The 114791-nt window shown below is 42.9% G+C and overlaps 6 protein-coding genes across 8 annotated transcripts; 3 read left to right on the plus strand and 3 right to left on the minus strand.

Moving 5' to 3' along the window:
* Positions 1-39112: 39112 nt before the first annotated feature.
* On the plus strand, positions 39113-42384 carry LOC108235189 (amphoterin-induced protein 3). The gene is made up of 2 exons (XM_017415017.2): positions 39113-39765; positions 40261-42384. The coding sequence occupies exon 2, from the start codon at positions 40282-40284 to the stop codon at positions 41596-41598; it is 1317 nt and encodes a 438-aa protein (XP_017270506.1). The 5' UTR covers positions 39113-39765; positions 40261-40281; the 3' UTR covers positions 41599-42384.
* Positions 42385-49773: 7389 nt separating this feature from the next.
* Positions 49774-62718, minus strand: tasorb (transcription activation suppressor b). Of its 2 annotated transcripts, none has more exons than XM_017415153.3 (23): positions 62424-62718; positions 60781-60926; positions 60490-60582; positions 60303-60375; positions 59991-60082; positions 59768-59902; positions 59575-59699; positions 59435-59466; positions 59054-59159; positions 58765-58868; positions 58531-58640; positions 57406-57478; positions 57215-57289; positions 56127-56972; positions 55579-55880; positions 55398-55500; positions 54452-55293; positions 54198-54320; positions 53500-53659; positions 52155-52263; positions 51898-52076; positions 51598-51732; positions 49774-51493 (listed from the first exon to the last, which is right to left on the minus strand). In XM_017415153.3, the coding sequence occupies exons 1-23, from the start codon at positions 62716-62718 to the stop codon at positions 50247-50249; spliced, it is 5505 nt and encodes a 1834-aa protein (XP_017270642.1). In that variant the 3' UTR covers positions 49774-50246. The 2 variants fall into 2 exon arrangements, with proteins under 2 accessions (XP_017270642.1, XP_017270641.1); XM_017415152.3 differs by having other exon boundaries at positions 49775-51496.
* A 678-nt stretch (positions 62719-63396) lies between these two features.
* asb14b (ankyrin repeat and SOCS box containing 14b) lies at positions 63397-67004 on the minus strand. 2 transcript variants are annotated; one of them, XM_017415180.3, is made up of 10 exons: positions 66850-67004; positions 66328-66468; positions 66181-66233; positions 65976-66107; positions 65617-65775; positions 65264-65509; positions 64993-65161; positions 64382-64916; positions 64138-64291; positions 63397-64003 (listed from the first exon to the last, which is right to left on the minus strand). In XM_017415180.3, exons 2-10 carry the CDS (start codon positions 66447-66449, stop codon positions 63828-63830), a joined length of 1746 nt encoding a protein of 581 aa, XP_017270669.1. In that variant the 5' UTR covers positions 66450-66468; positions 66850-67004; the 3' UTR covers positions 63397-63827. The 2 variants fall into 2 exon arrangements, with proteins under 2 accessions (XP_017270669.1, XP_037833048.1); XM_037977120.1 differs by lacking the exon at positions 66850-67004 and adding an exon at positions 66744-66836.
* Positions 67005-67843: 839 nt separating this feature from the next.
* dnah12 (dynein, axonemal, heavy chain 12) lies at positions 67844-91527 on the minus strand. Its single transcript, XM_017415183.3, has 74 exons — positions 91405-91527; positions 90962-91186; positions 90779-90866; positions 90048-90074; positions 89763-89952; positions 89311-89380; positions 89063-89221; positions 88772-88967; positions 88449-88637; positions 88195-88348; positions 88010-88101; positions 87732-87910; positions 87502-87637; positions 87284-87409; positions 87057-87191; positions 86568-86761; positions 86125-86488; positions 85818-86003; positions 85532-85732; positions 85223-85417; positions 85011-85132; positions 84774-84909; positions 84537-84683; positions 84305-84424; positions 83841-83997; positions 83574-83746; positions 83298-83450; positions 82922-83161; positions 82493-82738; positions 82253-82372; positions 82048-82157; positions 81750-81933; positions 81472-81612; positions 81292-81375; positions 80931-81119; positions 80690-80809; positions 80339-80527; positions 80111-80262; positions 79803-79941; positions 79493-79659; positions 79136-79391; positions 78743-79039; positions 78390-78568; positions 78015-78207; positions 77576-77737; positions 77260-77454; positions 76904-77037; positions 76657-76819; positions 76464-76544; positions 76175-76351; positions 75945-76076; positions 75700-75789; positions 75466-75606; positions 75106-75347; positions 74869-75016; positions 74620-74765; positions 74292-74506; positions 74025-74217; positions 73748-73940; positions 73480-73652; positions 72862-73002; positions 72591-72749; positions 72170-72465; positions 71831-72084; positions 71545-71685; positions 71333-71470; positions 71022-71255; positions 70743-70931; positions 69608-69711; positions 69311-69515; positions 69062-69199; positions 68881-68972; positions 68315-68382; positions 67844-68153 (listed from the first exon to the last, which is right to left on the minus strand). Exons 2-74 carry the CDS (start codon positions 91165-91167, stop codon positions 67960-67962), a joined length of 12039 nt encoding a protein of 4012 aa, XP_017270672.1. The 5' UTR covers positions 91168-91186; positions 91405-91527; the 3' UTR covers positions 67844-67959.
* Positions 91528-91936: 409 nt separating this feature from the next.
* LOC108235174 (glucose-induced degradation protein 8-B homolog) lies at positions 91937-94999 on the plus strand. The gene is made up of 5 exons (XM_017415000.2): positions 91937-92037; positions 92409-92540; positions 92672-92868; positions 93000-93197; positions 93976-94999. Exons 2-5 carry the CDS (start codon positions 92423-92425, stop codon positions 94147-94149), a joined length of 687 nt encoding a protein of 228 aa, XP_017270489.1. The 5' UTR covers positions 91937-92037; positions 92409-92422; the 3' UTR covers positions 94150-94999.
* Positions 95000-98323: 3324 nt separating this feature from the next.
* On the plus strand, positions 98324-110872 carry slc17a9b (solute carrier family 17 member 9b). The gene is made up of 13 exons (XM_017415235.3): positions 98324-98710; positions 100356-100553; positions 101167-101306; positions 102233-102332; positions 102510-102640; positions 102733-102829; positions 104226-104322; positions 104647-104734; positions 104825-104859; positions 104996-105111; positions 106568-106623; positions 106734-106763; positions 107112-110872. The coding sequence occupies exons 1-13, from the start codon at positions 98577-98579 to the stop codon at positions 107285-107287; spliced, it is 1398 nt and encodes a 465-aa protein (XP_017270724.1). The 5' UTR covers positions 98324-98576; the 3' UTR covers positions 107288-110872.
* Positions 110873-114791: the final 3919 nt, after the last annotated feature.

A 114791-nucleotide genomic window follows, 5' to 3' on the forward strand; every position in this document is an offset into this window, starting at 1 on the left:
GGGAGGGGGAGGTAATACCAGCGCAGATTACCGATCACCGAGCAGAAGACTAAGAGGAGGGGGGAATCCAGCTCATTTAATCTTCCTGCTCCTTCTCTCTGCGCCTCAGCCACCGGTCGCGTTTTTTTTGTGTTTTTTTTAACGCCAAATTCTCTGAGCGCACCCCGAGTTTTCAGACACTCTCTCTCTCCCCTGTCTCTCCTCCTCCTCCTCCTCCTTCTCCTCCTCCCCCACGCGAGACGTCACTCAGCTGGCAGGAAAAGAAGAGACTGGCATCACTCCGCGCGCGGCGAGGTTTCCAGGAAGTTCGAGCTCGGCGTCTCCAGACTCGGGGAGGAGAAGGTAAACACAGGAGCGGCGAGGAGGGACTGCGCGCGCGCTCGCGCGCACACACACGCGCCTCTTTTCATTAGGCTCTCCCCACACACACACAAAAAAAACACACACACTCTTTTGATGCAGGTGTATGAACATGGAGCTCGGTGACTTTTATGAAAACACAATACAGGCCCTTTCCTGAAATAGTTCTGGAGTCATGACTGATGCACCTTTAAAGAAGCAGGGGGGAGGAGGGGGAGGCAGAGACGTTTGGAGGGGTCCAGGCTAGTCTCCCAGGCAACCCTCCTGATCCCCATCATGCTGACACACACACACACACACACACACATGATGATGATGGTAAACCCACAGCTCCAGGAGCAAGGAGAGCCTCATCTCACCAAGAAAACATCAACAAACTACTTCATCCATCGCACAGATGGTTTGTTTTTAACCAAAAGCAGAATCTGATTATTCGCATCAGCCAGGGACTCACTTGGCAATTGGAAGCAATAATTTAAGAGAAAAAAAAAGGAGTAGGTACTTTCTGCTTGCTATTCAAAGTAAACCCCACATTCAGAATGACAATAATAATCAGCGTTAGACTCTGCTAATGAGAAGCAGCTCAGTGGGTTGTGTGAGAAGGTGCTAATTAAGCACTTGGTGAGTCCATAATTCATGTGTGGGCTGGCTCTCATTTTCAAGTAGCCTCTGTCACTGACCACTTTCCAACCAGCTACTGGGCGTCCGCTATTAGGATGCACGAGGCCGATGGTGTCAGAGCACGACGGCGGCGAGCTGGCCAAAAGGCCAACAGGAAGTGTGTCACACCGTTTCCTCGCATCTGATATACGCCATCCTTTTCAATTGTTTTCTAATCCGGAACACAGACAAATTAAAGGGCTGCCAGTTTGTGCCAGAGTTTTTTCACAAACTATTTTTTTTTTTTTTAACTGATCAAGTTTTGCCTCTTTTTGGTCAAATCTTGAAGTCAACATTATTGCATGCAACGTCACGAGACCTTAAGATCTTGCACAGTCTTCCGGTGCCTGTTGGGAATGACTCTCAGCTACTACCGCACCAAATTTTAGCTCGATATCTGGACGAGAAACGGAAATATAGCCACTTCTGTGTTTGCTAAAGTTAGTTTGCTGTGGTGGCCATCTTGAATCATGTTGACCCTAGAATTAATCAGTTTTAGATGAACATCCAGTGATTATTTTCTGAGAGAGTCATTTTAATGTCTTCTAGTTTGTGAGATATTTTGCTAACAGACAAACAGGGTTAACTCCAACAGTTAAAGCCAAGTTTTAAACAAAGATTTTGTGTAATCTATTAGAGTTCAAGGTATATATTGTGGATGACTCTCAGCTACTACCACATCAAGGTTTAGCTCAGTATCTATAAAATTGACTGAGTTACAGCCATACTTTTCTTTTCTAAGTTTGATTTATTGTGACGGCCATCTTTAATTGTGTTCAAAACAGAACTTGTGTTTAAAACTTAAACAGCTGTAGATGGATACCCAGATATTACCTTCTGAAAGTTTGAATAAATTCTGTCCAAGGGTTCATGAGGTATTTCGCTAACAGTTATTAGCAACGTTTTGAGGAAAGATCTTGCCCTGTTAATGCTCGGGATATGTGTTTTGGATTACTCTCAGCCACTACCACACCAAATTGTAGCTCAATACCTATACAACTGACTGAGTTGTAGCCATCTTTGCTAAATTTGATCAGCTGTGGCAGCCATCTTGCATTGAGTTGACACCAGATTGTATTACGGAGGTCCATCGAGTGATGACTTTCTGGAACCTTCCCTAAAACTGGTTCACTGGCTCATGCCGGGGCACGAGTGTGCGCCTCGCTCCCTTGCAGCGCCTCCTTTAACGGCAACAAAATCTGCAGGTCTGCGTTGCTCAGTATCAAAGGCGCGGCGGCAAACGCGCCGCTTACCCATAAAACCCCCGTGCGGGGACGCTCTCAGACCCACAGTCCGCCTTAAATGAGCCGAACGGAGGCAGCTGTATTTATAGATCATGCTGCCACGGTGCAGAAGTTTCAAACCACCTCTCACTGCTGTGTATTTTTGTCTCCAAGTAACTAGACTTTATACCTTTTTATTTCTTTTAACTGGTCTTGATTATTAATTTTCTAGGTTTTGTGCACTTCGGCTGTTGTTAGTTTTGTTTTTTGATTTTTTTCACGCATTTTCTGTCCAGCTTTTGACCATGACAGCACATTTAGCAGCGTGTCCAAAAAGGAAATGAGACAAATGGACATACAGTCCTGCTTTAGAGACAGAAAGACTCGACGCAGGACCTGAAAGGTACATCTGTAAGCCCGGTTTTCAGCTAATAGCTCTCCTCGTTCTCAAAGTGTTCCTTCATGTCTGTCAAACTGTGCTTTCTTTAGCGCTTTTCCACAAACCCAGCTAAAGAAATGGCAGCAAATTGTGCCTCAGTGACAGACAAAGTGCCTATAGATCCAATTTAAAATCGATTCGTTGCCCAATTTATCACCTATTATGTGTCGACACAACGCAACTGGTTCATCCCTTGAGTTTAGGAGCGTTTTACGCCTGAAGGATTCATAGGTCAGAGTTAAGTGGCTTAACAAACAGAGGGGAAATATCCTCTGAAAACAGATAAGAAAGGGTAGGAATGAGTGATTTGTTGGAGAGGTTTTTCTTTTTCATTTCGTTGTACAGTGACAGTAAAGACCTCTGTCTATCTATCGTAGCAATCTTTTCTCTGCATCATTCTGTGTTTTAGATGATAAAACAGTAAGTTTGCTCGTCTCTACAAGTCGTTTCACGGTGACGTTTTTATAATAAGGCGTAGAATCCTGTTGTACCAACACGTTCACTTCATTAGCCTCTGTTCAATTAAAAGATTAGAAAGAGCGATGTGGCTGTAATTGAAACTTGTCCCGTTGACACGACCAAGCTCGAATGGACAAATTTCCCATTAATTAAATTAAACAGAAACTAATTTAAGACTAATCCGGCCATGTAGTGCATTTGTCTCCATTAGCCACGCTGACTACGTGGCTATCTTTAAACGGGCGAAAAAACGCGAACCCACGTCTGGACGCGGAGTCGTGAGCAGGGCTTAAAAATAAAACGCGTTAAAGGTGTGCTGGGAAGAGACTGCTGAGAGGAGGAATCGGGGATGTGAGGGAAGGAAGGGAGGCAGATGGCCGCCTCCACACTGTGAGCCCACTGATAGAGACAGGCAGGCCAAGGGGAAAAAAAAAAAAAATGCAGCAACAGCTTCCACAAAATGACACCCGGAGAGGATGGCGGCGCACTAATTCCACCGCTCGGACTGTGAGAGCCTGACTCCCACTTACTCTGTCAACGGAAAGGTTACTTTTGAAAAATGGGGCCCCTCACCATGATTTAATTCACTGACTAACCCCAGGAAGAGGGGGCCTTTCCCCCTGGGAGGCGGTGCGATTTAGACTGAGATTGCACTTCGCTTTGGATCTCCTCACTCTTTTTTTTTCCTGTCCGCGCGCGCCGACTTACAGATAAAATCCGTTCCGATTTCATCGCCGGGTGAAGGAGCTTTCGGGGGGGAGGAGGAGGAGGACAAGGAGGTTTGCTGCACGAGGTTCGTTTTTATTCACCACGTCCAAAACACCCAAATACCCAAAAATGCCGGAAACGCACCCCGTTAGATATATTGTAGCCTTTTCGACAAGAGGCGACGCTTTTGTTTCAAGCCTTCAGTAACTTGTCTGCCCGACGCCATCTCCTTTAAATCAATTACCGGGCAGGCTTCTGCGCGGCCCATTATAGAGCGACGAGTCAAAGAACAATAAAAGAGTCAAGCATCGGGACACGAGGCAATAAGGTTTGCTTTTGGGCTGACGCGAGCCAACAATGGCCTCTGTCTGTCAAATTAATTAACCGGGAAAACCTGTTTAATTTCCAGACCCCTAAGTGAAAAGGGTGGCCACGTCTGCGGGGAGAGAAATAACTTCGGAGCAGGAGGTAATTGCATGTCGAGGTGATTTGTTCGAAAAGCGCCCAGGCCACCGGCCCTGTTCCGAGCCGTGCATATTCCGTTCGGGGCGCCGGGGTTAACGTTGGATCGATGTAAGGGCGTTGTTAGATTAGCGACATGAAGGTCACGGAGCTGATCAGGCCCCATGTCTCATTTTGTACCATCTGCCTCAGAATAATAAAAACCAAGCTAAGATTCTTTTTTCTTTTCTTCTCGTTCTTTATTCCTGCGAGCAACATCAGAGCTTGTGCAGAGAAAGAAAGAAGAAGACTGAAAAAAAAAAGAACGAAGATATTGTAATTCTACAGGCATGCTGCACGAGAAGACAAATTCCTACTCTTCTGCTGTTTATGCCAAAGACAAAGCAGGTGCACTGCAGCTAGGACGATAGACTCTCCACACTCTCGGTTACGACTGTAATCCATCTGTCATACCGTCTCCCTTCTAATTATGTCTCTGTAAAGCTGCTGCTGAGAGCTCAGTACCCATTCATACTGTGAAATGTGAAAGATACACAGATAATGGACAAGTGACCACTGGAATACATAACAGCAGCCCGCAGCATGGAAACAAGTTTGGAGGCTTTTCTCCTCAGGCTGCCGGTGAAACTTGTTTAAAATGGCCCTCAGCCTGTTTCTATAGTAATCCACACAGACACGATACCTTTAAAAACATACTTCAGTTCTTTTGAAGTGGGGTTCAGTGAAAAAGGTTATGAACAATTGCTATCTTACCTGTGGCACATAGCTCTTTGACTGACCCCAGTTTGGAGAAGTACGCAATGAGGGAACTTGTTCACTAGTCCACCCCCCCCCACCCCCCCACCCCCCCATGGTTAATATCTAGTAGACTAAACAGGGATTAGGGACAACACAGCGTTTTTGCATTTCACACTATCTGAACGCAGCAGTGCTTCATATCCCTGGACCTAATATTCAGTGAGGTGTCTCGTAAAAAAACACCAGCAGGATGCATGTGAGTCCACGCCTGAATCTGAGGCGATGGACTGGATTATTTTGCTGTTTTTGTCTGAGAGAATTGAGTTAACATCGTCTGTCTTTGTAACTCTGGCTTAAAATCATATAAAAGAAGCAGGCGAGAGCAACATGTTAGGCTAAGAGGGGAAGAAGTCACAAACTCCGATCAAATCTCCTTCCAGACCCTTCACCTTTTTTCAAGGTCGGTTTCTTTTTATACTTTGCAGCTCAGCCAGAGGAGGAGACCATAAACCATTTGAAACATTTGTTTTTTTTGTTCAACAAGTCTAAAAATTACAAAGAAATGAGCTGAGTATGCTAGCATTAACATGTTCTGTCAGCACAGGCCTCCACAAGGGTTTATTTGAAATGATGTAGAAACGGCTTTTGTATGCCACAATTATTTTCCCATGTGACAGTTTCAGTGGCGGATGGTGGTGATATTTGTAGGGTGTGCTAACAGATATATAATAAAACGCTGCAGTTTGGATTTCAACAACAGAAGCATCCAATTTGAAATAAAGACAACCTGCTATAAATTGACATTATGTTCTTTTTCATCACAAAGACAACCCTAAAGCAAACCACCACCAAAAACCAAGCTCACACAGAGCCTCTGTCAGTCGTCCAATACTTCATTCCCTTCATTAAGAGTTTCAGCTATAATCATTTCAGATGATTTTTCCCAGTCAAACAGCTTTGCATAACACTGCACCACACTCCTTGACACAGTTACTAATCACACTGATACGGTAAAGTCAATCAAGACATGCAATATTGGAAAGTGCTTTTTTTTTTTAATGAATCCTACCTTATTTAAAGAGAAGCTCACTCCGACAACCTTTCTGGGATCCAAAAATGTCAATAACCACCTCGTTAAAAATCTGTTAGCTACACTTGCTGTTAGCCAGTCCTTTCACTGAAACCAGGTCACAGGAAAACTTTGAATATCCTATAATTCCTATTGCACTAACAAGCCAACAGCTAGTCCAGGCTAACATACTGTATAGTCTAGGTGGACCCAAGACCAAAGTGAACAGCTGAACAGCTGCCATCTTTAAACAATTCTAATCTGAACAATTTTATAGTGGTTCATACAAATGCTATCTTACAGACCTTTACATAACCATCATTTTTATGTTACACAGTTATTTACATGAAATTCTGTTGTTATCTGGAAGCACAAATAGCAGCTGAAGCACTTCCAGTGCTGTCTCGGGCATTTTCAGCAAGAATATTATGACAAATTTACCAGAATAACCTTGTAATGAGAAACTGCCAGCAGTGTAAAGGTTTCTAAAATAGCATTTGAGTGAATTGTTATGACATTTTTTTGCGATTGGAGCTGTTTTAAGATTGCAGCAGTCCACAATGATCTTAAGGTAATATTTCACTGGGATGAGACTAGTCATAGACACCAAAATTGCAAGAAAATACACAAATCACACTGAAGGACATGTTTGCACAAATTCACAACAAAATTTGCACCAAACTTTGCCATGACTTTGCATATCTACATAAATACTATAAAAACTATTACAGCTCCAGTGCTCTAGAATTATAGGAGCTAAATTGAGAATGGTTCCAGACATCTACAACAAATCTAGGACTATTTTGACGACCACTCTGAGTTGTTGCTCCACACTGACGTGAGATGGCTCAGCAGAGGGAAATTCCTGCAAAGGTTTCGAGAGCTCTGTCCGGAGGTTACAGAGCTTTTCCTTGAAACTAAACACGCAGAATACAACCAAGTAAGTGATGACCAGTGGCTGGTGGGTTTGGCATTTTTAACTTATCAGACCAACATGTCGAACGACCTTAATGTAGAGCCGATTAATACAATCAGCTCAGTTAATGCTTTGAAATTGAAAATGCTACATCTGTCCTCGAAGGTGTGGAGCCCGAAAACATGTCAGAGTGAGAAACTAGGACTCACAGACATCTCTGGAGCCCCCAACATAACTGCACCCCTCCTTGACTGCATTATTCGGCTCTGCTTGGTTATGCCAGCCAACCTTTTCCCACATGAAGATTATAAAATCCGAATACCGTTCCACCGTGACTTATGATCATCTGGCTGTGTGCTTGAGGCTGCCTATTAGCAGCTACTGCCCGGACCAAGCATCCCTGGCTGATTCCATTCCGTGCAAGTCATCAGAGTAAGGTAAGGACCCAAAAAAAAAAAAAAAGAACAGATTTGCATTATGTCATATTGATTCACGCAGTCATGTAGGCGCAACACACCAACTCTTTTAAAAAAGTTGTTATTTAACACAGCATGTGAAGAGATGCAAAGCCAGATTCTTCTTTTGTTTCATTATCAGACACAAATAGCTCAGGTTTAGTTCAATTTTGTCTGATCTCGCCGCCACTAAACTGTGGTCTCTTTTTTTTCTGAACCACCTGCAGAGAGCGAAAGAATAAAAGGACAAGAACAATAAAGAAGGCAGGTAGATCATTGTGACTTGGCCATTTATAAGAAGCTCGCAAGCTGAAAAAGGCCTGGACATCCGTGTTTTAAGGCAACATGATAGAATAAAAATAAACAATTGCTGGCTGCTTGGCTAACAGAACTGCTTCTATTTTTCTTCCTGACAGATATCCGGAGTCTCTGCTTCAGACTGAGAATCCCAGTGCCGGTGATAATGATACGTGACAGTTCAAAAAAGAAAAACAACAAAAAAAAAGACATAAATAACAAAGGTGCCGACCTCCCGCCCACACAGTCTTGAAATCTCCTGGATGCCCTCGGTGGGTGACTGGGTGTTTGTTTTGATGACTAACTCCTCGGTTCGCGGGACACGCAGGAGAAGTGGGTGCAGCTGTGTTAGTTAGCCACAAGGACTCAAACTACACGTTTTTGCCCGCGACAGCAAACACCTGTCCTCGTGGTGTCTGTTAATTAGGAAGGGGGGTTTCTGTGCTGCTCTCAGCCTCGTTGGGTTTATTTTTATTTCAGGCTGCCTCCCAATGTATTGTGATAAAAGAGACTTTACCCACAGTCTTGGCGGATGAGTCACTGCAGTTCCTCCTCAGGTGTGTTTCCTGTGGAGGTGGGGCCGGTACGATGGGAAGCTTGAATAAATAAATGCATCTATTTCCATTGGAAATGGATATTCTGTAACAACTAAAAAACAGTAACAACAAAAAAGGGATTATTACGAGCAACACAACCGTTGGCAGGTAGAACAGCATGTAAACACACTTTCGAGTCAGCTGAGAATCTCTCGGCTCTTGTTTGGCAGATATCAGTATTTTTTCCCCCCGCAGAAGGCTTCCAGCTCTGTGAAAATCCCGGCTGGTATTGCACGGACTACTCTTTTGAAGTCTGCTCGCAGATTTGCAGAGATGTTTAGGTCAGGGGTCTGTGAGGTGCCGTGGCAAATCTTCAGCTTGTAGTGCATCTGTGGGTTTTAGTTATCCCATTATGAAAGCTAGCTTCTTTTCATTATGGGCCCCTTTTTTCACAGATGGAGGAATGCTTGCCTCAGGAGTTCGGTGGTATTCAGCTGGATTTATCCTCGACTCTACCAGTTAAACGTTTCCCAGTGCCTGAAAGCTGGCAAAGGGCTGTAGTCGTGAAAATCTGTGACTATTTCTCCTCAAAAAGCCCTACTTCTATTTCTAAATATGATGAGCAGCTGTAGCAGATCGGTTTCCCTGAAGGTCTTTTGCAGTCTTGTGTGGGTTTTGATGCTCCTGTCTAGCAGTCCCAGCTCGGATTGTTTCAGAAGGGCTTTTACACCTTTTTAATCCTCATTGCTCCCCTTAACTACCGCTTTTAATTCATTTACAAACTGGATACCTGAAGGTACTACATCCTGCTTCAGCTTCCCGTCAGGGCTGTTGGAACGATTCGAAGAGCCTTAACATTAGAAAAGCTATGAAACGAGAAACAACCGGTCTCTGATATCAATGACTGAACACAATCTAACGGGGCAGTTAACTTCTGAAGGTTGTTTCCAAAAGCGCAAATGTCTTTGGATGCTGCCGTCCTTCTCTCGGCGCTCCCCGTCCCCTTTTTGTCCATTCTCTGTTCGGAACAAATACAGATTTTGAAGGAGAGGCTCTTTATGAAGATGAAAACAACAGACCACTTCTGTTTAACAAAATTACACCAATTAGAGGTATTTTGTTTGGTCTTTACAGCAAACCTGAAAACAAAAGGAAATAAGAGTTTGTAGTCATTACTTGAATGATTAAAAAAACTTCCTTTTAATCAGTGTGAGGTTGCCAGGCAACCATGATGATTGACAGAAAAATAACTTTACATGGCTCATAATGAGCTAATGTAAAGTTAATGTAATTCTCTGTACGTGTGTGTTGGTTTGTGTCTGTTGGCAAAATATCTCATGGACCACTGGATTGGTAATCACTGATTCAAGATGGCCGCTGCAGCTTGGTGAACGAACACAAAAATGGGTTCAGCCCAGTCAGTTATCCAGACACTGAGCTGACATTTTGTGTGGTAGCAGCCGACAGTCGTTCCCAGTACATGCTCTGAGCTCTAACAGGTCACATAATGTCTTTGTCTGTCTGTTAGCAAAATATCTCATGAACCACTGAACAGTTTTCATAGGAGGCATCACTACAACAGATTAACTTTCAGAGTCGGCCTTGAGCAGCTAATCCACCTGAGCAGACACAAGAGTGACCGCAACTCAGTCGATTTTACAGATGTTGAGCTAAAATCTGGTGTGGTAGTAGCTGAGATTTGTCCCCAACACGTACTTTGAGCGCTCACAGATCACATGAGACATTTGTGCAAAAGTTTGGCATGCAAGACGGCAGGCGACGTGCCCTCCTGGTTTTATTATGACAACAGCATAGATGCAAGTGAAATGACTGATTATAGAGGTCTGATACTTAGTCCATTTATGAATTTAATCCTTCAAAACTGACAAAAACAGGTTCATCAGGCCTGGGCAGCGGTACCAAGAGATTCCTTGTGAATGTATTATTTATGGGAAACATGTTCACATTGCAGTGATAAAACATTTAGAGATGCCACAATGTCGGCGAGCTCAAAGCTCCCGTTGGATCGTCCTGCAAGATATCTGGTTCAGGTCGAAAGGTTTGGCCATCTTCCAACTTCCACAAGCTGTAAACATGTGCCAGGGGTGTTCCGAAGTGTCTGACAGAGCGTCGCCGGCTTAAAGAGTCAACAGGTGAAACGTCTTAGACTGATACAGATGGATGTCTGCAGCAGGAGGCACCGGAGGGGACGATGGGTCTGAGAAAAGGCTTCAATTTTGCTCTTCGTATTGAGCATTAATATTTGACATTGATCTACTCGTCACATTTGCAGCGGGGAAACCAATGAGTGTGTTACGGTGTAGCATTAATAACTAAAGCTGTCTGTAACAACAGCTGAGAGAAAGAAAAAAAAACCTCTCAATGCTGCCTATAAATTCTGAACGGTCGTGTTTTTCCTGTAAACCGAGAGGTAACAGGTTTCTGTAAATTTCCCCCTTTTTTCCAGTAAAGCTGCACCTTCCAAACCAATCAGAAAGAACAAAAATAGAAAACCTGCAACGTAATAGCTATCAGAATGTTTCCTTGGGAAAGAGAAATGCGCTCAGCTCCACTCTTTTGATCTTTCATTTCCATTTCTATTCAACGGGCTTGGTAAACATTGTCCAGTAATAAAAGCCTTTCGCGGGAGACACACCGAGTTTCCAAATAAACTGCAACGTCGCGATTGTGCTGTGGAGCGATGGAGGAATGCAATTTGAATCTCAACGCCTTCCTCTTGTCGGCGTTTCTGAATTAGAAAAAAAAAAAGGCCACATTTGAACGGGTCAGTCTGAAGAGATTGAAACCATTATTTAAGTTAATGAAGATAGTAACACGGACATTACGCCCTCGCAGTTCCTGCAAATTTAGTGGGTAAAACTGCTAATTTGTTGCTCATCTTCACCAGCTGGTGACTTATTGTTCGACATATTTGCTTTGCACAAATCATTGAACCCTTTATCTTTTCTTTTTTCCTCTCCTGAAAGACTAATTGTATTGTTGCTCAATCGAGTCCATTGTTTCACGTTTCATTTGGGGCGTTTCGCAATTTAAAAAGAAAAAAATAAAAGAACTAAAAAAAAAAAGGTGCTGCTGTTGTCGTCATTGGGAGCGGATTGTGTTTGTGCTTCTCGCACGGCCGACTGCAGCGCTGTCTGTGATGCGAAAACAGAAAAAGAAAAACATCTTTTCTTCATTTTACACAGCTCATTACCATATGGAGCTGCGGTGGAGGACAGGACTGCTTATTCTCAGACGAGTGTCCCTGCAGTACTTTCCAGAGTTTGGAAATCTCCCACACACACACACAGATATGCACACACCTGCATATACGTTTGGAGCAAGAGTGCTTGTCGCAGTGCAATTCATCAAGAACGTGGATTAATCTCCGGCGCTCATTAAGTGGAAATTAACGGCGATGGAAATTACTGCACATGGATCCCACATAAGGTGCGCCTATAAATCACCACCTTTGTGGAGAAGCCCTGAGCGCTTCTCCTCATGCTTTATGTCGCCCATTGGAGCTGGAGGCAGCGCGCAATTAAAAAGTAGTTTAAGTTGAACCATTTTTCGTCCATGCGTGTGTGAGCAGAGTGTGTGCAGGCTGACAGTAATCCCCTGGGTTTGACACCTCGGTAAGCCAAGAGTTGCCACGAAGTATCCCGTCTGTTCCTTCAGCCCCTCTCGTCCCCACATTTAACTCCCAGTGGCCCCATACTCTGAGGTCCCCACAGGCCTGCGACCTCCCCGGGGTAGGGGGGCGCCGCTTCGCTCTCGGGAACGCTGGGTACGCCGCGCAGCTGAGCCCTCGAGGCGACGAGAGGGGCGCACGGATTCACGCGGCTCGTTTTAGACGGCGCCGAGAAGGTCGCCCACACCGAGGTGACATCTGCTGCCGAAGGTGCACGTTTCTCCACGGAAGGAGAAGAAACAGGCAGCAGCGCGACGTGTTTACAGAGCTCGGCGGGGGAGGGCCTGAGTACGTATTGTGTCACTTAATGGGCGCCCGGTGGTGTCAAGTGAAAGCGAGTCCCGTCGACACGGGCCGCCGCGCAGTACAGACAGAGCAGAATGGGGCTCCTTATTGTTGCTCTGGGATTGAATAAGGCCCAGTTCATTTGCTGCATATCACGTTTCTGCTCCCCGCTTTGCAACATTTCCTCATATTTCAGTCAGCGAGCCAGCAATGGGTTTGTTTTATATCCTCCCTATTCCCCACCACCCCCACCCCCACCTCTCAGCTCACTCTAAGCTCCTCCGTGTCATGACGGTGTTTTCCTTTTTCTTTTTTTTTTCCCCCCTTCTTTTGGAATTTCTCCCCTCCTGCTTTCAAGCTGCAAATCAAATCTATAAATCAAAGGCAATGGGAGAAAGACGTGGAGACTGAAGGGCATTTAAATCCTTTCAGGGTTCCCAAAGCTTCAGAGGGCGAAATAAACAGGAAATTAAAATGGAGCTGGGAATGGCAGCAATCTTTCTTTTTTCTTCTTTTTTTCTGAAGGCTGAAAAGCAGGTATATTTCTTAATGCTTTCTGCTTTATTTGGATCTGATGGGAACCCATCGTCTTCTTGCTTACTAATTTGTTTGAAAAGGGGGGAGAAAAAAAGAAGTATTCATAGTAGAAATTAAACGAAACGCACAACTTTGTTGCTGCAGCTACTCCTTTTTTTTCTTTCTATTATGAGTCACAAAGAAATTTTGTCATGTCTATTGCTCCACAGGTTTCTCTTTGTCCGAGGCTGAATTATTTTCATTGTCGAGCTGGAGCTGCTCTACCTCGCTCTGAGTTTTACTGTTAAATAAAGATGTTGGCAGACTTTCAGAATGAGCCTCATTTGCATAAAACTATATGATTAGAGGAGCGCTAAGGAAATAAGAAAAAAAAAAAAAAGAAATCATCTGAGAGCTCTGACTTGTGTGCCTGCAGCCACGCAATCAGCCCTTCGAGGCTGCACAGAGCCGCTCTTTCATTTGATAACATTCAAAAGAACTACAGCCAAAACTCTGATATTAGGCACTTATTAATATTTTTGTGCTACAACACGCAAACAAGTGAAGATGTGAGGATATTGGAGCCCAAAGTACAGAATGGTATGATATTGTTGGATGCAGAATTTCTCAAAATTACCTCTATGTTTTTTTACAAGTTTCACAAAGATACATGATCTAAACCATCATATAGAAATGAATCACTTTTATATGTAAATCAAATTTAAACTTTATTAAACTCAAGGGCAAACCAATGTTCCTATGTGTCGGTTGATGGGAAAGAAGTGAGGAAACCCCAAATAGCGGCAGGTACATTATCGGTTCTGTATTGTTCTGTATTGTTCTGGCACATTTCAGATTTCGAGCTGGAAGCAGGAGTGACCTTCTTCTGTGGTCTAGTGGAGCTGAAAAAGTCGAAGGTGCGCCTTCGGTTCATCTGTATATTCTGCAGAAGGTGTGTGAGTTTGTTCATCATGCTGGGCAGCCTGCATAGCGTCCCTCTTTTCACCACCAGCTCCAGCACAGACATGTTTTATCACCACCGCCACCGATGCCTGGTTTGAAAACCTTTGGCTGCATCTTTTCATTCATTTGCACTCAAGTTGTATTTTTTTTTTCTTCTTACCCATTGGCAGGGTTCAGCTCTTTCTGAAGACTTTAAATGAGAATGAAGTCAAAACGACCTGGTGACCAGTCCTTTTCTATTCAAACCACTTGGTTTGTTCTGTTGGGTCACTGTCTGGTTACCAAACTTTTCAGCACCAAATTAAAGTCACAGAGACTTGTGTTGCTATACTGGTTACCAAAAGGCCTCATTCACCACTTTATTATTTACTATTACCTCCACCAAGGAGGCCAGGTTTTCAGTACCGTCTGTCTGTCTGTGTACAAGATCACTCAAAAGGTTATGAACGGATTTTCAGGAAATCCTCAGGAAATGTCAAACACGCTTCAAGTAACAAGCGATTAGATGTTGGTGGTGATCTGGTCAAAGGTCATAGATCAGCCCATGCTCTAACTTTGTAGTTGTATTACAGGAAAATTAAACTACACAGTTGGACACCTCTTAGGTGAAGGGTGATCACGATTGATTTAAAGTTCATGAGGTCAAAGGTCAACATCACAGCTGACCTTGTGCTCTAACTCTGTGTAATGTAGGAAGTCAGACCACTCAGCTGGACACCACATGGGTCAAAGATGATCCCTGTTGATTTCAAGGTTCATGGGGTCAAAGGTCAAGGTCTCTGGTAACCCCTTTGTTAAAAACTTGTCTTTGCTCCTACATGTGACTCTTTTGTTTCCAGTTGGGTCTGTTGGTTTGTCTGTCTGTCTTTTGAACAAATTTAGAGGAAATGTTGAGGTTGTTACAAAAATAAATGATGCTGATCCAGCTTATGATCCGGATTGGAGTATTTTTTAATCACACTGTGGTCTTGCCGAAGGTTTGCACTCTCTGAGTGCTTCTAGTTCTTTATCCATTTATGACCACTGCTTTTATCACTTTGTAATAGTTTGGACTTCTGTTGGTCTTCCTAAGAACTCCGACTTTCGTGTCCAGTTTCAGAGGCAGCAAGGCAGCCCCACAGTATGATGAAGCCTCCACCGTGTTTTACTGTGGGGTAAGTCTTGTTTTCTTTTCCAGCATCTTTTTATTCTTCTTTCTCTGCAAACAGGTTGGTGCCAATAATTCCCTAAAAATCCAACTTTTTTTGACTGTGCAGCATTATAGCAAAAACAACGTTAGTCTTGACTCTTTCTCTTTTTCTTTAAGTAAAAGCGTCCTCCTCGGTTTTTTCATCCGTGGAGCCTGTCTGGGTTCAGAGTTCAGCTTAGAGAGCTGGTTGAAACTACCTCTCAGATCCCTTCAGGTCCGCCTGAAGCGCTTCATGTTTTTTGTGGTGTTTTTCTTTTTAGTTCACCCTTACTAGACATCTGTTGATGCTTTCCTTTTAAATGCTGCAGCCTGGAATGATGTTAACAGTGGTGCGACTGTGAAATATATTCAGAAAATTAAAAAAAAGAAAAAAAACCCAGCCCAATCTGACAGCTCTCTTGTCGTTGCCAAGTATGAAAGGAAAACAGTCATAATCAATCCCCTTTTTGTGTAAAATCATCATTCATGGATTCATTCAGTCTTACAAACACTCGTCCTGTTTGCTTTAAAGATCTGTTCCGTTCATTAACATGAGAACCAAAAATTTTACATTTCGTGTTTCTTCGACAGCATTGCACTTGCATCTCCTGGCTGCCGTTCGATAACTCAGAGCTATATAAAAGATATTTTAATTATTCACTGTAAACTGCACAGAAGTCCAGCTTTTAGCGGCTGATTTATCTGCTCAGCTGCCGACAACGGACAGCCCCTATGGAGACAGTTTGTTAGTGGTTCTAAAATAGTTCATTTGCCTTTAAATTTTTATTAAGGGGGGCTTAATAGACAAATTATAGAAAGCTAATTATGCATGTCCTCTCAGAAAGACACTAAAAGGAATTCACCGAGGCATTTAGGTGACACACATTCAGCTGAAATCCATAACTCTCACTCCTACACGCTGCAGACGAAAGGCAGTTCCAAGCAAACATTATGACTCATGTAATTCCTGACAGCCTCTTTGCTGAGTTTTAATTAAAGCCGGGCCTAATGCCCGTGCATACATCACACCGTGTGATCTCTAAGCAATACTATTGATGAACATCCTATAGGTCTTTGCACACAATGTCTGTTGATATTGTGCGATAATTCAAGGCAAAATTTCCCTATCAAGGAAAAAGGCCAGAGGCTCTGAACAAACACGAACATATTTACTGCTCGCCACGCAGTGATCGATACCTTTATTCATTGTCTGGAGTTGATGGGCGAACGGGAAATCCAAAACTGAAACGCAATCACATCAAAATGGCCGTCGTATGAAAAATGATACCGCTGCCTCTTTTCTTCAAAACACTCCTATGCAATAAATTGCTCCCCATCAATCTGAGGTTATAAATCGCGGCACTCGGAGACAGAGGCAGCAATGAGAGGCATGCTTTCCTTTTAAGTGGAGGCTTACAATTGAACCTCGGGCACTGGAGTCCATAAATTGCAGCATCAATTATTTACCCAAATCTGTTTTAATGTGCCAAAAGAAACCCCAGCGGGCAAGCTAATGCAACTAGCAGGAAACGAGTAGAACCGACAGAATGACCAGTGTTGCACCCCCCCACACCCTCAACCCACTACCTTTTTTTTTTTTACCTCCAAGCTCATCATAGAGTGCAGGAAAGCATCAAAACCACAACCATCAGACTTCAGTGGCCATCCGGTGCCATATTAGCAGCTAAATAATAGAGAATATCCATTTGTTTGAAAGTGGAGACATTGCTGACAGGTTGGGGCTGTTCACACATAATTGATGGCGGTCTCAGAGACGTTACAGTCCAGAAAAGACCCAACATCCACTGTCGACAACCAGGACGCTTTTATGAAACGCGTGTCTCAAAGTTCCTTACGCGTAAAAGACGTGAAAATGAAAACAAGCTGTTGGGAGACGTCAGCAGGCACAATGCAGCTACAGGTATGACGGCATTACTGTCAAGCGCTAAAAGCTCGGAAGGCTTTGTGCAGCTGATCAGCTGATTCTTAGTGTTTCATTCACTAATCATCACGCTCTTAAAGTAAAGCAGGACTTGCAGCATGAAGGCTGCCGTGAGCTGCATTCATTAATCAAAAGCTTTTATCGCTTGTTTGTTACCAGAAGACGAAGGCGGATTGTTATGTTGTTGCCTATGTGTGTGTGTTACCACAACATCCCAGGAACCACTGAACAGAGTTCAGAGAAATTTCCAGAAAGTCATCGCTGAATGTCTACAATTGATGACTTGTTGGAGCAGACTTAGTTCAAGATGGCCACCACAGACAACTCCCCTTAGAAAGCACAAAAATGGCTATAATTCAGTCATTCGATGTGACGCGCTTGTAGGTGAGACTCCTCGTCAACAAACCCCCTGACTGCGACGTCTCATGGAATCACACGAGCGAGCTCGTGCGTGACATTATCTTCAAGGTTTGACCGAAACGGCTCCAACCCCGCCAATCTTTCGTCATGAGATGATCTTCCTTGCATCAGGAAATTAGCTCAAGCCGAGCCGAGGCACAGATGATTTATTTTCCGCTTCTCCTTTTTATTGTTTAATTATTTACCGTGTTTACAAAGAGGGGAGGGGGGCATCCCGATGTGGTAGCCAGCCCCAATCAGCTCTTGTCAACGTGAAGCAGCAACTCAATTCCCTCTGCCATTTTTTTTTTGTTCATGATGCAAAACCTGTAAGCATTTCTGATTTTCCCACAAATCAAAAATAAATAAATAAAATTGCTCGGGGGCTCACTTCAGCGCAGCTGCACTTCCAACCAGTCAGTCGTTCGCGCCTGCTCTTACTTATTTGAGCAATTGGCTTGATTTCCGCCCAGTGACGACCGTAAAAGCTCTTCAGCGCAACCCTCACATTTACTCCCCTCATCTGAAGGGAAGGGCGTTTGCGAGACGAACACCGTGGCTGTCTTATTAGGGCTTAACAGTCCCACTTAGGGCCCTCCGGATTGACAGGGAAAAATAAGAAAAAGTGTTCGTGCGGGCCGCGCCATAAACAGTGGCAGTGATAAATACGGGCTGTCACTTCCAACATGACTCACTTGTCTGAGTTTTAGCTTTACTGCACACAAAGGAGGCTGGGCCACAGCGACCATACGCTGCCGTGAAATCTTTATCAGATTACACATAATAGATGCACTCCATGAAATGGCTTATATTACCAGGGAGTGAGTTGAAGTGGAACACAGCTCAGCGCCAAATGGTGAATAATGAGCATAGTTTTATAAGAGCACACACAAACACTGACGCAGGTATAAAAGGAATAGAAGCCCTCATTACTCTCACGATGGAGGGGCCATTCATGGATTTTATGTGGAGTTCTACTTTTTTTTTTTCTTTCTTTCTTTCTGTAGTCACCCAACCGAAGCCCCTCCCCACCCGAACGTGCTGGTTTTAAGGCCCTTTCAGAGAACGGGTTCAAACCAAAGGTTGCAGGATAATCAATACGGGATCTGACACTGTTCCAATCAGCAGCCGGAGAGCTCTGCCACGAAAATGCTTCTAATGAGAAGCCGAAGCTCTAAATTAACCAAAGCGAAACAAGTGATAATGCAGAAAAAATGTCCCCTTGCAGTGGTTTTTTTTTCCCCCTACAGTATATTTGGTTGCAAAATAATGATCTGCTGAAAGAATCTTTGATCCATGCAATTATCCTGAAATTACTTTGACACCAGCTTCCCCACAGTCACGTTGCTGCAGACGCAGAGCTCCTTCACATGGTAATAGCATTCCCCAACAGCAAAAAAACAGCCCGGCAAGGTCACAAGCCACACAACACAACAAATACTACACAGGATAAACACACACAAACACACACACACGAACAACAAAGAATCCAAGGCATTCATCCTTCCAACAATATTGTAAACTATGGCTAAATGACCCAAATGCAAGAGCTCAGGAGGCAGGTGGAGGACTCAAAAATCTTTATTAACTCAAATAAAAGATACAGGCCAGGCAGACTCACTGGACACAGATATTTGGAGAACGAGTAGCTGAAAAGCAGTGGCTGCATTTAAAGGACATGGTAAGAAACAGGCTGCACGCGAACGGGTTGCAAACAGAAAACCTGGTGGGACAAAAGCTGCATTCAGACCAAACAAGAACCCTCTGAAGATCACAAGCAGAGGTGGAGACTCTTTAGGCGCCCCGCGACCTGATTCGGTTACGACTCGAAGGGCTGGGATGTGATCGCAAAACGATTGCCGACACGTCCCGATGCATTCATGGTCCCGCTTCAAACAGAACCCAAGCGTGGCATACCTCAGACCTAAACGAAACGAAATGATCTGCTCCACACTGCAGGATGAAGCATCTTTCATTCGAACAAGATTTGGGGAACTAAATGAACAAAAGGGATCAAAATTCTCAGTACAGGATAAGATTCTGTGGCAATAGATGTCCATGTGGTTGTCTTCAGAGTTAGTATCATCGACATAGGATGATCTCAGTATCTAGTAGTATCTCAGTGGGCTGCGTCTCTTGGAGACTATTGCAAAAATAGTGAGATTACTAGAAAAAAAGAAACATTTTTTAGTTGCAGTCTCACTGAATTCAGCGAGCCATGCAGCTGTTCTGCGTGACCAGTTTTGGAAAATGATGGCCTAGTTCTGTGTTCACTGCTTTGGAAAACTATATTCTAAGCCACGCGCATTATGTGGTTGCCCACCTCATTCCACGCTGCAAATGTTTGGATACATTCAGGAGACGTCCTCGCAGATACTGCTTTCCAACTAGTCGCTAACAGTTGCAGTGCAGTGAGATATTCCCTTTAGAAGTGGCAGCAACAACCTTATAGCACCTTTCTAGCCAGCCAAGCAACTTTACAACACAATCTCTGCCCTTATTTATCAATCCACACACATTCATACAGCACTCAACTACATCTCTACAAAGCTAACCTGAATAAATCATTCTGCACAGTTAAATCGGTGCTTGTAGAACACTTTTTCTTTCTGCAAAGTTCCATCCAGCCTCGTCTGAATTTTGTCCTCCGTTAACGAGCACAGGAATAAGTCCACCTCGTTGTTTGACCAGGGCCCTGGTGCTGTTTTCTTCATTGCCATGTTTCCAACCAAAAGCAAGTAGCTAAGGAAAATGGAAAATGTAAAGTGGTCCCCCTGTGGTCTTTAAGCACCTAAAGAGACAGGAAGTACACACACACAAAAAAAAGGGAAACCAATCCAACAAAATAAAACAGGAAGCAATTCACAGAACAGAATCAAATAAGTACAAAACTCGAAGACTGAAACACAAGATGAAGCTTAACCAGAGACGGACGCACAAACCTGAGCTTGACTTGAATGAAATTGAGAATGAATTTAGTTAAATTCCAAGAAAAACAATTAAGACAAGCCCCTAAAACACAACAAAGCCAAACTCAGAGAGCATATAACAACCAAATGTTTGCAAATGTATGCACAAGCCTCTTGTGCAAACATTTTTCTTGCAGAAAGTCAACAAATGACAAAAGGTGACAATCACTGCCGCACGACGTGCTGACGAGACCGCTCGGGGCGCAGATGGGTCTGCACTCATTTGGTGAAATAATTGGCAGCTGATTTCTTCCAAATGAAGCCAAAGCTGCATAAAATACCCGTAACGACGCAAGACAAAGACACACGGACAAAAAAAAACAACAAAAAAAACATTTTGTTCAAGAATTAAAGAACATAGTTGAGAGTTGACAACAATCACAGGAGTAAATCAAAGAAAAGGGGAAGTTTTTAAGCCTAATAGCAGCCTGGAGGAATAATTTTGGTTAAATAAGGCTTTTGGCGCGTGAAATTAATGCATAATGTCTGAAACAATGCTTTTAAAGGCGACGTGATGTGAGCACGCGGAACTTGTTGCCGCCGAAATCCCGTCTGTTCAGGCTGTGAAGCTTTCCTCCCACAGTCTAAACACATGCAAATCAGGTGGATTAATGACTCTAAATTACTCACAGGTGTAACAGTGACTTATTCTGTGAATCGCTGATCGCTCGCTGATAAATCTGTCCAGGTTGTTGTTGTTTTTTGGGTTTTTTTTTTTTTTTTGCCCGTGATGCGGTGAAAGTTTCCTCAGGCTCCTGAATAGCAATGAGGCGTCGGAGAAAATGGATGAATTTTATGCACTTATTTTCACACTGATGCAGCTGCAGACGAAAACAACAACATAACTAAATATCCTGTGTCAGTATGAACTGTTGGATACTACTGTGGAGTAAAGAGGGGAGGGAGAGCTTTTATAGCTCATTACAGTTGATTATATTTAAGTAGCAAACCTAAAATCTGTAAAAAAAATAAATAAATAAATAAAAATTAAGATGTCACTTCTGCAATTTTACAATCAATCCTTTATCAAGAGATGTCTTTTCAAGGGTCTTTGCACCAATTTAGGCTTTTTAATGATCTTGGAATGATTTTAGTGCTGGCTAAAGTCTATTAGTTGTGGCGGCCATCTTGAATTAGACTGACTCAAAGGTTAATGAGCGGTAGACGTACGTCCAATGATTATTATTTTTTTATCTATCCTTAATAAGATATTTTGCCAATAAACAGGGTTGACTCGAACAGTAGCGCTCAAAGAAAAGGTTGTGACTGACTCTCAGCTCCTACCACGCCAAGTTTTAGCCCAATATCTGTAAAAGTTGACTGAATTACGTCTAGTTTTCTAAGTCAGCCATCTTGAATTGGGTTGAGTTCAAAGGTCACTAATTGTAAATGTACACCTAAAGATTACTTTCTGCAAGTTTTAGTCAAACATGTTGAGTGCTAACAGACCCATAATTGTCTGCTTTTGCTTTTCTGCATGATATTTATTAACCTTTATTTAACCGGGCAAGTCCCGGGCCTGAAGGCAGCCTAACGTGCATGTTTTTAGACTCTGGGAGGAAACAAACCCACGCAAATACGAGGAGAACATGCAAATTCCACACAGAAAGAGCCCGGGTCCAACCCAGGACCTTCTTGCTGCGAGGCAACAGTGCTGACCACGAAGCTGTCGTGATATTAATAATAATAATATTAACCTTTTACAGAATAGATGGTGTTACTCGCAGTTAAAGCAGTAGTTCAGATCAGAAACCAGTGGTTCTCAAATGGTGGGTCGCTGACCTGTTTTCTGTGGTTCTTGAGCAATAAAAAACAAATGTTAAGGAAAAGAAAAATCTTCGTTCTGATGTTGTGTCAGTTTTATGGTTAATGCTTAAATAAGTGATCATTTTAATTTTAACATTATTCAATATTCTGTGGGTGGGTTCTCAGCTGCAGTTAGATTTGGAGTCTTTTTGAACCTACCTCTCTGTAGTTCATGTTATTACTGCTGAGTTTGGTTAAAACAAAAAAGGCTGAAGATACTGAAGGGACGACTTTTGGATACAATTTAAAATGCAGCTAATTGGGCGTGAGAGGGAATATTTTCCCTCTCTAGCACCTCCACTTGTTGGTCATTTTATTTATTGTTAAACTTGTTCTTTTAGTTTCTATTTTACTGCCTCAGGTTCGAACCGCACCATCTTCTCATTCAACAAGTCGCAGGTTTTCCTTGATTTGGGTCCCGACTCGTTGTTAAGGTGTGATGGTGGTTCCTGAAGGCAGAGCAGCTGAGAACCGATTCTGATTCTGAAGTGTTTACACTTGGGCTTGCTTTAAGACCACAATGATCCACGTTGGCCCCGGCCCCATACAGCCTGGAGCTGTCGGCTCATTAATCGAATCAGAATTTAAGCTCTCTCCCCAAACTGAGTCAAAAAGCCATCAACGACAGGTAAGATATTATTGCTCATAGCCTATTCACAGAACCTTGCTTCAAAAGATCTGAAGTGTCCCTTTAAGGTTTGTTACCATGTGCCTCCTGGGAGGAAATCCCCTTCAACCTAAAATTTATGATCGTTTACAACTCCTGCCTTTATGACTTCGATTACATTTAGCTTTAGATACTTGATGAACTATAAAGTGAAAGTCGCTGCAATAATTTACTCCTTTCTTTCGAAAATCCATAAAAACAGCCGTGTTATGGCTCCATTTGGGGGGGGGACCAACTACCTGTGGAGATTTACACACGAGCTGCCGAGTGCAGTCATGTGTGGTTTTCCTTGGAAGCTGGCCTCCAAAGAGAATTAGCTGACGTTACGGCAAAAACAAGACGTAGAATTAGAATCAATGTAGCTTAATTAAATCTTGTTTCCTGAAAGCATAAACACGATTAATCTATATTTTCCTCCCTAACAACGTGCAAGGTGGGTTTGTTCTCTTTTCTGTTTTGTTTTTTTGTTTCTTTCACGTCATCTGAAGTTTACCTCAGAGTAATTTAGACCTGACTCCCCCCCACGAAATGCCAGACTCGGTGAGGCTGAAGTGAGATTGGCACCTCTTTAGAACTCCCCCTAGTTTTACTCCGCAGCACGCCGACGACACGCAGAGCGCATATGCTGCGGGACAGCCTTTGGAACGGCACAAAACAGAAAGAAAGAGAGAAATAAAAAGAAACCTTCCGACCCGATTCCAACTCCTCCACTTATCAGAATGTCAGGTAGCAGCCGAAAACCTCTTCGGTGTGCACGGCCTCCCATGTGCAATAAAGCCACTTTGTTTGTTGAAACCGCGCCAAGTGGCAAGAAAAAAAAAAAAAAAGAAAAAGAAAACGGAAAGGCAGCTGCTATCTCAGCAGTCTCAAGGGGCTAGTTAATTTTAGAAAGATAATCTCCTGCAATATGCTGAGGGATTAGGACGTTAAAAAGTAACCGGCGTGAGGAAGGCGATGACGTGGTAACGTCGCTGGCGACAAGCGGCTTCCTGTGCTTTCAGAGGGAGGACAGAAGTTTGTTGCTTATCGGGCCGATCAGTATGCACATCAGGGAAAACAAACGCCAGCCGTGCCGTGGCTCGTCTTTGCAATTTGCCCTCTGTCTGAGAGCTGCGATTGGCGACGGCGGCTGCTGCTCGTCTTCGGTTATTAGCGTCGCCTCCCAAAGGCTTTCACTGCAGAACCTTCTCAGACTTCACCTGCAGGAACGCCACGCTGAGGCGGGAGGGGCGATGTACTCGCCATGGTTTAATCAATGTCATTTGCATACGCAGGATAAAAGTAATCCTCACGGAAGGGGAGGATTCCCACCCGAGGCCCTTTCTTGTCTCTTCCAACCCATTCCTCTGCTAATAAACGATCCCTTGACAATATTCACCTTGCCAGGGAGAACAAAGCACCCTCACACCGTGTGCTGAGGGGGGGGTTGGACAGAGTGTGAAAATGCGATGCAGCGCCGGGGGAATAAAGAGCTCAGCCAGGCTCAGCCGAACGCCACGGAGGGCGAGGAGCGCGCTGGAAGTCGACCAAACAGCGAGCTCCAGGTGAATAACAAAGTGTGGATTTGCAGGAATCGGGTTCAAAGTCGGTGGACCACCAGGCTCGTTTGGTGGGTTTTCAGAAACCTAGCCAGGGGTAACCCTGGGGCTCCCACCGGCTTCTCAGTTGCGCTTGAATGCAACAAACAGGGATGGAAAAAAAAAAAAGGCAGGTAGCATAACTGAAGAGAACCTGCAGACGAAGGTATTCCTCCGTCAGGGGGATTTGTGTCACATTAGAGGGACGCTAAGCAGAAAAGAAAAAGGTTTCAAAAAGATCCCTCGAGGCCCCCTCGCATTGTGGAGGCAACCCCTTCCCTCTCTGTATAAGATAAGCAAATTTACACTGGCGGACAAACGTGACATTTTCCAGGAGCTGGGGAAGCTTAAGAGCAGCCTTCATAGGTGGGCAGGGATGATAAGGCGACAGCTGGGACTGAGAGTGAAAACCCACCGTAAAAAGGAGCTGACAGGAAGCCGGGAGGAGGGGGATTTCTCCCGCCTTTTCATTCTGAAACATCTCTTCTGTTCGAGCAGCTCTGACCTGCATGTACTCCACCGGCGCTCCTTCTCAGAGTTGTTTCTTTATGGTAACAGCTGCCCAGGAGTGCTGTTTGGCTGCTGTTCATGGCAGAGGTTCACGTGGCTCTCCCCATGTCTGCAGGCAAACGTTCACCACAACACCAAGGTCCAAGGCCAACCAATTTCATCTTGTTGTTGTTGTTGTTTTTCTCTTGGCTGCTGCCTTTTGCAGGGGTTACCACAACCTGGGCTCAAACCTGCAGCCTCAGGATTACAAAACCACGACATCGACCACCGATTCACCGCGCCCCCCAAGGCCAACCATGTATGATGGTGGCAATTCTTTTTCCTTCTCTGGACTGGTCCTTCTCTGCTGGGCTTATCAACAAACTGAAGGTGTGAGGGGAGATGATATTACATCCTCTGTGAAAACAGTCAGACACTGAATGACTGCGCTGAAGAAGCTGAAACTGAGTTGGTAACGCTGAAAGAAGCACAACATCAGCTAAAAACTAAAAAAAGCAAAAATTTAGCTAAAAGCTGCAAGTGGTAAATGGGAGTTAGAAGCTAAAAGTAGCAAAACAATAATTAAAAGCTGCAAAGGTTTAGCTGAAAGCAAAAATCTGCAAAAGGCTAGCTAAAAGCTAAAGTAGCAAAAGGCTAGATAAAAGTAGCAAAGCACTAGCTGGAAGCTTAAGTTGCAAAGCCTGAGCCAAAAGTAGCAAAACATTCACTAAAAGTTAAAAGTAGCAAAACGCTAGCTGAAAGTAGCATGAGAAGACAATGTTGTCGAAACTGAAGCAATTTCAATTTAATGAAAAAAAAATTATAAATATAATGAAATATTAATAAAGTAATAAAGCCAGAGCCCCTGACTGAGCTGAACCTTCTGATATACGGGCAGTTAAAAAGGCACAAAGTCTGCAGAAGTAAAATAGCATTTGGTCACACCTTTAAAAGCCTTAAAAACACCAGCTCACGTCGGCTCGTCGCCTTGTTCGGCTTTTCTTTCTATGGCTCCGGCTGAGGAGTTGCGCCGCTCACACTGGCCTGATATAACGCCACGTGAAGCTCCCCCAGGGCTCAGCGACGCCATACGCGAGACGCCTCAACATGGCCAGCCATTATGAATGCACCTGCACTAGGTGATAGCAGGAGAAACCAGTGTTATTCAGCTCTGAAATGACAGCGTTGGCCAGAGTCTCTCTAAATCAGATTGATGAGCCATTTTCTCTGCCCCGGGGCCACAGTAATGTAAGGGCCGGGGATCCACCGAGGCTGCAAAGAGACAGATGGGACCTTGTCTGCCATGACCTTGCTGAGGTAATATTTCTCCCAGGCCCTGGCTGTTGCTTCATCATTAAAGGTGCCGCGGCTATTAACATTGGGCGAATACTTCAAAGACACTGTTTACTTGGACAGAACACAATCAGGGGGAAGAAAAATGGCAGCGGCAGGGTAACGACACGAAGAGGGATTGTTCGGCAAATAGTCGGCGTCGTGTGAGCGCAGTTTTGGTTCACAGATGTCTCTGGGTGTCGCGCAGAAGCAGCACGAGCCGACGCAGAGCTCGTTTCCTGCACGCTGCAGCTGAAAGTTGAGGGGGATAAAATGATGATTCATCCACAGCTTTGGCCAAAAGATCGGGCGTTGATTTTTTTTTTTTTTTTTTTTTTTTTAAATCAGACGGATAGTAACCGGGAGTTGTTTTGCAGCTCATCTTTGTTCTTTGTTTTTTTTTTAATAGGTGGAGGCAGGCTGCTCTTGATCTTGGGAAACTGGTCTTGGCTGATCCATGAGTTTTCATGTTTGTTTTTTGGTTTTTTTTTTTTTTTGTTAAACCCTATCATAAAATATTCTAGTGGTCAATTTCTCTGATTTAAAACATGAATGACTTGTTTTTAAATCTCAAAGTGGGGTGATTGTGTGGGTGAAGTTACCTCCCTGGTTGGTGACGTAGAAGGAGGCGGGGCCAGCAGTGGCAGACCGCTGCAGGACACTAAGGAGGTTACTGTCTCAGTGTTTATCAGAGAAAATGGAAGCTGAAGAAGAACCAAGTGTTAACAAGTGGATCCCTTTGAAAATATGTTGGGTTTTTTTATCTGGAGTGATGCTGTCGGGAACTCCAGCCCCACATTTCACAAGGGGACCCTCCTGAGCTTTACAATAATGTCACACAGTCTGCGAGGAGTTTCCCATCCTGACAGCTTGAGGCTGCCGGTGTTTTTTTTATTGAAGGTTTGTATTTCAGGTGGTCCTCTTCAAAACTTTAACTGCTCAGCCAGTCACCAGACTTTGGGTTGTAATTTTCACCAGAAGCTAAACTAACCACATCCATCAAACTTTCTTGTCCTTTTGGAAGCTGAAGAACGACATAGATGTTGGAGTTTTGGGTCAGTTTACACAATTAATTGGATCACACTGAACCATTTCACCCCCACACTATCTGTATTTGATATTTCCTGTGTTTGGCACGTGATACGTCACACTTCAGAGTGATCACGGAAAATGCTGAAGAGATCCTAGTAATCTTTTTCTTTAATTACTTTAAATTTAGTGTATTTTAAAAAAAATAAGAGACTCTAAAAGCAAGCACCCTTTATGACTTTCTTTTGATTTATGTCAGCTCCAAAAGACTTTTCCTTCCCCCTTTTAAGCTTCCCTTGAGTTCCTTGTGCGTCTTCAGGGCTTTGCGAGGGCCACGCCATCTGTTGCGGAGCACCTTGATCTTCCTGTTGGTATTTAGACAATCCTTGCGACTCCAGCTGCAGCTTTAGAACCAGTTGCGGAACCAAAACTGGGTCAGATCAGACGCATTCCTTTGTAGTGCTCCGTGATGGATAATCACTCCATGGAAAAAATGGCAAAAATAAATAAATAAAATTTAGCACGGAGCTTTCTAATTAGGAAGAGAGAGTCAGAGTTCAGAACTTGTTTGTCTAGTTTGATTTTTGTTTTGTTTAAAAGAATGAATATGAACTAAAAACAACCAGGCTTGTTTTTGCTCAAGCCTTTTCAGTCATGAAGACCTCTTCATAGAAAACAACCACCTGTCCAGCGGATCAGGTTTTAATGATTAAACGCCTAACATTTCTTGAAGGAATGCATATCACTGGAGTTTTAGAACCGAGAGTTTCTCGTGCTGAGAACTAACTGTCTATTTTGGTCAAACCTTGAAAATAACATGATGTGCTTGGGATATGTGTTGGGAATTACTCTCAGCTTCTACACCACAGCCAGATTTTAGCTCGATATCTGTAAGCTGGAGATAAATATGCTTACGTAACTTGTCTAATCTCACGGATCTCTTCCAAGGAGAGTTTTACCCACTGTGAACTGTTGCCTCATTCTGGTCTTATTACTGCTATTAGACAATTAGGGCTGTTTTTTTTTTTTTCTTAAAATAATTACAAAGAAGCCTAAGAGAACGTGACGGCGTTGGAGCCCAATCATTACCCGATTCAGAGAGCTCTCTTGTTCTCCAAATGTAGTTGGGGAAACGGGTCCTTCTTATCAGCTATATTGAGACAAAAAATGTGTTTTCATTTTTCATCCTGGTTCGAGATAAACTGTGAACACAAGACCTTTACAGAATGTTTAGGACTGGAGTTGGTTTTTTTTATTATTATTATTATTATTTCCTTGCTTTTTTCCCAAGGTTTTTAAGCTCCCGCGATAAATCCTCCGGCATTAGACCGGAGAAAACGTGGAAGCAATTCAGGGGGTCACCGTTACCATCAAACAGTAGAGAAGAGATAAGGGATAAATAAAAAATACATAAAAAAAGGGATGGCGAGAGCCAACTGCAGACCGCACCAACAGATAAGTACCTGCTTTTTAATCGCTGGTACCCCCGTTTTGTGCCGGAAACAGCCCGCAAACTTTATGTTGATGTGTTCCCATGTTAGGAGACCACTTAGGCCTTTACAACCTTCCTGCTCCTTCACTGCGAAGCGCTCAACAACAGAAACAAACAGCGGGAGCCCAAACTCCCATATCTACAGTTTCTTATCTCTCATTAGTTTCAGCCTGTGATGAGTGTTGGGGCTTTGCAAACGGGATGGGAGGGGATTAGCTATTGAAATATGGCTTCATTTTGGAAAGACTTTATCAGCAGAGCTATTTAAACGTTGATAATGAAGAACACTGTAAACCCCCCACCCCACCCCAAGTGCGCCTCTACCACAGCCTACCCGCAGCACTACAGCGTGCGTCGGGGCCTCAATCACGGTGTAATCATTCAAACAGCCGTGCACATCCGAGCCCCCGAGCCTGCAGCCGCTCCCCAGGCAGCCCGACCCCCGATATTTGCAGAGCTCGTGATTTGTTCTGGGAGCCGAGCAATAAGTAAAGCCTCCTTGTGGCCTTGTAGCCAGATTGAATTGCAAAAAACACGTTGCACCTGATGCGGCGAGAACGGGAAGGAGAGGCAACACTGTCTGTACACACTACCTGATGGCTGCAACCTTATTGAAAATCTGATAATGATATTTGGGGAGCTTAATGGTTTTCCTCTGCGGGCGACAATCAGTCTCACTCAATTCCATTTTCATCCCCCCCCCTTCTCCTTTTTCATCTTCCGCGTCTCCCTCGCAGCGGGCGGCCGACAGGAACGTGTGACGTACGGCTGCTCCGCTCGCCCTCGGGCCCCGCCTGCGCCACGTCCCTCCGCCTCCGCGCTCGGCTTTCGCGTGGAATTACAGTCCGCATTATTGAATAATCAATGAGCGCCACTGTAGGTGATCAGCAACGAGCGCCGCCCGCTCGGGATGTTTACTCCGCCGCACGGATTCAGCAGCCGAACAACAAGAATTTGGATTAAAGCTCTTTGTCACGCTCGACTAGGCTTCGGCGGGAAATGCTCTTGCAGCAGAAGCTTGAACTTTGACTCTGCCGTGAAAAAAAAAACGCAGCTTTTTTTTTTTCTCTTCTCGATTATAGCCATTTTTCCTTTAGAGTAAATAAAAGATGCCAATATGTAGTATATGTTCAGAGCCTCCATCCAACACTGAGGTGTAATGACCCATTTTCCCCACAGGCAACATTAAAATTTCATCTAATGAGTTCTAATTATGTCATACAGACTTAACTGAAGGATGGTGTACTACTTACAAAGCCCGTTCCATCGGCTGCTGTGGCTGAATTTAACAGCAGATATTTTATCAGGCGCCACAAACAACACATCACCTCCTCTCGGCTACCTGCGGGCCTTCGAGCCGCATTGGCATTTTCATTGAAACACATTTGCAATAATTAACAGCGCTAACTTTTTTATTGCGATTAATAATGGAGTGGAAGATAGCATTATTGAGCCACGCATTAAAGTGCGCTCATTAAATCGACTTTCCTCGACGCACCAGCTCACACTACAGAGCAGGCCCGCTGAAAGGTCAATGTGATCGTTATGTAATTTAGCTGAAGAACAATTATGAAACGGTGTAATAGGAGTGTTTTCTAATGAGCAGCGTGAGAGTGACACCCTCTTCTCGCTGGTGCTAATCTGTGTAATTGAGAAAAGATGGAGATCAGCTACAAAGCTGTGACACAAAAGACGTAACTCTACCCACTCGCTGAGCTAAAGCTGCTACTATACCTTTCTATTTGCGTTTTCTTGTTTTTAATCACATTTGTTTTGACAAAATTCAATTTTTTCTACTTTTTGCCCCAATGGCTGCTGTTGTATGTGAATAAAATGTTTAAAAAGTGAGTTCCTCTTTTAAAAAAACTCACCTTTCCTTAAACCTTGACACCAGTTCAACCAAGAAAATCTGACCAACCAAATCATTTATTCATTTGGTTGTTTGTTCATTCATTCATTCCATCAACCAATCGTTGTTTCATCCAGTTGTTTAGTTGTTTACTCATTTGTTTGTTTGATCGATTGATCATTCGTTGGTTCATGCTGTTCTTTGTTTGTCCATTTGTTTATTTATTTGTTGATTAATTTAATTTGTTCATTCATTCCTGTCTTTTACAGGAGTCCAAACTCTGTAGGTATAAACATCAAATACAGTCTATGAAACAGACATAAGCAAAATAAAAATGAAATCGATAAACTTAATATTTAATTTTTAATAGTTAATGCATATTGATTGTGATTTGCTTCTTTTACTGTGTGAATAAAACACACTTTTAAACATAGGGCTAATTATTTTTCAATAACATGTCTACTTTTCTGTAACATCCATCTATCCATCCAAGTGTCCAGAAGCCATCCCTACAAGATGCCAAAACCACTTTAAATGGCTCTTTTCAGAGCAGCTCCTTCTTGACTCTCCATCTCATCATGGCGAAGGGTTATGGGTGTCCCTAGGATCCCAGAAGCTATGTTGTCTGGGGGACTTAGCCTCTGGTTGGGTCTCCCATGGTAAGTTGGTTCTGGGTGAGGGCCCAAACTAAACAGTTCAGTAACTTTTACAATGATCACAAAGCCAAAGCACCAAGAAACTTTGCTGGGAGAAGAGCCTCAGCCTGGAGCCGGACCCGAGTATGACCAGGTAAGCCTGGACGAGTTACATGGGACCACTTCCATTTGGACCCACCGCCTGAAGGAGGGACCAGTGCAATGTGGATTGGGATAAAGTCAGAAGTGGAGGCCTCAGAGGTCTAATATACCTGGTTGCTAAAACTGGCTTCAGGAACAAAAAACATCACTTACAAAACTGATCATTTCTGGAAAAGACTTTCTCTTGTAATTGGGTGTGAATCACTGATAAACCTGACATTTTTTTTGCATTGGCAACTGCTGTAGAGCTAGAATGGAAAAACCAAGGGGTAGATATAAAGCCACAAGTAAATAAATAAGCAGATACTTGCAACCAGAGAGCTCAGTATGTTTTTAAGTGTCAGACAAATGTATGGGAAGGAAGCATAAAGGGCTTTTTTCTTCACCTGCATTCAGCTTCCATCATCCTTCGTCATCGTTCCTCTGAAAGCTGTATGCATGATAAGGATTGTGTTTATTAAAGGAGCAGACATGTCGATTTTAATCAAACCCGGCAGTAGCTTCAGACAGAAACAGAGTTCGGGTATTTTGAAACGCTTCAGACTGAGAACGAAGGGATCTGTTCGCATGTGTTTGTGCAGGAGAGGGACAGCCAAATGGTGACTGTTAGCAAATAAAAATGCCTCCGCAGCAGGCCTCTCATGGCACTTTTGGGACAGCATTTCTCTACCTGAAAGGTGCTTTGACACAAGATTTCTTGTTTGACTGGCACTAGCCTTCTCAGTCAAAATGTTTCCTGAAAACACCGGGTCAGTTTGGAAATGCTCAAACCTGAATTACTGTTGTTAGACAGCTGTGTTTTCAGGCTGTGTAACGTTTGACTGTTGTCATTCTGCCACAGCTCCCCTCCTATTACTCTAAGAGCTAAAGATTGTATAGTAGCATGGTCTTATAGTTACAACCCGAGCTTGTTGGTTGCAAATGCAAGCGACTGTATTCTGCTATGCAGGACCGGCTGTGTTTGCCAGTAATGATGTTCTTGCTTAAATTAGGTCAGTGTGCAAAGATTTATGGACCTACGGTGTCAATATATTACAACTGAAACTGGGGCTACGACTAAAGATTTACAAACCTGTGGTGTTTTGTTTTTTACTACCGTGTAGAAAAAGTCATCTTCCATATGTGGGCCACAAAGGGAAGCGATGAAATAAGCTGAAAGTTCAAATACTCTAACGTGAGCAGTCGAATTCCTTTGAAGCATGGCGCAAAGTTGGGAATAGTTCCAGATGGCCGACTATCCACCTCAGCTCAGCTTCAGCACTCAATACTTCCTTGATTAAAGTCAGTCTGTTTCATTGATTGAAAAGGCAGGAGAGGGTGGGAAAAAAAGCTCTGAGCGTTTCTACTCTCCAGACTCTTCTTCTCCATCTGTGAAAGTAGTGGAAAACCTTGACCATGTCCAGGCAATTTGGGTGAGGCGGGCCTGTCCTGTTGCTCTCTCACAGGCCGCGGCCATGCTCCGTTACCTTCGTCTCATCAGCCGGGAAGGCATTTGTGCTCGTAGCGCCGGAGCAAGTGGCGGCGGGTTAAATTGAGTTACCTGTTCAGAGACGGTTTAATTTTCTCACGGTCGGCCCCGGAGATCCTTGATGGAAGTGCTAACTGCTCATCGCTCGACACGTCCCCCCGTCCCCTCCCAAGTGTCCGTCCGAGCGGAGAGCGGTGACACGGCAGCAGCTCTGCGGCCCAGGTGACACGGACGGCTTGCTGAGAGGACGGACGAACCTGTGGACACAGTCTTTCACAACTACGATGCCACTTTCTTGTCTTCCAGTTTTGCTTATTCTTCACAGAAAAAGAAATATGTTATGCATCTTTGACTGCATTTCAGATAATGTGCAGGCCATCTAATAAGACAATGCATAATTTAACAGCTTTCTTCCCCCCCCACAACCATCGTAGCTGCCCGTATGTTGTGTGTCAGACCTTGTTGATTGGGGCAAGACATTTTCTCGAAAACACGTCAATCATTCGTTTGAGACTTTGAGATACGGAAGTGAAAACGGGGCTAACGTCTCCACTGTTTATGCTGACGACCAGTGGGCAGGAGATATGTATGTGTGTGTGAGAGAGAGAGAGAGAGAGAGAGAGAGAGAGAGAGGTGTAAAAAGGACTGATGTGTCTCCACACATCAGTCCTTTTTACACCTTTTTTGCTGAGAGGACGGACGAACCTGTGGACACAGTCTTTCACAACTAAGGGGCTGAGAGAAGAGGGAAGCAAATGAATAGGGGAGAAAGAGGCAATAGATGTGAGCAGAAGGAAGGTTTCCTGGGTGAGCAGAGAGGAGGAGGAGGGGAGCAAATGAGATAAGTGAACCCGGAGAGAAACAAAAGACGACAAAAAATAGGGAGAAGACAAGAAAGGAGATGAGTGGATAACAGATAAGAGAGCAGGGAAACAGTTGACAGCCTGCCACCCCACCGTCGCGTCACACAATTTACTATGTTCTGGCCCATAATGTTTTATAGCGCGAGCACTGATAGCACAGTAGTCAGTAGCGATCTCATTTCACAACCCATATCCTTCAGTAATGTGAACACAAAGGGAGAGGCAGAGCCATTAGCAGCGTCCAGCGCTCATCTACTCCCGCTAATGCGTAATTGGCTTCCATGGAAGGAAGCGAGAAAGGATAAACAGCAAGCAATCATATTAACTTCTGTGAATCCTAATTGAAATCCTTTAACAATCAACCGCGATAATAGAGGCTGAGGAGACGCGGGGCAGTTCATAACCCTCGCCCTCGCCCCAGCGTGCAGCTCCCCAACGCAGCCGTCAGCGCGAAGCAATGGGTTTGGATGATGCTCGAGCGTTCCGCTCGCGCTCATGGGTGATGTAAACACAGGAAACGAATGTCTGAGCATCTACGTGCGATTCTATCTGCGTCAGAGATCGCCTGCAAATTGAAATCCAATTTGGTTATTTCACACAGGGTACAAGATGGAGATATGAAACAAGAAAAAGGCCTTTCACAAAGTTCATTCTTGATTTTATAAGTATTTTTATGTACTCGGTCTGGTTTTCTCAGGATTACTAGGATTATTGGTTTTACTATGTTGCACTGTCATCGCCACCAGATGTCCTCCACAGTTTTTGTTTCCAGCTCCCTACATGCCACATATAATCCATTAGTAATCAGCACACCTGTTGTCACTCTCTAAACAGCCATCCCCGTAAATAATACGCTCTATGGTTTCGCTCAGCCCTTGTCAGATTTATTTCTTTTTCTCCTTCGTGCCTCGCGTTCGGGTCCTTCCAACAGCTCACCAGCCGCCAAACAAGACGATGGCCGCGTCGGTAAACACGGGCGAAAGAAACATCCAAGGAATACCTCAGGAGTGGAACTCCGGTCACTGTGATGTCTGTAAATCAGGAGGTGCAGCTGGCTAATTAGCTTCACATACAGGCTGAAAGCAGTGGGAGTGTTCTCACTCGGCTCTTTGTTACTTTAACAAGCTTGTATTCATAATTTAAATTTCTTTCAATTCATCCGACTCCACCACCAGACAAATTCCTCAAAAACAAGCTGTAGACTCACACGCCTACATGAAATATGTAATGTTTTGGGTTGTGCGTGGCTTTGTAATCTGATATCGATGCATAATGAATGAGCACATTTAAAATATTATGCACTTTTTTGTGCATAAATATCTTGTGCCACTAATTTTAGGCTTTAGTGTTCCCTTCATTAAGAGATGTTACGTCACTGCAATAAAGAACTTTAACCGTCTTCTGGTTGAATCAGTACGACAACTGCACTGATCTTTACGAGGAAGCGAGCGACTACGCAAATACGTTGGCCTACTTCTTTAAAAAAAAAAGTTTCTTTGAAAACATTTTTTTTCCTCTTCTAGCATTTTTTTAAATGACTTTTAATTTTTAGCAAATATTCATTTATGCATGTTATGCTGTTTTTCCCTTAAAGCTTCTGTTGCGTCCTTTTTAATTCACAGCAGTACTGGCCTTGGAAATGTTTATCGATTGCCTCGCGATTGAAATCGGGTCCTAAACCACTAGATGGTGTGCTTGTCTCTTCGCACTTATTGCACACAACATGCAGAAGATCTGCTGAGTGGGAAACCAGGACATGAAGTTGTATTGTGCTTCTGCTTAGTATGCTGTGTGTGCAGCTCAGATTAGACAGTCACTATAAATATGAACATATGGAGCAGCTGAGCAGCTCTTTATGACTCGCAAACAATCTCATAATGGTTGAAACTCCTTTTCAACAACAACAACAACAAAAAGCTCATCCAGGCTGTGAAATCACAGAGGAGCAGGGGGGTGGAGAGAGAGAGAAAACAAACCCCTCAGCCCTCTGAATCCTCACCCAGACACTGAATCATTCATATTTCAAAATCTGGCTGCGAGCCACACTGACAAAATACTGCTGAAAAAAAAAACAAAAAAAACCCTGAATAAGTACTGAACAAAAGGTGTGTGTGATCAGGTTCAGAGGTTCATAAGTGGCAGACAGAGACAGAGACTGAGACGTTACACCTTTGGGCTTTGCAGAGCTGCTGTCAATGCGAAACGTCTTTCTGCATCAGTGGCTTGTTCTCCCCTGTTCCTCCTGCAAATATTACACAGTTAGCACATATTTGGACGTTTATTTGCACGCTTGACTCAGCCGATCTCCCCTTATTATCGCACATGTACATAGGATTGATTTTATGCTGGATTTTTTTTTTTTTTTGGGGGGGGGGTTCCTCAACCAGAGATATGGTAAATGGTAAATGGCTAAATGGCTTGCACTTATATAGCACTTTATCTAGTCCAAGGACCCCAAAGCACTTTACACTACAATCATTCACCCATTCACACACTGATGGCGGTAAGCTACATTGTAGCCACAGCTGCCCTGGGGCGGGCTGACAGAAGTGAGGCTGCCATTACACCGGCGCCACCGAGCCCTCTGACCACCACCAATAGGCAAGGTGGGTGAAGTGTCTTACCCAAGGACACAACGGCTGAGGCAGCTGGAGCAGGGGCTCGAACCAACAACCCTCCAATTACAGGACAAACCCCTTACCTCCCTTACCCCCGATATGTTTGTGTTGCATGTCACACATCAGCCCTGCTCCCTGCCCGGGTCACGGCTCTCCTCCAAAGCAGGGTTCTCTGGGAAAAATAAAAGCTCTTGTTCTTTAACAACAAACTAAGTGCGTTCTTTTTTTTTTCTTTTTTTTTTTTTTGATGTTCGACAAAAATACTCTTCACGCACCCAAGAGTATAAAAGTTTATACTCCACGCGTTTGCTGCTTCTCAAGGGCAGGATGAGTACAGACTTCTCCATGTCTGTTTGGATTTAACTTTTATTTTTGCTCCTCTGCGGCAGATGGTTAAAAAAAAAAAAAAAAATCTCTTTCTGCTGGGGGCAGGATGCACCTGGGTCAAGATTTAAGCTCTGAGATCCATCCTGAACCTGGCTGACTTGACATAACTGTTTTGCATACGCAGAGTCTAATCAAATACATGAGGAGGAGGAGGAGGAGGAAGGCAGGATTTGCAAAGAAACCTGACACAAAGATACTGATTAGATTAGGGATTTTGCAGAACAGCAGGCTGGACTTACACACTGCAGCCTAACAACACACAAACACACACACAGAAACATGCAGACTTATGAAATTGGAAGTGCAGTTTTTTTTTGAATGAAAGAGGGGGAAAAGAGGAAGTCGATGGTAATATTAACGTGTCAGGTGAAGGTGCACGTGTTTATGTTCGATCGGAGACAGATAGCAGAAAGGGACAAATACAGTCAAACTGAAATATTCCTTCATTGTGTTTTCACCCAATCAGCCTTAATTGAAAGCGATAAATAATCACATGCAAAAATACCCGGGTGGTGGAGTCAGCCATTAGCAAAGCAAGTTCTAGGAAAAAGAACATGTTGTCTTTAGAATAAACAAAAAATGTAATCCATGACATTACATGGTGTGATGACCTTATTCTAAAAGCATCAGATGCCAAACTGTGAATCATTACCACTTTTTGGCAGATAGGCATTCTCTTCTATAGGTTTCATGTGACCCAGTTTTGTATGGAAAAGCAATCATTTAGAGCAGCCGATTCAACAAACAGCTAGGTTACATAACAAGTGAGAACAATAAAATGAAATTTAGGGTATTTTTTTGTTTTTTAATGTCCTGATAAAGGTGTTTGTACAGAAAGGCCAAAGCTCACTTTGCAGGAAAAAAAAACTACAACAAAAAGAAACAGACAAACAGCTCTGAAACCATTGGAGCCAGAGCGGACGCCCCCACGAACACAACACCTACAAGGAAGGCCTGTGAAGAAAGCCTTTCGAACATATCTCGAACGCACATGTGTGGGTGAAAAGCTCGCATGATGCTGCAAAGCTGATGACTAGCCTTGGGACACGACTCATGCTTATAGCTTTTCAGCACAAACACTTCCAAAATATTTTTTAATCCTTTCTTTAACACAGAAAAGGGATTTTTTTTTTTTCAAAAAAAAAGCCGAAACCTAGCAGAACGCTTACATCCTGCTTCCTCCATCAGCCAACCCCGGAGGACCTGAATCTGCTCGGCGCCTCTGAATGAACTCAAAGGGACTAGTGTTCCTTGAATGAATGCATATCGCCCGCCGCCCTCTGGACGGAGCTTTAAACTCAGCTCGTATTGTGTTGCGTCTTGTAGCCGTTTTGGTCCAAACCTTGAAAATAACTCTCACACGATATCAGAGTACGTGTCGGGGATGCTTCTCGGCGAACCACCACACCAAATCTCAGTTCAACATCTGTAAAATTGAGCTGCAGCCATTTTTGTGTTGGCTAAGGCCGGTCAGCTGTGAACTGGGTTGACCCCGAACGTTAATGAGTTGTAAATGTATCCGCAGTGCGTACTTACTGCAAGTTTCATCAAAATCTGTCCTGTTACTTTTTAATGTATTTTGCTAACAGACAAATATGGTTCACCCAACAGTTAGCGCCAGAGATTCAGGTTAAAAAAATATTGCAGCACTCCGTGTTGAGGACACCGTTCAGCTACTACCACAACAAATCTTCAATAAATATCTGCCAAATTGACTGAGTTAGAGTAATTTCTCTGTTGGTTCAGGTCGCCATCTTGAATTGGCTTGACTCCGAAAGGTAATGAGTTGTAAACGCGTACTCGGCGACGACTCACTGAACGTCTCATTAAAACCCATCAGGAGTCGGCCGGAGCTGCGAGTTCTTGCAGGGAGGGAGGTGGAGGGTTAAGGGCTCGCGGTGAGGAGGTGGCTGCTGGGAAGCGAAGCTAACTCGCTGTGACAGAAGTCAGAGCCGTCAGGGGCGCCATGACCAAGCAGCACGGGCAGCGTCGATCCGCTCCAAACCGCAGCCGTGGGAAAGGAGGGATGCTGGCGACCCAGAAAGAGAAAAGCAGGGAAGAGCACATGCGGTGGGGACGGAAGGCTGTGAGAGCTTTCTATTCAAAACAAGCAACAGAAGTAATAGAGTAGACAAGTGGGGGTGGGGAGGAAAAAGGCCGGGAGTTTCAGATAGTTTGCACACCGAGGATAAAGAGGGACTGGCTTAGCTCATAAACAGGAGAGTGCATTTACAGTAAAAACAAAAAGAAAAGAAAACCAACACTCAGAGGCACGCACTGTCATTTTCCCGCCTCCCGGGACGGCCGGCGAAAGGTCACCGGATAGCGCATAGAAAATTCATGAAGAAACCTGGGTTCCACTAATCTGTACAAAGGAAAACACTAAATTTTTAATGGGAGCAAAAATTGATATAATATTGTTTATAAATGCGGTGGAGAGAGGGAGTGGGGAGGGAAAGAAAGAGAGAGAGAGACGAGAGAGAGAGAGAGAGAGAAGGGCAGCTGCTGACTTCATTACTTAATGATGAGAGAGGGAGACACAAGGCAGGTTTTTTAAATGACAGAGGAAAGGAGGAGGGATTGTGGGAGATTAAGTGAGCTCTGTGCTGTTTGTAATACTCGGCAAAGCACCACAGGATGTTTGTCGAGCAGCAATCTCATTTGGGATGAGGAGAAAGTCGGCAGGGTGGGGTGGTGGGGGGGACCTCAGACTTGGCCGCAGGAGCAGAGGAGAGAAGTGGATTATTATCCCTTGAGCGTTGCCGATGGAGGATCCAAGAAGAAGATAAGGATTAGGGCTGCAGTGCTGTGCCCGTTTGTTGATGGGACGCAACTTTGAAAGCAGCAGCAGAAGAAGAAGAAGAAGGTAATGCTGGGAAGTTGGAGAGGGGTGTTGCTAATCAGTTTGTTTTGGATTTGTGTTTCTTATTTTCCCTTCTTTCATTTTTTTATTTTTCTTTTTTTGGAGAGGAGAATGGGATTAACTGAGTGAGCTGCGATGTTCGCTTCCCTGGAAGAGTTGTGAACTTTTTACCCCTCGCGTTCGTACGGATCTCAGGAGACTGTGGTGGGAAATCCATCTCTGTGCGCTACATCAACTCACCTGGCAGCAAATATAGGAGGCATCTTTCCAAAGGTGAAGCCTTCGCCTCTCTGACACGTAAACGCTCCATTCCCACGAAGTTTCAGTCAAACCTTGTATAAGCTGTTGGTTAATGGGAGCGGTTTGATCATTTCTGACAAATGTGGTGTCAAATGTTCGAACTCCAGCCCGCCCAGTTCGTCTCTTATCATGACGAAATGAATTTAGGACGCTGAAAGACGAGGGGCTCGTTTTTCATGACTAAAATTGACATTGTATAAACGGATAACAAAGTAATATTTGGAGCTCAAAAATAGAATTAATAGAAGTACCCGCTCGGTTCAAACTAGCCTTAGGTGATTAGTTTTCATTAAAAAAGCTAATATATTTCCGCGGACATAAATAATCTCTGGTTATTCCCATGAACATCTTTTCATTACTTTACCTCTGCTGAACTGTTCAGAGCCTCAGCAGCTTGAGGAAAAGAAAAGCTGTCTAATATATATATATATATATATTTTTTTTTTTGCTTGATTCTTATCTGACCAGGGAGAACCGAAGGATTAGCGAATGAAGGATCTGACATCCACAATCATGACCTGTGGGTCACACCTGGGACTTTCACTCCTGCTGTTCTGTTCCCTCCACGCCTCTGAGCAGACCTGCCCACCGAAGTGCCTCTGTTTATCCGACACGGTAAGCTGCAGCTTCGGTGGTCTGGTTAAGCCGCCGCTCTCCCTGCCCCCCCTGCTCATCACCCTCGACCTCAGCCACAACAACCTCTCCCGGTTGGGTCCATGCAGCTTCGACTGGATGCCCAGGCTGGAAAAGCTCTGGATGGCGCACAATCGAATCGGCGCTCTGGAACACGGCGTGTTTCGCAACGTGTCGGGGCTCCGGCTGCTCGACCTGTCCTCCAACCAGCTCCGCGTGGTGGAGAAGCACTCCTTCGAGGGGCTGCCAAGGCTGGAGGAGCTCCGGCTCTTCAACAACCGGATCACACAGGTGGAGGTCGGCTCGCTGGACGGCCTGGCCAGCTTGGAGAGGGTCTACTTCAGCCTCAACCAGATCACGCACTTCCCGTTCTTCTCCATCCGAGAACACAGCCACCCGTCACTGGCCACGCTGGACCTCTCGTCCAACCGGCTGGCTCGTCTTCCATGGGAGGAAGTGAAAGCGCTGCCCCGGTTGGTGCAGCAGGGGCTGTACCTTCACAACAACTCCCTGATCTGTAACTGCTCCATGTACACCGTGTTCCTGCGCTGGAACCTGATGGATTACAGCTCGGCTAAGGACTTTCTCAATGAGCACATCTGCAGAGTCGGCGGCGACCCGAAGGACTTGGTCCATTTCCTCCGCAACAGCAGCTTCCTCCTCAACTGCTCCATGGAAAAATTAGCCGTGCAGCACTTGCCGGTGAACCGCTCCAAAAGGGTTGTCTTAGAAGGAACCACAGTGCGTCTAGACTGCCAAACATCTCTGGGTGGCACAGGCCTCTTGTTTACGTGGCGCTACACAAGCGAGAGATGCATCAATCAGCCCGGCAAAAACAACACACTAATTAGGGTCTTCTCTAACGGCATCTTGGAGATCCGAGCAGCCACAGTCAACGACTCCGGTCTGTACCTGTGCACAGCTGTGGACGCAGGAAAGGCGCTGAGTGCATCTCGGGAGGTGAATGTGACCGTGCTGTCGCCTGCAGCAGATCCATTCAGCACCGGTTACACAACGCTGCTGACCTGCATCGTGACTTTGCTCCTCATCCTCTTGTACCTTTTCCTGACTCCGTGTCGCCGCAGCTCCTGCCGATGGCCCACGGCGGCCTACCTTCACATCATTGTATCATCTGTTTTCCTGCCCTCTGAAAGGGATCAGCCTAAGATTTAAACTTAAGAGCAGGGAGTGTTCGGCTGTCGAAGAAGGTGAAGAGTGGCTGCCTGAAAGCTGATGCCAAACGAAGTGGTTTATTGTTTGTTTCTGGGTTTTTTTTTGTTTTTTTAAAGAAAGACGACTTTTGAGCGAACAAAAGCTGCCTACTGAGAAGCGGTGATTTTTATCAAGTGTTAATGCTGCAAAGAAGAAAAAAAATAACGAAACTCCTGTTTCTTCTTGAACTACCTGCCACAGCTAAAAGGCTTTTAGAACAAAAAAAAAAAAGAAAAAAAAGAAAAAAAAGCAATCTTCTGTTGCTGTTCTTTTCTTCTTCTGTCTCACGACCAGGTAGTCGATTTAAAACCTTCATTGGCGCTTTATTACCCTCACTGTAAGAGCTATTATCAGTCCGAGAAATCAGCTAATAACTTCTTTTTGTAACCCAGTCACAGGTCCGGGAGGCCTATTTCTTCTGGGATTACAATGAATGGGGTTCACCTCTCACGTAAAAAGAGTTTAATGTGGATTAAAGCTGAAACGCGAAACGGCTGCAGCGAAGCAGAGCTCAGCGGGGAGAAATTTATGGCCGCCGTAGAACGGGCGTGGCAGGGATGCATCAGCCTGGAGTTGAAAATCTGTGGGCAGCATCTGTTGTGAGGCACTCCATCCTGACAGTCTTCTCGTTTAGCTAATGAAGGATTCAGTTTTGCATTATCACCTACTTTTGTAGCTTCGGTAATGGAGCTATAGCTTTCAGCTAGCATTAAATAAAATAAAAAATCTTATCTGTTAGAAAACAGCCGTCCCCCCCCCCCCCCCTCTGTAATCCATCATACATATACATGCCACATATAAACCTGTTGCCGTAATCTGGCAGGGGGAAAACGGCAAATCTCTATTTGTGCTCGGGCTTATCTGGCAAACGGGGAAGTCGAGGAATCAGGAGTGTCAACAAACAAACAAACAAACACACACACAAACAGACAAACAGCGCAACTGGGCCGCTCTTCAAAGGCAGCAGCTCTTTGATGAAGCACCGAGGAACAAACACAAGCACTAAATTTGAACCGAAGTGACAAATTTTCCAGGCAGCTCCGACGCAGGAGTCACACGAGGGGGCATCACTTTGTAGAGATTCTTCTATCCCCCCCATCCTGTTTGTGTGTGTTTCTTCTATAATTCATCCTAACATGCTTGAAATGACAGAATTACACACCTCAACAACAGGGATGAGAGAAGCCGAAAGAGGACTCGGGATGCGCTGTCATGAAGGATCACGTGAGGACGAACGTTACGCTGAATTTTCGGCCAAACGCCGCGGGTGACCGGGCACGAGAACTGAACCCCGCCGAGGTTACGACTCTGCGGGTCGGAGCATTCATTCCCCAGATTGCAATCTGTAATCTTCGTCAGCATCGCGTCGAGCGAGGTACAATTGCGCGGAATTAAATGCGATCCGCCGTCTAATGCTCGAGAGAAGACGCGTCTGTTTGGGCTGTTCCAGCGGAAGCGATCGACTCGAGCCAAATCCCCGTTTAAAAACCCCATTTTAAAGCACACTGGGTAGTTTTAATGGGAATTTTTAATGTAAATTTGCGCATACTCGAGCGTTAATCTGTAACCAAATGGGCGGCTGGGCGTGAAACGGGAACAGACGGGTCTCATTACTATAAACTTTGAAAGGATTAGGCAAAAACAAGCTGTCGGAATAAAACAACACTGAATTGTAATTTATACATGAAGCACTAGTATTGTTTTTTTTTTTTTTCTACTTGTAAGCAACATTTTAATTCCTGAACAAAGATTACACAACCTGCAGCGATGCGCCTGTGTGATGGGTTTTTTTGAGCCAGGAGTAGCAGAAACATAAAACTGCTGAGATGAGTTGGGATTAGGTTTTTAGCAGATTACGGCGAGGACAAAAAGCAGGTGCTTTGTCAGTTTGTGTGTTTCTAAATCCCTCTAATCGGGTTCTGCTCCGTGACATGCACACGGTGTATTGTCTCTGATGTGATTTACAAACAGGTGAGGCGCAGACGACATGATGTCAAAGGTCAAGGGGTCAAGAGACGGCCTAATCTTGGTTATCTAAATTCAACGCTGATTTAGGAAATTGGTACGGATCTTTAGAAGTGTGTGTGTTGGGAGGGGATTGTGGAAAGAATATGAACAATTAATATTCTAATTGTTGCATTTTGAACAACCTCAGTTTGGAGAAATAGAGTTTAATCTGGCCAGACTGAAAAGCTAACAGCTAGTCTGAGCTCGGACAGGACCAGATTTGATTGTTGCTGTCCAAAAATAACTCCAAGCTCAATAGTTCTTAGTGGTTTATTGAAAACACTGTTTTATAACCATTTATTTCAAACTAAACCTTGTTTTACACGGTTATTTACATTGAATTCCGTGGTTATTTGCAAGCGCTGCTAGCAGCAGTTCAGCTTCCAGCATGAACGTCAGACATGGACTGCCAGAATAACTGTGTAATGGGAAACTGGCGCTGATGTAAAACAGCATTCAAATAAATCATGTTAATTTTCCACAATTGGAGATGCTTTAGGGCGGGAGCCATCCACTTTTGGTCTTGGCCCTGCTCAGACTCGCTGTTGGCTTGTCCCTGCAGACAGATTTAATCTCTATTTTCCCAAACTGAGGCAATTCAAACAGCTATCTGCAACAACCAAAATATTAATTCTTCATAATCCCATCCCGCTATCCCATGTAAGAGGTGAGTGACATCATCCTTTTGTTCCAGCGAATGACAGGAAGTACTTTACCTTTAATTATGAATTATATCTAAGAGTTGTAGCTTACATATTCATGTTAATTTGAAACACAAGGAAGTAGTCAACAGATTTAGTTTGCTCTAATTAGTACCATTTCCTCAAGCCCTGTTTTATTTATGCTAACATTTGCACATTATGCCGCCTTAATGATTACGGTATAAAATAAAAATCCCACTTTCAGTCTTCACAGAGGGGTACGAGCTTGTACGGCTCAGTCTGTCCGCTTTCTGCAAATTATCCCGAGTCGCTCGCACAAATTACTCAGATGTAAATGAAGAACCCCTTGATGTTTGAAAAGATGCCCTTCTCCCAAGCAAAACACTCCATCAGGCTTCAATTAAGGCCTGCTCTTCCCCTCCCAGATTAATTGTTTTTTTCCGACTTCGGCAGGGCTCCCAGGGATTCAAAATCATCTTAGTCAAGAATCTAATTACTGTGAAAGAGGAGTTTTAACTCTGAATAGCACAAGTTGAATTGCTTTCACTCGTAGATTGATGCTTTGACTGTCAGCACAGGCTATTACTGAGCTGTCAAAACAGTCATCAGGCAAAAGTGGAGGCACCCAGCTGTGTCAGATACATACGCATCTCTCAGACTAAGTGACATCCTCATACACAAGCCCACGGGAGGCCCAGTGTCACCGAAAACCCTTATTTCATTCTAACTGGAGACCTAAATTGGGCTCCGGGCTTGAGAAACACGGCAGACACATATTTCAGAGCAGACTACCTTTGCCGTACTGTAGATCTTTTTCAGGAGCTAGGTCACATGCTTCCAAAAAAAGACCAAAAAACAAATGCAGAGTGTTACAGCAGACAACAGGCTGTTTATCATGCCTCTGAACCGCGGGCCGCGTTCGGCATTTTTTTCCAAGGCGGCACAAAGCCGTGAATTGAACAGACACGTCGAACAACAACAACAACAACAACAAAAAGATCTGGTCTCAGAACGCTGCGGGGAACGTGGGAACGCACAAAGGCCATTAGGTAAATCATATTTCACTGCAAACAAACAAATGGGTGTACGCAGTGAGACGCTGCGATCTAAGCCTGTCAGTCTCCTGGCTCATCCTCTCTGGGGCTGTTTTATGCTTACTCTAAGTGGAATCTAGCTGGGTATTATGGGATTTGAAAAGCACAATGACTGCAAGTTTTTTTTTTTATTGACAACTGGTTTTTACAACTTCCTCCTGTCTTCTTGCTGCTCCTCATTATTCAGTTCCTGTCCAATCTATATCTGCTTAGATTCCAATTATGCAGACAGAAATGTGAATAAAGGTACGGAAAGAAAAAAGTTGGGTTTTTTCCTTCTGTCTTAAATGGATCACTTGGTATATGGAGGCCCATTTCTGCCACTATGAAGAAAAAACATTCTCTGAGTCAGAATTTTGAGACACTATTTCAAAAAGATACCATCGCAATAATTATGTCTTCAGATCTCATAACTAAGTCATAATAATGAGATACTAAGTCCCAGTTATTAGATACTAAATCATAATTATTAGGTGCCAAGTCATTGTTTAGATATAGTAACTCATAGTTATGGGATAATAAGTCATAATTCTGAGACACTAAGTCAGTTATTAGATGCTAAGTCATATTTTGAGTTATAAATTTGAGATTTTAAATCATAATAATTAGGTGCTAAGTCATTGTTTCGAGATGCAGTCTCATAATTATGACTTTGAGGGTCTTTCCTCTTCAGCACGGTGGGGGCTGAATGGGCTTCCCTACTTGTAGTTCCTAAGAAACTTTCTTTGTGAGTGAGACCGGCTCAGACGGAGAACAAAGATGAATTCATTAAGCAAAGTGCAAACAGCACACCACTGTCACTGATCGGGACTTCAGCGAGGCTGTGCAGGACTTCATGCGGTCAGCCTGGATTGAATTCCCCGCCTCGGGCAGCTGGCAGATGCAAAGGATGTACACACTGTGTGTGTGTGTGTGAGCGAATCAAACAACATTGAAAGGCTTTCTTGTAAAAGCACGGTATAACAAGAAGTAACAAAGACTCGGGGGGACGGCGAAAACACAGACTTTTGAACAAGATGAATAATTAGGTCCTTCTGGACAGAAACAATAAAAACGTACACTCGTCTTCTCCGAGGTGTGGATCTCTCACCTCACTAACTCGAGCGATGACTCAGAGCCTTCATCTCACCTCACAACACGTCCACGAGGAAGAAGAGCCGCCATCACAGAGCACCTCTGACTTTCACTAACAAGACTTTTACTCCTATAGGTTTACTTCCTTGAAATTGATTCTAAGTAAAAAATACAAAGTTCCTGTCAACTAAACAAAGTAACAAGAATTTCTACAGAAAATGCTTCTTTGATTTACATAATTATAAGATTTTAAAACATAGAGTTACATCTTACTGTATCAGCTGAGTTTAGTTTAGCTTCAGAACAAGAGCGTTGCAGCAAAGCTACTTAAATTATTATACATACATTTTAAAAATTAGGTTATTTTTGTTGCTGAAACAATCATCTAAATCAGTGGTTCACAAACTTTTCAGCTTTTGACAAAAACACATGTTGCTGTAGCTCATGACTACAAGTTTTGCCGAAACTAGAGATAGAGCATTGAATCGGCTAAAAATGGCCACTTTAAAAAAAAACAAAAAGCAACCAACTGTGCTTGCGTCGTTCTTAATCAATTCTAGTCAGAAAATGAAGATGCAGCAGCAGCTGCTACAACCAGCTGTACTGAAGACCACAGTTTGGTTGTTTTAAGCTAGAATGATCTTTTTTCCAGGGGACACAAGTTCATCTAAGGGTTGTTAAATATGTGTGTTGAGTAAAAAAATACATATTGGCCAAAGGATTTTCACAAATCGGTGTTATATGTTGGATTTTGGCTGGCCTGATTTCTAAAAATCGACACTGACTGCAGAAAAATTCACCTCTCAGCATATAAGCCTTTTAACAAACAGCCATGTCAACCTTTATATATATATATATATATATATATATATATATATATATATAAAAATATATATTTTATCTGTTTATGACTACTTTTTTCTTTGTAAAATTATGCTTTTGTAAATTACTTCCACAGTAATCTGAATTCCACAGATCTCCTCTCAGTGACCCACTGTGGGGTCCTGACCCCCAACTTTGGGAACCACTGATCTGAACTGAGATTTAAGGTTTACAGAATGTAAAAAAAGCCTCCTTATTGGAACTAAATTCTCAGAAATCTACAATACAAGAGGAGACTTGGATTTTCATGGGTTTGTAAAGGATCAATGTGCACAAAAAGGCCTCTTGAAGTCCATTATGTTTTCTATAAAGGTAGGTAACAGAAGGCTAAAAAGAACAGGCTTCAGAAAAGTACCTTATATTTGTACTTAAGTACCTGACAAAAGGTACTTAGAGCCACTCCAGTCCTGCTGTTAATGAAAAACTCCCAGAGAATCGTAATGAAGTGTTGGCTCTACACAGCATATTAGCATCTCCCTCTCTCTCTGCTGCTTCACTCCCACTGATCCATCAAACAAAACAACAACAAAAACACAAGCTTTTAAGAACACAGTTTACCCAGGCTGCACCTGATGGTAAGTTAGGAAGCCTGGTTAAAAAACAAAAAACAAAAAAAAAAAACCAGGCTGTTTTCTCCAGAGAGGGGGCTGATGTGGAACAAATAAGAAGCAAACGCTGTGACAAACAGCTTGAAATGGCTGCAGACATGTCAACACGAATCCACGTAGAAAAAAAACAAAACAAGGTAATCTGATTTAATCCACTGTGTGGTTACAATGCAGACTGATAAATGTTTATTGTAGGCTATATTTCTGAGTGAATCCTAACATTCAGCTGATTTAATTTGAGATTTTTCTTTTAATTTGAATTTTGCTCAGGAATTCTTCATTCACATCTGCTCCCGATCAGCCCAAATAGCAAAAAAACATTTAAAAAAAACGCATGCCATACAGGAGTTTAGGTCTTAGGAGGTCAAATACAGTGGTGGGCGGTGCATTTCACACTTAGGCCTTCAGTGATGTCCAACTTAGTCAATAAATACCTTTCATTATACCAGCATTTATAACACCAGGATTGGAGAGTAGTTAGAAACACATTTAAGCACTACTTGGCATTGCATCACCTCAGTTGTGTACAAAATGCACATTTTAAAAATCAACAAACCCGCATCAGCAATTAAAACATCAAAACTAAAAAAATAAAAATAAATAAAATAAAATAAATAAAATGTTTGCACTCACCAAAACGGCTGTGTCCCCATAAAACACTTATTTCAAGACAAAATCCATTCGGGAGCAGGTTAGCTAGCTCGGGGGTCGGCCGTCCTCCTCTAACGAGAGCTAGCTTCTTTTGAAAAGTTCGTCTTGAAAACGGTCTTGCCAGTATATCAGCAACCAGATCAACGTGTAGCTCTCCTTCGGCCATTGTGGGTTAAAAAAGTTTTTAACCGGTAACAGTTCCGGGTGTGACTCTGTTGATCTGCACAGCACTGCCGCGGCTCAAACTCGGAAGTATCCATATCCAATCACAGGACGCGTAAATGTCACGTTCAACGTGAGGCCAGCTAGAGGTACTGACACAACTCGTGATCTGATTGGCTATCGCAACTGTCTATCAACTGTATTTGCCCGTTCACTTACAGCGCATAGACGCGTTCATTGCTGATTCTGAAGGCCCGGGCAGATTTTATACAGCCTCTGGCAACATAAAATAGCTGAATTCTGATTGGATGAAACTCTAACCTAAAAACAACAGCACTGGAAGGAGCATAATGTGACACAAAGAAAATATGAATACTTTTAGATATCTATGGAAAGTAAATTAAAAACTAAATTAACCTTTATCATAATTATGATGATTCTTGGTTATGTTAGGCCAGCAGAGAAGGCCTTGCTGGCCCTGACGGCCCACCACTGTTAAATATGTAAAAAAAAAAAAAGAGCAGAGAAGTGAAAAGTGCAGCTGTTTTGGTTGAGGCTATGAAATCTGTTCATATCATGAGGAAGTGGCGCCCTCTGGTGGTCCTTTCCCTGAGACGCTCTGCTGAGTTAACACAATAAAGCCTCACAGAGAGGACACCAGGCCTCCTAATTACTCTGTCGATGGTGGCTGAAGAGCTGGAAGCACTCAGCATGAAGTCTCACCAACTTTAAGTGCTGCATCTCCAACAAACCACTCCATCGGCCGCCCACGCCGCAGGAGAATATAGATTTAGTGGATTTCTGCCGCAGCAGTGCTCAGTTTGTTTTTCTTTCCTCCCCGCCTCCCTTTGAGTGAAATGACTGTGACACACCGGTGATTTTTATTTCCTTTCACATTTTTTTTTCTCTTTTTTAATAAACTGCTTGACACTGTCAAACCCATCACACACAGACAAGATTTGAAATGTTTTATTGTAGTAGAATTTTGGACAACCAAATATGTAAAATAAAAAAACAAATAAAAAAACAAACAAAAAAAAAGAGAAAGAAAACCAAACGCAAAAGTGAAACTTCGTTCACCGAGTTCGTTTTTTTTTGTTTTTTTTCTTCCCTTAAAAAAATATCTGCCGTTCCCCGTGTTCACAGGCCGCTTCGAAGCGGGGGTCGAACAGAAAGAACGTGGTCAGTTCTGAGAAGCTGGAAGGCCGTTAATAATCGTTGGCAAATATAAATATAGTGGTTTGAACAGGGTTTCAAACAGCTCACATGGAAAGAGTGTACAGACAGTTTTCACGACAGTAGGACACTCGGCACTGCCTGTATCGACTTTTATTAATGTAGAAAACCATATTCCATATTTACCGATTTTAAATCAATGAGTTTATGACAAGGAAATATATACATTCAGCCAGCTCCAGGTGTGTCTGATTTACGGTGTTTGCATTGCCCCTTTGATTCGAGTTGATTGTCTATTCAGGGGCATAATTATGAGAATATGTGTAGTCTGTGTAGTAGTTCTGTGGGCCACCCCTACCTGCTGGGTAACCCCAGGAGCAGGGCCCACCTCCGGTCCCGTTCCCCAGTTCCTGTCCTCGTCCTGGCCGAGGCAAAAACCCAATGGGCGGGGCTCCTCTGCCTCTGTAGTTTCCTAAAAAACCAGGAACCAAAGCGCCCCGCATAGGTCCGTGGTCCAAATGTCCCGAGAGGTTTCCTATAGTACCGTAGCCCACACCAACCATTGGAGGTGGAGGCAGCTTAGGTCTGGGTATAGAGCCCCCCCTGGTGGCCACTGGGGGAATGCCAACCAAAGATCCGAGACCTTCAGCACAGTTCACTTGAGTCCTAAGCCCCTGACTACCAGCAGTACTTCCCACAAGAACTTCCCCAGTTTTTGGGACACTGCCGGGGTCCACGGGCCTAGAAGTGACTACGCCCTGGCTGCTGGCAGTCTCACAGCTGCTGGTCCCAGTCATGCTCCATACACCTTCGCCAGCTCTGCTGAGTGTCCTGTCCTGCTGCGCGGGCGTCCCGCTGGCGTTCTTAGGAACGCCACCCAGGTAGCCCGGCTGGACCGTGTCACTGTGGTCTTTGTAAGGGAGGCTGGGGATGAGCGGTGAGGTTCCAGCGGCTCCGGCATCCGAACCGTACGGCTGACCCTGCATCATGAGGTGAAGCGGAGGGGGAGGTTTGACCTCCAAAGGGAGGGAAGCCAGGTTGGCGAGAGGTCCCACTGGGGCCATGACGGGTGGCGTTGCAGCTGCAGTAGAAGCCGTGGTTGGGGGACGGCTCTCCTGTTCCTGGGTGCTGCTGCAGGGCGAAGCGGGATAGGCTGGTGAGGCCACGTAGCTAGAGGAGCCAGTGTAGGAGGACCACGAGGCGGAGGGACACAGGAAGCTCTGGTGGGTGTTTACAGGAAAACCGCCTGGCGACAAGCTGCCGAGGTCTGAGGAGGCTAAGCCTATCTGGTTGGTGGCTCTGAACTGAGAGATGGCGGTTTTTAGGGCAGTGCACTCAGCCAGCGTTGGGGTCCTCTTGGGGGTGGACTGCAGTTCTGGGAGCGGAGGACGAAACTCTTTCGTCTCCGGTGGGGGCGGCAGCAGCAGCAGCTTCTCCTCCTTTATCTCCTTGATTTTTTCTGCAGGGTCGGACGTGCTCGGTGGCTCGCCATCATCAGAGTCTAATGACATGTCCTCCTCTTCCACACACTCATCATTCACTACTGAGAGGGCAAAAAAAGGAAGAGCAGCAGAAGAGGCATTATTTACAAAAAGAAAAAAAAAAGCCATATATTTTTTAAATGTTTCATTTGATGCTACTCACCAGTAGATGGTGGTGTTGGAAGCTCGTTCTGATTAATGGAGCCAATCAGGCTGTGAAAACCACTCATAACATCATCGATGCTCGCTATCACTATTCCATTCCTGGAGTACTGCAGGAACATTTCAAATGGTCTCTCTGTTTAAACAAGAAAGGAATATTATTGAGCGGAGAGAGCAGCGAACAGATTAGTCATAATTTGACTTTCACTCTGATCGTGAATAGAATAAACCATCACATACAAACTGATGAAGCCCGCATCATTAACAGTATTTATCGGGGGGGGGGGTAAAAAGGAGACACCTGTGAGGAAGATGAGGTGTCGTTGTTGCGTGTTTTGAGCTTGAAGTTTGATCAGGCATTCCAGGTCCGGAGCCTGGCGCGACGGGGTGTCACACTTGTGATATGGGAGGAACTCCACCAGATGTTTCTTCTGATAGGCCGTCAGGAGGTTCAAGAGCCCCATGGCATTAGTGTTTAACCTGAAACAAAGAGGACAGTAAAATAAGAGCCACTCAAACACTTCAGCTAATAAACAGGGAGTCTGCTCGGATACTGACCTGCCCAGCTCTTTGAGCTTCTTCTGAGACTTGCAGTGGACCTTCCACTGCCAGGGCTGTTCGGGGGTGCTTTGCTCCTCCAGGAAACTGAGCAGCCCTTGCAACCGGTCTAGACAAATCAAGCAGTCCAGTCATAAACAAATCAAATCAAACTTATTTATATAGCACATTTAAAAATAACCGTTGCTGACCAAAGTGCTGCACACATAAACATTCAATACAAACATTATACAAAAACACAATATCATTACAATTGTTGTAAACAGTGGTAGAGATGCGAGATCGCTCCCCTTTCACTTTAAAACACATTAGCTTTAAAAATGTATTTAATTAATGTTTTTGCAACAAAAGAGTGAGGATGGGGGGGGGGGGTAAAAAATTTTATTACTGAGCTTAATGATGTAGCTCATAGTTTTAAAACAAAGACTACGTTTAACCCATCCTTGTGGGACAGCTGAAATATGTGAACTTCAGCTTTAATTTCCAACAAGTTGTTGTCTCCATCTAACCTGCACTCCTTCGTAGCTCCCTAAATCTGTCATTCTGAAACAGAACCACATAATGAACCTTTACACTACAAATAAAACATAAATGTCACCCCTCATCCAGTAACGACTCCTATAACTCTGTTTCTGCTCAACTGCATCATAAAGTAGGTAAACATCAACATCACTGGGTCTTTGAACTCATGTTACACCCCTGAACAAATCCAAAATCTTATGATTTTAGCTAAAAGAATGCAATCGGCTAATGATATATGTTAACAAAAATGTGGACGACAGTGGCCATTTTCAAAAGGAAATACCCAGAAAAAAACAGTCAAAATGGAGCACAGCTCAGCTGAAGTGATTAAAAGATCACAGCAGCGTGATAACGGTTTCCAAAGAAAATGAATAAATAATAATAATAAAACATAACATTGCCTAAAGCAGCAGTCGTAATTTCTTCCAGGTTCACATTCACACGCCTGCACTCTTTGTGTCTACAGCACTGATTAAATATTTATACGGCGCTTTATTCTGACACGGCCTTTACACTAATATGTTTTCATTATTTAGATAAAATATTGCTGAACAGCACCGGCATCTTCGTCTAATTTTAGACCCAGGGTCGTTCGCGTTATTCAATAACAGAGCAGCATTTTTCAGCCTTTGTGGAAACTAATCACAGACTAACTCTGCTCGTTCATATTTATAAAATAAAGTTAAACTGTCACCCAGGAGCTCGTTTAACATAATCTGCTTTAGTATCATTAAACAGGAAGCCTCTGTGTGAGGTTAAATGTTACCCAGTTGATATTTTGGATGTTTAGAAACGCTCCTCCTACACGGAGAGCGAAACCTACCCTGTGTGATGAGATCGGGGTTGAGGACGAACTCGTCGGACACCATGAAGCCCCCCGACACAAACAGCTCATTGTACGTGTGGTTCTTCACGTCGTCCAGAGAGTCCACTCCTGCGAAGCTCACTGACGGCAGCTTCTTCAGAGACACCAGGGCTGGAATCTGCAGCGTGACAGGACCACGGCGTTAAAGGAAAAGAAATACCAACCAGTTTACTGCTCGGCGTTAGGCAATCATTTTAGTCTGAACCATCTGGAAAACATCTGACCGGCTCGAAATTTATTCGGATGAATAATAATGATCGCAATGTCGTGAAAAGCTATTTTAAGTAAGAGGAGAGGCCATGCCGTTTGTTACAGATGGCCAGTGAAGAAACCTGATCTGAACATGAATGAGTCGCGGTTGGATTACACTCGGCAACAGATGTAAAAAAAAAAAAAAAAAGATGCTGAAACAACAAAACTGCTGAGTTTTTGAGCCTATAGTGGATCTAAGATTACTAGCACTGTTAAAAATGTAACAAATTATCACAACAAATACAGATTTGTTTTAAATGTATGCACTAAGTTTGTCTTTTGTTCTATTTTATTATTTGCAGCAAACACTTCTGAGTACAAATACATGACATTTCTTGTCGGATGAGCACCTGAACTACAGACCGGTGCTGAGAGATGAACAGGGCGACAGGAAGTTACTGTACCTTGTGCACATGTGCAGCTATGTCCTCATTCCTAATGATGATGAGGAGCTTATCCAAACTCCCACTGTTCTCCAGAAAAGTCTGCGGGCTGCATTCACTGTTGCCAAGACTTTTCAAGTACTCCTTTGTGACAGAAAGGAAAGAAGTGATTGTTCGAGACAGGCAGCTGAATGTGTCCCCCTCTCTTAAGGCATGAATGAATGACATTTAGTCTGTAAATGTTTCAGGGCCACAAAGAAACCTCAGATTTTTACCTTAATCTCCTTGCAGACCGTGCTCTCCTCCCCCTCGTCTCCAGAGTAGATGTAGAATTTCACCGTATTCTTGGTGACATCCTTAAAAATCTCCACCAAGCTTGTGAAAACCTCAGGTTTCAACTGGCTGATGAGGCTGCCGGCAAGCAGGTTTGACCCGCTGCCAGGAGCAGCGCCGGCGTTCTGGGAGCCGAACTCTGGAGAGTCAGCTGTAACGTGCGAGGGAGAATAAATCTCTCCTTCCAGCTCCGCCGCTGACTCTTCCGTTTTGGCCTTAGTGGGCGTCGTCTCTTTGTTGTCGCTGCCAGTTTTACCGCTCTGAGGGGTGGCCGTTGACAGCGAAGGTTCTGCTTTAGTTTTGGAAGTCTGGGTCGTTGCGGGAGGCGGGATGGTAAGATTAGATGTTGCCTCTGTGGGAGGTGGAGACGTGTTCTTGGAGGGAGCAGGTGGGGCTGGGATCAACTTGTCCATCTTTTCGCACAGCTCTTCGACGTGCCCCTGAACTGAGACGGGGGTGACGTAGGGCACGACGTAGTCCGAGAAGCAGCTGTTGAGCTGCCAGCAGTGGCGCAGGGGCAACCGCGGGGGCAGCTGCGACGTGTAGCTAATGTGCCGAGTCTGCATGAGGTTCTTAATGTCAGAGGTGAGGCTGTGGATTTCCTGGTTCAAGATGGTGTCCAGACTGATAGAGGGAAGAAAGGGAACCTCCTCTGGAACCGTTAAAGTGGGAGTGATGGGCTTCTTTACTTCCAAAGCTGCAGGCGTCTTTGGCTCTGGGTCGCTTTCTGCAGCTGGCAGGGCCTCTGGCTCAGGCTTCGACTCGGCAAGAGGCTGCACTTTGTCTGGAGGAAAGCAGACAGAAAATCTGTCACAGTGATCCCTTGTTAACCCCATTAAAATGTATTTACGAGAGAGTAGCCTGTGTGATCTAATTGCTTTGAGGTACCTTCATTGGCAGGGGTATCCTCAGATGGGATGTCTGAGGGGTAGGTTTGTTGTGCTGGGGAGCTCACGCTGAATGGACTACCAGGGCTGCAGTCCATGTCCTCCTGAAGAGAAAAGATATTTAGTTTTTTAACCTAAAAGCACACAAAAAAACACTTTAATACTGACTGTTTCCATCTTACCTCTGTGTAATTTGTCTGAGGTGCTGTCTCAGTCGGTTTCTCAAGCGCTGCTTCAGCCAGAACAGATTCTAATGCTCCCGAAGCTGCTGACGATTCACCGTGGTTTGCCTGCACGGGCACCAAGCCCTGAGTTACGGCTCTGTTGAGCGTGGCCAGGAGAATTTTGAGCAGGCGCTGCGTCTCGTTGACTGCCGAGGCGTTGTTGCGGGCTCTCAGGTCAGTGTCGTAGATGCCCATGCTTTCCATCACTGCCGTCAAACTGTCGCTCTGTCCGGCCTCGGCTCCAATGTCGTCGGCTTGGACTGCAAGCAGAACACACACACACATGAGCAGCTATCCTCTGAGCAATTAAATGCGTGTCTCTTAAAATGAAACCGTTTAAAAATGCATGTTATGTTATGTTAATCACTGAGAACTAATCAGACTCTGTTGAGATGCAAATAAAATCTTCACTCGAGAATTGACTTCAAAAGGCAGAAAATCTTGGTAAACAAAATTAAATCAAGCATTTTGAATCCATTTAAACAAGATGCCGCTTCTCCTCTCACCTCTACTGGGTTCACCGTTGCTCAAATGATCTGTGCGTTGGTGTTTGTTCACGCTTCCTCTTTCATCTCCTTCAAATTTCCTTTTCAGGCTGTTGGTATCCCAGGCCCCGTCTTCCCCCCGATCCTTCCCAGGATCCTTCACGAGCGTCTTCTTATGTAGCTGGATCAGCTTGAGCAGCTGTTTCATCTTGTCCTGATCGTACTCGTTCTGGGACAGCCGAGCCTTTTGGGGGGGAGGCTGGGACTCAGCGTTGGGTTTGGGCTGCAACTGGGCTCCGTTTGAATGGTCCACGCTAGGCCTTCGTTTGCTGCTGTCCGGGGGTGGCTTCTCCTGGGCTGACCTCTCCGAGGACAGCCTTTCAGGGGGTCTCTCTGCTCTGTCTGAGCCCCTGTCTGAGCCCCCCCAGTCCGAAACAGGGCTGTATTCCACCGGGGCCGAAAGAGGAGTCAGCGCCGGTCCTGGTGGGGGTACAGGAACTGGGTTTCGTATCCGTTCCATTATGTCCTTTGCCTTGTTCACAGGTAAAATGTAGTTAGCAGAGTTGTGGATGTACGACCGCAGTACGGCGTCCATGTTAAACTTGGGTCTGGGCACTGGGAGAGGGCTCGTCCTTTCATCCACATTAGATTTATAATCGGGCAGAATGAAAGGCCGCACTGTGCCCGAGTCCATACGAGTTAGGTATTCGGTGGACTGGCGCTCCACCCCAGAGCTCAGGTCTTTGCCTGGGTTTGGACGCAGCTTGAACAAGGCGTAGTGTAGTGCAGGGATAAAAGACTCCACGGAGGACAGGACAGCAGAATGAGATTCTGCCGCCAGCGGCTCCGGCTCGAACAGTCTCGAAGCTAAGAAGAAGAACAGATGCGTCATTAGTGTCAGTAACATAATTAAATAAAATAACAATAATAAACTGAATAAACACTGAAGCCTCTAAATGTCGATCTGTAAATCGGAGGAGCAATCAGAGCAGAGATCAGAGGTAATTAAAATGAATCTCTAATAAAACAGTTTAGTTTCATGACTAAAGCAGACGCTGAGACTCCAGCTCCATCAGTAAGCCGACACTGAGACGAAGAGCGTTACTTACAATACTTGACAACCATCCTTGACTCCTGAAAGATGAATAATGCTTGTAGCTTCTTTTCAACCCGCCCCCGCCGCTCTAAAAAACAAACAGCAACCTTTTTAAAACCGAACTCTCAGCAGCGGAAACAAGTAGGTGGCTCAACTGATACAAGAGATTTGTGAATATTAAAAAAATAAATTTCTCTCTGGCACCTTTTGACTCAACCATCTGAGCTGAGGACAGCAGGAAGAGGAAGCCCTTGTCGTACAGGGACTTGACCAGCACCTAAACAAGCGGAGCAGAAGTTTCAGTCAGAAATGTTGGGGTGTATTTACCATCACAGTGTGGGCTGATCTGTTGGTGACAAGAACTTCATTATATTCTCGTAATCATTGTGCTCTCCATTACCTATTATGTAAAAATAGAATGATAGTTTAGATAAATCTGTTACAGCACATTCGTTTCTGTTGTTAATGGAAAAATGTAACAGTTATAAAAAGTAAATCATTTTAAATACACTGTCCATGTTTACCAGCTTTCCCCCCCCCATTGTCATAAACTTTCTTCGAGAAACTCCAAAGGATTAATTTTTTGTAGAAAAACTGAACATAAAAACATTATTTGGTTTATTCTGCTGATCGAATTTCAAGAATTTCTCACATGAGAACCTGAACAATTAGGCTACGTTCACGCTGCAAGCAAAAGCGACCCAGTTCAGGGTTTTTTTTTGCCCCTACGTGACACATATCAGATTTTTTTCATGGCAGTGTGAAAGTGTCAAATCTGATTTTTTCCTATCCAACCCAGGTCTTTCCCATATGTGGTACTGAACCAAATACATATCCAGTGTTTTTCAGAGCGGCCTCAGAGTGAACGTTCATGTCACGTTTCATCCAACTTTTAGGTCAGATGAAAGGACGGAGGTCCCTCAGGTCAACGTCCCATCAGTCTTTACATCGACTCTTCATCCACACGTTCCTCTGCACAGAGGCAGCAGCCACCGCTCCAAAAACAAACGTTGTTTATTAATATCTGCGCTCTTTTTCTTCTCCATCTTCTTTTATCTTTCATTATTGGGATGGACAGTCGGCCCCGATTGGACAGCAACTTTAGAATCAGTCCACACTTGCAGCGTCAATATTTTCTTCCGTAAATACAGCATGCGGAGCGTGATGTCATATCTTCTTTGGCGCATGCAGGACTGTTCACACTGAAGTCTGATGGAGGTCGCATTTAAAATGGAATGTGAACGACCACGCAAAAAAAAATCTGAATTGAGCAAAAAAAATTTGGATTTGAGCATCAAGACCTGCAGTGTAACATAGTCTTAGACTCACCATCCGGTCCCTCTCCAGCTTGTGGATCAGCGCCACCAGGCTGCCGCTGGTCACTTTCCCTTTTCCTTCCACCACCTCAAACAGGCTGCACGACATGCCGCACTTCAACACTACAGACAAATGAAAGCAGGTTGGAAATTATAACTCATCTACGCGGCCATTTGTACCCTCTACGCTAAATAAAGAGTCTGAGACAACCGTACACGTGCTTTGTTAAGAGACACACAGACCGACCTTCCCGGGACATGCTGTAGGTGTCCCAGTTAAAAAGAAACGGGGGAATCTTCCTCTTCACCTGATCCAGCTGCATGCCTCGATTCATCTCCAACTTCTCAGGCCTGCAGGGGCAGATCCATCAAACAACAATTTATAACAAACTCCACATGGAGGCTTCATACAGCAAAGGCTAAGTGAAACTCCATCTTATACAAGACATACGCAGTGGTAAAGTTCCATCTATAAAGACCTTTTGTGGCCTTAAACGGGACTTTAATGATTAACGGAGATTGACAATTTTACTCACAGTTTGAAAGGGAGATAGGGACGCGTGGAGGACCGTAAAGAAACTGGGAATAACTCCTGGCTCTTGTTAACTAGTGGACCGCTCCACACAGTGTAGCAGCTTTTTCCTGTAACAGCATCAACAGCACAGCTCAAACGATCAGACATAAACAGGCAGAAAACACAGTTTATAATATAACAACATGACTTTATGTCTGTGGGTTAATATGTCATTAAAAGGCACATAATTGTTCTTTTACACGGATTGCTGGACCCAATTAAAAAACCCTCTTGTTTTGTCAATTAAAAGTGTTTAAGAGCAGTTTAAAATGTGGTACTAGTTAACCGTGGGCTTAGTTTAATTACAAAAGCAGAAAAAAAGAGAACATAAAAAAGCATTTACCTCTACTTCCTTCAGTGGAAATAGTGTTGAACCTGTCAAAGAGAGAAACTGCGTGATTACACAGACACGGACATTACAGAAGACTTAGAAACTTCCTAGAACATGGACTGAGCGTTACTCTTTCCTGTGGGATAACATACCTGTGTGCGGTCATAGGAGTTGCCGCGGCCTCCTTGCCTTTGTACTGAAAGGAAACCACGGCGTAGGGGCACACGTGCCGGGGTCGGGCCTTGATCTCGTCAAACGCAAACTCAAAAAAATATTGCTGCAACAGATAAAGATGATTCAAAGAACTGTACACAGGAATAATTAATTAAAAAAAACTATGTTTACCTGTGTGAGCTCAAACGCTCTGTACGACAGCAAAGACGTGACCCGATTGGTACTTTTGGACAAGTGACAGTCAAACTTGGGCGAAGGTTCAATTGCATTCTTGGGCATGTTTTCGTGGATGTGCTGTACTCGTCCCTGAAAAGCAGCGAAATACAGACTGGCCTGAAGCCTCACAGGGATCAGAAAATGGTCAACTAAGCAACAAGAGGAGTGGAAACCTTACCCTCATGACTTTAAAGATGATCATGTCCCCGAAAGAGCCCACTTCGAAGGGATTCATTTGTAATAAATCGGAGTATTTGGAAAGATAAACACCTACAACAACAAAAGAGAAAAAAAAAAGTCATCATCAAGAACAGCTAATAAGAAGAAATGTAATTATGCACCAGTCAGTTATTAGCTGCTGAATTTATTGACTTTAAATATGATGGGTTATATTTCAAAATGCAATATAAAACAAAGAATAAAAGCCATCTGGAGAATTTTACAGAAGCCTTTAAAACACTTAAATCAGTAACTCAGATCTGCTTCTTACCCACTGACGGTTTTCCAAGTGTTGTAATCCTACAGTGTCCAACAGACAGCCCCTTCTCGCAGATCCACTGGAGCTGGACACACAAAAGCAAATTAACTTTTAAAAGTGCTGACATAAAATGCAGAAAACTTTAACCAGTTTTTTTTTTTTTTTAAAGTCTCCTTTTTTTTCGTGAAAGCAGGCTAACCTTGGACTTGTCTGGAAACAGGAAGCAGTACGACTCGGTGAGCTCTTGCTCGGTTCGCCCCTCCTGCTTCATCTCCCTCCTCTTCTCGATGAACTGGCACAGACAGGGAGTTGACGGTAAATGAAACGGCCAAATGAACCCCAGAACGGGGCGACCCGAGAGGCAACTTGCTGGAAACAAGTTAAAAACCCCTTCCAGGTCGTTCAGACGTCTCAGATGTGAATCTTTTCCGCTAAAAACATGTGAAATGTGTAATTCTCCCATCCCCGCCCTTTCCAGACTTGAACCAACCTCCTTCTCCAGCAGCTCATTGTGAATCAGCCTGGCCTTGCAGTAGGAAAAGCTTCCTCGTGATGATGGGTCTAGGTAAAACGAGGAGATAATCTTCACAAGGTCCTCAAACTCCCGACTGTCAGGGGGTAAAAACTGGTACAGGCCTGCACATACACACACACACACACACACACCATCAGTGTTTTGGCTGGGAGAGGACAATCACTGCAAACGACACAAATAAAACATTTTTAAACTAATCTAATGCACCAAATTTTTTCTGTTGTGTGCAAACGTAACGGGACATTCAAATCCTACCCCTGAAATGTATGAAACTCTCACGCTTCAGCTGAACATGCAAGTTACACGTCACCGTGTCTTAAAACAGCTCCACGAACCTGTGTACGTGTTCGCAAGTTTTACAAGCAACTGAAACGTTTCTTGGTAAGGAACTCGTTACTTTGACAACATGCGCGACAGCTACGACGAATCATTTGCATCCGCAACCGGGGCTGCGGTAGCTCGGTGGTTAGTGCAGCGGTCTCCTAATCCTGAGGCTGCGGGTCCGAGCCCAGCTTGTGTCAGGAAGGGCATCGGGCACGAAACAATCCCCAAACCTTTCATGCGAGTTTGCTCGCTGCGGCAACCCCCCTGCAGAAGGGAGCAGCCAGAAGGAAAACAACATTTGCATGCACAACCCGCTGCACAAATGAAAATTCCTCACCCCTGACTTTATTTACATATTCTGTCAATCCAAACAATATGAAAAACAAGAGTAAAACCACCCCTTTTAGGACTGCGGGCGTTAATAGAGGAGCCTCGTAGGCATCTAGCTGTGGTGTTAAAGGTTGGATGCATCCGTCTTGTCAGGGAAAGAGATGAAGCTCGGCCATCAAAATACACTCACAGCTAACTGCCTCATAGTAGATAAGATAATGCTAAATTTAAGGGGCAGTATGCTGGAAGTGTGGCAGCTTTGTAGGGCACTAAGAGGGAGTCCAATTTATTCTAACTTTGCATATGGAGGCATTAAATGATGTGACACTTTTTAAAGGGCTTCCACATTTCCTACAGACAGGGTCAGTGTAGGAAGCAGCAGAGCAATCATCAGAGGGATGCTGGGGTTAAGTGCACAGTAAGTGGGATGCTCTGAAATACCAAAGTGGGACACGGTGGGGGTGGGCAGCCCGACTGGGAAAGAGCAGTTCGGATGGACGAGGGGTGGCAGGGATTAAAACATGCCATCCACCGAGGTCAAAACAGACACCCACATGTTGCCAGGGAGGGGGGGCGGCTGCAACACGCTCAGCAGCCCATCTCCATCAGCAAGATGCAGAACCTGAACGGGCTTTCAGATGGACGGTCCATAAAAGTGCTGCTTTTCGGGCGCCTCCAGCGACGCTGCTGCCCGATGCTAGCTTGGAAACCCGAGCCTACGCACCAAAGCTAGCCCCGTGTCTACAATCAGCACCACACCATTCAGGTTCACCCGTGTGCCTACACAACGCCCCGGGGATCAACGCTGGACCCGGGATGTCGGTGATTTACTTAAAAGTCAATAAACCTGCCGAAGCAAACCAGCTAGCTAGCAGGCTAGCTGCGTGCAGCGGCAGAATTATGAAAGCACTGTGTGTTCAAAATAGCAGCGACATGGCAACCACCTTTCCGCTCCCTCGTCTTCCTCGGGATTTGAAAATTTTTCCGTGGCAGCTCTTCGCCGGATCTCTGGGCCGGCGAGAGAGAGCTGCTACAGCTCCGGGCATCCGCCAGCACGCTCCTCCGTCGTTCAGGGGCTTCTTGTTCGGGCATTACACCGTCTCTACATCCAGGCTGATCGCCATTTTGGTTTGCCGTTGCCGCTGAATTCTTGTGGGCTTCGCCTCCCTCCGGCTGCAGACCGCCCGCCTCGGTGCACTCTGAGTCCGTCTTTCCCACCGCGTTGGGGTTCTGGGCCATTTTGGGGCACCGTGCACACACTGAGAGAAATGTAGCTCTGCCGAAAACGACGCCGCTTTACACACTCTCCGCTCCTCACCCAGCCTCCGCCATTGTAAAAATGACGTACACGTTCTTGTCCACCACTGCAAAACGTTGCCGTCACTGTTTACATTCGAGGAAATCTACACCACCCAGCGGCCGATGGTGGTACTGCAGGCCCCGACGTTCAGCGTGAACCTTGTGGTACCCAATACTGGTTGATTACTTTGATTATTTTTTTAAACACATAAAGGATCTGATTTTCACACGTCCTTCTAAAACTGGAAGAATTAACAGCTTCAGTGCTTAGAAACTGTGACAACCTTTAAAATCATTCCACTTTTGTAATTCTTCCTTGTGCCAGAGTGGTGCCAAAGAGTAGCTTTTCAAGAGGTAACATTGTTATCGCCCCCTTGCCCGTGTCTGTGTGTGTATTTAGTTTGTCTGTAGTGTTAGCAAAATATCTCACAAACCAGTGGACGGTATTTAATGAGACTCACAAAGTAATCACAGGATGTACAAATACAACTGATTGACTTCTGGAGTCAACCTAATTCGAGACCTTAACCAACACAAAAATGGCTACAACTTAACCAATTTTACAGATAGCGAGCACATTTGGAGTGGTAGTAGCTACGAGTCATCCTCAACACATACTTTGAGTGCTAACAGATCATGCAAGATCTTACAATATTGTGTTGAATTGAGCATATCATTTACAAAGTTTGATCAAAACAGCTATAACTCTATGTCTTCTTAAGTCGATCTTAACTTTAAAAAATGCTGGCATAAAAGGTGGCATTCCTTCAAGGAATGCTACACCTTTAATTCAGAAATGTCAATGATTCATGTAACCAAAGGAGTCCCTATAAAAATAGGAAAAAGTTTCAGGAGTTATCAACAACAGTAACTCAAATGAAGAGTTGCATCTTATCCCAAAATAAAATCACAAAGCAATTTCAAGTCAAACAAAAAAAAATGTCATCTTCAAAACACAGTAACAACACCAGAACATAACAAGAGCTTATGAGGAACCTATTTGTCCTTACAGAACACTGATATCAGTGACACCTTTAAATGTGTTCTCATTAGAGGTTAACCACGCTCCCCCTGCTGTAAACATCAAACTCCTTGAAGCGTAGGTAGTCTTTCAGCCTGGGAGGAAGTGGAAGGAAGTTGATGAAAACTGGAGCTCTCAAGCGTAGATGACTGAGATGCTCCCTTATCCGCAACCGACACAGGTGCTTCAGGCTTCGTGCGTTTCCTGTCAGGCAAAAAAAAAAAAAACATCAACAAAAGCAGAGAGTGTCATTAAAGATTCACGTTTACTGACACATATAGGGGGGAAGGTTGACAGTAATCCATCTTTCATTTATGATGGATTAACAGAGTTCTTACTTTGAATCTGACAGATTTCTGACCATTGTTTCTGCTGCTGTAAGGCCTCTTTAAGTTTAGGACAGAAGGAGACGTGGTCGGTGTAGTCGAGCATGATGCGCACCACCTGAGCAGATAAGGGCTTCAGCCATGACACGGTTATCACCTCGCAGAACTAAGAAGGGGGCAAAGAAAATCGTGGGAGGCTCAAAGAGAAACTCTTAAAGGTATACGGTTCCTTCCTTCGTGTACAAGTTTGTCTCACCACCATGTCTTTGATGACTGAGGACGTCCACGGAGGGCAGTCGTGGGAGCTGTCGCCAAACGGACAGTCGAAGCAGCGTTTAACGTCATAACCGTGGTTCAGAATCATCCTCAGCATGACCTCGTCTTTCAAGGCGTACTGCAGCGCTGAGGGGAAGTGGGTGGTGTTGATGCGGGAGTAGTAGTTCACGTTCGCGCCATATCTCAGCAAGGTGTTCATAAGTTCATAGTGGCCCTGTCTGAGCGCCACCTGGAGACAGCTGATGGGGTCCTGGTTCACCATGGCGCCAGCCTCCAACAGCAAGCGGGCGCAGTGAAGGTCGTTGTTGGACACGGCGAAGAAGAGGGCGGACCTGCGGTCGTCGTCGTAGCCGCGCCGCACCCTCGCGTGCAGCATGAAGTTCGGGTCGTAGCCGGCTTTGAGCAGAATCTCCATGCACTGAGCGTGTCCCCCTGCAGCTGCAGAGTGGAGAGGACTCATCCCGCTTTCTTTGATGGCCTGCAGCGTGGTCACTGGGATGAGGACTTCCAGTGCCCTGCCAGAGATGAGACTTAATGTCAGTGCTTGGCTTTTAGCTGGAGAGTGAGAACGCTAACTTAGGTGCACCTCACAGTCTGTGTCCGTGGTATGCCGCGCGGTGAATTGGAAGGTGGCCACTGTAAAGGGGGAGGTTGGGATCTGCACCATGGTCCAGCAGCAGGGAGATAATGTCAGGGTTTCCTGATGCTGCTGCATCAAATAAAACAGTACTGGACTCTGATTCAGACCACACATGGGCTCCTGGAAAATAATATGCAAGCACTATAAGGATTTAGATTTAACAGACATGACTTTACCAAACCAGAGGTGCAAATTCAGAGGATAAATGAGTTTTTGTTTTACCTTTCTGTAACAGACCCTCCACCACATTCAGGTGTCCGTTCTGCGCAGCCAAAGCCAGTGGAGTTTTCCTTTTGATATCAAGTGCATTTGGGTTGGCGCCTGACTCCAACAGTAGATGCACAAAGTTCTCCAGACCTAAAAAGGCAGACTCGTGCAGAGCCGTCCTGTTCAGCGGTCCCATTTGGTCGACTGTGGCGTTGTAGCGGAGCAAAAGGGTCGCCAGGTCGTACTGGTCATTCATAATGGCTGTGAGATAAAGAGCAGGAGAGAAAAGAGAAATAAGCACATACAGTGTGCTATGTTAAATTGTTTGTACGGTAATGTCTTTTGCTTTGGGGGGAGAACTTTAATACCTGCTACTAATGGAGAATCCTGCTCATCGTTTTGGATATCCGGGTTACAACCATTCTGCAGCATGAATGTGGCATTCTCTCGAAATCCATGCACTACAGCCAGAAAGAGGGGCGTCTCGTCCTTCAATGTGCGACACTGAGCTGCTCCTGGGGGCGATGCTGCAACCCAAACACACACGAGTCAGTCGACATGCAAGAATGTTAATAACTGGAGCCTCTGCAGCACATGTGTCAAGGTAATTAGACCATTTGAATCAGGTGTGTTGGGGCAGGAAAACCTAAAACCTCCAGTACAGTAGCCCTTGAGGCCTGGAGTTTGACACTCCTGCTCTACAGCCTAACATTACGGCCATTCCCACCTGAAAAGATCATCTCCAGGATCCGTTTGTTTTCTTTCACTGCAGCCTCGTGCAGGGGGATCCATCCTCGCTCATCGACTCTGGAAAGAACCTCCGGTTGCGCCGTTAGCCTGCTGAGTGCAACCTCGTCACCTAAACGTGACAGCAGGGACATCACATCAGACTGCCTGAATGAGTTTGAAGGGGTTGAGAAAAGACAGCTCACCCTCTTTGATGGCTTTGAAAATCTCATCAGGGTCTTTGCTGGGTTTCAGATCACTGTGAAAATGTGCAAAGAAGAACTCACACGATGAAAACGATACATATGATGTAGACAAAGGTATATCTTAATGCATGCTTGACCAGTTTCAACCTTGGATTGAGTCCTTTGAGTTGTCTGTACTGAATCAGACTTTGTTCGATTATATACTGCGTGGCCTCGTCCTCATCCAGGTCATCCTCCGACTGATAAAACTCATCTGTTTCTGTGCTCATGTCAGACCAGAAAGGGCTGCTATGGGGAAACGTAATCATAAGGTAAAAAAGAGAAAACATTTTAGGAAATGAGAACTCGCACATCACATGCAGTCCTGAATTAGAGCGCAGGGCAGATAAGCAATAAACAACAGGTGTCAGTCTTTTAGTAAAAAACATACTATGTGCCAGGATATTTCTACCAAATCTATCTTAACTGTACAAGCAGATCCTCTGTGGATAACGATTACTTAGTTTTAGCATTATCAAAACAAAGCTTAGAGATCAATGCCATACACCAAGCTGAGCATTTACCCCACGTTGTTCTGAAGGTAGCAGAGGGAAATGCCAGGAAGACAACAAGACCTTCAAAGTTCAACAGCAAATAACAACCCCACTTCTGAAATGGATCAAATGTTACCTGGTTATGCAGCGTTTAGCTTCATCAGACTGGCTCCCTTGGTAGTTTTCACACCAGTGCAGCCGGTGGGCTTCTCAGGACGTCCACACATGACCCGGCTATTTATAGTCCCCCGACCATAAATATCAGATCACAGGGTTCTCGTAACTTGTACCTAACTCTGACCTACTAAACGCTGCAGCAACTGCCACCAGCACTAATAACACACACATCTTAAAACACACACACACACACACACACACACACAGATCAGAACTACATAGCATAGTAGAAAAAAATAAATGTGCACATTTTAGACAAATTTTACAATTTACCCCCAAAAATATAATTTGTGACACAAACAGACACATGAGTTGTTGCAGTTTTAAGTTTTTAAACAATGTTTTACATCCTCTAATGTTACTGTAGTGTATTAACTTGTGAATCAGCTCACATTGAGCTAAAAAAGGAGAGAAGAAAGAGGAGCCAAGCGCCAACAAACAGGAACGATAGGTATAAACAGAAAGGAAGTGTACTGCACTTATTTTCTGTTAGGTTGGTAGAGTTAAAATGTTTTGTTAAAAAGTTTTTCATGTTTTTAATTTAAGAAATACATCTTCAGATTGATAATGTCACACAGAAAATCCACTTCACTGCGACCGAAGATGTCTGTTTTTTTAAAAAGGCGTGTCACAGAGGTAACTATTGGTGCCTGGAAAGTGCTGTTATTATTAAAATCTGATGTAAAAACCAAACCAGCTCTCTGTATGAGCATTTTAAAAACCAGGATTGGTGATTTCCTTAACAGTTCGCAATTTTAATTATTTTTTTTTTTACATACAATTAACTTGGTCTATAAAGTGCTATTGAAATTTCACAGTGCATCTAAAGAGCATTTTTTTATTTGTGTGTATTTACTGTAATATATATATATTTAAAAGAAAACTGCATCACTTTGTGAGTAGTAGCTACCAGGCAAAGAAAAACAAACTGCAGCACAAATCATTAAATGCTCTTTTTTTTAAGGTTTCATGTTTATTTTTGAATTGCTTCAGAATAAAGTTAAATAATAACAATAAATGCAAGTGGTATTATGAAGTGCTTGAGTCTCCAGCAGCGTGTCGTCTGATCTCAGTCATCAAGCTGGCAGAGCATGGCCACGCCGCGCTTCACCCAGTGCTGCGGGCGCTTGCTGGTGGGCAGCACCATGGAAATTACAAAATTGGTGGAGTGGCCTGTAGTGGAGAGCGTGCCCTTCCTCTCACTGGTCTTATAAAGAGGACAAACATACAGCGCCTGGGGTTCATCAGTGCTCTTCTTTTCAGCTGTGTAAAAGAAAACAAAAAAGAAGAAGAAATTAGATATGATATACCAGGAAGTTAAACAACATCGGTGAGAAACTCCTGAAATATGAATGATGTAAACTGAAATTGTCACAAATTTGAAATTTGGGTTCTGTCCAAAAAGAGAGTAAGGTAATACTTACTGGGTTTTATCCAAATGATGGGCATCGAGTCAAACAGTACTTTGGGGTGCTGCTCAGCCAGAACGCCACTGATAGAAAAAAAAAAACTAAGACATCTTATGTTTGGCTGCATTTTACTGATAGTGGAAGAAATAAAACTACAATTGTCACAATATTACAGGTTAGAAATTGTACAAACAACAGGTAGCAAAGAAGTACTATGATGAATGTTTCCTGCTAAAAATGTAGTGAGGTTTAAAACAACAGAAAACAGAAATGCATAAATAAAATACCTTACCTTTATATGTCAGTGAAGAGATAAACAAACTTTCTTACATTTACATTCAAACATGTTTCTCTAAAGAGCTTTAGTTTCCAAAGAGGCCCAGCAAAAGAGAAACCACTCATGGCACTACAAGGCACCTTTCCAGTGCTCCCAGTCTGCTTTCATAAAGTTTTCCAACATAATTCTTAGCTTTTACTTTGTACTTTTAGCACATATTTGATTCCTTAAAGTGTTTTGTTGTGCAGCTCTAAAACTAGGCTTTTGATTCTGCTGTTACTTCTCTTAATCTACTTCTTATTACCTTTCTTTGTCCCATCGAGCTCCATCAAGAAACAAGCCGTTAATGTAAACGCCGTCTTCGGGTTCTGTTTCTGACGCATCAATTGGAAGAACCTGGATTTTTTTTTTTTTAAATCACATTCTTAGGGCAAAGAGGGGAAATACATTCAGAGACAAAAGGTTTATAGATTGAGTCTTCATACCTCAAAATCAAAGCCTAGCAGATCAATGGGGACGTGGTATTTCCTGGCGTAGTTCTGCATGGCTCCGGTTAAGAAGGCCTGTGTGAAGAAGAAGCCGGACAGCCAGAACACACGTGGCTTTCTGGTTTCATACCAAACCTTCAGGCACACAAAGTGAAGGTGAAAACAGGAGGAAAAGCTGCAGTGTGCTTCTTGTCTAAATGAGACTTGTCATACTTTTATCCTGTGAAGCCATTGAATTTTTCCCACCTGTAAAAACCTGAGCCTTGAGAGAAAGTCATTTATGTAACTACCCAGAGGCTTGAGACTCGGGTAGGAGCGCTTGGCCCATTTTTCTGGGACCTTGCCCACGACCAAATTGCCTGCGACTGCCTCCAGCTCTGAATCCATCACCACCAAGCCCTTAATAGCTTTTAGGAGGTTCTGGAGACTCACACGAATAGTGCCACACAGCCTGAGAAACAAACAAACAAACAGCAGTTTGAGACGTACACGTTGACTGATGGTTATGGCTCGTGGTTAAATCACTGGTCTGTGTCTTCATACGTGTTGTATCGCTCCATTTCTTGGACGAGAACAGTGTTCATGCTTTCTTTGTAGAGAACCGGAAACTTCAAGAGAGCCGCTTCAGTGTCAAAGTTAGCTGGGAGCTGGTGGGAGAAGCGCATGTGAAAGTTAGAAATGTACAGTACATTAAGAATATGAAACAAAAGCAATAATTAATTATAAAAATACTTTCAATGCTGACATTTGTTTCCAATAACATTCACTAAAACAGCTCTATGTCACTACTTATGTATGCTCTCAGTCATAATCCTGAGTCTGATCCTAAATGCTTGAGTTAAGAACATTATAAGTAATGGCTCAGTCAACAACAGCTGTGATTCTGATAATATATTTAATCAGATCTAAGCTACTTTAAAATAAACTTTACAGCCACGTGCACTGCCAATACAGTTTAATTAATCCCTGAAATTCACTGACAGAAATAGAAAATATGATCTTAAAAAAGAATAGTTTCTGTTATCACAGATATTCTTTCTGACTGACTGATGCTGTTTTTAAGATTTAAAATAAATTCTATTAAAATAAGTTTAAGTTTTTTTTTAGTAATCTGTCAAACATTCCTCCAAAATAAGAGATCTAATCTCAGGCCTGGGATTATCCCTCTTGACTCGGTCTTTGAAATGTGCCGGCCATAAGGAAGTACTTATCGGTATACTATTATTCCAGTATTTACCTTTTCTTCTTTTTCTTTTTGTTCTTTTTTAAAACTTTATAATCTTCTGCGTTATTTATAAACATTGTTTTGATTCGATGATTTCATTTTTATGTAATAGTGTCACAGTCTTAGTAAAAGAAAAATACAGTCATAAGTACTTCTTTTTTTGCTTTTGCTGATATAAAGCTATTTAGCTGTGGCCAAGAAGCAAAATCAATCTTAATGAGATGATAGTGTTATTTAGTAAATTGAGAGATTCTCAACATTATTGGATATGTGAACCAGACGCCACAGAAATCTATTTAATAATTGTTGAAACACTTTAGCGAGGATACAAACCACCTATATATGTTCAGATGTTACCACAGTACCCTAACTGACCAACATCAACATTTCTCGACTCGTACTAACATCTAAAAAAATCCATCTGAAAGTAAGAAGAGATTTAATTGGTCAGACCTTGGTAAGGATGTCATTTGCGATGTCGTACAGGGTGTGGTCACTTCCAGAACTGGGCCCACCCATAGCTCCTCCACCCTGGGTGAGAAGCAGTGAATCGAACAGCAGTTTTGTTTGCTGCAGATCTTTAGAAATGTCGACATTTTCATGCATCCCAAACACTTCTGGATTCTGGCTGAATGGAAGAGTCTGGAAAACAAAAATGCATTGTAACTCAGTTGTAAAAACAAAGAAAAAAAAGAAAAAAACATTCATCTTCATGGAGTTTTTTTTTTTTACCTTAATGAAAAGAACGTAGTCTTCATAGCTAGATTTAGGTGGGGTAAAGTATTCACCACTGGGTGACAAAGGGTAGCGAAACGTCTCAATAATGTCCTTGTTGTAGAAATCAGCCAAGATAGTCAGCAGGAGCCGCCGATCCCAGTCGTCTGTCACACGACCCCCGTAGTTACACTCTCCAGTCAGGTATGTGATGGCCTCCAAGGGCACCTCATTATATTCATTTATAAACAGCTAAACAGAAAAGAAACCAAATGTGCTCTAAATTTTGTAATGGTGGCAACTTCACAACCGAGAGCTCAACTAAATACCTGAAGCTGTCTGATGCTTATACGAAGGTCAGACTCGTTAAAGCCGTAGGGAATGTTCCAGCCCAGCGGACCGAACTTTTTCCTCTCCTGAACAAGAGCGTGGAAGAAGCACAGTCCAAACAGGAGCTTTTCCCAAACCTGGTTAAAAGAAATCTACAAGTCAGAGAACATGCCTCTCCGTGAGAGAAAATGTAAACGTGAGCTTAACTCACCAGCTCCTTATTGGGGCAGTTATTGAAGAAGTTTGGGTCAGAAACAGGATCTGACAAGTAAGACTGCAGCAGGTTGAGACGAAGTCCTGTCGGAGGCTCGTTCGTCATTTTTACCCCATTCTGCAGGATGGTCACTGGAAACTGAATTCAAACATTAAAAAAAAAAAAAAAATTCTACATATTGCAAATTCTTGTACAAAATAAAATATAATCAAATGAAAGCTCTGCCTGGCTGCTTAAATTTGTTTTGTTTTTTTTCAAACAAATGTGCTGAGGCAGGTTTTACCTTGGATGAAGGGTAACTTGTGAGCCAGAGGCGGAAATCTTGGTGGCATGTTGCAGGACTGAAGTCCTCACAGATTTTCTCCAGAGCGGACATCCACGAAACGGCCAGGTGACAGTTCTGCAAACAGACCCATGTCCCGTCCTGCCTGGCTGTGGATATCATTCTTGCAGCTATGGGCCCCTGGCCCTGACCCAGAGAGATAGACTGGAACTTAGCTTCACTCATTTTCTTGTCGCTGGCGAACTTTAATAAACCTATGAAAAGACGTTGTTATTTTTCATGACTTTCATTGCAAGGGAGCTTCTTGAAAATTACAGTCACAGAAAAGGAAGTACTTACTAGCCATGGGATCTGCTCCTGGAGAAAGAACAAACACCAGCGGGATGGTGCAGTTGGAGTCCAGGTAGCTCTTGCTCAAGTCAAAGGGAGGGGGTTGAACAAATTTCTTACCCAGATTGTAAGTCACATATTTAGTGACAGCTGGGAGTATCTTGTCAGGCCTGAGACAGCGAATAATGATCATTTTCTGCAGGTTACTGAGACGGTCAGACCATGGTGCCGGCAGTCCAACACTGCATGGCTCTTTGCTGTCATAAACAGGCTTAAAGTCAGCTGGACTCTTCATGAAAGCCTCTCTGTGAAGTAAATAACAAATCAATCTACTGCTTGAAAATAAATAACATTGGAAAACACAAAAAGGGAGGAGTAAATTGAAATAAGTCATAAAGACTCATTTGTTTGAGTGAGTATTGCGTTGTACTTTATTCCCTGTAAGCCTGGCAGTTCACTTGCTCTGCAGATTTCTTCCCAGCTCTTATCCTGTAGCCAGCTGGGGTCTGGGTTAGGAATGGTGTTCTGCAGGCCCACCCCCCCAGTTAGCAAAAACATGAAGTCCTGGTATTCAATCTCGCCCTTTGCTCTAAAAAAAGATATAATAATGGATGACAAAACATTGTACTAAAATGACACATGATTGTTTTTAATGGCTTAATGGGCTTTTGTGTGATTGTTGAAACAGCTAAACCACTTACAGCAGCAAATTGCAGCAGAGGAGGAAGGAGAAGAGGAGTTTGTCTTTCTCAAAGAGAGACCGACAGACGTTGCAATACAAGTTATAGGTGAAGTGATCAATTAAATATTGAAGCCTCCGCTCCAGAATCTTGGACTTGTTACTAATGAATAAAAAGAAAAACATTTAAAAAAAAAATCAGAAAAGCAATAATAACTGACTACAGAGTTTTAAACCATAATATAACCATTTTAAAACGTAGTAACTGATTCTCCAAATACCTGAGTGCTTATTTATATGTGCCTGTGATACAATGCAACTTATTGTGTCTACTAGTACTACATTAGAGTAGAAGTTTAGTACAAAAATGAATATTACATGTATAAATTAATCTGTTTTTTTGTTTCTAAAACTGTTTAAAACTAAGAAACAGTAAGGTTAGTTTGGACTTCAATGTACTGTTAGCAGACACATATCTGTCAACCAGGTGAGTTTCTGTCTTAAAGATGTCTAATTTCTGTTTATTTTGTGTGGAAATTGTAGACAAAATGCATTAAACTGTTGGTACAAACAGAGCCTGAACAGATTAGCATTTCAGCTTTCGGGGGAAAGCAAAATACCTTTAATGTGCGTTACCCACCTGTCTTGAATAGAGTTAATGTAGAGGTTGACGAACCAGCTGAGAGAGTATTGGTACATGGGGTCTATGTTGGTCAAATCAGCAATACTGAAGAACAGGATAGATGAATGCTTGGAAATAGGTCTGTAACCTTCTCTAGACTCGGCAATCTTGATCTCTGTTTTCTCTGCAATCTTGAAAATATGTAAACAGCAAAATGTTATGACATCATATATATAAGGGTCATCAAATTCACCTTCTCGGTCTGACATTTATTAACAGTTCCCACCTGCTGTTTCTTGGTAATCTCGTTGGACATGAGTTTAGCAGAGTCTAGAATCTGAATGGCACTCTCATCCTCCAGGATGTTTCCCTCAGAAGATTGCAGAGTTTCCAGTATTTTGTCCTCAATTTCCTTGAGCTGCCTCTTATTGTCAGCTGACTGCAGGATTAGAGCATTTCTCTCCTCTTCTAGTTCTGGCCTGTAAAAACCGGAGCAAGTGAGTGGTGCTACAAGCAAACCCACTGTATTTAACATATTTCTCTGACATAAGAGAGAGCCCAACCTCTCCTTCGCTACTACAATCCCCAGCAGCTGGTCCTCCAATCCCTCTGGTGTGATCATAAAATTGAGCAAAGACACTTTGGTGGCCAGTTCTGGTAGGTAGTGTGGGTTCCTGAGCTTAGTGGTGATGTAGAAACGGAAATCAGCCGAGTACTCGATCACGCTCTCACCAAGACGGATGCAATCCACACCACCTAGGTGAACAGAACCTTTGTAAACTTTGATTTTTATTCCAGACCTTCCTCTTACACAGTCACGCTCACAGTACCTTGTTTGAAGGTTTGTTTAAGCAGCAGCGGCTCCAGAGAAGGGTCCAGCTCTTCCCCTACGTTCTCCAGCAGCAACGGTGTTCCAAACTGAATGCAGTTTTCTAAAGTTCTTATGTAGTCTGCATCTGTTAACTTGACTACACTCAGGTTATTGTCCTTTTCTGAATTCTTCACCCACTTGTTGGCTTGACCCTGAGGATCAATCATCAAAGGCCTAAAAGGAAAACACACACATAAATAATTTATAAGGAAGAATGTTTTGTACAACTTCAAGCAGAAAGCCAGTATTTGACAAATGAACAGTGCGTTTCAGAAAACCACACTCACCATCTACGTGAGTTACTGACAATGACACCGTTGTCGATGGAGAAAGAGTCACTGGGGAGGCCTGCGATGTTCCAAGCCCTGATTTTTATGGGATCTCCCAGAGTTTTACTGAGAGAGAAGTCGTCTGAGGACGGGATATTTTTAGACTGGGAGCATTTAATTAGGACAAAAGATGGATAATGTTCAATTACACGTGTGTAAGCTTAGAAAAAAAAGTGACAATAGAAAGGATGAATGGAAAACGTTTACCTGGCAGAGACCGGTCCATAACTTAGTGCAGCTCTGTCTGAAACCAGCAGTGAAAGCTCCCAAGTAGGCGATGACTCCAGCAGAGATAAGAACGTCCCCAGTCAAGTTGTCGTAGGTGTTCTGCAGGTCATCTGCCGCTTTTGACCATCTAAGGAAAGATTAATCAAATATATCCCAATTTTTTATTCTTCCAGTTGCAAATATTACTAAATGAATAGCTATGAGCCTCATCATGACCTGGTCTTCTCTCCACCCAGACCGCCGATGAGCTTTTCAGCTCTCTCCAGCTTCTTTGCGCACAAATCTACTTGGAACTCCAGCTGGGCCTTCTCCTCCGTCTTCTCCTCAAAGGTTTTCTGAAGTGCAGCCAAGCGGTCCTCAACCTCTTTTAACTCATTTCTCTTCTGATCCAGCAGGGCCCTGGTAACACCCAGGGACTCCTGTGCCTCTGCAAGATTGGCCTTTTTAGGCGCTACAACCTAAAGACCGAAGTGACTCGTTGAGGTTTAGGAACAAGCAACAATCTACAAGCAGCTGTTGGTACAAGTCATAAGAAAAAGGCTGAGGAAATCTAAACAGATAACAAAAACGCTGCACCTTTGCCACCCTATCATAAACTTCCATCGCTTTGATCCACTTGCACAGACCTTCTGCTGCAGAGGAGGCCTTGGCCACAATGCTGGGATCAAAGTCAGGATTAGTCATGTACTCACTACGGATTTTTTGCATCACGGGAACCTGCAAACCAAATGTTTCATAGGTTGAGACAATGTAAAAATGTTTGTTACTTTACTATCTGTGGAAAAAAATAAAAAATTTCCTGACACTCACAGGAATATTGTCTTTGTCGTACTCTTTAAGATCCCGTAAAAAGTTCATATCACCCAGTAGCTTCTTGCTTGGACCCCAGTAATCCAAAATCTATACAAGAAAGCACATTGCAATGTAAGTTATAAGAGCATAAAAAGGAAGCTTAAAAAAAGACCATGAAAAAAAGTTGATGAGTTTTGATGGTGTTTCAGCGACTAATAAAAAGGTAGCTATTCTTAAAGAGATGTGTTTATACTCAGTCTAACCTTTTTCCCGGTCCCAGCAGGGTCAGCTATCTTATCTGGTTTTATGTCCTTCATCACACATACAGCTGCCATCACCAGCTTCACTCCTGAAGGTGGATTTTTCATCGCTTTCACAATGGTGACATCAGAGGGCTGAAATAAAACGCTTTCCATTAATCTGTTGTTGGAACAGCAATAATCTCAATATGTTCAGTTGTTCCAGAAGCGGCTACAGTTGAAGGAAAATTCACTTTTAATGTGTTCAAGGCAGAGAGAGCGGCCTCCAGAGCAGGGATGGCTTCAGCCAAGTCGCTCTCACACTCATTCTTCAGAGCCTGAGCCTCAGTGGCTTTAATAGTTGCTGCCTCTTCATCCGCTCGCACAACTTTACTTTTGGCTTCCACTTCCACAGACTCCTGTTCAATCACCTGAAAAATCCCATAATAAAAATTAAATTTTTTGAATTTGGTGTACTTTATATCATTTAAACAAATGTCAGAGTTGATGTAGAGATGAAATACAGTACTCGTTTGTACTCACCTTCATCATTTTGGTGTTGTCTATCTTTGCCTGTTCCAGTTTGGGTTGCAGATCAACTAGTTCCTTTTTCATCTCAGCAACCTACAAAAAAAAAGACATTGTTAGACTAACATGTGGCAACATTTAGTCTTTTAAAAACATCCAACTAAAAAAAAGAGCGAAACAACTCTGGTAAAAATGGAACTTCACATACCTGAGATTCGGCAAAGGCAAGTTTATCCAGACCATTGGTATACCTCTGTTTTGCCTTCATGACAGTGTCTCTTTTCTGGGTGAGCAGTAGACGGAAAGCTGCAATCAGCTCCAGGTAGGATGCAGGAGTCACATAATTAGGGCGACCTAGTTCAGTGAGGAATCTGAAATTAAAACAAGCAGCATCGTTAGGCGCTTGTATTCGTTTCACCCCTGAATACAGAAGTTAGACAGAACCACCGTCTTACCTTTGCGAGAGTTGTTTGGCAGAGGTGTGAAACGTTTTGCAGATCGGTACGACCTCCTGCCTTTCATTTTCACTCATCTCCAGTGATTCCAAGAAGGAGTTGGCCACTCGCTCAAGAGCTTCTTCCGGCCATGGCTGTCAGGACACAGAGAGAATGAGCATTGATACACAGGAGCATAAATTAAAAAACATAAATACTGAGTGTTACGTCAAGTAGTCACTTTTTACCATTATTTTTGTTTCAGCAACAATTAATTCTAGTAAACATTGTTTTTTCATGTTTTAGCACCTGTTATATACAATACATCCTTTTGCAAACATTTTGTAAATGGACGCCTTTTTACATTCACAAATTACCTGATACCAGTCAATAGTACAGCAGTTAATAAGAGATGGAAACTGGCGCAGGCGATTTCGAAAGGCGTTTCCAATGGGACTGAAGGCAACAACTATGTGTAGGTTTTCTCGACAGCGAGCCACGAAGAAGGCAAACAGAGTCAAGGGGCTCAGCTCCAAATTCTTATTACCAGCCTGAGCAACGGGGCGTATTGTCTAAAGAAAAAGAAATAAGGAAGGAATCAATTTAAATGTAGGCTAGACAATCTCTTTAAAGAAGAAATGGATCTGTAATGAAGGAATAAAAATCTGTTTAAGAATTTAAAAAAGGGGCTACCTCCATGATCTCCTGCTTCTCGTCTACAGCAAACAGATTAGGCACCTCTCCTGTGTTCAGGACGCTGTCCACATCTTCCAGAAAGGCCTCATCTTTGATCTGAGCATCAGTTAGCAGGAACACTGTCTTCTGTCCTTTAACCCCAGCATTCTTCAGCAGCATCTGCAGAAAATCAGAAAAATGTCATCTAATTTAATCTCACTCGACCTGTACAGAGCCAATTCACAGCGAATCCTCTTAGGAAGCTGTGGAAGCCATGAACAAGTTTGCATTCAAACAGAACAACATACAGTTCAGTCCAAAGCAATTTATTCTAGTTCAATAAATTTTAAGTTTTTCAAATGAGCCACATCCCGTATGTCTGATTTAACAGATTTAACAGGACTAATGACACAAAATTGATAAAATGTCACAGACGTCTTAAAACTATCCGGCTAACCTTGAGGTCATCCCTCCACTCTGTCATGCCGTAACTCTTAGAGATTTCAGGCTGGAACATGGTCATATGAGCCATTGATGTAGCCAGACGGGTGATGGACTGGCGTCCGCTGCCCCCCACTCCCACTAGCAGAGCATTGCCTCCTGGCTGCTTTAACACCCGGCTTATACGGGACAAATGCTCCAGGACATACCTATATGAAACAGATTATTTCCTCAACTGAACACAATATATGCCTTGTCAACATTATAAAAGCACCTTTCGAAATTCCTCTACACATATCAAGTTAGTTGCAAGTATATTCTTGTTTCAGGAAAACCTGCTGGATTAGTACAACAACTTCACATTTCAAATGCTGCAATCAAAACAGATTACCGGAAGATGACTAGGTTCATTCGATTCTTGTGCATCTGGTTGTACTCTTCGAGACACGACTCCACCACCTCAGCAAACGTATCCACTGAGGGCACCTCAGCGTATAAGCGCTCATCATCCTCGAGGTCAGGGTTCATGTAGTCACCAAAGAGAAGATTTCTCATGTCTTCCTCTACCAGCTGAAAAGAGGGGAAATGCGGATAGCTCAATTTAACACATGCACAGCTGCCTAAATGCATCCTTGTGATGTTATGTTACAATTTTATTTACCTTAACATCATCTACATCTACTGCTTACACACCAATAGTGAAAATGATGTTACTACAGTAGGAAAAACTGAATCCTGACTTACTTTACTGCCTTGTTTCAGGTGGTCAAAGACCTGCTCAAAGGACTCTTTGAAATGATCTTTGAGGATGCCGTTCATCAGCTTGAAGAGCCACGCTCTGTCTTTGTCATCCACCAGACGGTCGTAGTAGACACGGAAGACCTCGTGGACAAACAACCGTATCATAGTCTGCTTGTGTTCCAGAGACTCCTTCTTCAGCAGCAGGCAGCCTTGAATGACGCGAGAGAAATCTCGCAGGTTGAATGTGTAGTGAGACTTTGCTGGTGTGGGCAGCAGGTTTTTCATGGCTTTCTTGTACACCTTTAGGAAATAACAACAGGTTAAAAAATGACTTACAAACACCATAACCTCCTGCTGATTTTGAGTATTCATGTTAATACTCCTGCAAGAACTCACTTCCATCGTAGCCGTCACTATTTGGTTGCCGACAGTAAAACATTCGGGAGGGAACATGCTGCGTTTCAGATGGAAGTCCACAATGTTGGAGAAAATCTGAACCATGGTATCGTCACTGAAGGGATTTATGCTGAAAATGTTAAAATGCCGCAGAAAACGAGAAGTTACAGCATTTCTTCCACCACCAGGGGGCCCCATTGCTGAGATGAGCTGGAGATCCACAAGACTGATCTTGGACGTGTCCTTGAGGTCGTACCTGCCAAGGCATCAAAACTGAGTTCTACCTTTTCTATGAAGATATTCATTACATATGTATTTTAAAAATTTTAAATTGCCCTCTAATATGAGACACTTTACCAGTTTCCGTGGTCTATGAACTGTCGAAGAAGCTCCACAGGAGGCTGCGCCCCAAACTGTTCCAGTGCAGGCATGTTCATATCATCGACAAAGATGACACACTTTTTCCCCATGGGAGGGCCAAAAACACCTTTCTTTCTCTTATCCAATCTGGAAACGATGATATTCTGAAAAACATGTGAAGTACATAGTAAACCGTAGAATATTGAAATAGTTTTTTGTTGAAATTCTATTTTATAGCATTTTTAAGTGATCAAGTTTATTTATTTATTTTAAATACATATTTTATTGTCATTTCACTAAAACTAACCTGGGTTTGGTTTGCACTTGTTCGAGCTGAGAAGTTGATAAAGAATGGAAGAAAACTGTCTTTGTCTAGATTATTCATGAGTTTCTCCTTCACATATACAGACTTCCCGGTGCCAGTAGGACCAACAAACAGAGGAGGACTTAATCAGCAGAACAAAACATACAAAAAAAAATCAATTTTATGAAGTTAACTGTTATACATAAAATTATGTGCACATGTAAATAAATGCATGTTAAATACTATAACACATGCATACAGTATCATTTATTTATTGATTAATTTGACTGTAATTATTTGAGAATACTTACACTCCATGGTTGATGCAAAGGTCCATTAGGTAAGTGTAGCGAACTGTGTCTATAGTGGGAACAATGATCTCCTGCACTTTGGTGTTTTTGTCTCCAAGGTTGATATTCTTAATTGCCTCATTCCAGTGAATCCATCTGCCTTTTCCTTTAAACTGTGCAGGAGATGACATTAAGGCTTTCTGACTTAACACAAGTAAAACATTTCTGAGTAACGAGAAAACTTATCACCTCATAAAAGTAATCATAAACTAGGCCTTTCTTATCCATTGGACACGGCCATTTTCCCACTGTTTCAGGGATTGGATTTTCCTTTGCTTTTCCTGAAACGGTCAACCTGAAGAACTCACTAAACCTCTCTCTGCTGTCTGCATCACAGGCACCCCCCACAGACCAGACCAGGGAGAAGGCAAACGCTGCCTGCGAGCAAGAAGAAGAATACACAAGAAAGGAGATAATTTCACCAAAAAGTTCACATAAGGAGGAGAAGGTTTAACTTTTTAACGTCCTTAGCTAATCCAATATTTAGAAAAAATACGGTTAAGATAGGAATAGAAATGACAAAATAAATTGTTATTTTACCATGATCCAGGTGCGAATATTTGTATCTCCAGGATTTATCTTCACTGGTTCAGTGAGAAGCATCTCAAACAGTCGACACAGGGACACCACATTGTTACTGTTGCTTGTTGGAACAACTTCCTGCGAACAAACCAACAATCAAACATCACAAATCTTCCACATCCTTAATATCAATTAAAACTTCTAAATGTTTCATGTATGTTCACGCATGGAATGTTTTGAAGCTCAGGGAGTCACTCACTCGGCAGTGTTTTCGTAGCTTTGTAAGGGTGGGCGGAAGGAGCCAGTGGAAGAGCTCCAGCAGTAGAGAGTGGTTGTCTGGGCTCTGCAGAGCTTCGGGAAGAGTGTTCATCCAGGAGATCACCAAAGGCTTCCAGCCCAGCTGAGAGGGTTCCATGTAGATCATACCACATCGACTGACTGTGGCAGGCTGAGGAAACATAAAAAATTAATTTAAAAAATCTAAATAACACAACATAACAACTTTATAAATTGCTGGTACAACTAAGAATAAAAATGTGCAACTGCAACCTTTCGCCAGTTGAAAAATTACAGTGAATAAATTTGCATAAAATTGCCTTAACTCCAAAGATTTTACTCACAGAGGCTTGGGATAAATCCATGGCTTCAAAAATCAGACTCATCTGACTTGACATCTGAATGATTTCACCACTCATTAGACACAACTGTAAATGAACAGTACGGCAACAAAAAGTAAGTTACGGAAGTATATGGAGAACATATAGGCTTAAGTATCAAACATTTCACTGAATGTTAAGTACTTTTTTGTTGTCATCCAGCACAGTGTTCATACTCTCAATCCACAGTGTATCTATGGGACCATCAAACACCACCCACTTGCGATCTGGTGTGTCAGCTAATGCAAACTCACGAAATGTGTTGGCCACAATCCCATCTGTCCACTAAAAAGGGAAAGTCAACGAGTGAGCAAAAAAAATAGAACAAGAGTGGCCATCATGCTGTTCTAGTTGTACCTTAATACCAGAAATAAAATGATCACTCTATCAAGAAATACAGTTAATGGAAGGCACACGCTTACCTCATGGGAAACTAGGTCAAATTGCCCAAAGAGCTGTCCCATTGTGATGGACTTTGGATTCATCGTCCTGAAGATGACCTTTTCTTCTGCTCCATACCCTTTGTCATTCATGAGAGTCAGAGTGTCTGCTAGAACATGCAGCACCTTTGTCTTTCCAGCAAAGGGCTCTCCCACCAACATAAACCTGGAAAAGACCATCATGGTGTGATTTTCTTCAGATTACATACGTAAGTACAACTGGAAACATGGCAAGTAGTATACAAAAACACAGTCGAATAAAAGCCTGAACAGAACATACCCATGTCTAACTATCATCATCTCATATGTCTGGATCATCTTCTGTAAGAAGACCTGTGTTGGCTGCACATTGTGATTTTTACAGCATTCTTCGGCAGCCTCTAAGAACAGCTGACAGATATAAGACAAAAATACTGGTTGTAAAACACACTATGAGATGAATAACAGCAAGGGAACTATCAGCCAACAAAAAAAGCAAATACAACCTGATAGTCAGCCTTAGGAAGAGAAATGCCTGGGAACAGATCGCTGGTGATTCCGTTGAACAGCGGAATATCGTGGGAGAGGAACTTGGGCTCATTAACGTCCTTTATGGATCTCAGGAGCTGCATTTAACAAAATAAGAAAAAACAAGTCCAAAGGATGTTAAAGTGCAAATCTATTGACAACTAAAGTTCACAATGAGGGCTGAGGTTTAATAAATCAAATAAATTTTGAAGAGTTACCAGAATGTCTTCATTCTCGTCAGGATATTTGAGCTTGAGGTTTCCTGCAGCGACAAGTACTGCTTTGACAGCCCTCATACCGTAATCATAATGAAACTGCGAGGAGAGCTGTTCTGAGCAAAGCCTGTAGGTCATCACAATCTTTATTGACAGCGGTTTGGCATTGAGGAAGCCGTACGAATACAGAGAGATCTCTGCAATCAGAGCATAGTTTGGAACCATCATGGCCACTGTTCGAAACAACACCTGCATACAGACCAAAAAAAGGATACATTCTGTACTTCTGTTCAATTACACCAAACTGGTTTTGGTACATCAGTGTGTACGCTAATGTGAATGATTTAAAAGATAAATAAAAATAAAAAATGATAAGAGTAATCAAAATTGTCAATGAAAATGAAATGCTTTCAATGCTTTCTTTTAAAACACCTTGAGGTTGTCAGGGAGTTCGGAGCGCCCTGCGTAGCCGGGGTTCATTGTTATGGACACAAAGCAGTTGGGGTTGAGTTTAAGTGTGGTTCCCTCAAAGTCAAAGTACTCCAGTTTCTGCTCGATGGCCCTCTGGATGCACAGAACCTGCTGCGCTACCACCGACAGCACTTCGAGCTCAATACGGTTGAATTCATCAAAGCACGCCCATGCTCCAGATGAAGCTAAACCTTTAAAGAACTACAATAAATTGCATTACAATACACATTAGGATAGAAATTTGTTGTATATTTGGAACAGAGACAATAAATAAATAAATATATATATATATATAAATATATAAATAAATATTTTTGGATATTTCAGTGCCTGGTACCTTTCCCATAGCAAGATAGTCCAGTCCATCTGAACAGTTAAACACCACACACTGCACAGCAAGAGCCTTGGCTAAATCTTTAGTGGTTTCAGTCTTTCCTGTTCCTGCTGGACCCTCAGGTGCACCCCCCAAATTCAGGTAGAAAGCTCCAATCTAAAACGGTGGCAAATTCTTATTGAATATTTTTTTCAGATATATTCATATTCAAGGTTCCTTAAACACATAGTATTTAGGAGACAATATCAAAATGTACTTGGTTGTTTTTTGTTTTTTTACCAAGGTTCGGTAACATCGGTCAGTCAGAGGAGTGATGACCAGACGCGGAGAGTTGCCCAGGTACTCATAGGCGTATTTCACGTCACAGTTGATTATGCGAACGCGAACGTTGTCGTTGCTCCAGTAATAACGAAGCTGGGCTAGCCACTGGAAATCCGTTTCATGAGATACACCTTTTGAAAAAAACAGCAACATGTGGACTGTTTCTGCATGCTGAACATCGCTGCACTTTTATTAAGCATTTTAATCCTTTCGGATCCGAGTTACCTTTCTCAATAAGCTCCATGACTACATCCCTGGCGTGAACATCAATTGTGACGAGCGCTCCCAGAGTTATGCGTGTTTGCTTGGCCAGTTTTCCTCTCACCAGCTTTATAATGTCATTCAGTTGATTTTGGAGTTGCTGATAGTAGTTCTTTATACCCTACAGAGAGCAGAACATTTTACTGCATAATTATTTTTTCTCTCAAGGTACCACTACTGTGGTTTCCAACTTGTTAAAAAAATAATGAAGTCAATTAGTAATGATTGAAAAAAATTACTGCTTAGTACTTCTATTATAAAATTATCCATTTTTTTAAATGAATCATCTGTAATATTTATTTCTATTAGGCTAGATTTTTTTTTTCTTTTGGTTGGTTCTAAAAAATTCTAAAAATCACTTCAGTGTGTCATGTTTTAAGTATTCAAAAAGAATAAACCAAAAGTGAGTAAAACATTTAAAGACTCACATCGCCCCCTGCTCTGATGGCCTCATGAACCTCTAAAGTCCAAAAGATCTGCGAGGTGCAGATGACCACCTGACCAGGCCACTCCTTGACCCACTGGTCCCGTGTTGTCTCAGCATAGGCCTGTCCACAACATGAGAAGGATCTCACATTAGAAAGATTATCATATGACACCTACACAACATAAACTTACCAAACCCCTTATTATTTAAAGTGTATGGTATAGTGATCTCACCACCCTGGAGCGGGCCACAACATCTCTGACGCTGCGCACCATCACATCCTCCACCTGCACCAGCCACTTCTCCACAGCTCCTTTGGCTTCAGACGTAGAAATGTGTTGGATTAGCTCGACACGCTCCCCTTCACTGCTGTACATGGCCTGAGCAGGAACCGTACGCAGCTCAGTGGAAGCTGATCACGCGCAATGTCACATAACAATAGGTGTGTTTTTTTTTTTTAACTGCCTTGCCTGGATCTCCAGATTGGGTAAGAAGTCCAGTTTGGAAATACCCTCAAAGCACTTCTTCAGATGGGGCTGAACTCGCAGAGGGTCCTTAGTCTCAGAAAGAATCTCAAGCATTTCGTCGTTGGACAAGAAGAAGAACCTGACACGAGGTTAGCAGCGAATATCAAAATCTGTCATATTTGTAATGAACTGAATTAAAAATTTCAGCTAAATGTTTTGTTTTTTTGTTAGTTTGTTTACCGAGGGAAAAAGAGACGTTTCTTCTCCAGGTAGGCATTCAAGCCTTTCATGATGCTGTCAAGGTAGGTGTTGGAATCTTGCAGTTTTCCTAGCAAACCAGGTAAAGAGGTTGCTGGCAGAACCTATAGTTACAGATATTTAGGTGATTAAAATGGCGTACTTCAAGAACAAAAAACAAACATATTTATGTTTTTTTTTATTATTATTATTACCTTAGGATCCTTAACACAGTGCCTCATGATCTCTTTCCAGTTTTTGTCAACAGTTTGGAAAAGTCTCCCTTCTTCTGGAATCTGCTGCATGATGTCCTGGGATGAAAAGATGGGCTCCAGGTAGAGCCACTGGGCCTGTACCTTCAGCCACTCATCTATGGTTTCCTGGATGTGAAGCAGGCGCTCCTCCCATTGCTACAAAACACAGAACAATCTATGCAGAACTGAGTGTAAAAAAAGACTTGAGAAATACCCTAGTAAAATCTAGTATGCTTTATGCAGTTTGGCTCTGTAAAAGTTGAAGCTAACCTTGATTTCCTTTTCAAAGGGTTTGATGAATGGGGAGCCCCTCATTGTTTGAGTCTTTACAATCTGGTCATCTAACATTGTCTGGATATCATCCAAGGCGGTCAAGATGGAAACACCGGTTTCCCTGTAAGGTTGATGGTGGAAGGAAATGCCATCCCAAATATGTACCATGGTTTGCATGGCCTTCTCCAGAGAAAACTCCTGCAAGGAAACACAGTGAGGACAAACGGCATTTAAAACAAAGACTTAGTCATAAAAAAGAACAGGATATTTCAGAAATTCCCACCTTACTAGCAGCAGCACTAATAGATTCAAAGTCATTCAGGAAAGGGGCTAGGTTTTGTTTGAGGACTTTCCGTAGCGTTGTGCGAGAGTCAGGAGTGAGGTCATATCCAACTATCTCTGACATGAGATCCCAGTGACGATTTCTAATACCAGGGTTGCACAAGATGGACACCACAGGGATGAAGTCCTGTTAGCACAAGCATATACTGATTTAAAACTGAACAGTAGTTTAGTAAAAAAAAAGAAAACACTTCAGTTACCACGAAGACGTTCATGAACACATTTTAAGTATTTGTTGCATAAATTACCTTGAACATTTTGATCTGTTTCATTACAGTAGAGCACAAAACTACTGTTGGACTCTCCTGTTTTTTCAGATCTTCTTCACCAGTACTTTGTCTTGTCTTCCTAGAGATGTCGTCCATCTCTTGTGAAGCCTTAATCTGCTCCGTTGCAGTGGAGCCCAAAGCTGCTGTTGGACTCTCCTGAGTCTTTGGATCTTCCTCAGTAGAACTTCCTCTTCTCTTCCCAGAGATCTTTTCCATCTCTTGCGCAGCCTTAATCTGCTTCTGCTGGAAGAACTTCAGCGTCTTGAAGATCTCCCTGTAGAACTCATCCACTTGGACTTCCATGCTTTCCCCATCTAGTTCCAGGAAAGGGCCATCCATCCATCTACTCACAGAGACGGCAAAGGTTTCTAATCAGGTGTTGTTGAAATCGAAACACAACATTTCACCGAATGAAATCAGACCTGTTTTCTGTGCGCTGCCACTTCAGGACGAACCCAAACAGCTTCTGATATGGCTCGATACTCTCTTTGAGGACTTCAACTTCTGGGTAAGATGTTAAGTCCCATTTGTAAAAAGCCTCCTCCTTATTGATTAGGACAATAGCCTCCTCGGCATCCTGGAGAAGTTTCTGAACTTTTCTAATGTCTGCAACATACTGTTCAAAAAGAAATAACACATATCAACAGTGAGATTAAAATTCTGTGAATTTCAGAGACTCTTGGTCTCAAAAACACAACTTTCCATCTGCATTGCTGGAGCGTGTTAAAAATGTCTTAATTAGCATAAAACTTAAAACAAGGATTACTAGAACACAAAGCAGCCAGCAGCCAGTTAGCTTAGCGTAGCACAAGCATGAGTAAAAGTACACAGCTAGTCTCAGTCCTACAACCTTTCATGGTAAAACAAATACAAACTCTGTCTCGAGGGTCACCTGACAGTACTGACTGTACCTGCTGCATTCTGTCCAGCTCCGAGTATTGTGGGAACTCCTCTATCCTGCGGCCCAACACTTCCAGTTCCACCATTAATTTTTCCCTTTTGGCAATCAGCTCTTTCTCTCCTTTCTCCTTAGCCTTTTGTAGCACCTGTGAAAATAATGCAAATGTTCAGAAGCAGATCACTGACATAAAAAGTCAATTCGATTGTGTACTAAAAAAAAAAGACACGGGAGCTTCACCTCATCATTGAGCTCGAAGGCATGCGGGATGTTTTCCGGCCAGAGAAATACAGTGGAATTCAGCTCCAAATCTTCCGGCTCGAAGATGTGGACATTCAAAAGGTAGAGGAGTCTGTCGCACGCTTCCTGCCAGAGCATATTGTGGTTCAGAACGATGTCAGACAGAATACGCTTTTATCTAAAACCCAACAAATAGACGCAGTCATCCGGCTATTCACCTTTATTTTTTCATTTAGTTCTGCAACACCCTTTGTTTTGGTAGACTTGATGTATTCTTCCATCTGAGCAATGTCCTCTGTGTTTTCTGGGACTTCCAGAGCTTTCTTTTGGATGACTTCAAATTCAGAACAGATCCTTGGGGCAGACACAAAAAAGGACCACTTCAAAAAGGTGAACAATTTAAACGGAGTGACAACTCTGATGAAAATTGTTAGAGAAAGTGACCTACAGTAAATTTTGCTCTCGGTGTGTAGTGACGAGTTTCTTCAGAAGCATTTCAGCATAGATTTTAGCTTTGTTGGCGAGGCCTTGTTTCAGCTCCTCGCAGTCTAGTAGGACCATCGGGAAGTAGAGTTTTGATGGGAGCCTGCTAATCTCCTTGGACAGCATATAAAACTCCTCCACTTGCTTGCAAGAGCACATATCATATTGACAGTGATCAGGAAACAAAAGGTTAAACACATTCAAGCCACAATGAGGTGTATATCACATACAAACTGAATTCACCTTAGTGTACTCGTTAAAAGAGTGCTCCTCCTTCATAAATGTGTCCACTTTACTCTGAGCGGTGCCATTCACAAGCCAGTCATAGCTGTTCACTACAAAATAAACAACAAAATTCCAGAAATGAACTAAACTGATAAGTAATAAAAAAAATGACGGATTTTAGCAAAAGAGTTGAAGTACGTCACCATAGCTCTTTAAATGCTGGTCAGGTTCCTCTAGGTTTTTGTGCAGGGCATTCTTCACAGCGACCCGAGCCCAAGTCAGGACCTGATCGGGCACACTGGCATCAACAAATGAAGTTGAGGTCTGTGCCAACCATGACTGCACAGTTTGTATTCTCTGTGAATAAATTTGATAGAGTCGATGTCAATACTGGCTACACATACATTTAAAAAAGACTAAATTTTTTTTAAAAAGCTCTTCAAATGATAAACTTTACCTGCAGTGTATTTGCTATGGAGTTAAGGATCTCCAAAACGGAGTCTTCCAAATCTTGGAGGGTGGGGTAGATTTCCATCTTGTCATCGTCAAATGTTAAAGCCATACGGAAGACTGGCAAGCAGTGATGATTGTCGGAATCAAAGACACTGACAAACTTCTCTACATTTGCCTGGAGGACCGATTTCAGCTGGGAATGTAAAGAAGAAAATTCTGATTGTGTAGTTTAGATACACACACCGTTTTTGATTTAAAGGGAAAGTTTAAAAAGTGACTTTAAAAAAAAAAAAAAAAAAAGGAAATACAGAGCAGCTATCATCTTACCTGATTGGAAATGAGGGTCGATGCGCAGTTATAAAAGGAATCCATTTTCTCAGCTTTAACTCTTTTTGGTATTTTATCATTTGTTAACAAGTGGATGATTTTCGGGTACCATGTATTCATGATACAATCTTCTCTCGTCTTACGCATCATGGCTGCTTTATACTGTAAGCTTTTATATTCCAAAGGTCCTAAAGCTCTTTGACAATATAGAAGGCCAAATTAATGTTAGAAAAGAAAGCAAATCAAGCAGAGGGGCCAGCCTATGTGCTTGTCTGTTTGTCTTTGACTTACCTGAATCCTGACACATTGACAAGGAGCAGTTCAGAAAATGTTGAGTCGCCGATATCCAGCAAAGTTTGCATCACGGGATGCAGAATGTGCAAATGGGCTTTTATTATCTTGCAGCTTTTTACAAAGTTATCATGCCACGGTTTGGAGAAGTCAAGAGTACTGCAAAAGATCAACAAATTTTCTTAAACTGGGCATCAAAAAAGGAATCAGCGTTTGTTTGGGTGCAGACGCGCAAACTGGAAACTCACTCTGGTTGAGAAATCTTCTGCATTGTTGAGCTCTGTTCTTGTTGCTGAGGGTTCTTTAAAACCGTGTCCACTAAAAATAACAAATGTGAATTAATACTTCATTCAAACTCTGCAAAGAGCATGCAAGTATCAAAACCGCTGTGACCATGAAGAACGTTCTTCTCAAAGAGAACTGATCTGTTCTAAATGTGTCCTGTTGCCTCCAATGCCTCAAAAAATACAGTCATAAAAAACTAAAAGTAATGCACCTAATATAATACATTTATCCTTTCCATCACTTTCACTTTGTAATTACAGAAATTAAAGCATTTTTTCCAATAATGCCTGAACAAATGTCTACTAGTCTATTCATTAGAACTGATGCTGGGATGCAGTGTGACAAACACTTACTTTAAAAACTAAAATACTGAATGAGTCCGGCACATTCACACATTGCAAACAACTGGTGATACCTGTGTGCCTGACTATCACATTGTGGAACTCCTCGCTGACTTCCACGCACAGCTCCTGCAGAAGTTTATTCATTTCAGGGCTCTCCTTCAGTTTAGGTGGGACTCGGGCTACAATCGAGTCCAGCCACTGCTTCTGGATCGGAGCGTAGGGTCGGCTCTCTATGCAGCGCTTTAGGAAACTGTAGTTCATCTTCAAATGGTGAAAAAAGTAAAGTATTAAAAGTGTGAAACACCCCCAAAACATGCCCTTTAGCTAATAAATGTAACACTACAAAATAAACATACCATTCTTTTCCGCTTCTCGCTAATCATCTGTGAAGTTGGAAAAAAAACGTTATCAAACAGAACAAATTTTTACAGTTTCTAATAACGTGCAAAAGTTTTGAGCTGCCCTTCATTTTTTTATATTTTGCTTCCTAGCAGCCTGTCATTAAAATACAATTTGCTCTCACTGATTTACTTAAATTAATATATTTGTTAAAAAAAATAAACAACAAGGTGAATCCCAAAGAGCTATTAGCTGGAAGCTTGACATATAGTAAATGATCAAATGAGTAGAAAAAATAAAGAATATTAGCAAAATCAGGCACAGGACCTGAGAGACGCATCATCTATTTCTTCAAAACATGACTTTGGGATCCTGTGCATGTGCTGTACATAGCTTCTTAGGTTACTTCTTCGGTCTTCCACCCAGCAGGAAGGTTACAGGATTGCTTCCCAGGCTGGGTCTTTCTGGGTGGAGTTTGCATGTCCTCCCTGTGGTGACATGAGTGTACTCTGGGTTCCTCCCACAGCCCAAAAACATGCATGTTAGTGTAGTTGTCCCTAGGTGTGAGTGAGTGTGTGAACGGTTGTTTGTCTCGTTTGTCTCTATGTGGACCTGGAATTGAACTCGCGACCTGTCCAGGGTGTCCCCTGCCTCTTGCACAATGATTGCTGGAGATAGGCACCCGCTCCTCGTGACACAGAAAGGAGAAGCAGGTATAAGAAAATGCATAGAAAAATAGATGTCATACAGTAGATGGAAACTGTGGTTCTGGTAAAAGACTGTGCACAGCTCCCCTCTCTTGGCTCTGTCTGTAATCCTCCATGGCTCTGGAGACCCTGTAAGTCATAATGCAAAGTAAACTGACAAACCTAAGGAAACACAAAGGCTCTGTGATTTACTCTCTGAGAAAGCAAAGAAGGGGAAAGCGTACAATATCATGTGGAGTTGGTTCTGCCGCACTTTGCTCCTTCTGTGTTTCAGCAGCTTCCCGTGAGCCTTTAACTTCTCCTCCATTTCCTTCTTTGCTTTGACGGCCTTTTCCACATCACTGCTTCGCCGCGTTCCTCCAATCGGGGGCAGAGCTGGAGGTTTTGGCGTGAACGCCACCGGTGTAAAGTTTCCCTGAGAGGAAGCCATTCCTAACAACAGGGCACTGCTAAGAAAATACAAAGGGAAAACGCCATTTAAAAATATTTAAAAAAGAGAGAAAACGGAAAGTATTAGCAACGAGTACGTTTCCTCTAATTCCAGTTAAGCTAACGTAGTCACTTAGCTAAAACATGATATTTTCCCCAGGCAGTGAAGTGAAATTTGTAAAATAAAACAATAAATAAATAAATAAAAGAGTAACAAATAGCCTAAACACCACTTTACCCGTTCTTTCATCCAGTATAATCACACTTCGGGGCGTTGGTTTGTAGCTTCCGTTAACTTGCTCAGTTTTTCCTGAAAGTTATCGGCGTCGTTACCAAGGAAACAGAAAACCGACAGGGGCTGCAAGGGGCGGGGCTTTTCGTCCTATTCAAAACAAGATAAAACAGCAGCGCAAAAAGTTTGATATCCTACTCAAATAAAAAATAAAAAAACTTCAAAATTGTATTTTAGTCTAATTAAAACTTCAAAATTATATGACCACAAATGCAAGAATTCCATTGCAAATTAAAATAGTGAAATATCTCTACTTTTCTTGCTGAATTTTTGCGCAATACATCTAAAGATTTAAATCTGTATCTTCATATTTTTACATTAAAAATAAAAAAGGCGTCCAGTGTTGGTATACAGGTACAAGTTTTCTTCTTTTAAGTTTAAGTGAATGAAGACAAATTGATAAAACCAACCGAGCACGATGGTGGTGGACAAAATACAGAAAGTCTGAGATGTAACACCCATAGATACCTGTAGGGGGCAGCAGCTGTTTGCAGCGTGCGTGACTCGAGGAGGCGCTGTTGCTTCTGAAGAAAAACAAAGAAGAAGAGGCGCCCTTCGTTAGCAAGATAGCTACTGCTGGTAAGAAGCGAGAGAATTTTCGGGTATTGTTCATAATATAGCTGTTATTTTGACATGAGGCAGTAGGATAATACGAGCAAGAAAAAATTAAACATAGTACGGCTTGTTCTGGTCGTATTTATTCAAAATATACGCACATCGAGGCGGATGTGGTCAGTGTTTTGATTCGTGTTTGATGGCAGTCAGGCTTTGGTGTTGTCGTTTTGATGGAAGGCCCAAAATATTTTTACGTAGAGCTTCCGGTGCCGTATTTTTGTTAGACCAAATAAATAACTGTTAAATAATTGTTTTATTATTGTGTCGCTTCACATAGAGCATTTTGAGTGTGTGAAAAGTCTTTTCTGCCGTCTCTGAACCGTCTTGTCTTTTAGGACATATTATCATAATGAGTTATGCAGAGAAGCCGGAGGACATAACAAGGGAAGAGTGGATGGACAAACTCAACAATGTCCACATCCAAAGAGCTGATATGAATAGGCTCATTATGAATTACCTGGTTACAGGTAAACTAACGATCCTTATTTCTTTACGTTTGTTTTCACGTGTTCACAATAATCTAATAAGCAGATAAGTTTGTGTATTTTCTTTACTGCTGTGGCATGAGGAGAAACTAATAGCGTTCTGTGTTTAACAGAGGGATTCAAGGAGGCAGCGGAAAAGTTCAGGATGGAATCAGGAATAGAGCCTAGTGTTGACTTGGACTCCTTAGATGAAAGAATTAAAATCAGAGAGTTAATATTAAAGGGACAAATCCAGGATGCCATCGCTCTTATCAACAGCCTCCACCCAGAACTGCTGGATACAAACCGTTACCTTTACTTTCACCTGCAGGTACAATAAAACACTAAAAGCACACTGCCTAACTCACCATTGCTTGCTCTGTTTTTGTAGTACTGCAAGTCTTGCATCTTTTATTTTTGTCCCCTCATTTTACATACGCCTTTTTTTTTTGTATTTTGCAGCAGCAGCATCTTATTGAGCTGATTCGTCTGAGAGAGACTGAAGCTGCGCTTGAGTTTGCGCAGTCACAGCTCGCAGAGCAGGGGGAGGAGAGCCGAGAATGCCTGACCGAGATGGAGAGGACGTTGGCCCTGTTGGCATTTGACAACCCGGAAGAATCCCCCTTTGGCGATCTGCTCAATATGATGCAGAGACAAAAGGTAGACGCAGCTCACATACAGAACATTCAAGTCTCACAGTGACTCTGTATACTGCAACATTTCCATGTCAAATGAGCTGATTTATATGTATTCTGTTTGCATAAACATAAACAGTCAGTTACTGTTTTGTGTTTTGTTGTTACGGGAAATAAGATTTAGTGACATGCCTCTCCTAGGTGCAGCAGTAAAATGTACGTCTGACCATATTCTGATGCCAGGTCGAATTGCCCTCTTCACTGATTCAGCTCTGACAAATGCTGCTGGCTTAAGTGACAAGTGTATAAAAACAGGGTACAAAGATATTCTCTCATTATCTTATGGCAGACATGTTCTGCCACTTGGTGTTATTGTCGATCCCTGGGGTTTCTGCTCGATATTTCTTCATATTAAAAGATAAAAAATCAATAAATTGGTTCTTTCCTGTCTCCCTTAATATTTCTGCCACAATACTTGTCTCCCCTGTAAATTTCCTCTTAAAAACTAGTCTTTCTTGCTAATAAGATCTTAATGCCCAACTGAGTTTTGATTTCTGATATTGAGTGTATTATCCTTGTGCTTTGCTTGCATGAGGAAATTTTTGACTATTAGTGAAGCGGCTGTAACCCACCTATTTCCACATGACATTTAACCATTTGTTGTCATGTCATAGAAAGTAATAATTGGCTTTTGAAACAGTTTCTTAAAGTTCTGTGTAGTTCTAAAGAAAGTAGTTCATTGTCTAAGAAAAGAAGGTTTCAGATTTATATAAAAACATGTGACTTTCTCCTTTATCTTTTAGGTGTGGAGTGAGGTGAATCAGTGTGTGCTTGACTATGAAAACAGAGAGTCAACACCCAAGCTGGCCAAGCTCCTGAAACTACTGCTGTGGGCTCAAAATGAACTCGACCAAAAGAAAGTGAAGTATCCCAAAATGACCGACCTCAGCAAGGGAACCATTGAAGACCCAAAATAAGGACAGCCTGAAAAACTATCACCGCATTACAGAAAAAAAAAGATGGACACATTTCATTTATCTATTTATAACCAATGAACCTGAACAAGTTAGAGTTCAACCTTTTCTTTTGTGTAAGGGTTGCTTTTTGATACCTTTAATAACTCAGAATGAGTGGGGGAAACTGGATTGATTGCATTTTAAAGCTTCTTCTCTCCCTAAAATAACGTGCAGATTATTTCCTTTGGTATTATGATTTACATATTTGTTTATGTAAGGCTAGTACGGTCCAGTTACACTAGTTTTTCTGTCTGTTGGCAGGGAAAGTTGTTGGCTTAGGAGGATGCGAATAAAAGCCTAAATTAGGCTGATACTTTCTACGTGTGACCACCAAGGGGAGACGAAGCTTGATCAGGGAAAACCAATTGCTCAGTGAGCACTGCTTAAGATAAAAACTTGTAAAAATACACACACTTTCAACTGGTGGCATTTCAGCTGGTACTTATATGTGACAGGATGAGCCAAAATGGGTTATTCGGGGTTATTTTAGGCTTCTGTTAGTTTCAGTTTAAGATTTTCTTGATGCAGTATTGTTTGAGACATTCATTAAAGATGCTGATTAAGATAAGAACGAAGAAATGCAACTTTTTAGACATAAAATGTTATGACAGCAGATGATGGGAGAAGGTAGGAATACTGGAGTGACAGATATTTTACAGCATACTGTGAAAGTATAAGCTTGAGAGAAGACGATGTGCTCACGGACATGGAAACACTATTACAGGTGGATTATTTACATTTGTAGGCAGGATTTTTATGTGCTCTATTTGCTAGTTTATTATTTTGCAATAAAAGTGAATTTTTAAACTGAGCCTGATTAAGTGTTCTTGAACTCAAAATGTGTTACCGTACTTAAAAGTAACGACGGGCACGTTTTAAAAAAAGATTACTTCAAATCAGAATAATAAGAATAAAAGTACCACATATAATTAGATCTGGCTGATTAAATTTGGCATAATCAGAATTAAAAAAATATATATTATTGGATTGGGAGGCTGGTGCATAACTTTGAATAATCTGAAAAATGGATCAATTACTAATCAGTGCCTGGAGCAAAGATTACTGTCTTTCACCGCTCTGCCTCAGCTTTTCAACCACAGGGTTCCAGTCTGCTTTTGGGAGGAATACAGAGTGAAGTTAGCTGTAAGCATGCTTTTCCTCTCCCCCTGTTTAATGAAAGCAGGAGGCCTGTGTGCGGTCTGAAGTTTGCCGTTTCAATAAGTGCAGGTTACAGTGTGTTGCACTGACGCTCTTCTGCTAAAATTCCGTTTAACTCTTGAGGAAATGCTAAGAGGCTTGTGAACGATGCTTTTGTTTTAGCTTGCATATAGATGCCCACATAAGCAAAACGTGGCTAGGAGCTCTTGGACAATCTCCCTCCAGCCATCACTATTCTCAGATCTACACACAACAACTAAAACTACATCAATAACCTTTTAAGAAATCTCAACCGAAACAATGTTGGACTTAAACGTTCTGGCCATCTAAATCTAAAGGCTTTAAACAAAACAAAACACCAGTTTAGATTTTTTTGTGGTTGTGTTGGCAGAACCAGACTGAGGAAAAAGGGAATAAAAATGTCTTGAAATGTTCCATCTTATTCATCAGCTGGTATCTACACATAGAAAGTATGTATTTCAAGAGTAATGCTGTATTCAGAAGGTACAGATACTATTTTTCATCCGTGCGTAGTAGCTGTGCTACAAACAGCTCTTTGATGATTTTAACGAGTCAGTTTGACCCACTGATAACAGCATGTCCATCTCTGATGTACACACCAAGAGTCAGTTTTAATATCAAAATGATTTTTTTTTAAATGTTCAAGAAATGCTATTGAATGCATTTTTTGGAGCCCTTTTACATTGTCCTAATGCAAAGTTTTACATCGCTCCTCTCCACTTTGTTAAACTTTAGTAGCCTTTTTATGCCTGAATAAGTCAGTAGGTAGAAGCATAAACTGGAAAAAAGATTTCTGTGGTATATGGGTCAAAGGTTAAATGATTAATCAATAATTAAAAACAAATAAAAAATGTGGTTAGGTAGCAGGGGCGCCTCCAGAAAGGTTTCAAAGTGGTGGTCCGTAGGGGCCACTGTTAATCTTGGACACCAAAACCAAAAGCCATGAATTTCAGGAGTTTCCTTGTTCTGTTATCATTTATAGGCTAATTTCTTTTAAATACCGCAATGTGGAAGTTTGGGGAAGGGCCTACTGGTATAGGCCTACTTCTGTTTTTTACTTCACAGTTGATAATCTCAACTGAGAACAGCACAGTCACTTCTCATCTCACTGAAGCTTGTTTTTTCTCTGAAACTCATATTCATAATTGAAACTATCATTCCCTGTAAAGAATGCAAATCACCTGCTGCCTTGCATGCCGTAGTTTTAAAAAAAAGATCTCCTGAGATCTGTTAGTGCTCTGAGGATGCGTTGCGCATGACGGCACAATTTAGCTCAATGTCTCTAAAACTGAGTTGCAGTCGTTTTTGTGTTAAGTGGACTCCAATGGTTGATCGGTTGAAGATGCGCACCCGGTGATTACACTCTAGGTACTCTTACAAAACCGTTTTGCAAAATAGTTGTAAAGACCAGTCCGTCCTTAAGCTTCCTCTGACCGTTGCTGAATTGCTGATTGAGTTGGCCACATCCGCCACGGATTTGAGTTTTCAGAAATAAAGTGAGCATCTCGGAACTAAGAGAGGCATGGAGCACTACATTAAATGTGTGTCGGATGTTTTCCTCATACCACTTTCAAGACATTATGAACTCTGTTTTTTCGCTACTCTCTTTGTGGTTAACCAGCTTTTTTTTTTTTTTAACTAAATGGAAAGTTGTTGTGCATTATCATCGTCATTGCCGTCATCAACCTTCTTTTCAGTAATGAATCTGTTTATTGTCTAGTCTGTCATTCCTACATCACATCCTTGAGCCGCAAAGCTGCCTTCGCGTTTCTCATGCAACAACTTTTACTACCTTGCTTGGTACAAAGGTGCATCAGCAGCTGACTGGCTTTAACGTTCAGAATAGCACTGTCCTTCCAAAATGATGTTTTTCCTCATTTCTAGAAATGTTTTGATCCACACGGAAACACTGCAGTTTGACCTAAACGCTGTAGTAACTTTACCAGGTCTGTTGTCATGAAAAAAAACGTACAGAGGGCATGGAGCATGCACTCCGAACTGTAAACACAAGCAAAAGGCAGAGGGTGGAGCAAAGCTGGGTTGCTGCTTCATGTTGAAAAAGGTGAGCAACATAAACAGCACTCTGCGATCTTACTTTGTCGTTGTTGATCTACTCGAGCATGCACGGATCAGCTACTGACTGCAGTCGTCTGTGGTGCGCATGTGTGGTTTCAGAAGCTGTGGCTTCCTTTGAAATGCAAATCTGGGTCTGAAAATCTTCACTCTGAGACCTGGACTCGAAAGATTTCACCGTTAGATAATCGTCGTATAAATGAATGGCTGAACTGCAACAGAAATTGCTAGTTTCACTGAGAATCAGCTTTGTGTAAATGGCCCCTTTGACGTCATTGTTTACAAAAGGTCGTGTGTAGGTTGTCCATACGAGAACGCACATTTTTCCACCTGGATCCCAGTTTAGAAAAAATAAAAATAATTTAAAAAAAAAACAGTTTAGGGGATCCTTAAACACGGTTTCCACTTGGGCACGAGGCAGAAACGATAGCTTTTGTTTATTTTCAAAACGCCATTCCCGTGTAGACGGGGCCTGAGCCACTGCCCCGCCGGCCCCCCCTTTTTTGTGGCGCCCCTGTTGGGCACTTCACTGAAAAAGGCAGTCACTCAATACCACCTTAAAAGACTATTAACCAGTTTGGAAGAAGCAAAATCTATCTTAAGTTGTAGAAATGATGAACCCCCCTCCGGCTCTGTGCGTATTTTTTGCCCTGCAGGACAGGAAAAGGTCCCACATCAGCCTCCACCTCAGACAGACAGACACCATCACGCCACGACACTTTTGTTTTTATTTTGGATGCCCCGTCATGTCGGAGGAAGCCCAGAGACAAACACACACCGCTCCACCTTTAAGACGCATCACTTCCTGATTGGCTCCCCCCCTACCGACCAGAAGAGGAACTGCAGCCGGAGGAGGAGGAGGAGAAGAAGAGGGAGGAGGAGGCTGGGGGAGAAAAACTGACACGTGGATTATTCCTCTCAGGACATCAGGAACAACAGAGGCTTCCCTCCCCTCCTCTCCAGCTCAGTGAGAACATCGAAATCCTGCGCCTCCACTTTTTTTTCTCCTCTCCTGCCTCTGAAGGTTTACTTTTTGTTCTGTCGCCAACAGACCAGAAAGAAAGAAAGAGACAGAGAGAGAGAGAGGGGAGGAAGTGGGAGCAGTTGATACAGACTCTGTCGTCACCTCTCGTTGAATGGCAGTTATTCAAAAATATGCCAAGAACTGCGGTCCGGATCTGGTCTGTCTCAAGGAGAACCACCCGCCTGACAAGCCCGGAGCCCCCGGGTGTCACAAGAAGCGGCCTGAAAGCCACTCCAGCTGGTCGAGGTAAGGTCTGAAACTCTGCTCAGCTGTGACCTCACTTCACACTTCACTCAGGCTCTCTCTCCTCTTTTTTAAAATTTTTTAAATCCTAACATAACCCTTTATAGCAGCCCCCTTCTTCTGCAGCTGACAGTGGTGGACATCATCCACCTGAGTGCTGACAGGACACTTTCCAGGCATCCAGGACAATAAGTTGACCCAGCTGTCTTCATGAAATCCAGCCCAACATGACACGTTTCATTCATATGCTTGGCACCCTTCTGGGTTTATGCTGTAGAGATTACTCAGAGGGTAGTCTTTAAATATATATGGGGGAACTTCGCTTTTTAGTATTTTCCCTGGAAAGAGAAAGAAGATTTCATTCTTCTTCTGTCTCGGATGCAACACATGACCAAACAAATTTGATTCTGGTATATAAAAAAGTGGCACCTAGCTGTGGTTTTGCTTTAATCATCTAAGATTATAGATGTGCTATAAGTGCAGATCTTTTTTCCCCATTTGTCGCACGGAATGTGCCCAACTTCTGTCACAAGAAATGTGATGCTGAGATGTTCCCTTTTCAGTTTACTCTGAATTTAAACGGGTATTGCGAAACAAACCTCGTGTTGTACGAAAGAAGGCTTAAAGCTTGTGGTTAGGAACTTAAACTTGTGATTAAAAACAGGCAACTTTTGTTTCCATTGTCTGTTATTCGTGTACAGTGTGTGCCCCTGATTAGCCAATCACACGGCAGCAACTCAGCACCTTTAGGTATGTAGATGTGGTGAAGACGACTTGCTGAAGTTTAAACCGGGCATCAGAACAGGAAATAAAAGGGGATTTAAGTGACTTTGAATGTGGCGTGGTTGTTGGTGTCAGATGGGCTGGTCTGAGTATTTCAGAAACTGTTGCTCAACTGGGATTTTCACACACAACCACCTCTAGGGTTTACAGAAAAGGGTTGGAGTCCAGTGAGCTGCAGTTGTTTGGACAAAAAATGCCTTGTTGATGTCAGAGGTCAGAGGAGAACGGACCGACTGGTTTGAGATGACAGAAAGACAGCAGTAGCTCAAATAAGCAACAAATGAGCGTCCCTGAACACGTTGAACCTTGAAGCAGGTGGAGACCACACCGGGTACCACTCCTGTCAGCGGAGAACGCTTCGCTCAAGCTCGCCGATAAGCGACTGGAGGAACGTTGCGTGATGTGATGAGTCTCTGTTGTGTGTGAAAATCCCTGTTAATCAACAGTTCCTGAAATACTCAGACCAGCCCATCTTGCACCAACAACCACGCCACATTCAAAGTCCCTTAAATCCTCCCTTTCTTCCCCATTCGGGTGCTTGGTCTGTACTCCAGCAGGTCGTCTTCATCACATCTACATGCCTAAAGGCGCCGAGTCGCTCTTTGTGATAACAAGCATTTGAACAGGCGGAGATAATAAAGTGGTTCATGGGTGTACAGGAAAGGTTTGTACTTGCATACGAACAAACAGCCTGACCCAAAAAAATGGTTTGGAATTTTAAAATGGGAAATGTGTAGGAACCCTGTGTTTAGGGGGCTTTTTACTATTAAGTCTGAACTTGCATACTAGTGTTGGAAGGGGGGTTTGTTTTGTTGTTTTTCCACCCAAACACACCTCCTCCTCCTCCTTCCTCCGTTCTGCGCAGGCCTGTGGCGAGGCTATGGACGGCGGTGCTGTTGCTCGGGACGTGCCTCCTCTACTGCGCCCGCGTGGCGATGCCCATCTGTGCCGTCAGCATGGCGGAGAAGTTCAGCTGGAGCAAGAGGGAGTCCGGCATGGTGCTGGGCAGCTTCTTCTGGGGATACTGCTTCACCCAGGTGTTCGGGGGCTACGTCAGCGACCGGTGAGACGCGCGGCGTCCGCTCGGGCGGGCTCAGAGAAGGCCGGCGCGGGCGCCCTGCTGGTCATCAGCACAGTGGGCTGTTTGCATGGAAACGTCACTGGCGGAACCACTCTGTGGCTGTGACGCAAACAAGCACAGCAGTGTTTGCTTAGTCTGGAGAGATAATGCTGCGCATAAAGCTCAGTGTTTTCTTTGTCTTATCATCCCGGGCATGGGTAAACAGTGTCATTAAAAGATAAATCTGCCCTTGTGTCAAAAGAGTTACTTGACATAGAGATGTCATTTAAACATTAAAGTGTGTTCATGTTGCTACAGATATTTGATACTTTAAAATATTATCAAGTAGTTTTGTAACACCCATTTTAGGAGAGATTTGGCCAAGATACCTCTCTTACAAACTCGCAGCAACATGTTGAACATAAATACAGCGTTGGCATCCTGAAATCTAGGTCAAGACATGTCTATTTAAATGCTTGCTTCCAGTATATATAAAAAAAAGGAAACGACATGTCTTTTATATTCACCAAAAGAAAATGCGGCCATACGAGTTATCCAAGTTCCAAGTGTCCGCCCGCCTGCATGTCCCTCACGCTGTCTCTCCGTGCTCCTCCAGAGTGGGAGGTGAGAAGGTCCTCCTGCTGTCTGCAGCTGCCTGGGGGTCAATGACAGCCTTCACCCCCATCCTGGCCCACCTCTGCTCCCAGCCCATCCTCTCCATGACGGTGGCCCGCTTCCTCATGGGCCTGCTGCAAGGTGAGGGGTTTGCCGGAGGTGTCCTGGATGAGTCACCGCTTTGTCTCGTACAATAATGTTAGACGTTGTGCGATCTGTCGGAGCACGAAGCACTGAGGATCAAAGCCGACTGAGGCAGCCGTCTTAAATGGTGTTAACTCCATAAATTAATCCGCTTTTTAGATGTACATGCAGTGGTTTCTTTCTGAAAGGTTTCCTAATGCTACAGACAGCGCATATGCACACACACACAGACATGGGCACGAAGCATTATTGCCTTGGGTAAACAGTGTTGGAAAAGCTCTAAGTGATTTGACTAAAAAGAGGTCTAGTTGAAGCTTCAATTGCACAGCATTAAACACACAGCTCTGTTTATTCTGGTGAAAGCACAGGAAATACTGTTTGTGTTTCAGACAAAGACCATTATGAATGTTGGGTAATCATGTGGCGTTTATGAATGCTAATAACAGCATTTTTGGTTTGCTGTATGGGCGTCTTTACGTTTCTTGATATACTACATTGCTCAGGGCAGTTTATCATTTTGTTTGTCTTGATTATCACTTGCTGCCTTGAAGGGTAGGCAATGATGTAATTGCCTGTCTGTCTGTTAGCACAATATCTCAAGAGCTAGTGGACAGACTATAATGAAACTCAGAAAGTTATATCTACAACTGGTTACCTTTCAGGAGTTAACCAGGTTGCCTCAGTTAATCAACCTTAGCAAATACAAACATAACCATAACTCAGTTTTACAGACATTGAGCTAAAATCTGGTGTGGTAGTAGCTGGGGGCCATCCACAACACATACTCTGAGCACAAACGGGTCTTTGTTTTAAACTTTGGCGTGTAAGGCGGCGAGGGATATGCATTACTTCACTGCGTGCTTGTTATGTTTTTTGTAAACATATGTTGTTTTAAATTTCTTCTCTTTTTTGCTGTGCATTAGGAGTTCATTACCCCTCTCTGGCAAGTCTGTGCTCACAGAAGGTGGTGGAAAGTGAGAGAGGCTTCCTCATGAGCACTGTGGGTAGTGGCTCCTACCTAGGGTGAGTCAAATGTGCTGCAGTCAGGGAAATTTAGGGAGAAAAAGACTTTTCTGAAGTGCTTAAAAAGTGATTAAAGCTGTGTTTGTTGTGAAAGCTAAACCATTTCTATCCAGCTGTTTAAACGCTGCACTTGTGTGACTTGTTCTTTTTTCTTTTCTCTCTTTTTTTTTTTGTCAGCACTCTGGTGATCGGAGGGGCTGGTTCCCTCATGCTGGACCTGTACGGCTGGGAGAGTGTTTTCTACGTCTCCGGCCTCATGTCAGTCCTGTGGGCCTACTGCATGTGGAAATACCTCCTGAAAGGAGAAGGCGAGCGTCACTGCTGTCATTTCACGCTCACGTCTTGCACCTGCTCAACGGCGTCCCACTTTCCGCTCACGTTCATCCGTTTGTGTCTGCAGGGCCTATAATCACCCTGGAGTCCCTGGGCAGTGGCGGGACCCAGTCGAAACTTAACAAAAGACATTGGTTACGGATCCTCAAACAACCTCCTGTCTGGTAAGATTAGAAATAAAGCCTAAATGTGCAAATCTACTCACCGTATGTGTAATACATACCCTCATGTCTTTTGGTGTGAAGTATTGTTGCATTTTTCTTTTTATAGTAGTATTAGCCACACAAAATTAGAGCTTAGTCAACACTTTATTCAGGTTATCCAAAATGCAAGACATATACAGCTTTATATAAGTGTATATACTAAAGGACAAACTTTGAAATGAGAGTTGCCAAAGCAACATACACATGGTTTTATAACTTTAACGTTAACTTCAGCTCTCTGTATTCTCATGCACTGAGTTGTTCCACAGTATGTCCTTCTAGTGACGTCCCAGAGCACAGGCGTGAATGTCCAGCCTCGGTGTGAGGGTCACGGTTTGGAACAACAGGAAAGAGAAACCAGTGCCAAATGCTAGTGTTTTTGTTTAACAGACAATAACTTTCCCAGACGCAGAGACAGAAGAACAAACCACCCCTGCTCGTGGGCAGGGTTTAGTGTAGCAGGTCGCGTACAGCAGACTCGTCGGCTGGGAACGTCATGATAAAAGCAACATATTTTACTGTCTTTTTCATCCAATCTGATCTGCAAACTGTAACCCACAGGTCGCGGGTTCCACAAAATGTTTGATAAGCTCCAGAAAGTTATCTCTTAATGAAAAAAAAAGGTACTAAGGTAAAACAAAAACCAAATTGTGTTTGCTTCAGTGTTTAAACCCAGTGTAAAATAAGAAGCAACACAGATCTCCCAGTGCCAAAATTTGAAGATAAATAAAATGTGAAACCCTCAAACTTAGCTTCTCCGTGGGCTGAGTGTGGGAAGAAACAAAATAATAATAAAAAAAACTCCTTGATATCAGGGATATTGAATAAATATACAAAATAGCTTGCCACGGTACTTTTCAAAGCACTGATTACATGACGCAGCTGCTTATCTTACTCCCACCTCTCGCCTCCCTCCCAGCTGCAGCTGTCCGCGATCACTGGGACTGACACACTGCTCTAAGTCACATTCCCGCCCCAAACATCTGTACCGAACTGTCACTGTATGGTTACACGTACAGATAAACCTCTAACAGCTATGCAACTAATATGCTCCATTTCCAAGGTGACCTTTTGGGGTCTGATGATCAGATGAGTAATATCCACCTGGGGAGTGACAGATCGGATCTTTTTGTTTGGCTTTAGGCTTGTGTCATTAACTCACTGTTGGATAATTGCGTTTCAAACCTGTGTGTGTGACATAGAGAGGGAAAGAAGGAATGCTGCACACGCACGCCAAACCAGCTCAGCATCATTTTAAACAAATAGGACGTTGTCAGCAAAACCGAGCAGCCTTTGAGAGAAGGAGCTCGGCGCTCTCAGGTGTAACTAAGTGTTTGTCTCTTGGCTCTCTCATCAGCGCCGTGATAGTGACGCACCTTTGCGCCGCAAGCACTTTCTTCACTCTGTTGTCATGGCTGCCAACATTCTTTAAAGACACTTTCCCCGACGCCAAGGTAACGACAAAACTCCTCACGCTCCTCGAACTCCTTCCACTTCACCTCCAGTTTGCAAAGGAAAAGTAATTAAAACAGAGCGGATGCACTGTAGCAGCTAAAATCGAGAAAAGGCTGGCGCTTTATTTTTAACATCGGTCTCATCTTAGGCGTTTAAACCTTCCTGTGCTTCTGTTCTCTACAACGCCTGCGCTTTGCTCAAATCTATAAAAAGTTTATTCTTTTTTTTTTATTCTCGTTTCTCTTCGAATGAAAGATACAATTGTTAAAAGTCTGAGATTCAGTTATATACAAGATGAGTTTGTAAATGTGTTGTTCCTCCAGGGCTGGGTGTTTAATGTCATTCCTTGGTTGGTGGCAATACCCTCATCTCTCTTTAGCGGCTGCCTTTCTGACCACCTCATACGTCAAGGTACGCAGCCTGAGTCAAAGATATCCGAGTTATTTTAAAATCCATGTTATTGACGAGGGTGCTCCTTATTTATCTTTTCATCTCCCTCAGGTATTGACACAGCCTCTGTGAGGAAGCTGATGCAGGTAAACGATTTGAAATCACTGCATTATTATGTGATAAGTCATCTTCTCAGTCCAAAGTGCATTCATGTCACTTTTGCACACAATAAAATGTGTTTACTTGTGACTTATATGTTTTGTATCCCTTTGTTCCTTTTAGTTTTTCTCCATGGGCGTGTGCAGTGTTTTCACCGTCCTCCTTTGTGGCGACACCACCTTTCCCTGGGCTGTGGCATTTGTATCAGCCACTATGGGCCTCACCACCTTCAGTCACAGGTACTGGCACCTGCTCTGACACACTTTTAGAGCAACTTGTACCATAACATGTATGGTGTTCTTTAAGGGTTATCTTGGTTTCAGTTAGTACCACCACAAATAATTTCACTACCTTTATATCTAGGACAAATGGTACCATCAATATTATGATCATGATTACCATATTTTCCGGACTACAAGGCGCACCCGAATATTAGCCGCACAAGCTAAAATTATGGGAAATCCTGTTCTGTTGATACATTAGCCGCACCGAACTATAAGCCGCTACTTTTTGCACAAGCTTTGAACCCTGTGGCTTATAGTCTGGTGCGACTTTTCTATGGATTTTTCATGATTTTTGTGATTTAATAAGAGAATTTGTTTTGGTTTGTTCCGCTGTTGTACAGCACTACTTTGCCTGGCGGATGGATATGTGACCAACATACCACTCTTTTCCCCTGTGACTGTGTGTCTGATCACATGCTGTTAGTTAAAGTCTGTCTGTTAATATTCTGTACTACATGAAGGTTTAAAATGTGATCATTTTTGACTGGAACAGTTAGAAAACTTAGACAAGATGAGTAAATGTTTGAGGCAAGATTTCAGTACGTGTGCACTTTTTTATTATTATTTTTTTTGTTTGTTTCTGTATTTTATACTCTGCCTCAGGGACTATAGGTGGAAATTAGCCAGTGGCTAAACCTGCCTATCATCTCCTGTGAGATTAATGTTTCTGTACATGGTCCCAAATCAATAAACTCAACTCAACTTATTCAGCTGGAACAAAAGCTTAATCTGAGTGAACATGACACTTCTCCAACTTTTTTTTTTTTTTTTTAGTGCGCAGTTATTAAGTCGTGGTTAAACCCAGTTTGTGCTCGGAGTTGCTGATTTTTTTCCTTTTTTCTTCTTTTTTAACCACTTAAAAATAATTTCTGAAACCACAGCCGTACCTGTTTTGGAAACCTGCATACCTGCTAAAACACATATTTAACTTTAATAACCCTGGTCTGAAACGGCTCAACAATTTCTGCTGTTGCAGAAAGGAAGTTGGCAGAATATCGCCTCAGGAGAACTGGAAGCTTAGAATGAATTCCTCTGTGCAGATAACTCTGGTTCTATGAGTTCACTTAAACAATCTTTGACATATTTGAGTGATTTTATTGACAAACGAGCTTTTAAACTCTTTATTTTTTGGTTAAATTACTTTGCAGTTGCGGGGAGATGTTGCCAGGATCAAAATATTTCCTGGCATCTAACTGGGCATGCAGCAGTAAAGTTCTCTCTCAAACCACTTTATTTATAAAAATCTAAATGTTAACATAGTTGTTTTCAGCAGATTTATCTCAGGTTGACTGATGAGGACAATTACTTCATGTTGTTGCGCAGAGGTCTGTTGTACAGGCATGACTTCTCGTGTGATCTTTGTTTTTATGTTGCACAATAAAATTGCTAATACCAAATATTTCTGTTACAGCGGCGTTTCTTTAAACGTTCAGGATCTGGCTCCTTCCTGTGCTGGAGCTCTGTTTGGTAAGTTTAAAGGGAAACAAATGAAACATTTTGAATATTCACAGATCAAATTTTAATTGTATAATAAATATTGCACCGCGTGCGTTCTTGCTTTTCTTTTTTTTTTCCAGGTGTCATGAATACATGCGGGGCGTTCTCAGGTGAGTTTCTGCTGATGCCGAAATGATTATTAGGAATCTTTTAGCAGCTGTCGCCAACACTGTGCATGGAAACGAAGGTCTCCCTTTTTTTTTTTTGCAAATTCAAAGTTTAGGATGATATGTTGCTGTCAGGTATTCTGGCTCCCATGTGTCATGCATATTTCATCAAGGGACAGGATAATGAAGTGAATAAAACAGAAGCCAGGGGGTGACAATTGATGGCAATGCTGAAGGGAGTGTAAAATACTGTGGCCTTTCCTTCACGGTTATTTGCATCAGTGAAAAACTGAACCGTGTTGTTTCTAATCTGGTGAGCTTTCATTTAAAAATTTTTTTCTTTTATTGCAGGTGTCTTAATGGTGTATTTTTCGGGGTATCTCATTGAGGCGACAGGCTCGTGGGCGTCGATGTTTGCACTCATCACCACCTTTAACCTGCTGGGCCTCTGCACCTTCTTGGCCTTTGCCGAGTCTCGCCGGGTCGACATCGATTCCAGTAAGGTCCGCCACAACATTCATATCTGAACCACCAGCGGGGGAGAGAAAGAGAGGGAGAGGGAGAGAGAGGGTTTTTTTTGTTGTTGTTGTTGTTTGTTTGTTTCTGTCCCCCACCCAAAAGCACGATGGTGAGTTTGGACAATCTGTGGCTTTAGCACCATCTACTTTGGATTTGCTGTCCAGTAGGTAGCAAGCAGCACATGGAGGAAAAAGCCGCAGAGTTTTGATTGGCTCTGTGGCTGGTTACCATAAGAGTTACTGAAAAGCACGCGGCAAGAGCGCGTGTGACGTTGCCGAAAAAATCCCGATGCAGCTGCGGAAGTCCCGAAGTTAGAGGGTGCTCTGCTGGTTCGGGGACGAAAGGGGCGAGGGGAACCTGCACAACCTCCGGCCCTCCAGCCCTCCGGCTCCCAGCTTGTGCGGCGGTTAAACAGTTGCAGGGAAACTGTTTCCGTCTGGCTGTGTTGGAGCTAAAAAAAAAAAGAAGCACAGATTATCTGAAAGCTGGAACTTACTGCTTCAGCGAGGAGCTGTCAACAGCAACGTCTGTCCGACGCCTGTGATAAACAAAACTGGTTTTTATTTCTTCCGTAAGATCAGGAAAGTGTGTGTGTCCAAACCTGTCCTCCCTGAAGCCGTTTAGTAGAACGACCCATTCACTTATTCCTGAGAATAAATGACACCTCGTTACCCACTAATTACTTGGCAGGCACTCTGATGTCGCGTTAACTTCTGTAGTCCTTGTCTCCATGGTTACAAGCTCCCCCTATAAGTTAACTCAGTGCTGACGGAAAGCTTTACGGCAGCGGTGCTTCCACTGAGTACGCTCTCGTTGTTTTATTAAAGAATATGTTGCGAGTTAGCAGACCAAAGCTTAGTGATTTATTATTTTTTTCCTATATAACTGTATCTCATTAAACATACCTCATTAAATTATTTTGAATACTATATTTATTTGAGTTTCAGAAGTATTTGTTTTTTCCTTTTTGAAAGAAGAAGTATGTTAGATTAGATCAGTCAGTGTGATGTGTTATGGACAACCAAAATGGACCTTGTTGTTCTTCCTCCTCTTATTATTAATCCATTAGAGAAGAAACGTTACGTGCGCAGGCAGACGAGAGGAAAGTGCAGCTTTCTGTTTCGAGAAATACAGCTTTTATCATTCACTCTTAAAACCTTTTGTTACTGAGGCACTAAACAGGAAGTGGAGGTGGAAACAGCTGTCACACGAGGCAGGTCGGTTCTTTAGCCCGATGGTCTCGTTAAAGCGGTTTTAAATACAGAAGTCTCCATTTTTTTTTTATACACTTGACAGGATTAAAAGCAGTGTTGAGCCTGGGAGTTTGTCATGTGACGACGTTAATGCAGAGTAATTAGCAACTCAAAATGAGCCGACTGATTGTGTGTGAATGTAGTAATGAGTGTTTCGCTCTTTCTGTTTGGACGACATGTTTAATCTCGATGCTCGACACGTGTAACTTTTGTATCTATGCATTCGTTTTGTGCCTCGTTCGAGCTGCGAAACAGTCCAAACTCTGCTTTTTGTTGTTGCATTGTATTGATTATCAGTCATTGTTCCTTGTAACTGCCTTTCTTGTAAAAAGAAAATTTCTTTTTTTTTTGCATACAAAGGGAAATCGGCTTTTATTTATGTATTATTTGGGGTTTTCTGCAGACATGAGGGTCCATGTAGACGGATTATTTAGGATATTTGATTTGACCTCTGAAAGGTTCATTGCTCTTCATGACATCGCCTTATTAGGTCCAAATACAGGAAGCACAGTTTTTGTGATCATTTACACATGCCTTTGCCAAATGTTGCCTGATGTTAATTTTAGACAGATTTTCAGAACCTGAAACATTCTCCGATCAGCCACAACAATAAGACCATCGGTCTGATGACGTGTGCAGCTCTGTCCTGGATCCTTTGTGTTGTACGGCACAGGGAGGGTCCTTTTGAGGTTTTGAGGTTTATTTGTTATTTTACTTTATTGAACCTTGTAGTTGTGTGAGGTGATTAGGGTCTGTGTGGTGTGGAAGGTCAGGTCCGTCAGGTCGAGTCTTTGCTTGACAAACAGCGACATAGATGTATACTTTATTGATACTTTATTGATCCCAGAGGGAAGTTTAAATCTTCTTTTGTCTCCATTATTGGCTGGATTGATAGTATGTGTCACTGAACTGTTACCATTGTTGTGAAGGTTATTTTGGAAAGTACATAAAAGCTTTTAAGAAAATTAAACCACTTTAATCCACAATACCAAAGGTTAGACTTTTAAAAAAGCAGTAAAACTATCATAATGAGTTACTAGAATATTGTAGCTAAAAATGAATTATTATTAATTTGATTATCATATTGTAACTAATTGAATTTTGGCATCAAAGTAACCAAATACATTTAGTTACAATTTATTTCATTTATAATGCCATACTTTACATGGTCTTGAGCCACACCTAATTATTTAAAATTTGCTTTTAGTATATTTCTTTAGAGTCTGTATGGTTGAGCAATATAAGTGAAAAGCAGCCAATGTTTGGGATAGTAGTCTTTTATAACATTTTTTCAATGTATGTAAGGAGTTAACAGACAAGAAAAAAAAGTCAAGGCTGTAAGGAAAAGTAAACAAAAAGGTAGGGTTTCATTAAAAGAGGGAAAAAAACTAAGGTTTCCTAAAGTTTAAACACCTCTTAAAAGCAAAATATAAAGATATTTTGGCAGCTGAAAAGTTTTTTACGGTGCTACATTTGCATTTTTGGTGCTTCTAAAAAAATTAACCCCTTTGTAATTTAAATTGGGTATTTTTCATGCAGTCAAGTCTAAACACATGGTTAACTGCAGTGGCCTGGTTTGCTGTTTGCAGATGTGTGAAAAGTCTGGTTGTTTAAAGCGCTTTGCATTATTTCCTGGGGATTACATGAATGAAAGTAAAACAAGTAAAGCGCAGGCTGCCGTACTGACGCGTCTTGTCTTGTAAGAAACACGACCAGAAATAAGAGACGGGTATGTTACGCTGCGCTGACGGTGTTACAGTCTAAGAGTTGTGAGGAAATGTCTAAAATAAGGCATTAAAATATGAAGAAAATGTAAAATTATGTGACTTTTCTTTAAATCTAAAATAATAGGGCTGTGACTCCTTTGTAACAACTATAAATGTATTGTTAAAATCTTCGTCCTAACGTTCTGATTATAGATTTATTTCATTACATGGCTCTTCCGTGTCACAATTAAGACAATTTATTGTCTTTGCGTGTCGTTGGGTTTACTGTTGTGGCTGATGGTTGTATTCACATGAAATTAATCATATTTACATTAAATGTCATTTTAATTTTAGCCCAATGCTGAGATTTATAGTGAAAGAACTGTAAAGAACAAACCAATTTCATCTTTTTCTTTTTTTACCTTCACTGACAAACTGCAATACCTTAAAACTCACATGATGAATAAAGTTTTAACCAACAACTTCATGTAGGTTCCCCAAAAACCTGTTTTAATATTTATTTCCAAAAAAAAAAGAACATGTTAATACAAGAAGAATATGCAGTATTCTGATTCTTTCACAATATGATGTATTTAAAAGCTGTTCGTTTTTGAATAAAGATGTATTTTGCCAACGTTGGTGAGTCGTTTTAGTTTCTGCTTGTATTTTCTTTGTAGCTCCACAGAGAGGCAGCACAGTGTCAGGAATCAGAGCACGTCGATTCAGAGGCTTCATATGGAAACGTCTCTTCAAGTCCAGAACAGGGCTCATCCGTGGGACGACATGATGATGATCTCTCTAACTTTTTGTCGAGAACACTTTCAGCTTGCAGCAAATATTGGCAACTTCTCCTTCACTGTGCAACTTTTTCATACTTCCAAGTCAAAAAGTGCACATTTTTTTCACTTTTTAAAAAAATTTTTTTTTAGAATCTACAAACTGCTCCAGTTCGGTCTGGATCAGCTGGTGAACAGGTTCTGGTGCCGGGCTGTCGTGTTCACACCAGCAGCTCACTACACGCCCAGATCCCGGGTGTGGGCCAGCAGGACGTATGTGGTGGCACCATATGGCAGGATGCTGCGTGCCATGTTGGCTAGCTGGCACTGCCCACGTGTGAACGGCCAAACGCTAGTCAACCGAGCCTCCTCATGGGACACAGCGGCTCAGGTTGTCATGGAGACGGGCGGCTTTGTTGGGCTCGCTGAGTGGCGATGAAAGGGGGGGAAAAAGAGGGAGGAGTCAGAAGTGAATGAAAGTAACAAGTCCTTTAGGGAGTCGGTGGGGTGGAGCGAGCTGGAAGGGGATTTGGTGTCAGATGGAAAGTTTGGTACAAATAAAAAAAAAAACAGCCACGATGTTAAAGAGGCGGTCAGAACGCGGGCTTGTAAAACCGGACACCATCATGACGAGTGTGGCCCACTATTTAATTAGCAGAAATTAAACACTAAGGGGAGACCTCGAGAGCGAGGCAATTAAACCCTCCCCCAACTTGTTGGCTGCTAAGAGTAACCTAGTAAAATGCTGGGCCCATCAGAGAGCTAGAGATACATGTAAATGAAATAGCCCCATTAATTAGTAATTAACATCAAGTTAATGACATTTCACTGTGTCGCCGTCCCAGCCTATGTCCTTCCTCTGTGGCGGAGGGGCTGTCTCCCAGGTCTCTGATCAGAATGCTAATTAGGGCGAAGCTAAAGTGCCATACAGGCCTACCTAATAATATATAGGCCCAGTTTAAGACTGGTCATTGTGTGAGGAGGATTAATCACGTTGTAGTAATAGATCAAGAGGCTTTATAAATCTAACACTCCTCAGCAGGCTGTGATATTGAAGGCCGTGGACGGGGTTTATGTGCTAATTGCCTTGCACTTACTAGCTTCGCGTTTTCCCAACTCGACCGGGTTTTAACGTTTCGCCTAGTTTTAAAAATGTCTTCCATGAATTCTTATTTCTGGCAAATGAGCACGTACAAGTTACGTGTGGAAAGGCTCACTGTTTCAGAACTTTTCAGGGTTTGTGTGAGAGGGCGAAACGGGCGAAGGAAATATAGTTTTATGACTCCTGCCGAGCCGAAACCGGCACAGTGATGGAGGTAATTATTGCCCACCATCATGAGGAAATCATTTAAGTGTCCCTGTGTGTGTTTGTCTGTCTGTCAGCAAAATATCTCTAAAACCAGTTTTAGGATTTTAATGAAACTCAAACTAATCATTAGACGAACACTTACGTTCTGTTTCAAAATGGCTGCCACAGGTAATCGGCCTTAGCAAACACAGAGCTGGCTCTATAACACAGTCACTTTCACAGACACTGACCTACAACTTGATGTGGTGGTAGCTGAGTGTCACCCTCAATGCACACTCTGAGTGCTAACAGATTAGGCAAGATCTTTGCCCAAAAACTTTAGCGTACAAGGTGGCAGGCGATATGTCCTTCAAGGAACACTAGTTTCATTTCACACTGGTTTTCTGTGGTCTGCTGCAGTATTTGTGTGAAGAAAGATGAGACCTGAAGTTAACGCTCTGCACACAGCAGTATCCTCACAATAAACACATGTACGTCCTAAAAACGGGATGTTTTATTTCCAAAAAAGAACCTGAAATGAAGCTGATTTCCAAGGAAAGTCCTGAAATCTGCTGCATTCTATTTTCTTTATGTTGCCTCTTTAAGCCTCCTGTTATTGTTTCCCCGCCATTCGTTCTTTTTTCCTTCCATTTCTAAACTACGTTCTGATACATAATTGACCCCTGAAGCGATCTCCTGATGCCCAGGCACACCCACCATTAGCACACCATCACACACACAACCAAATATGTTGATTTCTGTCAATTAAACCCCTTCAGCTGTTTGCCTCCTGCTAGACATATGGCCTGTGTTAAATCTAAAGAGCAAATGGAGCCACCATTGAAAGGGGCATCATTTTAATGGAACCCTGAGGGACCAGACCCACACCTGTACAATAATAACATAAACCACCCTCAACCCATTGGCCAGATGAGGACAGTGTTGGTTTGTGTGTGTGTGTGTGTGATGTGGGGGAGCACATGAACATGGAATGGAGTGTGTTTTAATTTAGCCTCACGTTTCTAATGAAATGTTGTGTTTCAGGAATGAATTCCTATCTAACGCTGCTAAATATTAAAAGGTAAAAAAACTAGCAATGCAGTAAAAGTGAACTCAGATGAGTTCGGTTTGAATTCTTCTGAACGGCGAGGGAGAATTTCTGTGTCCAGTTCATCAGTAAGTCATTCACCCCGGACTGTCTACAGCTTCAAATCTGCAAGCCAAAAAAACAAAGACACAATGGGCTCCGTAACTCCCCTGCAGTCGTGAGAACAGCAATTTTTTTCTGACAAAGCGTGTAGTTTATAAGCGTTTCTTCAAAAATGTAGACAAACAGTTAAAGATTTGGAAAGAGACATTCAGGAGAAAAAAGGGACTCTTTATGCCCTTTAGGCTCGGATCATCAAATGCTTCATTTTAGGGCAAAAATGAAATGATATTAACGAAATATATAAAAACATCTTGGGTAATCTTTAACAATTTTAAGTGTTTTGAGTGATATCAGAGGCTGTGCATTTTATTTGAATATTTATTTATTTTTTTCCAAAGAGAGGCATTAACTGACTTTGCTTAAATATTTTTAGTAAGCTTTCAGCTAGCAGTGGTTTTCAAAATGACTCAATCGATTAATCATCTGGTCTTGTCAGGAAACGGTTCGCATCCGGTTTGCTTGTTTTGTCTGAGCAGCAGTTCAAACCCTAAAGATAGACCGTTTGCTGAAATAAATGTGAGAATATTAGAAGCTCCACGCGCCGCTGAGGCCTGTGTCAGGATTAGGTGGCAACTTTGGCTCAGAAAGAAGCTACCAAAATAGCTGTCCTCTGATCAAATTTTTGTCTAACATGTCTGACATTAAAAAAGCCAGTTTGCAGACCCAGTAAATGCAATAATTGTAACAATTTAGGACGTTTGTGAGGAGGTGCAGAAAGTAATCTACAATGCAAGAGTGCACCTCAGGTTTAATGTGTCTGTCCTGCAAATTTATGTGGTTTGGATTATTTAGTCTGTGAAATGGTAGAAAATAATTTTAATTTATCTAGCATTTCCCAGAACCCAAAGTAGACACGCTTGATTAGTTGTATTAATAAAACAACAGAGAAAATTGACTATATGAACAACACCGAACAGCACTGTAATGTCAGATTTAATCAGCTATTATTTAAAGGATCTTGATTTATCAATATTTATATTTATTTATCGGTATAGATGTTTATTTATTTCCAGTTTAGCATTAAATTGACTAAAGCTGATAATTTTTTGGTTAAAATTGTCTCACACTAATTTTTTTTTTTTTCTTCATATGGGAGGACCTTCTCCTGCTTTTTACCGAATTTCGATATAACATAATAATAATAACAATGAAATGCTGTTCAGCTCGTTAAATCCACTGTTAGGTCACAATAAACTGCAGCATTCTGTTTGTGCATGCACATAAAGAGGTTAAACACCCCAGCCCTATTGCCCCCCCTTGCCCCCCTTGCCCCCCCACC

Source organism: Kryptolebias marmoratus, linkage group LG8 (genome assembly GCF_001649575.2).
Source record: "Kryptolebias marmoratus isolate JLee-2015 linkage group LG8, ASM164957v2, whole genome shotgun sequence".
In the NCBI taxonomy this organism is placed as follows: Eukaryota; Metazoa; Chordata; class Actinopteri; order Cyprinodontiformes; family Rivulidae; genus Kryptolebias; species Kryptolebias marmoratus.

What these genes read in the sequence shown, in the direction of transcription:
- asb14b (XM_017415180.3), bottom strand. Translation starts at nt 66,449, where the DNA reads ATGAGCACAGAAACAGATGAGTTTTATCAGTCGGAGGATGACCTGGAT. An exon ending in CCTGGAGATGATCTTTTCAG is followed by an intron (nt 65,776 to 65,975) that starts GTGGGAATGGCC and finishes TTTGGGTTGCAG; the next exon opens with CATCGCCCCCAGGAGCAGCT. An exon ending in GGATTCTCCATTAGTAGCAG is followed by an intron (nt 65,510 to 65,616) that starts GTATTAAAGTTC and finishes TTTATCTCACAG; the next exon opens with CCATTATGAATGACCAGTAC.
- LOC108235189 (XM_017415017.2), top strand. Translation starts at nt 40,282, where the DNA reads ATGAAGGATCTGACATCCACAATCATGACCTGTGGGTCACACCTGGGA.
- slc17a9b (XM_017415235.3), top strand. Translation starts at nt 98,577, where the DNA reads ATGGCAGTTATTCAAAAATATGCCAAGAACTGCGGTCCGGATCTGGTC. An exon ending in GGGGGCTACGTCAGCGACCG is followed by an intron (nt 100,554 to 101,166) that starts GTGAGACGCGCG and finishes GTGCTCCTCCAG; the next exon opens with AGTGGGAGGTGAGAAGGTCC. An exon ending in ATACCTCCTGAAAGGAGAAG is followed by an intron (nt 102,641 to 102,732) that starts GCGAGCGTCACT and finishes TTGTGTCTGCAG; the next exon opens with GGCCTATAATCACCCTGGAG.
- dnah12 (XM_017415183.3), bottom strand. Translation starts at nt 91,167, where the DNA reads ATGGCTTCCTCTCAGGGAAACTTTACACCGGTGGCGTTCACGCCAAAA. An exon ending in CCTTTGAAAAGGAAATCAAG is followed by an intron (nt 85,418 to 85,531) that starts GTTAGCTTCAAC and finishes TGTGTTTTGTAG; the next exon opens with CAATGGGAGGAGCGCCTGCT. An exon ending in CAAGGCTCAGGTTTTTACAG is followed by an intron (nt 69,200 to 69,310) that starts GTGGGAAAAATT and finishes GTGTGCCTGAAG; the next exon opens with GTTTGGTATGAAACCAGAAA.
- tasorb (XM_017415152.3), bottom strand. Translation starts at nt 62,718, where the DNA reads ATGGCCCAGAACCCCAACGCGGTGGGAAAGACGGACTCAGAGTGCACC. An exon ending in AAGGATGGTTGTCAAGTATT is followed by an intron (nt 56,973 to 57,214) that starts GTAAGTAACGCT and finishes TCTTCTTCTTAG; the next exon opens with CTTCGAGACTGTTCGAGCCG. An exon ending in TAGCTGCACATGTGCACAAG is followed by an intron (nt 53,660 to 54,197) that starts GTACAGTAACTT and finishes GTCACGCTGCAG; the next exon opens with ATTCCAGCCCTGGTGTCTCT.
- LOC108235174 (XM_017415000.2), top strand. Translation starts at nt 92,423, where the DNA reads ATGAGTTATGCAGAGAAGCCGGAGGACATAACAAGGGAAGAGTGGATG. An exon ending in TATGAATTACCTGGTTACAG is followed by an intron (nt 92,541 to 92,671) that starts GTAAACTAACGA and finishes TGTGTTTAACAG; the next exon opens with AGGGATTCAAGGAGGCAGCG. An exon ending in ATATGATGCAGAGACAAAAG is followed by an intron (nt 93,198 to 93,975) that starts GTAGACGCAGCT and finishes TTTATCTTTTAG; the next exon opens with GTGTGGAGTGAGGTGAATCA.